At 36.2% G+C, this 144,179-nt stretch overlaps 1 long non-coding RNA gene across 1 annotated transcript; it reads right to left on the minus strand.

Annotated features, from left to right (window-relative positions):
* Window positions 1–3,769: 3,769 nt before the first annotated feature.
* On the minus strand, window positions 3,770–110,936 carry LOC128781260 (uncharacterized). Its single transcript, XR_008427214.1, has 3 exons — window positions 110,870–110,936; window positions 12,173–12,220; window positions 3,770–3,885 (listed from the first exon to the last, which is right to left on the minus strand). It is a non-coding gene; the product is annotated as an uncharacterized lncRNA (long non-coding RNA).
* Window positions 110,937–144,179: the final 33,243 nt, after the last annotated feature.

The following is a 144,179-nucleotide window of genomic DNA, read 5'->3' on the forward strand; positions in this document are numbered from 1 at the left end:
TCATTTAAAATACTAGTCATATGTTTAATAAAAATGATACAAAAGAAACTATAGTTTTCAATAAATATTCATTCCAATGGACTATCACATTTAAAACCTTAAATGCTATATTTATGAACACATGTTTAAGTCAATGCTAAGTTTCCTTATTACTCCCACTGCCCAGTGAGAAAGGAATCTATGCAAAGTATTTCTAACCCAAGGTTAGAATTCCTCAACACAAGCAAGCCAGTTGGGTTCAATCAGACATTATTAAGGTATATTATCAATTTCATAGATCATATAAATAGATAAAAACTCATGCTAACTTTTGTATCATAGATGCTTAGATTTTGCCAATTTAAAATAATGAGGCTCTGCTTAAACGGCCAAATAGCTAACAGTTGTTTACCTGATCTGCATAAAATCCGAAGAGATTCTCAGAGAAACATTGCAAGGTAGTAAAGTATTACTGTATTATTTAAGACCTGAAGACACAGAGCTTAAATAATATGTCCAAGATTAGTGAGTTTGTAAATGGGAAGAGGGGATTGGGAAAAAATCCGCCTCAAAGTGCATGGATCCTTTATTTTAAAACTGAAAATTATCATAGCACATCAGTTTGTATTTTGCATGGAGTCAGGAAATGATACTCATTTAAAATGGTATCAGGAAGCCAGGAGCAGAGAGCCCTCACACAGTACCCACTCCTGGCAATTTGCGTAACCAGCAGGAGGAAGGAAGCTGTCTTCCCTGCTTACCCCAGCAACAGCGACTGCCCTCTGCTTGCTGCCAATAAGAAACTTCTACAACCTCACAGTCTTGCTCCCCACGAATAGGACTCCTGTTCAAAATACTCTCTTCCTAGTTTCCTCCCAGAATACAGTAAACATTGACCTCTCTTTTGTCTCTTCGGACTGGCCATAGTTTGCATGTCCCAAATTGCAATTCCTCCCCTGCCACTCCCAAATAAAACTCATTCACTGGTCACTAACCTTTGTAGTTTAATTTTAATGTTGACAGTTTCTAATTAATCTCAAAACACCTGGAAGTAGTCATGCAAATGGTGCCTCATCTCACTTTATTGAAAGAGATATATTTCCCATTTTGGAAGCCAGGAGGAAAGACTTATCTCTGGCTCTTTTTTCTCTTTTCCCACTGGGAACTATTGCATCAATGGCAGCAACATGAGAAAGGCCATTTTGACAGAGCTGCTAAGACTACTTTCATAGTTCACATCCATATGGGTTTTTTTGCCCTTACCATTAATTCCATCTGGATGGCTTGGTTGCATTTGAAGGGAAACCATCTTCAAGCTCTGGAGGAAACAAAAGTATAAATGTCATGTACTCCTCCAGCGGGCCATTATTTTTCCACTCACAGCTATCTCCTGAATATCTCTTTTTAAAGCAATTTAATTTAGAAGTTCTCATAGAGATTCTATGTCCTCCATCACAGACTCTGAGACACAGAAGCGATTGTGGAGGGCCACCTGATTCCTTGTTTATATGTTCATTGCATGTAAGTACATGCGGAATTTTTTTCACACCTTAGTCTCGTATTGCAATTGTGTGGTTGCTTTATCCTAAGTGCAATCAGATGCTAGCCTCTAATGATACACACCTGAATTTATTAAACATGAAAACTGATCCTAAAAAATGATTTCCCATTGGCACAAGTAAGCAAGAATTATGATCAAAAGAACCTGGATGTACTGAAAGAAGAAAGTCAGGATGTTCAGATGAGCCTGAACATAAAATATTTTATGTCAGTGTCTGTTTCTTTGTATTATTGCTGGCATTTTTTTCCTCAAGTCACAAAGAAAGTGGCTAAAAACACAAAATTATTTGTTTTCTTTACCACAAATAATGACACACATTCAGTGATGTATCATTTCTGTTGTCATATATACAAGATATTAGTCTTCAGGAAATTATAAGAAAACTTGAAAAGCCTCTAAAATTTGGCTATTTATGATAACAAGGTATTAAAAATTATAGTCACCAGATTGCAATTTGCTGCTAAATTGTTTTAGCCCAATATCACAAGTCTTCTTTTGGTAATACAAAAATTATTCATTTAATACTAAATTAGACTATCATTTCATATGGGGAAAACTGTACATTCCTGAAAAGCAATATCTAAATTGTCAAAAACAAGTCCTTCTGATTACTAGTAGACATTTTGTTTCATCTGATATCAAAAGTAATTCTAAATTTATTTTACTTGCATCTCCAATTTACCAATATGTATTCATTGCCACTGATGTGGTTGTACTGCATTCATCTTCAGAGTTCAAGGGATGCTACTGAATCTGCCTTGCAAACTCTTAGCAAGGTGATGTGCTCTAGCAATTAATTGGTTGTGTGTGTGTCTGCATGTGTATGTCTGTGTGTATGTGTCTGTGTGCATGTCTGAGAAAGATGGAGAATGTGGGCAAAATTAGTATTGTTAATTTACATGAATGTTTAAAGATGTTTTCGAGATCAGTCTTAAAGAACTCAGAAACATTAACATTAGAAAATTAATTTGATGTATTATTGACAATATTTCCACTGGCTTGTTTTATTTCCTTTGCTATTATGGATGTGTTTTTTAGAAAAGATTTTATATTTCAGCTAATGCTTCCTGCAAGCATAATACTATTTTTCATTCTGCAAAGAGACCCAGGCCTACTGTGTTACAATAGCACCACATGGTGACCAAGTCCTTCTTATGGACAACCCCAGGCCTTGCAGCCTTCGGAATATGAGCCTAGTTCTAGGTCATCATCTCCTGTTGCTTTATTCTGATGTTGCTGGTACTGATTTCACTTCTGACTGGGCAAGTGTCATTCAAAACAACAGTAAAGTCCTTGCCTAGAGGATTTAACACAGATGAATCTAGTAGTACGTGTCTTTTTAAAAGAGTGACCAAACCCTTGACCTTTCGTTATTGAGCTTCTGATTTTCACATCAGTTAGAGTGATTTAAGTTATACATGCACTAGTGGAGTCTCACATATACTGAAAATGCATAATTTAAAATCTTGATGATATGTGTGGACTTTAAATAGATAGTATGCTCTAAGTTTTTAATATATTCTTACATAGGAAAGAAAAATAGAAATGGAAATGCAAAAGACTACTAGACAAAGCATCAAAAATGAGATACTATCTTGAAGCCTTGGCCAGACTGAGAATAGCATACGCACCAAAGAAAAGCACACGTGCTGGAGTGAAATCAGCATTGCGCCTCCTGGCCATGGTGTCAGGACTGATCATGACGTTTGTGAACACTTATTTCAGCTGCAGCTGTATAAGTTGAATATTTTAAAAATTTGCTCCTATGTGAGATTTTTCTTACTTCCCATATGGAAACAAAGAAAATGACAAGTACCTTTTAAATGTAGATTGGTGAGAAGGTTTTCGTTTTGTCTATACATGAGAAAGTAAATTTGAGGGGGGAAACAACCATGGGTGATGAAGTTAACTTATTTGAACACCCAGTTTTCAGAATTGTTTTTTCCTATCAAGATATTGTATGCCTTCCTCATTGGTGTTTTCTATACAATAAATATGCACTGTTGATTCAATGAAAAATAAATGCTAGAAAGTTTTAAATAAGCTGCTTATTTTTATAAATTGCAAAAATATAGATATGAAAATGGAAAGACTTTATATAAAGAGACATGATAACATTAATCAAATTATTCATTGTAAAAACCACTTATTGCAGATATTGTTTCAAAAGCATCTACATATTAGAAGTGGCTAAACACTTACCCATTTCCTCTAAGGTTCATGTACATGAGTCCTTTCATAACAAAGATCACAACTGGGGGAAGAAGGAGTCTTTGAGGATAATAATCATGGTGGTGGGTTGTTATAAAGATCCAGGGCATTTCTGTTTTTCTGCTTTATTTTTCCTGCAAAAATATAAATAGTAGTAACGATTGGACATTACAGAGTGCTTTACTGTTTACCAAGTTCATTGCATTTTACATGACATCTGACTGTGCTAAATATTTTCACACATTTCTTCTTATCTATCCCATTTTAAAAATGAGGAAACTGAGATCCCCATGGCCAGTAGGTTGTGGACAGTAGGGTGTTCTCATACCATGTCCCATGGTCTCAGTAGACACTACTTTCCATCTTGGATTACCTTCCCTCTTTAGTGATCGACAGTGCATGGTTTGAGATAAACACTGTCATAATTATGATTCCCAGTTTAAAAGACTTTCAGATTATAATACTGAGCAAAGTGAAAAGAAGATAATAATAACAATTTATAGAACATATATTGTCAAGCATGTTTTTTTTTAAATTTAAAAAGCAAGATAACTATTTTCATACAATATATATTGTGATAACTAAATGAGGTGTTATAAAATAGAGTATGTTCTTAGTAAAATATGGAAGAAAAGTGGTTGATTATTTAAAGTATTCCATCTTTTCAGAATAGATGCATAATATATGTTTGGGGGTTACAGCAACAATTGTAAAATTGGGATAAACAAATCATTCAGAACATTAAATTTCTCTTTTTAGTACCTACATTTCTTAGGTACTGATGGTTACTAGTAATTTTTTCATTAAAATGTGAAAGTGGCATACTGTTATATATTTTAGTCAGAAATAGTTTGGGAGTTCTCAAGAGTAAGAGATGGTCCAGGAATCCACTTGGACAATCATTTCCCATGACCAGGTAACTAGTGAAGAAGGGTAGAGCAGCTGAACTGCACCTCAGGATTGCATTTGCAATTGATAAGGCCCTTGCAGTATTGTCCTACTTTAGAAGACTTTCCTAGTGAAGAGCACATTTGGAAATCTGCTCAAGGTTAGGAGATTTAAATCTCAAAGCTATTCAAAGACTACAGCATATTTTACTCAACTTTTGATGAAAACTCCATTTGAAGTTTAATTTGTTTAAGAGCCTAGATTTTAAAATGAAACTGGTAAAATACTGTCAGATTTAAGAAAGAAAAATTAAAAAATGAATCATGAATTTATTCAATGCTGTTTTCCTACTAACCTTAAAATGAGCTTTTTTCAATATAAGCAATACACTAGGCAAAATATTCCAGAACCTCTCTCTAGAGGCTATGAGCAATGAGTGTTAAGAGTAACCACATTCAGACTTCCAGTAGTGGCGTAGGCAGACATGGCTCTCCTCTTCACACAACCACATCAAAATTACAACCACCATCACTCAGAACCATCAGAAATTGAGCTGCACAGAAGTCTGACAATGGAATTAATGAAACCATATCCATCCAGACTGAGCCAGCAAGGTGGTGTCATATCTGAGACCCCATCAATCTGTTTAACACTGTCTGACCTGCCTTGAAGATCCCCAGAGACTCCACCCCACCCAACTTACTTGCCTACCCAGGCTGATTTTCCTCATGAATAGCTAGTCTTGGCTCATGCTTCACAATTTCCTGAAATCTCCCAAACAAGCAACACCAAGCCTCAGTGAGCCCCAGGCCCAGCACTATCAGCAGCCTAGATTCACAGCTTGGCTTCACCTGGGAATCTCCAAGCACAGCACAAGCAGCAGCCAGGCAAGGTGGCCCCAGTAAGGGCTGGCTGACCTTGGCCTGCAACTCCTGAGAATCCCTAGGGCCAGTGCACCCAGTGGACAGCTTAAGACCACATCCATCGGAGTACCACCACCCTGTCCTGGCACAGCTGATCCTCCACAGAGGGTGGAGGTTGGTGGTAAGTGGTCACAGCCAGTCCCTGCAGCTGATCAGTGTGGGTAAATCCCTCCCATTGATGTGTCAACAGCAACCAGCTCTCAACTACAAGAGGAGGATTTACTCAGACCACACTAAGGGCACAGCTCGAGTACTCAACTTGGGTGATAGGGGAGGCTGTACCACTGGACCCCACAGGATGCCCACTACATTAGTCCACACTACCAAGACACAGAGTCAAAGCATCCCTACCTAATGCACAGAAACAACACACAGGGAGGCTGCCAAAATGAGGAGACAAAGAAACATGACTAAAATGAAAAAAACAGGTCAAAACAACAGAAAAAGAGCTAATCGAAATGGAGATAAGCAATCTATCAGTTCCAGAGTTCAAAACACTGGTTGTAAGGATGCTCAAGGAACTTAGTGAGGACCTCAACAGCATAAAAAAGATACAGTTAGAAACAAAGTATACACTAATTGAAATAAAGAACAATTTACAGGGAAACAACAGTGGAATGGATGAAGCTGAGAATCAAATCAATGATTTGAAACTTAAGGAAGCAAAAAACAACCAATAAAACAAAAAGAAGAAAAAAAAAGAATCCAAAAAATTGAGGATAGTATAAGCAACCTCTGGGACAACTTCAAGAGGCCCAACATTTACATCATAGGGGTGCCAGAAGAAGAAGAGAAAGAGCAAGAAATTGGAAATCCATCTGAAAAAATATTGAAAGAAAACTTCTTATCTTTTTAAATATTCTCACTGGTTAGGTCTGCTAGCTATGATTTCTCTCGGTTTTTGTTTATCTAGAAATGTATTTTTCTCCATTGAAAGATAGATTTTCCATTGGTCCTTGTTGATAATTTTTATTTTAGCACTTAACATGTTTTCATTTTTTTCTGGCTGCCAATTCATGCCCATGCAATTCAAGCCCATGTCCAGGCACATGAGTAGGTTCCTAGAGAAGAGGTGAGGTGCGGAGACTACTGCTGCCACAGGCCACAGAGTGGCCCAGCTGCAGGGGTCTTAGACAGGGCCGTGCCAGAATGCAGGCATGGGTCAGGGTGGAAGACTGGGAGGTGCCGGTGGAGATGACAGCAGTGAGGGGCACTCAGGTCCAGAGCACGGTCTAAGTACTCTATTTATGTCATCCCACTGTCTTCTGGCCTACATGGCTTTTAATGAGAAGTTAACTGTTAATCTTATCGAAGATCTCTTAAATGTGAATAATTTTATCTTGCTGCTTTCACAATTGTCTCTTTGTCTTTGACTTTTCATAGGTTAGTTGTGATGTATCTGAGTGTGAATCTCTTAGAGTTTATCAGACTTGGGGTTTGGTGAACTTCTTGGATGTGTAATGTTTTTCAGCAAATTTGGGGAGTTTTCAGAAATTATTTCTTTAAATATTCTTTCTTCCCTTTTCTCTCTTTTCTATCCTTCTGGTAGTCCCATTATGTATATGTTTGATTACTTAGTGGTATCCCATACGTCAGCATTTTTGTTCGTTTTCCTTTATTCTTTTTTCTTTTTGTTCCTCAGATTGTACATCAATTGACACCTAAAAGTTTGCTGATTCTTTTTTCTGCTGCTTTAAATCTGTTGTTCAGCTCCTACAGTAAACTTTTTACTTATGGTAATTGTCAATAATAATTTCAATAAATAGCATGGGTATTCTCTGTTTTATAAGATATCATCTTCATTCTTTCTTTTTACTATTTATTGATGCTTTTCTTTAGTCTTAGAATACAATTATAATAGTTTACTTAAAGTCTTTCTTTAGTATGTACTATGACTGGACTTCCTTGGTGTTGGTTACTGCTTTTTGTTCCTGTATAAATTATAGCAATTTTCCTTGGTAAAAAATACCAATTTTTCTGTTTCTATATTTATTATTGTCAAAAAATTAATATTTTAAAAAATATAATGTGGCAACTGTAGAAATCAGGTCTCCCTCTCCTAGATTTATTGATTTTACTGTTTGTTTAGTGATTTTTCTGGCCTTACTCTTTAAAGACTGCATTCTTTCTTATATGTGGTAACTGAAGTCTTGCTTACTTAAACAAGGGTTATCTAGTAACTCGTCACAAATTTTCTTAAACTCCTTAAACCAGTAAGTCTAGTAACTGGTCACAAATTTTAGCTAGTAGTTAAAGTGGTTAGCTAGTAACTGGTCACAAATTTTCTTAAATTCCTTAAACCAGTAAGTCTAGCAACTGGTCACAAATTTTAGCTAGTAGTTAAAGTGGTTAGCTAGTAACTGGTCACAAATTTTCTTAAATTCCTTAAACTAGTAAGTCTAGCAACTGGTCACAAATTTTAGCTAGTAGTTAAAGTGGTTAGCTAGTAACTGGTCACAAATTTTCTTAAATTCCTTAAACCAGTAAGTCTCTCAGTCTCTAGTCAGGGGATCTGTGCATTTAGGCTATGGCATGACATACATGCTTCAGCATTTCTTATGCTGATTAGCTTCACTTCCTCCTTACATAGTGCGTCAAGGTCAGCTATTGTTGAGCCTCCTTGGGCTTTCCTGGCCACGTGCATAGCCCTGTATATGAATATGGCCTTCTATATCCCAGGAATATATCAGAGCTTTTTTAAAAAGTCCCCTATGAACTTTCCTTTCACATATTTTCCTTTTAATATTATTGGTCTACCTCTTCTTTGCCTCAACTGCTATTGCTGCCTTAGGCAGCTACAAACTTAAACAATCTCCCTCCCCCTTTTTATGACAATCTTCTTGTATGTACTTTGTTCTTACAAACTGAGCTCTACGACATGTCAGGTAAAGCTCCAAGGAGCTGTGACAAAGGTCAAATCTCTATGTCTTTTATCTTTTGGGGAGGTCCAATAACAACTTTCACCCTCTTTTGCTGCCAGGCTACTGTTTTTCACAACTGCTGCTGTGAAGCTGCCAGTTTTCAAGGGCACTTGTTGCTGGAAAAGGGTTATGGGAGCAAGACAGGTTAAAACAGCATAAATCTTACTGTTCTTTTTAAGACAGATCTGAGTTCCTTGACTGACACTCCTGGATGTTTGTAAACCTTTGGTTAATTTCCTGAATTCCAAAGAAATTGATTTTGACATATTTTGCCAGTGATCTTGTTGCCTTGAACAGCAGATTTTTAGAAGTCCTTACTCAACTATTCTGAACGTGCTTTTTTCACACTAATGCATTTAATTACTATTTTACTTTATTAAACAAATGATGTCTTATATAAAAACAGAACAATGTGTTCCTTTGTAAAAATTAGACTATAGGAGCCTAATATACAGATTAAGAAACACAAATGGCCTACTAATAATAAATATTGATTTTAGAACCCTAGTACTGCTATGAGTTTACACATAAATATATAATCAATTTGAATATAATTTTATAATGTTTCTGAGTTAAGAAAATTATTTTAGCCCTGGCTGGTGTGGCCCAGTGGACTGAGTGCCAACCTGCCAACCAAAGGGCCGCTGGTTCGATTCCCAGTCAAGGTAAATGCCTGGGTTGCAGGCGAGGTCCCCAGCTGGGAGTGCATGAGAGGCAACCACACATTGATGTTTCTCTCCCTCTCTTTCTTCCTCTTTTCCCCTCTGTCTAAAAATAAATAAAATAAAATCTCTAAAAAATAAACATTCTTATACATAATAAAAACAAATAATACAATAATACAAGGCATTTACTGAACATTTAATATATGGTAGGCATTGTTCTAAGTGCCCTAATTTCAGCAAATTCAACAGGTATTTAACCCCAGGCATGCAGATATTACACATACATGTAGCTTTCTCTCTTATGGAGAGAGTAAAATAAATAAGTACATATATGACCAAGATGAGTTGGAATATAGTAAATAGTATTTTTTAAAAGATCAGAAGTGGTGGAGCAGATACTAACTTAGACTGTGTGGCCAGGGAAGATCTCTTTGAATGAGCATCATTTGAAGTGAGACGTGACGGACAAGGTAGAGACAAACCTGCATGTATCAGAGACAGAACATTTCACAGCAACAACCCAGCAAATAAATAAAGCCCTAAGCCAATAAAGCCCTAAGCCAAAATCAAGTTATCTATGCTCACACAATAGAAAGATAGCCTTTGTGGCTGATGCATGGTGAAAGAAAATAAGAATAGAAATTTATGAGGGCAGAAACTCAGGCACTGACAAATCATGCAGAGTAGTAAAATGTAGCCAAAGAACTTACAGACATGACCCACAAACATGAACAAGATGTGGGAATTGCCTGAGGGAGAGAAGGGTGCTGGGTGGAGGGGGGCAAAGGGGGGAAATCAAAAAAATTTTAATAGCATAATCAATAAAATATAATTAAAAATGTAATTTTATTTTAATTTTAAATACAATGGGAGAACAGGAGAATTCCAATTAGGAGAGTGATGTTGTATTATCTGATTTACATTTCATATGGATGTTTCTGGCTGTTTTGTGGTGAAGAGGGTATAGAATTTAAGAGTGGAAAGGGAGTCAAGTGGAACCATTGCAATATCCAATACAACTATTTTCTCTTTGTTGATTGTGGTAATGGAGAAATTGGGTATATTGTACAGAACACTAGGGTAAAATGTGGATGCAGAATATATAGAACTTTTAATATATCGAATGGTGAGAAGAGAAAAGCATCTAATGTGAGTTCTAGATTTTCCCCTGAGCAGCTAAATTGATATAAATAGGATAAGTAGAAGAAAAATTGGTTTGGAAGGTGGAAATCAAGTCTTCTGTCTTGGCTGTATTAAAATGTGCTCCATAGTAGTGGGACTGGCTTCTTATCTTGCAGGGGCCCACTGTAAAATGAAAATGTGAGGCTCTGTTTCATAAATTATTAAGAATTGCAAAACAGTGACCGCAGAATGTTAAACTAAATATGGAACCTTTTTAAAAAGATTTATTTATTTATATTTAGAGAGGGGAGAAGAGAGGGATAGAGAGAGGTAGGAAAACATCGGTGTGAGAGTGCCCCATCCCGGGACCAAACCCACAACTCAGGCAAGTGCCCTGCCGGTAATTGAAATGCAGACCTTTCACTTTGTGGGATGACACCCAACCAAATGAGCCACTGGTCAAGGCACTTGTGCTTTTTTTTTTTTAAGCACAAGTCTCTTGGCCTATTAGTGGGCATAGCAGAGACTTCTATCGGGGAGTTTCTGCATAAGCATTAGGCTATGACAACCCTAACAGGGTCAAAGCCATCCAATACAGGTACGACACACACACAGCATTAGCCAGGTCTGGAGATAAAACATTGAGGTTATCAACCTGAAAGTTTACGTGTAAGAATGAAGGGAGACCTTTAAAAGTGAGAGGTTTGTATAGGAGTAAGAACATTTTATCCAACATAATTGAAGGGAGGAAAAAGAAAGTAAATAAGGATATTGGGAGATTGATAGATTTGAAAATGGAAAGGTGAAGGAATTTATATAATAATACCTCTATTTCCTGAAGAAAAATGAAAACCAGTTTGTTGGCTCAAAGCATATGTGTGCTCAAGTGTATTAGTATAGGTGAGTGATGTGCATGGGAATGAGGGAGATAGAAATTTAATGACCTAGAAGGTCTGAAATGATCATTTTGGGGGTAAAAGTGCAAACAGAAAGCTTTAATGGGAAGGTAGGAGAATGTTGGGTGCCTATTTGAGATTTATGGCAATTATTTTAAGAGATCCATCAACACACCTTTTCTCTGAATGGGCCTACTGCAGCTGCACAGGTGAACACATCAAGTAGATGAAGCCAAGGGATATGAGACAGGGAGAGCAGGGCAGGAGGCGGGGGGTAAGAAAGTGTTCGTTGTACATGTCATGGCAATGTAGCTGGATATGGAGGGATACGCAGAGAGAGTAGGGGTAATGATTAATGAAAATACAGTTAATTCAGTGAGATTGGGGTAAAGATAAGGAATTTGGGAGGTAGGGGCTTACCAAGGAGGAGGGAGAAAAAGTTTGGAAATGCCGTTGTGAAAAAGGAGGGCTGCTATCACCACAGCTCAGCCTAATGATGGATGGAGCATTTGAGAAGACACATTGAAAAGGTTTACAAGGGCACAGAAGCCTAATCAGTGGGTGTACAGAGACCAAGGGTGATGACAATGACAATAATGATGATGATGATGAATATGACAAATACGGCAGGTGCGGAATTCTGATGGTCTCTCTCATAAAGAGAGATATGACACAGGAACTAACTCTGGATCCATTATAGGGATACCGGGTATGAGTTCAAGCCAAAAGGTGAAGTATTAAGTAAAAGCCAAGGCGATGATTGAGTCACATTGTTCCTTTAACTGCATTGACCTGCAACCTTTAATCCAGTGAGAGAGCCATAGGACTCAGGAGTTGCTGCAGGTCTGTAGGTATAAATCTATGTTATCATTTCAACATTCATAGATTTATCAAGTAAATGCTTAATTACTCATTTTATAGAAAAAGAAACTGTGGCTTAAAAGACAAGAGGAAATCTTGCCCAAAGTACTTGACAATTGGTGGCATATCCAGAATTAAAACTCACCTTTTTAACGATCATACAAGCTGGTTCTCTTCGGATCTCACCTTTGACCTGCAGGAATATGCCAGTAATTAGGTAAAGCGTGTTTGACTGTTATGCTCCACTTTGCAGACATGAAAGGTGAGTCAGTTTTGGATAAGTGAATTTCCTAGTCACACAGCTAATGTAAGTGACCCAGCCAGGTCGGAACCCATTTCCCAAGACCTGTAAACTGAGGCTTTCGCTATTCTAAATAAACAATATCTCATCAGAGGACCCCGGGTTAAGAGGTGCTTGTTTCTCTGGATTGAAAACACTGCATGGATTTAAACATCTAAGTCAAAGGAGAAAGTAGGAAAACTGTCTACTTGTGAATACTGTTGGCTTACAATAGACTAAGGAGAAAGAGTAAATGAAAACCCCCATTGATTCTAAAGGGTTCATCTGAGTGTAGAAGTGCTGCAGTGACTGAACATGTTTTATATATTGGAGCATTTTAAGATCTTGAGAGCATTACAAGTAAATGATTTAACTGCTTTCAGCTGTCCTGTAAGTTGTTCATTATCACTGATTTTGCTTTTCAGATGAGCATAATAAAGTTCTCAATATAGCTCTTCCCACGGCAACAGCAGTGCTGACTCTTCAGGATGAGATGGTTCAGTCACACAGGATATCTTCACATCCAAGCGAAGCAAAAATTAAAAAAGGGAATGAAGTCCATGCGGCAGCAGTCTGCATGGTTTCATTTTTGTTAGAAAAGGGCGCTGCTGAGTCTTTGAAAAGTTAGATACTTTGAATCAAATTTTTATGACATCCATGGCTTCTGACCTCAGTAATTCTGGTAAAAAGACAATTTCTCCACTTGGCAGTTTATTGTTATAGGTACAATTTATAAACCAATTGTGATATTATCAGATTGAAATGTGCGTTGAATGAAAAAAAAAAATCAACACTATCAATAGATCTTCACCAAGGAACTAAGATACCATTGTTCGTGAGAACATCTGTGTCTTTGTCTCATTTTGATCACTAACAAAAGGACTTGGGCCAAGACTTATCACCTGACTTGGTCTGTGAATGTCTGTTTGACTTTAGTAAAGTTGCTGCACCTTTTTGGATTTAGCTTTCAGTACCAGTCCAATAACTCCAACTGATAGCTACAAGTGTGAGGTGTGTTAGAGATAGATACCATGAGAATATTTAAAAACAAAAATTGTGTATAAAAATGTTTTGAACTTAGGTTTTTATAAAATTAAAGATTTCTAAAAACATCCTGCATTGTTATTTTAGGGGTTTTTTTTGTTGTTGTTTTGTTTTTTTGTGTACTGCCTTTTCATTTTATGGATGGTCTCCTTTGCTGTGAAGAAGTGTTTTAGTTTGATGCAGTCCCATTTGTTTATTTTTTGTTTTTCTTGCCTTTACTACTGGGGTTGAATCCAAAAGAATCATTGCCAAGACCAATGTCAAGGAACTTATCCCCCATATTTTCTTCTAGGATTTTTTTGATTTCTGGTCTTATGTTCAAGTCTTTAGCTCATTTGAGTTTATTTTTTTGTATGGTGTAAGAAAAGGTTCTAGTTTCAGTCTCGTGCATGTGGCTGTCCTGTTTTCACTTAATCCCTTTCTCCATGTTCTATTCTAAGGCAAAATACTTCACAAGTAGACAGTTTTCCAACCATTTATTGAAGTGACTATTCTTTCATTTTATATGTTTGATTCTTTTTTCATAAATTAATTGGCCACACAGGCATAGGTTTATTTACAGACTCTCTATTTTCTTCCATTGATCCATGTGTTTGTTTTTATGCCAATGCCATACTGTTTAATAACTATACCTTTGTAATACAGTTTGAAACTAGGAAGTGTGATGCTTCCAAGTTTGTTCTTTCTCAAGATTTCTTTGGCTACTTGGGGTTTTTGTGGTTCCATATAAATTTTAGAATTGTTTGTTCTACTTCTATAAAAAATGTCATTGTAATTTTCATAGATATTGCACTGAATCTGTAGATTACTTTGGGAAGCATGGACATTTTAACAATATTAATTCTTCCAATGTATAAGCAAAGAATATCTTTTTGATTTATTTGTGTCTTTTTAAGTTTCTTTATCAATGACTTGTAGTTTTTAGTGCTCAGGTCTTTCATCTCCTTGGTTTATTTATCCCCAGGGACATTTAAATGCAATTAATTGTAAATGAGATAGTTTTCTTAATCTCTTTCTGATAGTTCACTCTGACTATAGAGGAACAGGATGGTATTTGCATGAAAAATTATGTAATGAAACTTATATAAATAACACAAAACATGCTTTTATAGTGTTTTAAATGTAATCTCCTGATCCCAAGTTGCCAGACCATTGCAGTGCATGTGGCAGTTTTATCTATCAAATTTAGATAGACCAAGTACAGTAAAATATACATATATATATATATATAATCACATTTAATAATACACATAATGCCTCATTAAAGAAGCTATTAAGAGAACTAGTCAAGAAAAATTACTCACATTATATCCACAAAAATATAAAAGGAAAGATAAATCCCAAAATATCTAGACCATTTTCCAATTACTTGATTATTATAGGACAGCATATGAAAACAAAACAGTATGCAGGGACTACCTATTCCTGCTAATTAAGTCAAGAGAGATGATCAAGTTTCATGATTTTAAGAATAAGATGTATCATATTGGGTGGAATAAAATTTTAGCAGTTAATATGCCAAAGTTTTGACAACATTCTAAATGGAAGGTTTGCAAGAAAATGGACACTTTAGCAAACACTTTCACGCCAGTAGGGTTTACAAAATATTTGCCTTAGAGTTTATTTTGTTCCTGGATTTAATGCATAATGGCTGACACAAGAGTAAATATGGTAGGGCCATAATGGTGTCAAACTTGAAAGAAATAATTCTTCGGAGCAAAGATGAAGTGAATATCAGTTAAACACAACATTTCAGAAAGTTTTCTGTGCAATGTATTTTTTAAACTAGCAATAAAGATTTGCAGAAGTATTAACACATCGTCAAAAATGGTTCTAACATATCATTTGAGATTTCTAAGTTCATTCACACCCTTCTCTTTCTCTCTTTTTATATAGAGATTCCACTAAAATCAAATCCAATGGATTATATGCATCCTCAGACTTTTTAGTAAACCACCCCATTTGAAGTCCTTAGTGGGTGCATTTATGTTTGTGTAGTTGTGTTTTCTATTTATCCCCCTTCCCCACTTTCCTTCATCTTTCTTTCTTTCTTTAATTTCACGTGTTTCTAACTACAGAAAACTTTCCATTTTATCCTCTCTAGGTTGCAGCCTCAATAGCTGGTGGTTAATCTAACAAAAACAACACTTTAAGATCACTTCTACTGACACCAGTGAACAAATGTGGCAGTTCTCATCATTTGGTTAACTGGTAACATCGTACTTATGCACCAGATATCGACATTTAAAAATAACACAATTACAAGCCTGAATTCCAAGGTATTTTTCTAAGTTGATATTAAAAAATTAGAGACACAGTTTTTTATCTGGAAAATAAGAATTTTAGGTACACCATTTATCAAATGGAAAAAGTAAGGGAGTAGCACTCTGAGCTTTCTTGGGTGTCTTTTTATATTTCTTCCATTGACTCACTTGTGACCTTCAGCAAATGGAGCTGAGTTGAGCTGACTGTAAAACGAGGACAGCCACATTGACCTGTCTTCCGGTGGTGTTATAAGACTCAATAAATCAAAGCCTACAACGTTCTTTAAGGTTTCAGATGACTCGTGTGATATAAGGGTGAAATGTCAGATTAGAAAAACTGCTTGTACCTTTTACACGCCAGTTATGACCAAATGCACACTACAAAACAGTATTACCTCATGCCTTCATAAATGATTCTCAATTTCTAAAAACACACTTATTTCAGCCACTTTAAAATAGAAGGTTTAACAAATTGTTTTAACTCAGAAAACTATTTCTTATTTCAAGCCTTCAACAAAACTATTTTTGCCCTGTTATCTCTGATAACTAACATAAATAAGGTCTTTTAAAATAAATTATGGATTAATAAATGCAATTCATACATGCACATGTTATATTGTCCTTGCTTGCTTTTCGGATATGCTATTTGGAGTTGATTAACAATTATGAAGTCTTTGCCAATCCTATATATAAGAAGCTGGTGTTATATTTTTATTCATCTATATTCAGAGTTAAGAATTAATTTTACTTAGATTTTTTTAAACATCCACTGATTAAACTTAAGCAGCTAAATATCATAGGCATTTAACTTCAATGTTGTGTCCTCCCCTATCAGAGAAAAATTGGGCATTTTCCTATACACAATAGAGGAAAAAAAGCAATTACTATCAATCAGTGACTAAGCAACAGATTGGAGTATTTAGAAAGACTCATTCATACACAGATTTGCAGCAGTGTTCAGCTTCTCTGATTAGATTCCATAGATTTTAAATTGTAGCTAATTAGGCTGTCATAGGTTCATTAATGGCTCTACTGATTCAGCACTCCCTCACCTGCATGCATATTAAAGCTCATTAGCTCCCTTGTCTACGATACCACCTGCATTAATTGCTGCTGATGCACCAGGACTCTTCAGAAGACTCTTCTGACAATGATTCTACCTGCTTGTAGTGCCGCGCGCCCCCGAAAGCTCTTCGGGAGCGCTCGCGCCAAGTTCGCTGCGCTGCGCACGTGGCGAGACTGCAGCTGTTGTAAGGGCAGTCAAGCCGGTTTTCCAGCGGGATGTAAATAATTAGTGGTGCCTCCGCTACAGGGCTGAACACAAGGCCACTGTATTCCAGTCAAAGCTTCGACTAAACCACCCTGCTCTACAAAATAAGCTCTCAAGTCATTTCTCTTTTGATTCTTGATTCTTCATGCAACTTCCACAAAATGCTAAGACTAAGCCAGAGGAGAAAGAACACTGTAGCTTTCTCTTCGTTCATGGCCACTCTCCCTTATGCATGCAAGATGAGTCTCTGAGCAGGACCTTCAAAACACTCTCGGTTCAGCTGCCTGGATAAGTTACCGGCATCAATTAGCCAATTATGATCTCAAGTGTTTTAAAACAGTTTTCATCTCTCAAGTCAAAATAGCCATTTATTTATTTACATATATATATATATACATATTTTACCTTTTTTTTTTGTTTTTGCTTTCGCTCTCTCAGATCAGTGTCTTTGTGGCAAAGAGATGCTGAATTCAGTTACCAACAGAAACTCTCATGAGAAATCCAGTTCCGCATGTTGAGAAAGGTGTCCTACTAAGGATGCTTGGCAAAAATGATGACTTTGAAGTTGGCTGATTAAACTAATTATTTTCCAGCTCTTTTGTGTACTTTGATTTTCTTCTTAGTGTTGAATCTTGTAATAGTAGGCTTTTACCAACTTCCATTTATGGTTCAGAAAGTATCTCTGTGTATTACAAATTTACCACTATAGTGGCCTTTTTAATTTGGGAGTTTCGACTGGGGATTGGAAGTGTCAGAAGAAATGCATAGTATCAAGTGTATTGAAAATCATTTTTTAATATATTGTTTCCAGTTTCTGACAGTTTCAAGTGGAGGGTATATCCAGTCTGTTATTTATTACAGGTAGGAAAAAAAACACCAATACATGATATTGGGAAAAAATGAATGAATAGGAAACTAAATACCTAGTAATTTGATTTTTAAGGACAGCTCATATAAATTGAAAAGCATCTGGTTATTATTCGGTAGCTTCTATGTCCACCACACTCACTCTCCTTGTAATAAAAGCAACGGTAGATGCAAACACAAGTCCTTTGTTGTTGTTTGTTTGTTTTTCTTCTCTTTGAAGGCCTGGTTTTTCAGTGACTACTGAAGGCTTAGATCATGGAATATTTACCACCTTCTTGTGTCAAAACACAAGAATAAGCCATTTTGAGAAAGACGTACCAATCCTTGTTCTGCAAATGCCCATGTATACTCAAAAAACTTCTGGTATCTTTATAAGTTAAAACTTATCTTAAGATTTTCAGGATTTTGCAGACTTTTCACTTGTTTTTATTTTAATCTTTAGTGCATGTTATCTTCCATGGGGCATATCTGATGTCAAAAAATATTTATTATAAAAAGTAAAATTCTACTGTGTCATGACCTGTCTAGCGTAAGGGAATTGGTGAGGGGGAAAGGTCACTAGAAGATATTTTTATTTAACCTGTTGCTAAATATACCTCACCGAGTGTTTTCTAATCTTTTCTACCAACCAGTATCTACCACAATCCAACGATATCACTTGTGCTGCTCAGGGCATCTGCAGGCTATAAAACCTCAACAAGCCAAGATATAAATTAATATAGTGAACTCAAGATATACCTGAACAATCTTTAAGGACTAGATTTGAGACTAGTAGTTTGGATGAGAGTTATAAATTCTCATAACAATCCTTCAACAGGCAACAAACTATAATATTCATAGGTCTGGGAAAGCAATTCTTGGCGCTTCATTTCATGTTCTGCTGTCCTATCTGGAATAATATAAGGAGGCATCCAATGCCAGCATCACCAACATCTATCCCAGAGTTGGAGATCAAAACTTTTTTTAGTTTACAAATTCGAGAAAAAGCCGTAAGTGCTTCAGCACTTAAGACTAATCTCACTACCTTTGATTCAATCAGAAACATTTATTGAGTACTTACTATGTGCCAGAGACTATGTTAGACTGATGATGACGACAGTACTCTTGATATATATAAGGTCAGTCCGGAAAAAGTCCAACCATTGTTAATATAATGAAAATTATTTGCATGACATTGGTTCACTCACCTCAAGGAGAGTGAACTGGAATGCACATGCATGAACAATGATGACTTCGCTCACTAGTCCATGGAGGCAGTATAAGCCCTTGAGTGAGCATACGTACTGTGTGTGCCCATCACATTCAAAATGACTGAGCAAATGAGAAGAGAAATGACTGAGAAGAGAAATGAATCTAGAGCAAATGTTAAGCTTGTGTTAAGCTTGAACATTCCTCTGCAGAAACTATTTGGATGATTCAGAAGGCTGCAGCTATGGGCAACTGGTGACTGGCAGCTTCACCATGACAACATGCTTGCTCACGCATCATGTCTCATTCAAGTCTTTGGTGAAACATCAAATCACCCAGGTAACTCAGCCCCCCTACAGCCCAGATTTGGTGTACTGTGATGTCCAGCTTTTCCCCAAACTAAAATCACCTTTGAAATGGAAGGGATTTCAGACTGTTGATGAGATTGAAGAAGATACTACTGGAAAGCTGGTGGTGATTGGGAGAACTGTGTGAAATCCCAAGGTGTCTACTTTGAAGGGGACTGAGGCATCATTGTCTTATGTACAATGATTTTTGTATGTTGTGTCTTCTTCAATAAATGTCTCTATCTTGCATGGCTGAATACTTTCTAGCCTAGCCTCCTATATATCCACACTGTAGTATATAAAATGTTATGCATGTATTATGTTATAATTATGTAACTAATTATGTTGCTACATTAATATTATTTTGAACCATAGGAATTGATTTATTAAAAAGTGGCAGTTTCATATACTTCAACCACGAAAGGACCAAAAAGTACATGGCCTGAGGAGAAAAATAACAGTTTGATGAATAGACTAAGGACTCATATTAAACATATAAATGCCACAAAGATAACAAAACTGGTAACTCTTTTAAGAATAGGACCAAGACAGGCTTTCTAGAAGTACACATAGGTACCGCGCTTTTACGGTTACACAGGAGATCAGGACGACGAGGGAAAGAAGACGTGTGCAGGGCACAGACAGGGTCATACATAGTAAGGCCCAGTAGCGGAAATACACAGGTTTGGTACAACAGAGAGCTAAGTAGAAAAGAGGTATGTAGGCGGGAGACAACGGATCTTTAAGCTCTTCGAATACCATTTTGTGTTAGAACCCCCCAGCCCCAAATATGCCCATGATGTATGAAATATCCATCACAGTGGCTTACATTCTTCAAAGACTACTTAATGCACTGGTCAGACAAACCAAGCCACAGGGCGTATATCTACTGATGGCAGCTTCCTTTCTCTCCTTCTTATTAATGCTGACATGTCTGCAAGGTCAGTGAGATTTTCATATGTTGTGCCATCATTGTATTTGTCATTTATTGGAAGATTAACATTAGATTATGATTTTATTGAACTGAAAGTTCATATATCAGTAGTAAGGAATTAATTTATCCATAACAATGCTACCATTGCCAGTTTCTGAGTTATGCCATCAAACATAATTATTAAGACAGAATTATTCACTGATTCAAGAAATATTTGTTGAGCACTTACTATGTGCAGGCAGAGTACTAGATTTGTCCCTAGACCAGACTATCAAACTATCTCCTTCCCAGTACAATGAACTCTGGGAGAGCTCTAGTGGAATAGTTTTTCCAGCAATGCCAAAGGAAGGGTTTTACTTACAGGGAGCTGTGGTGAAACATAAAAAAAACAAATAAGGGCAAAGTGTTATACAGTCAACTCATAAGTGTATGGGAAGACTTTCCTGGTTGCAAAAGTATTATGGTCATCATTTCAAATTTGTAACTGATACCACTTTATACCAACTCATAAAAGAAATCTTTTATGTAAGTTTGCATAAATATATGAAAGAGATTTAATTTCTGCTATGCATCATACTTAATACATTGCACAAGGAATTTTATTCCTCTTATTATAACTATGTATACATAATCCATGTATATTGTTATAAACCAGAGAATCATTATTTTAAAATCTATTCAATATAGAGTAATTGAAATCACCCAGATAAAAATAGTAACTGCTATAATGGCTTACACATAGTAGTTTTTTTCTAAATACCCATAGGATGCATTGATGAATGAACATGTGATAGTACATCACAGGCAATGACATTGAATTTATAGTTCTTGGTAGCTGTAAATTCAAGACAGAAAAAAATCATGGTGAGTTTGAGCTGCTGACACTGGCCCCATTATCCCCTTCGCCTATTCTACTCTGTTTTTCTTCACAGTATTTGCTACCAGTTGACATAGAAGTATTTGTTCATATATATAGTTTCCATTTCAACCCAATTTAGTACATGTTCTGTGAATGCAGAGACTTCACTGCTATAAAATAAGCAGCCAGACAGTGTCTGATATGGAGTAGCCACTAAACAATTTGCTGAAGAAATAAATATATGAATGAATTTTTAAACTCACAAATGACAATCTGTACAATTAAATAAACGATAAATCAAAAAACCTTGACTCAGTCATGACAACAAAAATTGTGAATAACAAAACTGAAACCATGTCTAATACTTTCAATCTGCATTATTTATTGTATTATAAATTATTGCTTTATAGGGATTAGATCAAATATCTAATAACTACTTTAAAACCCGAAACCTCATTTTCAGTGTCTACAGTATTATGTTTCTACTTCACCACAATATTAAACCCGTAACACCTATTAAGTACATATTTGTATGGTTTTGTTTCTACCATTAGAGACTATAGAGGAAAATTCAGCAGTAGTGGTAGTTTCTAAAGATGTGGTCCTTTGTGCCAATGTGCGTGTTTGGCGGCGAACAGGGATTTGGTTTTACAATTCTGTTTAGCAATAAGCTTCATTGAAGTTTTATAATTTCAATTTAAAATAAATACTTATGTTAAACCATCCGGATTTCCATATTTAACACTAACAGCTATTAGAATGGACCTCTGTCTTTTATTTATTAACTAGAATGCCATTTTTCTCTCCTATTTTGGTATAGTGATTATATAATATTGAAATTATAATTTTTTTCAAAAATATGTTAGTTGACAGTACTTTTTGCAAGTATACCCTTCTAAAGATTACTTCTTCCACCTTTACCCAAAAAGCAGAGCTAAGCTTTTGAAAAACTTTAAGAAGTCAGACCTGAAGGACAAGTCTCTGTATTCTACAAAAATGTATTCTATGATTATTTAATCTGACAAGAGAACCATATAAAGGGTGAACTCCCCCAAAAGAAAATTACCTTCTGGAGAGCAGACCCCTTGTAGTACAGGCTTCCCCCGCTAGGGGAGTGTTCTAGGAGCCCTTCTGTATCAGTGTGCCTGCTGGTGGTGTTGTGAATGGTTGGTTGCATTGGCTTCAGTGAATTTTTTGAAGACTCTCTCAGCACACTTGCCTGTTTCACGATGGGTAACTTAGGAGTGCACTTGCCCCCACGTGCTGAGTGTTCAGCAATTTTTGACCAAAAAATGGGCTCCGCCCTGACTATTCATCTGACCTCACTCCAAGCAACTTTTTTTTGTTTCCCCAGATGAAAACATTCCCCAAAGGGAAATGTTTTGCCAGGTGTGGAAGAGGTGCAACAAAAAATGGCAGAAACACTAAAAGACATCAGAATAGATGAGTTCAAAAGCAGTTTTGAGTAGTGGAAAAATATTTCAATAGTTGTATTGTACCAAATGGAGAGTACTTTGAAGATGACTAAAGTTTCATATGTAAGAATAAATACATAATTTTTATAAATAAACTTCAGTTTTGGTGGGGCCTCCCTTATACTTTCTATATTAAAAATCTTTAATTGTAGATTATTTATTTTGTTCTCAGTATAAGGTGTATAGTAATATACAGTTACTAATTTTGAATACATTTAGGAAAAAATGTTAATCTCCTTTAAAAATTTAAACCTCATTCATGTAAGAACTAAAAAGCATACGAGTCACTGACAATCAAATTTTCATTTGATATTTAAACTGTAAGACGACAACAACAAACTACATAACCATAAAGCCAAAATGACCCACTACATTTTCCATGTCTTTGTAAAATTTAACTTTATAATTTTAAAGCTGACACCCTGTAGAAAAAAATGAAATTAAGCCATGGAATGTGAGCCATCAGCTTCATGTGTTAACACAAATCTCTTTTTTTATTTTAACGATATGCAAGTAACTACACATTCTATAAGATCGGACCTGAGACCTAATGAATGTTAATACATCCAATTTTTAGGAAGAATAAAAATGAAACCTAAAGTTAATTGTTATGAAGAATGACCTAAATATACAATGTAATCATTTGAGTGTTTATCTGTATTTTTCTTGGCAGCTCTCAATCAGTTATTTCCCAGCCATTGCAGATTTTAGAAAAATGAGCCTAATGTCAATCAGACAAGTGGCTCCTAAGCAGCAGCGTGATGGCAACTGCTATCACGCTGCCATAGATTCAGCTGGCAAGGAGACAAAGAGCACAAATGGAGTTAGACAGTTTTATTACTTACTTAGAGCAATGGTGCCCATTAGTGTCATTTCCCTGATCCCTAATTAACACTGAATGATGTGATAAGACTTAGGTATTGCCAGTATATACTGTGGGCGTGCATTAAAAAGAGGAACCCTGAGACTAGAAAACCCTGATATGATGTAGGAGATGCTGGCAAAACTGTACTGTGTCCCCTTGGAGAGAGACTTTATTGTCTTGGAATACAATCGAATATCTCTGGAAAGGAGACATCTTCATATTACCCTGAGCGCCCTCAAGAAACGGGAAGTCTCCTGTTTGTTAGCATGCAATGTAAAACTTTATCCAGAGAGAGTCTTTATCTCTACCTTTCCAAAGATGCCTTATTAAACAATTCTTGAAAAGATGATTTTATAGCCAGTGAATTCATAAAGCCAAGATGTGCACAAATCTGAGAGATTCATGAAGATTTGTCTCCAAATTCCCAATAAGGTATTAAAATAATAAATTATTTTCTCTATGTATTATCCAAGACTGGGGATATACTAATGCTTTCTTTTAATACCACTAAATATGCATCCAAATAACCAGTTGTCTTAAAAGTTACTTCTTTTCATATCACAAATGCTATGCATTCACCACAACATGAGACTTCCTGTCTTCTTACTTTTGCTCATTCTTTCAATTTCAGATAGGCTCTTTTACAGACATTTTTTCCGCAAAGCCCAATGCTTTTTCATCTATGCTCTTCTAATTCTCACCTCATCCTCGTGTCCATGCTAAATTCACGGTAACTGTTCTCTGCTCTGACACACCAAAGTGTAGTTCACACAGCACTTATTCGTGTCTACATTACTTAGAATTACAGGCAGGTACCTGCCACTTTGCATGGACCACAGACTGTCCAGACTTCTGTGTGCTGTTTTCCAGACACAGGTGATATATGGATACATACATAGATGGAAGGAAAGACCTGGAAGATAGTACATTCAAATGACATAACACAGTTATAATGCTATGTAGAAGAGTGCACACTCAAGAGTCTAACAAAAGCTTAAAACCTACCCTTATCATTTATTTATTTTGTTTAAGTATAAAAGGATAATAGCATTCCCACATTATTTTTAGTGTAACTGAATTTGGATTTATATCTCCTTTCAAATTTCTAATAGTCATGCCTTCTGTTTTATTTTCCTCTTCAATCTCAACAAACCTTTTTTGTGTACTTCTATATATTATTTTTTCTCTTTTAATAAGTTATGATTTTGTGTTTTTTATGCCTTTATGTCTATCATTTTGGGGGGTTATTCTGTGATGTATTTATTAATAGCATCATAACTGGGACACAGCTCATAAATTAACACCAAATGTTATTTTATATGTGTAAACATTAAACTATATTCACTTTAACTGCATTTCACAAATTTTACATGTATTATTTGGATTGCCATTCAAGTATAAAGACTTGTTTTTTCCATTTTAATTTCTCCTTTGATCCGTAAGTTATTTAGAAATATGTTTTATAATTTTCTAAATGAATGGAAACTTATGGGAGTTTTGTAAATTTACTTTTTCATTCTTGTTATTGTCTCTCACCATTTATGTCAGTAACATTTTTATGGAATTAGAGATCTACATATCAAATTTTGTTTACATTTTTCTGGTTTGGGGTAAAAAGATGATTTAGGTATTTTTCTTATTTCCTGAAAGTGAGATATGCAATAAAAATTGTTTTCCTAGGGATCTATTAGTTTTGCAGTAAGTTGGGCCTTTGTAGTGTCTACTCCACTGTGCTTTAGAACACACAAACCCGTTAATGATTTGTGAAATTGTTAAATTTATATGCAAAATGTTGTCTTGTTGAGTTTACATTTTTAATGAAATTGGGCCTGAACATTTGTGTGTGGACTGCATTTATTTATTTTGTGCTGTAACCTTATTATAATTTTCCCTTTTATTTCCTCTATTAAAATGCTTGATAAATTCCCTGAGTAAAGGCATATAAGCCTAGGCTTTTCTTAATGGAAAGATTTTTAATTACTAATTCAATGGCTTTACCTTGTGTTTGTATATCCAGATTTCTATTTCTTCTAGAGTCAGTTTGTATCTTCATGATCTTTGTATAATTTCATTTATCTAATTTGTTGGCATAAAATTATTTCTATTATTTCCTCATTATTATAAATTGTTTAGGCACTTTAGTGATATTCCCTTTGTGTTTTTTTAAGTTAATTGATTTTTATTCTGATCTTTATTATTTCTTTGGTTCTACATACATTATGTTTGCTCTGCTCTTTTTTTCCTGTACATATTTTAGGTAGAGGCTTGGTTATTGATTTAAATCCTACTTCCTCTCTAATAAAGTATTTAAAGTTATAAATATCCCTCTGAGCACTGATTTATTTGCATCCTCCCAATTTTGATAAACTATTTTTCTGTTGGGGTATCATCTCTATGTGTTCCTACAAGCCTGTGACTTACCATCCTTTTTATTAGCTTTGAAAATGTTCTTGAATTGATTTGAGAATCATCAATACCCTGACACCAAGATCATAATTTATATAATATCCTCCCCCAAATCCAAGAAAAACTAAGATGACAAATATTATAAGCCTCATTTTCCCCTTCATTATAAACAGAGTTTTTTAAAAGGTCTTAACTGAAAAGAAATATGTTTCTTTTCAAACATGTTTCTATGTTTAATAAAACTATGATCTTTAAGGAAGAAAAGAAGAAAGGATAGAATATAGGAAAATACTGGAGAATGCAGACTTTTGTCACATAACCTTGCTTCCCAATAGATCATAATACTAATCCATCACTATGATTTCCTTGTAAGCCACCACAATTATTAACATAACAAATTTCTCTATACTGCTCCTGAATTTTAGAGAATAAACCCAAGTTTCAATATTTCCTTTAAACTTCAGAACAAGGATACATTTTGCTTGACCCACTTACACATGATTTGAAGCCTCCAAAAGGAAGCTAACTCTTACATTCTGCAAGAAAGATTCCATAGTGTCTCAAGCAAAGGAGAGGAGAGGAGAAGTAATCACTTTGAAATATGCCCAGAGTGTTCTCCATAACAAAGACATACTTTCCAGTGGCCTTGTCTCAGAAGTGTGGCTAAGGGCATTACTCTCACTGCAGCCTCCTATAGACATGTTTCACCAAAGGCTGGGGACAACGATATGAGAAGAAATACTTGTGATGGGCCTGGGCCAGACACCCAGCCCACTAAAACACCGGGATTCAATAGAATGGACGGGATTCAATAGAATGAAGATTATAGAATGGACCCACCATCATGTATACTTTGTCACCACACAGCCAGAAGTCCAGTATAATAATGATGGAATGCAGCTTAAAGAGTTGTAAAATATAGCCTTGGGCCCTGCTCAGGGCATGTACCTAGGTTGAGGTTTGATCCCAACTGGAAGCATGTATGGAGGGCAACTGATCGATGTCTGTCTCTGTCTCTGTCTCTCTCCCCCACCCTTCTTCTATCTCTAAAACCAATGAAAGCATGTGCTTGGGTGAGGATTTAAAAAATGGTGTAAAATACTGACTCTGATAGCAATGCTTAAGTAGTCCAAGTAAATCAAGGAGACAAAACCGAAGATACTATAGAAACATGAACCGTCTCGTGCCTATGGCAACAGTAAGCATTTTTAAAACCACAGCTACTAGCCAGATTATCAGGAATTCTTATAATAGAGGCCTATGAACTTCAATTTCTACTGTGCAATACAAAACATCTAGCTTTCAACAAAAAATTAAAAGGTGCGTTAAAAAAGAAAGAAAGACACAAAAAAACAATGACAATAAAATCCAGTTTGAACACAAAAATCGAGCACCAGAAGTAGACTCAAATATGACACAGAAGAGGAAATCACCATGCAGGTAAATAAAAATAACTATGATTAACATGTTAAGGGTTATAATGGGAAAAAAGTGGACAAAATACAAGAACAGATGTGTAATTTAAGCAGAAAGGCAAAAATTATAAGAAAGAATAAAGCCAAACTCATAATAACAAAATAGAATGGTGTTTTCAGAGGCTGGAGCATGAGGAAAGGGGGAGGGAGGGATGAAGGAAAGAAGGAAGGAGAAGAAGGAAGAGAGGAGGAATGGAAGAGAGAGAAAGAAAGAAAGGAATCAAAAGGACATGTTATAAAAAACGCTTTTCTGATAAGCATGTCAGTAGACTGGATGTGGTCTGGAAAACAATCATTCACTACGCTAGCAAATAGATGAGTAGAAGCTTTACAAACCTGTTTTTAAAAAAGTTTTAAAAAGAAAAAAAATCAAGAACTGTGTAGAAAAAAGAACAACAGAGAAAAGGCAATGAAAAACACAAATTTCAGGATTGTAATTACTTCCTGTCTTAGGGTAAAGTAGGGCAGTAAATCTGCATAACTTGGTTTGAAGAAGAAACACATAGCTGCACAATTTTTTCATTCTTGAATTGGGGTAGGTTCATACATGGTAATTACTTCATATCCTATAACATTTATGATAAAAAGATATAAAAAATACAAAGTTTCCAAAAAGGGTAGTAATGAACATTGATACGTAAATGAAGTATCTCCTTTGTTTCAAAGATGGAATTATTCTTTTAATTCTGTTATAGAAATTCCATAAAATTTCTAAAAACCCTATATACCCAATATCATTATTTTTTAATGGATGCAGCAATAAGCTCAGAGATATCAAACACTTTGTTCAAGATCATAAGGCCAGAAAGAGGTGGAGGTCTGCTTGGAACCAGGGTCCAACTGCCAAGCTTTTGTTCCTGAGTCCACTCACTGCACTTACTGTCATTATTAAAATACCAGTTAGTATGAATTGGTCTTAGGAAGAAGAATGTAAAGCATCAAATATTCACTTTACTATTATAATACTTTGTAGACAGTTCCTTAGTTGCTTTCCTTCTCCCCTGTGGAAAAGACCTGGTTATCGCAATCACTCAGTAAAGGATGAGTTGAGAATGGTGTTAAAATGCTGTGATTTTAAGAGACCAACTCAGTTACTTGTAGAAAAATGGTTTCAGGCCTAAACTTAAGTCTGTATATACTTATTAAAATGTACATCAGTAATTTGCATATCTTTAAAAAAGAAGTACTTAATCTATTCGCAGAGACCACGGCTCAGAGGTAACGTAGTGCTACTTAGGAATGATGAGAAGAATGGTGTTCTTTCCACAGACAATGCCAGCATCTCCCTTTGCAAATATCTGCGGAGGAAAACCTCAAGATATTTAACTAAATTTTGTCTATCAGAACCTTTTCATTAGTTATGCCTGATCAATAGATGTTTCTACTACAACAAACAGACTCATGGATGAGATACTTTGAAATTGATCAAATGTCTTTTATTCATTCTATGTTTACCTTTCCTTTTAAGTTTAAGGGAGTCATAGTTATATAGATACCAAAAAGCAGGATAATTATTTCAAATAACATACTTAAAATTAATGAACAAAAATCCCGTAATAAATATTGGTACTAATATCCATTATAGTTACAGCTTTACTTAGCAACAGTGTCATAACAGAGACTTAGGACCATTAAGTTTATCCAATCAATATCTGGTAAAATTATCCTATATTTCTTTTTCAAGTTTCATTTGCATTTTTTCTAGTTAAGAATTTGCCATACCCTCAACTATGGAAGTAAGTTTATTTTACTGCCCTTTGACAGTCTCAGTTATAAAAGAGAATACTGTATTTTATCTGCCCACTTCATAGATCAAATGAAGTGAATTTTGGTAGAAAAATATTACTGGTAAAGCAGGTGAAGCTTCCGTAAGATAATATATAGCTTCTTGTACTAACCATACAAAATATTGCAATGGTGTGTTTATCAGTTATAAAAAGTAACAACAGCATGGTGATAGGTGATGTTAATAATTAATAATTCTATTAAATCATGAGGGAATTTCTCAGTACTTCCTTTTAAAAGTCATTTCTATGTTATTTATTTTATTATCTATAAATTTAATACAGCTAAAACCTTCTAATTTATTCCATAATCATTCTGAATTTCCCAAGTTCATATCTTTGCAGCTATGATTCCATTCTAAGTAATAATTGTATCTTATCTTCATTCATTCTTAAATATTTCTTGAGTCCCCTCAATGTTCCAGGCAATAGATTACACATTGACAATATAACAATGAACAAGACAGCTATTCTCCAAGGTTAATTTAATCCATATACTATAGATGATCAAGTCATTCACAATGAGAGATGTCATTAACAATTCTGAAAAAAACACACATGTGTACTGGTTTTGATTGATGAAGTGAACAGTGATGCATGGAGGGAAACAGGGTTTTCATTGTTGGAACGAGATATTACAGACAAAAAGAGAAAGTCAGAGGCATCAGTATAAACTCATGTTTAGCTTAAAAATATGTAGTATAACATGGTATAACATATATGTATGTATAACATATATACACACAATATAAACATCTGTAGATATCAATTTACACACCAATTAGGATATACACATATATTTCCTCTCTCTGTCAGCTTTGAGGGCCTAGAACCAATGATACTCCAATAGAAGTGATTATGGCTAGTGCCAGGTCTTGGTTTATAACAGTAATATCTACAAACAGAAACCAGAACTCCTAGCAAAACTGCAATTCTAAGACCAGGGCAGGAAATATATGAATTTAGAGTATCTTATAGTATCAGGAATAAGAAACTGCTCAAAAAAACACAAAGATGGGGGTGTGTCAAAGGGACACAAGTCACCTCCCGATGGTCAAATCTGGAATAATTTGAGCAAAAAATAAACAACAATTTATAATTCAAACTATAAATAAATATACATGAGTCTATATTGATAACAGAAAAGATTAAAATAAATAAACTGGGGGAAGAATAGACACATCAACATACAGAAAAAAATCCAAATCCATTTTGTAGATACCCTACCCCGTGGGGGGTAGATATAACTCCCTCCCCATTAAGTGCCTGCTTTCTTTCCAAATAGCACAGCATGGAAGGAGAATATAACTTTACAGTGGAGAAACCTGATAAATACTATCTTAGCCAGGAGATTAAGATTAACATCAATAGAAATAAGTAATGTTGAGAGTCTATACCCTTGATATGATATGAGAATGACATTTCGCTTCTATAGGTCTGCTCGCAAAACAGTAATTCCTGTTTATTCATGAGTAAAGAAAAAAAATCATACAAATCCTAGTTCAAGCACATTCTATAAAACACCAAATCAGTCCTCCTCAAAACTGTAAATGACAGCAAAACAAGGAAAAAATAGGCAGCTGTCAGGGCCTATTGCAGTCTAAGGACACACAATGACTAAATGGGACATGGTATCTTGAATGGGAGTTTTGAACATAAAGAGACCACAGGTAAAAATTAAAGACACATGAATAAAGTATGGACATTAGTTAATAACAATGGATCAAATTGGTTCTTTATTTGTGAAAAAATATACCAGACTAATATAAAATGTTAACAGTAGAGGAAACAGGGTGAGAGGTATATTGGAATGCTCTGTATTATCTTCGCACTTTTTTTTTGTAAATCTAAATCCACTCTAAAATAAAATGCTTATTTACAAAAAAGCATAGGCATCACAGACACTTCCAATGTAAAAGCCTGTGGAGAGTGGAGTAATTTTATTTTCAATGTAATTATTCCTCAATTTTTGGTATTGTTATTAATTTGACATACCAAGTGGAAAGGTAACTTTGCTCACTTAAAAATTCTTAAAATATAGTGGATTTTGCATGTCCAAAAATATAAAAAGGGAAAAAATGGGAGCCATTATGAAGTGTATTTATGAGGAAGTATCTTCTACATGGATTGACAAAATAATCACTGTCCCTTCCATCATTTAAGAGATTTGCTTGGGGTTTCATAGAAAAGTTCTGTGTCCAAGTAGCATCCATTAGGGAGGGGAAGTAGAATCTTATCAGCCAAAGAATGCCCTCATTTTAGCACCAGCCAAGTGTGATGTAATGGAAATGGAAAAACTGAAGAGGGGATTATTGCAACATAAAAGCCTTAAGCAAATATAAACTGAAGACATAATTAGCAATACTCTGCTGAGAATATTATTAGCATTTTCGAACACTTACATCTTATTTTTGCAAAAACTGTCTGAAACTCAGTTGTAAAGTGACGTTGACAGAATGAATGGGAATGATTCAGCAGCCTGTTATGGGAAAGATTAATGGCTTCTGTTCTCAAACAAGTTCATGTCTCTGTAAAAATATAGTGCCTTTAGGTTACCTTAGAAGAAAAGAATTAAATACTTACATGATAGATCTCCGTGTGTGTGTGATTCACCAGCTGCACTAATTCCCTGTCAGGGCTGTCTTTCAGAGAGTAAAAATCTTTATGCATAGCATCACTCTGTAGTCAACTATCTAAATTATGTTAAGGTAGTAAATTAGTTAACATTATGAGAATTAGAAAGAAAATTATTCCAGACTGAGAGACCCTCAAAGTAAAGGACCTAGCCAACTGCCAAGCATATGGAAGGTCGCCAATACATTTGTGTTTAATTTTCATTAACAAGCATTCAATAATAATGTTTCCCATTAAGACATGTATATAGAAGACCATGTCAGACAACAGATTTAAAACACCGTTTTTTGTTGTTTTGGCTTTCCCTGGATAGAACGGCACCAGAAATAGAAGACAAATTCTCCACCATTGTGTCCACATGGAGACAAAATGTCCTACTGAAAAAGATGTAATGACGTTTACCTAAGCCATTCAACCATAATACTGTAATAAGCAATGATATGATGTCTACTCTGAGGGTGTCCCATCTAAATAACTACAGTGAGACAGGTCAGAAGTCATCAGGATGGCTCCTAGTGGGAGCAACCTTTCACATACTGGTGAAAAGTCACATATGTATATTAAATATATATATTGGAAATTGGAAGCACCTGTAAATTTGATAACCAAAGATCACATTATCTCCAATTATATTCAGAGCTCAATTTCTGTTTGGGACTGTGCTTGTAAGATTTAAAGACCCTTTGTGTCTTTACTGCCACTTAGGGAAAGAAAAAAGCAGAAAAAAATTAACTTTTACAGAGCACCCACTACATGCCCGGTCTTATGCTAGAGGCATTATGTACACAATCATGTTTATTCCCTGCAGAAGGAATTACATAGGTCACACTCACTTGACAGTGAGGAAACTCAGGGCATATGTGGTAAAATTATACTTTAAGGCCACAGAGCTGGCAAATAGCAAAGCTGAAATGTAAATAATGCAAATGCAAGCCATTTTGACATCTAAGCATGCGTATTACATAATAGACATACATGAATTGAAACCAACCAGTTTAACTAGAGTTGAAAGTACATTCATTGGTTAGAATCAGTGAACAATGGTGACTGAAATGTCCTAAATGTGACCATTAGTTTGGATGACATCTATTAACAACTGCAATAGCTCTTATAGCTGTAAAATTGCACACGCCTCCATAAGCTTTGTTGAGCTAATCAAACCTCCTAAGTTTGCTTCGATCTGGGTTTGTCCTCCATTAGCTTGCAAGGCTGGCGATGCCAGGAAATATTCTATAGGTGAAACATTCACTGTGGCACTTTCATGGATGTTCTACATACATTTGTTTAAGGATCCCATTCTGACCTTTCATGTACTAAATTTTTCTCGGAGAAAAATGGAGCAGGTTGAATTGAATCAGCCATTTCCATGAAGAAAATATATGCTCCTATGCGTATTCTTCTGAAACCTATGAGGAATACACACACAGACATATAATATGCATATATATATGCATGCATGCCTCTATATACATATATGTGTATATGCATGTATATGTATGATTGCACATATATATAAGATTATCTTTTGCTTTGTATTGTATAGGCCTTTCTTTCGTTAACTGATTTGACAGACAACGAAGGGAACATGAAAGTCCAGCTCACCTTAGAATCAGCTTCAAATAATTTTATTTCTTTTGTCTTTATCACGTTCCTAAAAGAGAAAGTTGGGGAAAAAAGAGTTATTTTAATTTATCAATGATCTACCTTTCAGCTGAAGTGTTAACGGAGAGATAAATAAAAGATTTCAAAACATCCTATTCAAGTAATGAATTACCAAATTACAGTTCTTTTATTCTTCAGGTAGAAATCACCGAAAGACATAATGTTAGCACATTTTCTTAGGATATGTATTAAGGATTTGATTTCACTTCAACAAGCATTCCTGAGTCCTTGCTTTTTAACAGGAATACAGTGCACAACACCAAGGTATAACATTTGAATATGAATCATAACTAAATAAAAATGATTATTATAAAGACTTGGATAAAAGAAAGATAAGGCCTTGCAACCCTGATCCATGGTACATAAAGACAAGGAATATACTAAGGGCCAGGGCTAGATCCACAGGCCACTGATTTCAGCACCAATAGCTCACTCTTTTTGTCAATAATCGCCAGGGAATTCGTGCTGACTCAAAAGAAGGGGATCGCTGTGAGAGATGTGATGTATGCAGAGGGAGAAGACGTGGGGTGCTCCTTCACCATGTGGGCCTTCACCCAACTGCCGCATTTTGTAATCCTTTTACTCTTTCTCAGCAAGAGCAAATGAACACTTAAGGGAAAAGGATTGAATAGGTAGCAAAGCCCAAGTAATTAAAATAGTGCTTTCAATCTTCATATACATCATTCTAATAAAAATGTATCTGTTGTATTTATAACTTTAACTTTTATCAAAACTGCAGGGATGCATTACTTTCATAATAAAGATGTTTATAGTGGTTGAAGATTATATTTTGGCAAATTTAAAAATTGATGAACCATGTCTTCAATAAAAAGAGATTTTCCTTCAAAATCTCTTGGGTTTATCATAAACCTAAAGTTAAATAATCAAATCTTTTAATCCAGGAATAAATTGAGTGGTATATTATAGGAGTGGCCCATACCTTAGTTTTGATAGATAACCCATTTTTTTCTATTGCTTCTGTTTTCTCATTAAAATTATTGGAAAAATAAATGTCAGGGTCTTCCTTCCTTTAATAAATCCACTTCATTATATTGTACCCCACCCGACCCCCTCCTGTCTTCCCTGGAGGAAGACCTCAGTTCCTGTCCTGGCCTCTCCTCTAAGAGCCTGATTTCATTCTTTCCCTTTTTTAATCTCTATTCTCAATAACCCTCAGATTCTTAGACTCAACTGTGTCTTAATCCTCTATGCCAGCAATTTTCAACATTTTCATCTCATGGCACACATTAACTAATTACTACAATTAGTTTGCCAGTCTGACAAAAAAAGGTATGATTTTGATTATATCTTTTCCATCTCATAGCACACATAAAGTAATCACTAAATTAGTTTGCCCATATGGGGAAAAAAAGGTATAATTTTCACTCATTCACACTGGATGAAGCTATAGTGTTGGCGGTTGTTATTTTTTTATTTGACAATCTAAGGGAAAAGTGGTCAGTGCCCCTGACTAAATAGTCAGGTATTACATGTTTTAGAAATTCTTGTTAAAGGAGGTTGAAAATCGCTGCTCTATGTAGAAACCCTGAGATGTTCTTCTCTAATTATAATGTTATAATGGACTTATCCTGGCTACTTTTCTATTTCCTTCCACAGTCCAAGGAGACCAGTTATTTCTCTTCTTAACGACGCCAATCTTTAATCATCCTCACCATCAAAGCACGCACGTGTGCAGGCACACGCTCACAATTATTTTCCTCTTTATTAACAAATTCTCCAGATTTCAGATTTGTTCCTTACTTCTCTATGTTTTGTCATTTCCTTCTCTGAGTGATTGTATCTATTCTCAAGGCCTAAAAGGTACTACATGTATGCTAATACGCTGCAACATCATTCAAAAATGTTTAATAACTTGGTCGAAATGTCCTCTATTTTACATTATTAAAACTGGGCTCTTTCTCTATACCCCTCCACATCAGATGTTTTAATTGGTATTTCTTATTTAAGTTAATGTTGACACCATCTATCTGGTCTCTTAAGTCAGGCAGTAGCCGCTGCCCCCAGAAGGGCCCCTCCCACATTGCATAATAAAAGTTTCATTGAGGCTGTTTCTTTTTTGGAGTGGGGAAATGAATCATTGATAATGTATGGAAGGCAAAGAGAAATTCAGAAGCTTTTCCTACTTGGTAACTTTACCTTTGCTTTGGCTTTGAATTTAAAGGTAATAGTAAACAATCATTAAGCCTCTTTTATGTGTCAGATATCCTATTGACTGTGTTACTTTGATATATTGTTATTTAATCTTCACAGTTAATTTGCAAGTTGGATATTCTCATGTCCTGGGTAAGAAAACTGAACCAAGCATAGCTAATAATCTAGTCAATATTTATACAGGTAGTTTTCAAGTACAATTCTGTTTGCCTCTAAAGACTATCTTTCTACCTCTGTATTATCTATGTCAACTACAGCCTCCAAAATAATAATTTGGGGTACCTGGATATTTCAAGTGCCTGAAACTGGCACTGTGTTCTCATTTAGTTTGGGGAAATTGAACTGTAGGAGGCACCAGTTTAAAAATAGTCTTTTTCATACCTTGACTTAAAGTTCAAGACTTACATGCTAAATCGTGAACTCTGTTCTATAGAAAATCCTATCATAATGAAATTGCATTCATCAGATTTATGGTTAAGCACCCTGCTAATGGCTGGTATTCAAGATGAAAGATGGTGTCTGCATGACTGGAATCTGAAATCCAACCACTGGTCCTTGAAATGGTGCTCTGATGGGTAGCAATCACTTCCAAGCAGGTTTGGTTTGGGTTTTGGTTTGGTTTTGTCTAGGAGGTAGTTTGTTGTGTCCTGTCAGGGAATGAGAGCATCTTTCAAAAAGGCTGCAGTTTGGTCATTAAGAAAATATCTTTGCACAAAGAAATTCTTGTCTTCCCCTAAAACTAATATGAAATAATATGACATATCAACCATAACTGAAGCATAAAATTAAAAAAAAATTCTTGTCTTATCAATGCGTGTGTTTTCCATGACAAAACCATTTCATAACTACATTGTGCCAGTCCGTGTATGCTGATCAGTGAAAAATGGCTGTGAGATTGCTCGGTCATAAACGACTAAAATATTAAATATGGAAATGTGTTTTCTCTCTCGTGTTTGAGCATCTAAACAATTCAAGGTTGTCCTTGAGATAAGAAAACTCCAGTTGAGATATTTAAAATAATATTCACAAGATTAAAAGATAAGAGAGCTCTTAAAGAGAAAAATCAGGATGTGAATACAACTAAAAATGTATATTTTAATACTGGGGACTCAGCAATGTCAGGTTTGTATGCGAAGGACAGCAAGATATTTTTGTCACTCCATATTGTCATATCACAGTTTATAGCAATAAAATTAGTTTATAGCAGTATTTTACTATTGCTCATGGATCAGAGTATAGAGCTTAAACTATATGGAGCTATGAGAGGATAGCTTCTGAACATAATGCAAAATGTCTCTAAGTGGTCAACAATTAAAGTTGGTCTTTGAATTGTTTCTGCTCAACAACCACTGAAAATGGACTCATAATATCTCAGACAATTGTCCCCTTAAAACAAAAAGTTCAAACCCACTAAAATTTAGCCTTATTAATATTCTAAAAAGAACCCAAGCCCATTATTTTGGTCAAGATATGGAGGCCATTGCAGACTCAACTTAAAGTTAACACAGCCCTTGTTCAATGGAATTGAATTAAATATTATAGTTCTTTTCTTTTTTTATTTAATCATTTATATTTTCAGTTAAAAATACATAATACATACAAGATTGATTATAATAAATAAGTCATTCAAAGTATGTGGGCATTTTTTAAGTTTGAGAATTCAGGGAGAGAAACTGAGTATCCTTGCATACTGAGGTGTATTTATATTTTTCTGCCCTTCAAACATGCTTTCAATTTTAATACTTAAATGTGACCAGCAGTTAGTCCACAATTTTCTCTAATTGTGGATGATCAAGATAATGAAGTTTAAAAATCCAATACTGTACATGCGGTAGCTTCCTCCGGCTGCAGCTTGCTCAGCATCCGTAATAAATACACAACACTTGGATATGGCTGTTGCAGGCCTCCAGCTAAGAGGTACTAACTACAAAGTAGCTAGCAAATTCTCTTAGAAAGAGGATTGGTGTTTGGAAATCTCCTGCTGTGGTAAAAATTTTAACTGTAGTAATTAGCAGCAGGCTTTTCCGTTTTCCTGAGAGGCAGAAGAAAAGAGCCTCTGGAAAGGAGAGTAGACGGAAAACAAAGACGAGAGGAGGAGTGTAACAAAGGAGCGGCTGACACGCTGCTTAATCAATGGTGACAACTGGCACAAATCTGTTTTACAGGAAGACACCAGAACTTCGTGCAGTGAAATGTTAGAACGTAAATTTGTAGGTATTCATGAACCGGAAAATAACATCTAAGCTATGGGTTCTTTGTGTTTAAAAAATGTAAGTACAGTTAGACACACGTTGATTTAATGCTAAACATTAGAGATAGTGTATTTGTTTGTTTGGTGATTTATTTAAATATAGTTTCTGACTTTTATCCAAGCCATGAGTTTGATTTATTGGAAATTTTAACTATAACATCTAGCACATTTTCTTTTTTAAGGATATACATCACAAATCAGTACTTTAAGATCATAAAAATAATTTAAACCACCATTTTAAGAGACAATTTTTTATATTAAATGTTAAGTGTCTTAAATTTACATTAAATGTTATGGGTCTTAAATGTGAATTATTATAAATGAGCAATAGAGTTAATAATGATAATTTATTAAGTAGCTCTTTGGAAATACGCCTTAAGTGGATTCTTAAAATAAATGATATATTTAAGAAATTCCTCCAAATCGTTAAGAATGTGTACCTTGTTTTATGGTAAAACTAACTTTTTAAAACTAAATTATCTTTGGTCTGACAGGAAATTGATATCAAGAAGAAAAAATTATCTATCATCTATCTATCCATTCATCCACCTATCTCTATGAAATGTATCTAAAATGAGAATTTAATTCGGAAATTATTATCACTGTAATCCATAGTCCTCTGTTAACCTGGTACAAATACGCATGATAAAAGATAATGAGATATTTTTTAATTTAAAAAAGTATTTACAAGATTAAGCTTCATTGCAGCATCTATTTTTAGTAGAGAAATAAAGGAATATGAATCATCCACTTTAACCCTAAATGGTAAGTTTGTTTCTCAACAAAAGGGAAAATTTTTAATAATTTTTTAAAGAAGTGAAATAATATCTAAAACCTTCATGTCAGCACTAAAATATTAATGCATACATCCTTTTCAATTTTTGAGCAGGATATTTTATTCTTCTCTAATTCTGCTTAGCATCCACGTTAGTAATACTTTCTGCCTTAGATTAATTACCCTGATCTAATTCATTTAGTGGAGGACAGCTGTGGTACGTGGGTTGCCCACTGATGTATTGTGTTAAATGACGCCCATCTGTCACTGCAGCATATCAGCATGGATTCAGTGTCATCCACTTCATTGGTTCTGCTGAGACGTGAAGTACAGCTACAATGTTTACTACTGTTGTTAATTTAATATCTACACCTTTAATAACCTGACTGCTGTCACTCGCTGAACGATGATACATGATGGCCAGTGAAGAAGCAGATAGAAAGCATTAACTAGACAGCACAGGAGACCCTCTGGTACAGTTAATTAGAACACTTCTGGGCCACGTTGCTAGTGGGGGCCCTGGAGCGCATTCCCTGGGGAAATTCTTTCATGAGAAATAAAGTTTTAAAAAACCAATGTTAATAGCCATTTGGACAAATTTAGTCATTAATATGTTTTCTTAAAACAGAAGAATTATTTTTTATAGTTATTTTATCCTTTAAAGGTTCATCCTAGACCTTCTTCATTTCTTCACATTGTTTTGTTCTTACGCTACCTCCACTCCCTGAATTAGCAATATGTGTGATGCCCTGGGTTCGGCTGATGCAGTGCAAAATATACCCAATCTAATATGTTATGTTTATAAGGTTTTCCTTCCTGGCTAAAGTAATAGAAAAAGTGGGAGGAAGACCCAAAAATTCTAACATATATATACTATCTACAATATTTAATTCTATTTTCAAAAAGAAAATTAAATATTAATATATTTATATGACATGTATATTATTGCTTATAAAACATAAGGTAAACTAAAAATTAAAAGTATGTAACATGCATATTTAAATCTTAAATATATGAAAAGATGACCCTATAAAATTATATACAATTATAATAAACTATGATGAAACAAAATAAAACAAATTGTTTTAATACTTCTAAAATATTAGAAAAACAAAATATTAGCTGAAGAAAATATAATTTCATTATTCTATTTAGTTCTACTTTTAGTTCTATTTATTCTTTTAGTTCTCCTTTTTCATGTTTTTTCATTTATTTGTTTTACAGTTTTACATTAAATTCATTGTTGAATCTTTCAAAAATCTCTTCTCCAAATTTTTCCTGTACTTCTTGCTTTGAACGGCTTCTTGCTTTGGTCACCCCCAACAGGACTGCTTACATTCCACTGTGTTCAGGCAGCATCTACTTCACTGTCCCAGGATTCACACACGGAGTTTGAGAGATGAAACCAACTTCTTTTTTTAAAGTATATTTTATTGATTATGCTATTACAGTTTTCCCAATTTCCCCCCCTTTACTCCCCCTCCACCCTGTACTCCCCAACCCTCCAGCATTCCCCCCCCCTTAGTTCATGTCCATGGGCTGTACATATAAGTTCTTTGAGTCCTCTGTTTCCTATACCATTTTTGACCTCTCCCTGTCTGTTTTATGCCTACTAATTATGCTTCTTCTTCCCTGTACCTTCTCCCCCATATTCCCCCCTTTCCCCTCCGCACTGAAATCCCTCCATGGAAACTCCATTTCTCTGATTCTGTTCCTGTCCCTGTTCATTGTTTTTCTTTTCTTTTAGGTTCATTGTTGATAGTTGTGGGTCTGTTGTCATTTTACTGTTCATGTTTTTTATCTTCCTTTTCTTAGATAAGTCCCTTTAACATTTCAGATAACAATGGCTTGGTGATGATGAACTCCTTCAACTTGACCTTATCTAGAAAGCACTTTACCTGCCCTTCCATTCTAAATGATAACTTTGCTGGATGAATAATCTTGGATGTATGTCCTTGGCTTTCATGACTTCAAATACTTCTTTCCAGCCCCTTCTTCCCTGTGAGGTTTCTTTTGAGAAATCAGCTGACAGTCTTATGGGAACTCCTTTGTAGGTAACTGTCTCCTTTCCCCTTGCTGCTTTTAAGGTCTCTCCTTATCTTTAATCTTGGGTAACTTAATGATGATGTACCTTGGTGTGTTTCTCTTTGGGTCCAACTTCTTTAGGACTCTCTGGGTTTCCTAGACTTCCTGAAAGTCTTATTTCCTTCATCAGATTGGGGAAGTTTTCCTTCATTATTTGTTCAAATAAGTTTTCGATTTCTTGCTGTTCTTCTTGTGACACCCCTATAATTCGGATATTGGAACATTTCAGGTTGTCCCAGAGATTCCTCAGTCTCTCTTCATTTTGGGGGGATTGTTGTTTCTTCATTCTGTTCCAATTGGATGTTTATTTCTTCCTTTTGTTCCAAATTGTTGCTTTGAGTCCTGGTTTCCTTCCTGTCACTGTTGGTTCCCTGAATATTTTGCTTCATTTCATTTTGGGTATCTTTCCTTTGGTTTTTACTTTTTTGACCAAGCTCAATCAGTTCTGTGAGCATTTTGATTACCAGGGCTTTAAATTCTCTATCAAATAGGCTGGCTTTCTCCTCATTGCTTATCTTTCTGAAGTTTTTCTCTGTTCTTTCATTTGGGCCATATTTCTTTGTCTTGGGGCACCAGTCTGGTTGTTCTGGTTGACTGTTTCTTTAATTCCTTGGTTGTCAAAGTTCCATGCAGTTTGATTTTGGGGCACTTACGGTTGTTTATTCGTTTTAGATTGGCTGTTTTCCTCCTTTTGGTTGTGTGAGGAAGCGAAGGGCTTCTTCATACCTCCATCTTGGCCAGAACTCTCTGAAACCAACTTCTAAGTACCACCAATATGCACTTATTCTTTCACATTTGTGTATATGTAGATTTCTCTTTTGAGGCTGAAAGGAAAAACCCCTCTTCATTTCAATTCTTTAGTCTATACCACATATTTGGATCAAAGTCTTCAAGGTAACTTAACTGTGTCCCAGAAAACTTTTTGAGAATATTCACTGAAACAAAAAACAAGATCATGCATCACAAAAAAGTGAAATTTGTGATACTTGACATTTACAGACAGTTATTATTTTACTCTGAGGCTTTTACAAAAGTGTTTCTGAAAAAGTGCTTAATCTTCAAGAAGAATCATGGAAAGTACAAGTTTCTGATAACTTTTAGATCATACTACTGCACTACGTAAGAATTTACAGAACTCTAAGTAAAATAACAGATTCACAAAATGGCAACCAAAAGGTCAGTAAGAAGTAATTGCATGAGACTAAAGGAGCAGATGAGGGTGATTATAACTTCTACAACTTTCTGTTTGAAATGTTGTTTCTTTAATGTTTTGGTTTTCCAGATTTAAGGAAATATTTATTTTTCTTTTAAAATATCAGCAATTTGGTAAAGTATAAAGAAAAATGAAGTAATCTGTAATCTGAATTAATAGTGATGCTTCAATATCCAATCTTCTTTGACCTGTGAAAAGAAACCAAGCTTGACCTAAACATTTATGGAAGAGCCACTTGATTAAGAGATGACCACGGTAAAAAAAAAAAAAAAGAAAAGAAAAAGGAAAAGCTGAGTCAGAAATATGTAGAAGTTAGCCACGGCTGGTGTGGCTCAGTGGGTTGAGTGCCCGCCTGCAAACCAAAGGGTCTCCAGTTTGATTCCCAGTCAGGGCACATGCCTGGGGTTTGGGCCAGATCCCCAGGAGGGGGCATGGGAGAGACAACCACAGACTTGTGTTTCTTTCCCTCTCTTTCTCCCTCACTTTCCCTCTCTCTAAAAATAAATAAATAAAATAATTAAAAAAAAAGAAATATATAGAAGTTAAGGAGCAGTAAGCTATTTTATTCTTAACTATAAATCCCTTATAACTGTTTCCTGAGTTCACAAACACTATCACTACATTTGATTGTATTCTGTACTTCTTGATATCTCATGACCCCAATGAAAGCAAGTAAAAAGGAAGACTTTTTGTCCTTCACATTTCTGTATCTAATAGAATGTCTGCACTCAAACATCAAGGAACTCTACTGATGTGCTGATGTGCACTATAGACAAATGGATAGATTGCTTTACTGACCTCTAGGTCTTTAATGCTTGTTTTAGAACCAAAAAGGAAATGATAATAAGGAAAAAGGTAGAATGTCAGTGTTGCCTATTGAAACCAGTGGAAACTGTTTCTGGGGCTAGAAGCCCTATGCATATCCTGGTGGATCATCTGCCATATATTGAACATTAAAAATAATATTTACTAAATTTTTTCAAAGACCATTCAGTTGGATTTATGCTTTAGAAATTATGTGTTGAGCCCTGGCTGGTGTGGCTCAGTGGTCTGAGTGCTGTCCTGTGAGTTAAAGGGTCACCGGTTTGATCCCCATTCTCAGACACATGCCTGGGACATGGGCCAAGTCCCCAATAGGGAGTGTGCTGGAGACAACCACACATTAATGTTTCTCTCCCTCTCTGTCTCCCTCCCTTCCCCTCTCTAAAAATATAAATAAAATCTTAAAAAGAAATTAAGTGATTTTATTCCAAATACTTTGTCCTATTTAAACATGGTGTATGTGCATGTGGGTGTAATGTTTACAGGAGCAGTTCAGGTCAGTTGCCAATGCGGACTTGACTTAGACAATGTGATATATGATGTTGGCTCAGTATGTAAACTGTATTGGTTCTAATAAAGTCATTACCTCCAGGGTTTGGAGCCTGGTTCCACCAGTGGCAGACTGTGCATTCTCTGTTAAGAGCTTAACTTTCTTAGTGTCCCAATTTCATCATCTGAAAACTAAGTGTTATTTTACTTTCTTTAAAAAGAAATTTGTTGTGAAAGTTCCACAAAATCATTGTTACATAGTATCTAGCACCCAGGGAGGCAGTCAGTATATTCAGTACATGAAAGTATCATTACTATTATCATTCTCTAATACTTTAGCTTGATTTTCCAATCTACCAATACATAGCAAAGTCCATTGTTTCTGTGAGGAAACACACTGTAAAGTGTGTCCTGAGGCTCCAGTAAAGCAGAGTGACTTTACCGACCCCAGAGACATTAGGACTGGTATTTAGTAGGACTAGCTCTGACACTGGGAGACTGCTTGCTTTACTTAGCTGTTGGGTAAAGGAGATATGCCCTACCACCACTACCGCCAACAAGTTCCAACTGTGAACTCATCTCTCATGTGTTAATAAAATACCTAGATACTTCTGTTTTCTTTGAAAGCATTCAAGCTGTATACCTACCAATTTGGTAAGACATATGGAGATGCAGAAAAGGGATAAAACATAAATTTCAAGGCACCAATTGTGCCAAATATTTTATGTACAGCCTCTGCTCGGGATCCTCCCACAGGAAGGAAAGTCTGGGGGTAGGAAATGGCAAGCCTTCTTTATTATACTCATATGTAGGGCTGGCTCTAGAATCCCACAAGTCCCAGGCACAGTTAGTGAAAGGGATGTCATAACCAGCTGTGACAACACAGTAACTATTAAAGCATCTGAGACACACAGTTAGACTGCATGTGACTTTTTTCCCTCCATCCTCAGAATTCCTTAAAGCTGCAGTGACAACAGTTCAAGCACTATTAATATTCTGAATCTAATTTTCCTCACTTAATAGTAATAACGGCAACAGCTAACACTTATCAAGTGCTCATTATATGCCAACCAGTGTGCAAGGAATTTTTATAAGCACCATTTCATTTATTTCTCAGGACAATTTATACATGAGGTACCACTGACAATATTGAAAGACTCTGAAGCTTAGATAAGTTGAGCGACTTTCTCACTTAGAGGCTGAGAAGCAGTCGTCAGCCTCCAGAGCCTGAGAGCTAAACTGCTATATGGCATTTCCATTGTAATGCCTCACTTATAACTTCTCTAGTAACTGCCGACAACACAATTAAGTTAGCAGCCATTAAAGTGGAAAAGGAATAACTAAGAGAGAAAAAAAAAGTGGAAAAGGAAAAGAGAATTAAACAGGCTCATTTGGATTTAGATTTTGAAATGGGTTGTCTTCAACAATTGCCTCAGAATGCACTTAACACTACTGTATTTGCACCACAGGCTGGCCAAAGGGAAGGGGGAGGGATTGCACTGGGAATGAGGAGTGAGGCATGGAAATAACGCTTCTAATTAAATCAATCAATTGTGGTTTTCCTGCCCATTCATCACCCGTTGGGCTTATAAATAAATTCTTAAGAAGAGGTGAAAAGGTTAGGACTTTTTCATTATAAAATATATTGGTTTTTATTTTTGTTTCAGTATTGTGGGAATGAAGGTTACATATATTTTCTCTTCAGTCTGTGTATAAAAAGTATGTTTTCAACCTCATCCCTAAAATAAATTTGGTAAACTGTATTTGCTCTGTGTTAAACACACAATATGAAAAAATAACAATTAAAAATCTGCATCTAGAGACTATCTATGTCTAGTGGACTCCATCCAAACGGAGTAATAGAAGAGTTTTATAAAATAATCTGAATCAAATTACAGTGCTGAACAGTCTAACCAAACAAATTTTTTCTCGCTTTATTTCTTTTGATTATGGTTTAGTCAAACCCACTGTTAGTAGCTTGGGTTCCCTACCAGGTCCACCCTAAGAGTCTGGAAGTCTATGGGAGCGTGTATGCCTCATAGGAAGTCAAGGCCTGTTGTTAGAGTGCCTATCAGAAGAATGTGGGTGTGTTCACGTGTACGGACTGAGCAAGCCTCCTGACAGGTCTGAAAACACCATGATAACCATTTGCTATTTTAACTGCATATCACTTATGAATGTTGCCTTTTGAACACTTAATAAAAGTGCCCATACACACACATGCCAAGGCAGTCAGGAAAGTGCCTGTGTGAATTAGATGCTACAAAAAGCCACAGAAGTGGGCTTTTCAGAAGACACTGGTCACACTTGAAATTATTCATACATGGGGTATCGAAGTATTCACTAGTTGATTCTGTCGTATTGCATTTCTCAACTGTCTACTTTCTGAGTCAAATCAAATTTCTGTTTGGTGAACTCTCCAGAGAATCCAACATATTGTGATGCAACCAATGAGCCTCTACTAAGCTCTCGGCTTATAACAAGTGAAGGCACTCTTTTCCAGATCAAAAAGGATTTCGGAAACCCTAGAAAGTTACGGTCAAAACATGACTTACTTCGTCGTTCATTATCCATTTCTTCCATATTACTGAAGTGACTATAAACATACCAGTTTTTAAATACATTTTCCTTTTACAAATTGTATAAAAATATTAATATAGACAAAAGCAGAGAAAATAGTTCAATAAATCCTTATATGTCCACTTATACCCCAGCCAGATTTCAACAACACAATTATTAAGATATAGCCATAAAGAGATACTTACTTTGATTCACACATTTTACACCAGCACAAACTAACTCAATCAAGTACGGTTTCAAACTGAAATCTTCTCCTTCTATATCCAGTGGAGTTTCTACCATAATGCATCATTTCACAAGTGTTTGTGTAGATAGCATTGTCTTGAACTTGGTATGTTTTAAAAGTTTAATTGTGTAATGTATAGTTTAAAAACTAGTGGGCAGTAAATTATGTTTCATTTTGTGCCTCTGGCATATAGTATTTTGATTTCTTAGAATTAACTACATTGAAATGAGAAACATTATTAAAGATTAAGGACTGCATTTTCCATAATAAATTTGCATTACACTGTAATGAAAAATAAAAAAGCAGATTAAAAACTGATTCAAAAATTAATCCTTAAATCTCTTCTTCAAGTGATTTCAGTTTTCAACTAATAAGATGAGATTTGAAGATTTCTTATTACATACAATGAGATTTGTGTTATTATTGTAGTTGTTGTTGTAAATAACCTGGGTCTAGTTTACTTTAAAAATGGAAACAATCCTTGAATCCCATTGTAGTGAGAGAATTACCAGGAGAAAGGAAAAGTTATTAATTTGTGTATTACTTACATGCAATTACACTGTCTTGCCCTTGCAAACAATAGTATTTAGGTTTAAGCTAGAAAGAATTCAATAGTCAAATATAAAAGAATATTTGCAAAATCAGGACTGAAGTTGTCGTGAACACTGATATTTTGGCAAAATGATTACCCTCTACTCACAGTTCATAACCTCACCTAATCAATTCCAAAATAACCTGTGCCAGATGCCCAATTTGGCCTTTTTAAAAAACCATTTGAAGAAAATTTTAAGTTTCAAGTTCAAAATATGTAGCAAATAAGTCTATCTACATAGCCATTGCTTTTTGAAGAGACACATAGAGACCTTCTTATTTTCAGGGAATACAAATAACATTAATGTTTATAATACATAATAGTCACAAATAACAAATATTTTGTAGCTGTATTTGCCGGGGATTTAATGGTCATTTCCTATAGGATTAGCGCTGTACTAGGCAAAGAAGTGCATTATTGGAGAAGAGTCTGTGAAAATACAGACAAGACCCAAGCCTTGAGGGATCTACTAGTTACCAAAACCTTTCCAAATAAATATAAAGGTGAAAGTAAGGAAAGATCAAAACTTTGGTGCTAGGTAGATCTAGGTCTTTTTGAGTCTTTTGTTGATTAGTTATATAATTCTCTACAAGTAACTTAACCGCTGTTTGTTTGGGCTTTTTTATTTACAAATTGGGCGTAAGGCCTACATTTCAGTATTATTGTAAAAGTAAACATAACATGTTTAGTGTATATTGGTTATTGGATAGTCAATTAACACAGAATATAGAGATAGTATTCATATAAATTATTCACATAAATAAATGATAGTCATAAAAGATAAATTGCTTGAGAAAGTCATCTTGTGCCACGTGTGGAATCCAGCTGCAGAGTTTTGGTTTGTCTTAACCATTTCTATTTGAATCACTGGCTTCAACCTTGGACCACCCTTTCTTGTGTGGGGTCCGGAGGCAGGGGAGTAGCTTGGAGTAGTGAGGGAATGATGGTGGCAATTTCTAATAGCCTTTATTTTCCTGCTGACATCTGTGCCTTATTGTATTCTAAACAGTTATAATATCTCCAATTGTTGTTTTGGAGAACTTCCTCTGAGCAATTTCTTTTTCTCTGTCTCAATTGCTTACTACTTAATGGTACTGCTTGACTTTTATTTTAGTCAGGAATTTTCTGGATTAGAGCCATTGTTAGCCTGGGTCTTACATTCTTTCTTGCTGCTTACTGCAAGTACTTATAGTATTACACATACTGTTTGTATGATATATATCTGGTGTGATACATATTAATAGGTAAAACTATATAGCATCTTATCTATACTCTTATTTATATTAATATTACATGTTTGTGTTAGCTAAATTTGGGGGGCATAGTTTTTGTATTATTCCTAATTGTACTTGAGCGTATTTCCAATCTTAAAGCTTAATTTTTGGAAGTTTATTTTTAAGCATAATAATTACATTGAGTATGCTTATTATTTAAGTAAATCACTCAAACATGTGGGTATCCCCTCCTCCCACTGTCCCAAAGAGAGAGAATCCCATAATGCACGGATAAGAATCAGTGGTACAGAAAACATAAATACACAGCACCTATGGTTCATTGCACTTAGAAATGAAAGGATGAATAAGGATCCTTTCATCTAGAGAGTAAAAACATAAAAGCATAATTATATTCTTATAGCAAGTATTATTGAGCTAATCTAAATACATACTCATTGCTACTCTCTTTCTCTTAAGGCTTTTTGTATAGGTCAAGGGACAGTAAGCTAGCTATTAATTTTATCAAAATATTCAAACTATAACAAATGACTTATTCTTTCCCCTGCTCTGTTTATTTTATCTGCAGATGATATATTACTCTGTTGTTTTAGAAATGCCAAAGATAAATTTGAGAATTTTCCAAACAAGTGGTATTCTGAATAAATAAATAACTTGTGGTTATTTGCAATACAATCAGAAAAATGTAAATATTTCATTTGGTTTATATTTAATTAATAGCAAGTATTTAAAATTTCTTGATGTTCAAGTTTTAGGTGAAATGTTTTTTTTTCCTATTTGATAGTAGAATCAGTGTTTATAAGACTAGTGCTTTTAGTGTGTTCTAACGATTTGTATAGTTGTGGGATACCAGGAATTTAATGAGATGATCAGAAGAGGACTTAGTTCCTGTGTGACACCAGGACATTGCCATTGTGTGGAGGGTTCAGACCAGGGAAAAAAGAGGCACAAGGGAGTAGCCCCTTCTCCCTGCTCATCCCTATTGCTACAAGGCAGTGTGACCTGATTCTAAGACCAAAGTCTATTTTGAGGGCAAATACTATACTTTTTCTCTATTCATATTATTCCATTCTTCTTGTCTCAGCAAAGTCTCAAAACACAATATATCCTCAATAATACTAAACATATATACTACATTCTGATGTTCAGAACATGATGATACTCGAATGGGGGTATAGGTAAACAGAAATAGAATGGCTTGTCTAGGTCAATAAAATAATAATAATGACTGTGGTGGAAAAACTAGTTTTGCCAATTTTCTGTTTACTCTTAGAAAAACTATTATTATTTGTTCACTTTAATGAAAAAAAGGGAAACACAGAGCAATGAGGTATCGAAATCTGAGGACAAAGACAAAAGTGTAGGCATGGATCTGACTGTGTGTGTACACTGGTGTGTATCGAAAATAGTCATGTCACATTTATCATGTTTTACTAAACTCGAAAAATATGATGAATTAATACAACATTTCTAAGTTCCCGATTCTACTTAAATCTGTTCACTCTCTTTCCAATAATTAGTAAATGTTGGCTTGAAACACAGAATCTAAATTTTAATTAGTACATCTAGGAACTTTAAATGTAATTCCAAGTCTTTTTAAAAAGGCAAAAAGGAAACATGTCCTCACAGCTACTAATAAATACAGGAGCAGAACTCAAGGGATAAAGTAACTTTCCCCCTAAATAACGGGTTCTCCTCCCAGGAAAGACAAGTAGAGAATGGAATGTAATTTCTAAAATGGATCCTTTACAAAGTCACATTGTGCTGCTTAATGACACATGGTTCCTGATGAGCACTCCAAATTACAAGGTAGTTGTTCAAATAGAGTTTAAACCAAGGGCCTCATTGATATGCTTCCGAAAACAAGGGGCTCTTTTAATTAGAAAAATCTATGCTGCTTTCTTTCCTGGCAGCGTTTGTGAGGCTCCCACTAGAGAGACAGCCAAATGCAAGAAACACACGGGGATTCTTGGCTTTGCATAGTTGCCTCACGCCACCACACACTACCCATCCATAAACCTTCCAGAGACCAGAGATCAATGAATGCTTTCCCATCACATTTCAGTCAAGTTAATGTCTTCCTGCTATTTAAACTGCACAAAATACAATACACTTTACTTTATTTTCCCATTTCATTAGCCTATAGATATATGCCATAAGATACTGGCTCACTTGGTCTCTGATGGCTGTACTTGAGGAATAGAAAAGATAATTAGCAAATGTACTGTTCAGTATGAATTATACCATCCATCCTTAATCAGATTTGATTATTTTTATCTACTAACCACAAAAATGCTGACGAGTTGTGTTCATATATATGCATGTGTTGGAATCATCTACCTAATCTGCTCTTTCTTCCCAGAGATCCTCCCTCATTTAAGCCTTTTTAATGTCCATAGACTTATAGTGCAATCATTATCTGTCCCGTGCATTTTGATATAACATTGCTGTTATTGACATATGTGAGGGAGGAACAAACTTTACCCTCGAGGTTCTTTTGGTGAGTCTAATAATCAAATAGACACGAGACCGATTAACAAGAAAAAGTAATGAAATTTAATACATACATATATATGGAACCCCACATTCATGAGAGAGTCAAAACCCACACAGAAGACAGGTTCAGAAATATAAAGGGGGACTGAGGTACATAAGACATTCTCAGCTAAGGATGAAGTGATGTTACCTTGGGGGCTGCAAAGGGTCATTACAGGATGATAAGAACCGATGTTCAGTAAGTACAAGTTTGTCCTGCCCTACAGATAGGTCAAAAGAAGTTGTCTCCGATCACCTCTTATGGGCAAGGCCCCTGTCAAATTCTTACAGGTTGTAGGGAGGGGCAGAAGTTTCTCATCAGCCTGTGGCTAAAGTTGCCTTTAGCTCAAAGTAATCTGCATGCCACTGAAGCACATCTTTGGGTGGCTCATTCTGAACCACACACATACATGTATTGTTCCTGAAATATCTGCTATTTTAATTTCAATAATACAGAAATCCTTTACTCAGTTCCCCCAATGGTAACATTTTATAAAATTATAATCCAATCTCATGTCCAGGATACTGACTTTGATGCAATCCATCAGTCTCACTGGTGGATCTTCCCTGGTTTTACTTGTTCTCGTATGTCTATGCAGGTGCATTTACTTCTGTGCAATAGTAGCATATTTGCAGACCTGTGTATCTACCAGCACAGTCAAGACAAGAACAGTTCTTTCAAAACAAGAGTTCTTGCTTTTGCAGTATGACTACTACCCCCACCTCCCTTCTTCGGTCCCACCCCACATTCATAAGCCCAGGCTACTGTATTCATTTTCATAATCAAATTTCCTTATGGTCAGAACTACTGATTTTAATACTATCACTGACACAGCTTCATTTAAACTAAATTGAATAGAAATTTGCATAAAATAGGCACAGATTTTAAAAAACATTTAAAAATTATAAGAAGTTATTATGGGAATACAGAAAATATATATAGTTTTAAAAATCTGTAAAGTTTAAAAAGTTCTGCAATTGGTGAAATATGAAGATATGGGTGACCTATGGTGGGGAAATGACTGGAGTCAGAGCACATGATATGTACTTAGGCATTAGATCAACAGTGGTTCTCACGCTTTGTTGTACATAAGCACATGTCAGAATCTCCTGAAAAGACTTGCTAAACACTGATCGCTAGGCTCCATCCGTGGAGTTTCTGAGTCAGTAGGTCTGAAGTTGGGTCTCAGAATTTCCCTTCCTAAAAAGTTCCCAGGGGATGCTAAACTGCTAGTCCAGGTTTGAAGTCACAGGAATAGAGAACAGGGCATATGCTGAAGGCTGGGCCTGTGAGATAGGGATTCTCATGAAGGAAGATGCCTGGATGAGGGCTCTTTATTTTATAGGCAATGTGAAGCCATTGTAGCTTTCAGAGCGGAAGACCACATGACTAAAGCAGACTTTAGGAAAAATAATGTAGTGATAACTGAGCTAAATAACTTAAAAGTGAGAAAAAAAACCAATATAGAAACAGCCCCAGCTGGTGTGGCTCAGTGGATTGAGTGCCAGCCTGTGAACCAAAGGGTCACCAGTTGGATTCCCAGTCAGAGCATGTGCCTAGGTTGCAGGCTAGGTCTCCAGGAGCAGTGTGTGAGATGCAACCACACATTGATGTTTCTCTCCTTCTCTTTCTCCCTCCCTTCCCCTCTGTCTAAAAATAAATATGTAAATAAATCTTTAAAAAATATATAAAGGATAAAGATATTTTAAAAATATAGAAACAGTGTAGGACTAGCTAGGAATTTAAACATGGTGGCAAAGAAAGTATTTAGGTGAGAACAAACAGAACCCTAGAACCCAAATTGAAGAAGAGAGATCTAATTACAAGGTATGTGTATAGAATACAGGTTTACATTGACCAAATTCTTTTTTCCTCGTTGTGTGTCCTCATTTCCCAAAGAAGAACCTTTTCAGAAGGAAACATGTCCAAGTCCATCTAACCTTGCTCAGTTATAATCTTAGCCCATTCCTTATATCTTGTTGAGGATGACTGCTGAAGCTCCCAGCGAATATGAAAACTATGGTTTGCACTTGCAGTTTAAATTATAAATATTATCTGGCTTCATTGGTGTTTGGTAGTCTTGAGCTAAGACTTCAAAACATAGATTCTGCAGTACTCACTTTGCTTTTCTTGCTTCTCTCTCTCTCTCTGTCATCCTTATCTCTGTTTTCTATTTTCTTTTTATTTTTCTACCAAGGTTGTCAAGTAGACAGGTTATTTCATCAAAAACAATTGTAATTTTAAGGGCAAACTGAACTCCAAAGAACAAAAGTTAGAGATGACACTGTTTTAGATTACACTGAAGAAAGATTTTCAAGGAATTTAAAACACTATGCTTTAAAGAAATGGCAACCCCTTTTTTGCCCTCCCTTGTAAATTCAAAGTTCAACACAAGCATTCAATCCTCTTGACCAAGCACTTACATGTCCCATCTTGTCCAGGATTCCTGAGAGGTCTGGGACACAGCTTGGGATCCTTGGTTACATATCTAAGTCAGTTACTGGATTTACATCCTGCCAGAGAAAACCCTTAATTTCCCCTTGTGCTATTTTTCTGAGCAAAAGTGATCAAAGAAATTAAGATTTATAAAAGTTACTTATGTTATAGACAGTAGAAAATGAATATAAATTAGACATCACTCAGCAAGAGCTATACCACAAGCACAGAAAACACAGGATACCTCATTATGGAAATAAACTACGCGGTCTGCCTCAGGTAGCAGTGCTTTTTGTCTATGCTTTCTATAAAATTCAAACACAAATATCAAGCCGGAATGTCTTTCAGAAAAGCAGTGTTATTTAGAATTTATTTATATAAACTCGAGAACCATCCCTCAGGGGAAGAAAGACTCAAGCTTTCACTGCTGCATGAATAAAATGAAAGCCTATCTAAAAGGCTAGGACTGCTGGGCATAGAAAAACTAATGGAAACTCAAGGAAAATTATTGGATCTGGAAGTAGGCAAATCGCACAAAGATTTGATGGTGACTGCAGATATTCTTAATGTGATAATCTCAAATTTGATTGTAGCCTTGTAATAAATGTGGGCTTTGAAATAATTTTAAGAACTTCTTTAGATACCTTTGGTTAAGCCATGGGAAGATGGGGCAGCTTCAGAAGACAGAGGAAGTGGCAGGATATGGAAACTAGGATATGTTAACTGTGTTCACATTCCGCTAGGTTCAGATGTGTAGGTAACGGTTCACACACTATGATCAAAAGCTGCGTTTCATGCTCTTTTCATGAACCAACTACAATTTTTCAAAGAGGACAAAAACAAATATATGTGTTTAAATGTTTCCCTTTTTGGTAAACAGAAACAATTTTGTTTAGTGGTCTGGTTTCAGGGAAGTTTAGCAAACTGTGAAAATAGAGCATAGAATCTTGGCGTATTATAAAGATTAGTGCAAAGGAGGGGAGGAGCCAGTTCCACGTTCCCATAGCTTTCACCTTTATCAAAGACATGCATGGCACACTTGTCAAAACTTATACTTAGTTTACATTACAAGTAAAACATCATTAGTGATCAGCTCTCTTTGTGTTAATTCCTTCATTTTCAGTGAGGTATTTCGCTTGTCTTTAACCCTATCTTGTGAATAGCTAACTCCACCACTTGACTGAAATTGCTTTACAACTTCAGGGCCTTTATACTCTAGTATGTGTCGGGTTTCTGATTCCGGGGTTTGCTACTATACTGTTGTCTTTAAAGTCTTTCATTCTTAATCGCGGTCTTCATTTTTCCCCCAATCAACAATTAGAATTTGAACACAGGTAGAGTTGACCACATCGAGGGGCCTGATTTTTATGCAATTAAAAAAAATATTCTTTTTTAAACTGATATATAAAAACAGAATTTCAACCTATCCATCTCCAGGGAGAAATATAGTAGCTATAAGTTCAGCTATTTGGAACAATTTGTTAAGTGTGCTTGATAAGCTTGGAATTCAAACAAGGGAGTTAGTTATTTTGTTCACATTTTAAAATAAGCTGCCACCCACAAAACGCGTGGATGCTGATGCAGGTTGACTCCAAGGCTAGGAGTGTTTGCCTTTAGGACTGTACACAGATGGCTCCTCCTTCTCAATAATTTGAAGGTGCCCGTTTGGATTCATTCCAGGAGCCACCACCTTCGTTTAGACTTCATTGGTTTTTATTTGGCTTATGGCTCTGGTCACATTGCTATATACAAAATCACCCACAATAGTGGCTTAAAACATTAACAACATCTATTTTGCTCTTCAATCCAAGGTTATAGGGCTCAGCTAGGCAATCCTTTCTTGGGACTGCACTGTTTTAATCATATGGTTGCAGAGGTAGGGTCTTCTTTGAAGGCTTCTTGTTGAGAAAGACTGCTTTATCATTCACTAGCACTTCTGGTGATTGGGCTAAGGGGATTCAAATAGATGTGGCTCCTTAGCCATCTCTTTTTTTCTCCATGTGGTCGCACCATGGTTCTCCTTTTATGGTGGCCTCAGGCTAGCCGGACATCTTCCATGTATACTGTTTTACAGAGAATGGTATACAGATGAGACAACAGATCTACACTCCCACCCAGAGGAGAAGCATAACTTTTTTTTTTTTTCTAGAAAGCAGTGACTTTTTTCAGCTCCTGGTATGACCAGCCTGGAGTAAGGGCAACATGAGCCAGACCAGAATGCTTGTCATCACAAGCATTGCCTTGTGTGGCCCTCAGGGACAAAATGAAAAGTTTCTTAAAGTATAAGGAGGCATTCACACTGATTTTTACATCCAGCTTCTTAAGGGGTTTTACCCGTAGGTCTTCTTTCAATTCATAGCTCAAATGGGATTATAAGACACAAGTAAAAACAGAGCAAGGAGAACAGCAAGTCTACCAGCATCAAAGTCAGACACATTTGTGAATGCTTTTTTTTCTGGCAGGCATCCTAGCTTAGATTATAATGCTAATAAAACAAAAACAAAAACAAAAACAAAAAACAGGCTAAGTGTAGTGTTGGGAACCACCCTGCCTGGTTTCAGAGGCTGTAAACCTCCATGGCTAAGGCTGAGTGAGAGGCCTTGGGACCATAAGCCATTAAGGAGACAAAGCTTGTCTCCCTAGCAGGGGCACCACCTCTGCCCACTTTACTCTACCCTGCTTGGCCCTGAGCCTGACCAGTTAGCCAATGATGGGTAAGATTCCTCAAGGGAGGGGTGGCCTAAGACAGACATGGTCGTGAAGAGGTCCTCAGGGAAGGACTTGGGGGCTATAGAAAAAGGGGGTGATGGACCCTCACCCCTCAGCTTTGACATAGCCTGAGTCCTCATTCTGTCTGCAAGAAGTCCCCTAATCTCTTGGCTGCCTTACTTCCCCTGCCTGACTTAAACCTGAAACAATGACAGAGGGCGGTGCAGTCCTGTGCTGGAAAGGGCAGGTTCCCTGGGGCAATCAGGCCTAAGAAAGAATGCATAAAATCCTGTGAAACCTGCTTCCTTAATACCCTCAATTTAAATGATAAGGGTCGAAGCCTAAAAAGAGTTTGTTTCTCAAAGTTTTATAGCCCTTCAGCTAACTGATCCTGACTCAGAATAAGCCCTCAGAGTTCTTTGTATGTTATCTATTGTTTGATCCTTACTGCCTGACAATGATTGATGAGCTTTACCTGTATTCCTGTGCAAATTGAACCCAATAAAAGCCCATTGAGGAAAAGGCTCCTGGTCCTTCTCCTTTGAGAGATCGGCTACCTTTCCTCCCCAAGCAGATCATGTCTTGGTAGACTTATTCTCATCCAAGGTAGATGGGGGCCCAGCGGGCAGAGCCCCCCCACAGTGTAGCCTACTGCAAAATTTCTCTGGAGAGACTGTCTCTGTCCATTCACTGCATGGAAAAACTGCCAGCCTTCTTTAGTGGCAGACCACCTCAAACAAGACAGATTTTAACATACAGGTAGAGCACCAAGGCATTTGCCCGAAGAAATGTGAGCTACTTACTCTAAAAGAAACTGTTCCCTGGCTGGTGTAGCTCAGTGGATTGACTGCGGGCCTGGGAAGCAAAGGGTCACCAGTTCAATTCCCAGTGAGGGCACATGTCTGGGTTGTGGACCAGGTCCCCAGTAGGCAACTACACATTGATTTTTTTCCTCTCCCTCTCTTTCTCCTTCCCTTCCCCCTCTCTAAAAATAAATAAATAAAATCTTTAAAAAAATAAAAGAAATTGTACATTTTCCAGTGAAAACAGGAATAGATGGCACAAAGGGCCCAGGTTTTCTTCTTCGTTAGCTGACTTTAACTAATTTCTGGACCACTCTTCCAAACCATCAACAGATGTTTTTCACTCCATGATTAAATTTATGTCTATGTATTCTATTATTTTTGGTGCTATTGCAAAAGAGATTATTTTTCTTTATTTTATTTTCTGGTAGTTTGCTGTTAGTGCACAGAAAAAACTTTCATAAACCAGATTGATTTGTGTAATAGCGAGCTTAATGTGTCAACTTAGTTCCTAGGTATTCCATTCAAGCACTATTATGAGTGTTTCTGTGAAGGCAGTTGGTAGGTAGGGTAAAAATCAACACTTAGTTTCCTCAGGTGGAGAAGACTCTCCTTGATAATGTTGGTGGGCCTCATTCAATCAGTTGAAGAGCCTGAAGAGCAAAACTGAGGTTGTCCTGAGAAAGAAGAAACTCTTCTTTCAAGGTGCAGCTTCAGCTCCTGCCCCAGTTTCTCGACTGTTTGTCTACAGATTTCAAACTTGCCAGCCCCCGCAATAGCTTAAAGCATTTCTTTGAAATAAGTCTCTATATCTATCTATATATCTTCCTGTTCTGTTTCTCTGGAGAACCTTGACTAATAGAATTTATAATAGAGTGATCATATAATTTATCTTTCAAACTGATAGACTTTTGAGCATGAAAGGGGCACTATTAATAATTATGCCAGGAAACGGGCATAAAGCAGAGCTTTGCCATGATAGAGGGTTCCCCTAGGTAAAATAAATCTCATCCACCCAGAGCTATCAAAGTAATCCAACTGAGAAAAGAGGTGTCTCTGTTTTTGTTTTATTCTTAAGGGAATCTAATTAGTTAACCACAAATATTATGAACTGAGGTAAAGAAACAAATCACTCCATAATTTGGAAAGAAACCACCTATTGGCATTATAGAAAGCATTTTCCCATTCTTCTGACATTTTGTAAAGGTCAAAAGTTTGGAATCCTACCGTTATTTTGCATTTGAAAAGTAATGAATCAAAGGGTAAATCAGAATCTACCTAAATAATGGCAGGCATTTAGATATGATGGATGGTCTTCACTTGTGCCATTACCCAAGTTAGACGCTCCTCACTGTAGCCATATGCAAGTCTGTTATCTTTGACAAAAGTAGTTTTTATGTGACTCCTAACTGGCTGAGAAGAAAGGAAAAAATAATTTTGTGAATCTGAATGCTGTTGAAAGTTTTATTTACTCTGTATTTGTGTGAGACTGTCAACGGTGAATACCTTTGGCAATTGGGAAATATAGTTAGTCCTTGCCAATCAGAATGTGTATCTATACACATTTTTTTTAAAAACCGGGCAAATAAAATTCTGGAGCCCTATTTTGCACTCAGAAGAATTTGACTAAGAATGAACATATCCATGGCCTGGACCTCTCAGTATCTAACTACATTTGCTATACTGATGAGAGCTATGGCTTGGTATATTATTGCTAAAATCTCTGATAGTAATACTAGAAATTACATGACAACTAAACAATTTTAACTTCATGTACAGCTTAAAGTGAATGTAATCTAGCATTCTGGAAAATACCAATTAATATGGTTGACCTTTATATGAAGTCAAACAGCAATACTGTGGACCTTTAGTTCACACTTACTCTTGCTTTTCAGCATTCTATACTGTGAAGCTTCAATGATTTATTGGAAAAGAATCATCCTTGCCTTCTCATGGGAATTTTTGGAAGTAAGCTTAAACACTAAACAGGCAAAGAGAATGAGAGAGAGACAGGGAGTTTATCCAGGAAATTAAGATTATATTTTATAAGTAAATTTCAATTCAAAAGACTTTAATTAAACATCAAGTAATAGAAAATGTCATCCAATATATATTTATGATGGCTAGTCTGCATGAAGGAGTGGTGGCATATTTAACTTATGGATCAGTCAATCTCAAAAGGACACAGACACAGCTAGTGACATTTTAAAATTCTCTTACGTATTATATGTATTCTAGCATACTCTTTCATAAGGTCTCACCTGGAACTCTGTGTTTAGGGAAACCAACTTCACACGTACTAATTTAGTTTAACTTGATAGTAGCGGAAGACATGCTATAGAACTGTGATGTTTTCAGATTATTGATAAAATATTACAGTTTTAAGAGAGGGATCTCGTTGGTCAATAAATTATCAACTGAATAAAAACTGCATGTCCAGGGACCAGACAACAAAATCAATGAAATTATAAGACAACAGCAGGTAAAAGCGAATGTGAGGATAATTTTATTTAAATAAGATTTGATTAGAACTATAATAATCATATACCATGAACAGATAAATGTCATTGTTTAACTTGAAGTTGTATTTCTAATTTGGTGTTATCACTAATACGATACCTTCAGGAACTTTGGGGAATCTCTTCCTTTTAAATGTTTCCAACTGTATACATGTACCCCTTACTTATACATGACTCTGCAGGGTAAGTTATACAACCGTAAGCTACACACAGTTTGTTCTTTTCCTATGACCACCCACCTGTGTCATATTTAGTAAGTTATCAAAATCTTTAAGACCCAGCATTCTCAACTCTAAAACAAATATTTAACTATACATTTTTCATGTTCCCAATATTAAAAATTATACCAAGTGAGTACCTACCTGACTTTAAGTGTGAATGTTTGTGTACATTTATGAATGCACAAATATTTTATATAACAAGGCACTTGTAAGTAATGAGTTTAGGTGGAGTGATTTGAAGTGACCGATATGTCATTAAATAAATAATGGTTAATTACAGTTTGATGAAGGGAGAAAACATGATACGATAACAAGAATAACAAATTTACAAGTACAAATATGCACAGTATTCAATGGTGCCTTATTAAGTATATACAGTACAATGCATATGGATCTAAAAGGGAAGAATTAATTACTGAACTTTTTTAATTTCCTGGTTTTTATTGTTTGGAGTCACACTATATAATTGCAATTTCATATTAGGACTGGTTAACTTATTAAAGAAGTACTGTCTGAATGTATCTACATGAAAATGAATACAGTTGTATATGCATGTATATATACACACAGAAAAATATTTTTTTTAATTTAAAAACATTTGAGTGATAATAAAAAAATGTTAAGGGTAAAACACAAAAAGAAAGATAACATAAAACCAACCAATAGAAAAACACTACAACAACCTAAGGAAGTATATATAAGCATAAATTTGGTGGTAATGTCAATTGTGATAAAATAAAAATATTATAAAATAAAAGCTTTATGCAATAATTTTTAATACTACTTACAGCATATTTATTTTTATTCTCATATCTTAAAATGAAAACTTCAGTGACCCAATTTTTTTAAGGATTAATTAGTATATAGGGGAAAATGCCATTAAAAAAGTTAATAAAAAAGCTATTTCTCTGAAAAAAAATAAATAAAGTGGGAAGATTGCTGGCAAGGAAAATTATAAAGACAAAAAATAATCCCCGGCCAGTGTGGCTCAGTTGGTTGGGCATGGTCAGGCACACCAATAGGCCACCAGTTCAATTCCTGGTCAGGGTACATGCCTGGGTTGCAGGCTTCCTGCTCAGTTCCTGGTCGGGGTTCTGCACAAGGAAGCCAGTCAAAGTTTCTCTGTCACATCAGTGTTTCTCTTCCTCTCTTTCTCCCTCCCTTCCCCTCTCTCTAGAATAAAATATAAAATATTTTTAAGCAGAAAAGAAAAAATAAGAGTATATTACATTTAAAATCCACAAAAATATGGCTTTAGATTTGGAATAAAAAATGTTATAAGAAAATACTATACGTAAAACAGTATTTTGAAAATATGTATCAAATGGATAATTCATGACATAGTTAATCAAAAATAATTAAGAAGGTCCTGGCTGGGTGGCTCAGTTGGTTAGAGCCTTGTACCAACACGCCAAGGTTGAGGGTTTGACTTGCGGCCAGGGCACATACAAGACTCAAACAATAAGTGCATAAAAAAGTGCAACAACAAATTGACCTCTCTCTTTCTCTCCCCTCGCACCAAATAAATAAATAAATACATAAATAAAATAATTAATGAAAAGCCCATGAGAGTCAAATGTTTAAAAATGGTCAGAAACGTAACACAAAAACCAGTCCACCTGGCTTACTAGAAAATTCTTTCAAACTTTCAAGAAAAAGAAAAAGAAAATACTTATGCTCTTTTTAAATCATTCCAGGAAACAGAAATTTGCAAAACACATCGGTTCATTCTGTAAAACTAGCGTTACTTGGATATCAAAATCTCGTGATTATTAGCGTTCATTTCTTCACCCCGTTTCCTTCTTGCAACACACAGAACTGCACAGCAATGCCACATACAAGCACCACAGAAAACACAGGGGGGTGGCTATCTAACTTTGGAGGAGGAGAAGACTGATTTCTAAAATGACCAATGAAGACAGAATATGAAATTTAGGGAATAAAGCATCTGTATAGTTTCTTTAAAAAACACAAATGAAAATTCATCAAAATATTAGTTAGTATGCGTAAAAGAGTGCATATATTTACTAAAAATGGGCCAACCTCTCCCACCGCCATGTACTTCCAGCACGGTCCCTCCATGTCACCACGTCATCTTTGATGGCAACTCTCTGACATGAAAGCTATTAAATTATAGCTGCTTGGGCCACACACAGACTAATACCTCGGAATCTCTGGAGGTGAGACCAAGGTATCTTTCATATCTATTTAAAATAAAGTATTTTCATGACCGTTGGCTGAATTTTTCTTAAACACTTTGAGAGAAGTGAAAAGGTCATCACTTGATTACTAAATAGTCACAAAAGCTGCAGAACTTGCTTTATATGAGTAAAATGGTTTTCTATTTTTGGCATCCAAGTAACTCGAATCCTTTGCAGTTCTACCTTGTAATTGATTGTGCTTATTTTTAGCTGAAATGACTTCAATGTGTATTTGTTTATTGATGTCTCTCAAAGGGGCGCTGAAGTGAGGGTGGAAGAGAGAAGGGGCAGGGTCAGTATACCACATGCACTGAACACATACTCTAAAATTCCACTCTACTCCCCTCACTCCTCAAAGTCTGTACAGCAGCTGACTTTAACTACCTCCTTTCTCTGCTCATAATATTCACTCACTAATTTATCAAAATCTCACCAGCCCCAAATTTTGCCCTGCCTTCTTTCTACTGGTTCAGTTCTTTGTCCTACGGATCACTGTCAGAGGTTCTTTCAGATCCCCCCAATTACCTCCTAAGTATCAGAAGAGAACAGGGAACCTCAAAACCTCCTTAGGGTCTGAGGGCAGGAGGAGTAAAAACAAAAAGTAATTATTTCATTTCCATCACTATAACAAATGGCACACTTAGTAAAATGGATGATACTTTCCAAAAGAAGATAAAAAATTTATTGTAATGCGATACATTATTTCAGATGGATTAATGGTAATGGAATTGGTGTGGTAAAAATGTTACCTCATCATAAAGAATATCTGTTATATTTTAAAGAAGTTGGAAATAATTTGCCAAAAAATAGGGAAATCATGGAAGATAAGTTTACAGTATACTTTCAAATAGAGATTTTATATGTATTCTATTTAGATAACAATAGATATATTAATTTCATTCCTCATATGTACATTAAAGTCCTATCAACAGTCATGGTGTTGGGGATAGAGACTAATGCCTTCTTTAAGGCATAAACTGTCTTTTTTCTGTATTTATATTTACTGCCCATATCATCTTGCGCAGTGTGGACCACAAGGTAAGCGCTCAAAAAACATTTGAGGGAACGAACAGTACTAATATGGCATGGACTGAGAAAAGAGATAAAAGAGCATCAAACAAAGACAGCAAAGATTGTCAGGAGGAAGATAGAAATTGATTAGTAGGTGCCAGAAACCACTCGATATTGTTCCCATATCAACAGAAGAAGACATACACAGACAAAGATCAATTTTCCTTTTTACCATGTATTTCTAAAGCGAACCGCACATCACTTCCCCCTCCACATGGTAAATGCCGAAGGGCACTTTTGCGCTGTTCCTGCAGTGAAGCAAATTAGCGTCATTACCTATACAGGCCCCATCTGCCTCCGCTACCTAAGAGTGGCATTATCATACACAAAAGGGATGTGTAGAAAGACACATCAGGTGATACAATTGACTTCAATCTACATTAAAACACATTTTACTATTTGGGCCACATCTAGCAATATATTGAATTTCCTCTTCCAATTTTCTCTTATTTACAAAGTGCTATTGCTATAACTACTTTAAAAAAAAGAGAGAGACTCTATATATTCAAGAAGCTTGCTGATATTATAAACATTACCTGACATGAGAAATAACATTTGAACAATGCATGAGTTGCTGGGAGCAACAATATTACGGAAGAAGAAAAGGAGAATAGGAAAGAGTAAAAAAGAATTGTGGAGCTCACCTACACATATATAATTTTTTCTTTAAAAATTATATATATATATAATTTTTCTGGGCTAAACAATAAATTTTTAAACTTCTACATCAGGTCCGGATGCCACACCACACACACTTAAGGGGCTCCAATTCATTTACCGACATTTAATCACCACGTATATGTATGAAGCAGGGGGTAAGACAACCTCCCAGAACAAGTTACCGTAGATGTGGCTGGTTGAGAGAAAAGGAGAATCTAGCAGTAGCCATGTGACTTTGGTGTCAGACATGCTCTCTTTATTTTACCTCAGACCACAAAGAGTTGCCACAGTAACAAAGCAGCTATTTACCCACACACTATTAAGTGAAAAAGTTGAGGTTTACATGATGAAATAGATACTAATATATGTATTGCCATACTTTACAAACTCTACTTTTAAGTGAGCAGTAGACCATTCATTCACTTATTCAATACACATTTACATTCCCGTGCACAAATTCATTCATAGCAAAGGGCTAAACAAAGCCTATGTGACATAACAAAGGAAAGCCCCCCGATGGGAAAAGGAAGGAGTGAAACTACAAAGAATCAGTGGAGGCTATGAGAAGGAGAGCCTGCCCATGCTGCCCGTCCTGGAGGAAGAGGAGTTGGACAGGTAGTAACATGAAGCTAAAGGAGGAAGAATTAGGGTTGTGACGAGAGATTCCCAGGCTGAAAAACAGCAGAGTAAGTAGTCACTTGCTCCTGGAGTGCGGAGTGGACTGAGTAATTTAGCACTTGTCTCTGGAGATAAATTGATAGAAGCGTGAAGACCAGAGAGGCTGACATTTTGTAAGCAAGGAGTCTGGTAAGGTGATTCTTTCAATAGTCATTAGATCGTTCTCTATGAGCAAAGCAATTCTGACCTGAAGATGCTCAATTAGACAGGTGTAACTTAAATACACTAAGTAAACTATTTAGACAAGAGTATAAATATATATGGGGTGGATTTTATTAATTCACCTAAAACATACTTATGAAATGGCCACATGAGCCAGGGCTGTGCGGATATTAATCAGGGTAGAGAGATGAGCTGCAGACCTGCCAGTCCAGTGGTAAAGAGGGGCGAGCACTGGAGTGAACACAGGGAAGAGGCAGAAGAAGGAGGTCACGGTCCTTTGCAGGGGTTGGTTTCCCATACAAATGCAGCCTCACTATAGGTCCCAAGAGTCTAGTCACTATAACAGCTTGTTGGAGGGGTGAGGGGGAAGGCAAGGAAGGAAAGGAGGGGAGGGTTGACAACATATAACTTCTTTGTGTCCCTTCCCAGTCTAATGACAGATAGAGAAGCATTAAAACAAAGGTTCTGGGGTGTGTTTACTAAATTAATTAATGTATATGCTCATATTTTTGGCATACGTGGATTTTTTGAAATTTTCTAACATTCCCGCGTGAATCCAAATGAGCACTTTGTCATTCTAGGCTTTCAGCAGGACACAGACAGCTCAAGCACTGTGCCTTTTTGTCCTAGTCAGGGCAGGAACCCAACCCAACCTAACATGCTTGAAGTAATACGCAGCTCAAAAAACATAAAAATAAAATTAAAGGATATGTCAAAGAAAAAAGCCCTCAGTCCAAATTCTTTGTATTTAAATTTAGCAGTGTGGTTAAAAATGTAAATTTTAAAGCATTTCCATATTCAAGAAAAGGGCAATACTGATAGGTTCAGGAAGGTACAAAATGACAGGAGCTGCAGTCATTTCTGTGTCCTTCCCTTTTATTACCATGACCCACCCTTTTCCCTATAACCTTGTAACCTGTAGTTTTGCCTCTTCTGCTAATTCTCATTTGCAACTGGACATAACCCTAGCCAAGTAACACCTGGGATTGTGAATGTGTGTATGTATTTTCATGTACACACACACACACACACCCCTGGGTTCCACTCCACCATATTGTGAGGGTTTTGCAATTGGTGTTCTCATTCAGTCCTACAAGACATGTATTTATGTTAGGAGTCCTTCGCGTTCTCACTGTAACACTTCTTGATCTGCTCACTTGTAGGACACCACCAACTCTCCATCAATTCTATTCCTCATGGCTGTGGCAAGCTCCTGTCAGGAAGAACTCACGGACTGATTTCAAGCAAGCCACCTTCACTATCCAGCTATGCCATGAACCTGCCAGGGAAGTACCTGAAGCTCTAAGCTTCCACTTTCCATACCTAGAAATTAAGGTAATAGTACCTACTTAGATTTCTTATTGAAAATTAATTGGGAGTATATATACCCTTGTAAAATGTAGTGATCCACATACAGATTCCACTAAATACCAGTTATTTTTACCATCACCATGATCATCATCATCTTCATCATCATTGAAAAACTGAGAAAATGAGAACTTAATGAAGAATCCTATCTCCCATCGAGGTCTTTTTCCTTTCATCTCTCCGTTTGAGGATAGCTTTCATTGCTTTGGCCATAACACGAAATTTGCACTCTAAGTCTGGTTCTCAAATTGTGTGCCAAGGTGCCCCAGATTGCTGCAGAGAGCTTACACGGGCACTCTGAGATATTTGTGTTTTCAAGAGAAACAGAAGCTATCAGCCCATGATTGTATTTTAGTTTTTTCTATGGCATCATTTGTGTTCAAAGGCCCAATTTCATCAGATGCTGTGAGAAAATCAGTGTGGAGCAGGAAATAAGGATGGAGGTCTCCAACCTGAATCCACGTTCTGAGGAGCAATGCCCTGCTCAGAAGGGGTACACATCCTGTTCTGGGTAACTCTGGTCCTATAAATTAGCTTTTCAAACCACAGCTAAGTTACTGACATGCATTCAAATGCTTGGAACTAATGCTCAGACAGAACTTTTACATGTTCCGTTCTGTTTTGGTTTGTTTATTGACCTGGGGGTTTAAGGAAATAAATGACTGTGGGTGTCATGAATCGAGGGAATTCGGGATCCCTGCAGAGGACGGTTCTCAATTCTACCTGCTTATTAGCACCATGTGGAGGAGTTACATAAAGTTTAACCTCACCAGGGGATTCTCCTATGTATGATGATAGAGAACTAATGCAATAAATAATCTGTTTACTAGTGACAAAACTAGAGAAAAGAAAAGCTCCTTTAAGAAATAAATCCTGGCCCTGGTCGAGTAGTTCAGTTGCTTAGAGCAACCCAATACGCCAAGGTTGCGGGTTTGATCCCCAGTCAGCGCACGTGCCAGAAGCAGCCGATGAGTGGATAAGTGGAACAACAAATTAATGTTTCTCTCTCTCTCTCTCTCAATTCTCTTTCTCTCCAAGATCAATTAAAAAAATAAGTCCTCATTCCAAAGTGAAGTCCTGCAGGATTACAGTTTCATGAGCTCTTAAAACTAACTGCCATTCATTGCTTACTCCCAATTCCCTACTTCTGTCTTGACTGCATTTGGTTTTTACTGAAGATCCATTTTATGTTAAAATAGACGTTCATGCAGGTGGCACCGGGAAATCATATGAAAGTCTGGAGAAGAAATTACTTGAAAGCCATGACCATGGGCTCCCCAAGAACTTGAACATTGAAGTACTTCTGAAAATTAAACCATAAATTCAGGTATAATAGGTCAGAAAATATATATATATATCATATCTAGGTTCAAAAGATTGTTATGATCATAATCTGATATATTCAATATATTTTTTAAAATATGCCTCAAAAATAATGTGTTCCATAGTGAAGGCTTAGAAGTAGTGTGAGAAAGGCAACTTTTACACTTAGAATAGTGTAGAGTCCCAATGCCGTGGCAGGGTCAGCCGGTGCTGGGTGTGAGAGCGGGACAGGGTGCATTTCTTCCCAGACGGACATTTACTGATATTGGGAGACTGAGCTTGGGCACAAGGAAAATGTGTACATCACAGAAATTGGCAAACAATACAAATCAGGATGCTTTTTCCTGGAAGAGCCATTTGTTAAACAAGTATTAGCAGACTACTGGATATTGAGGAAAGCTACCAAAACATGATTGAGAAATTTTCCAGGGGGCAAAATGAAATATGTGTCAACCTAAAACAGTTATCCTTGTTGTGGAGACAAATGTAAATCTATACATAAAACTATGAAGACCTTTGATATTCTTATAAATAATTTTTCTTGCTCTGTTTTCAAATTCTGATTATTCAGCTTCACATGCAAATTTCTCTTTAAATGGGAGGAACACTGGATCATCTGATATCTGTTCTACCTCAAGGCAATGCTCCTCAGTGTAAATGAACAAGCTGCTATTTTAATTTATAGTACAGAGAGAATTTAGGGATTGTTATCGCCAATTTAAGTCCCAGAAGTCCTAGGTACAGACGGTATTAGGTTTCTGCAGAGTGACGCAATGGTCAAAGCTGACATATTCCTCTCCAGCCAGTTGATCTTCTCTGAAGAGACATCACCCTCGAAACACAACGTCTTTCAGAAGTAACCCATCTAGGATGTTAAGAGAGCAGTACTTCCACAGACCAACTGTACTAGGCCAACTTCCCAAAAAGCGGTCAGAAATTAGTAATGCCACAAATGTTTCTTTCACCATATAATATCCATATCAGGTAAATTCACATTTAAAAATCATCTCTTCTTTTTCTGGCCATTCTTAGGTACTCACGGGCAAAGGGAACACAGATATAAGTCTACACCCATTCCACATACAGGCAGTGACAACACAGTCAGCAGAAATAAAAATCCACATGAGCCCACATCTTCGCATGCTAGGACCTTACTGACTGATTATTTATAAATTTAGAAACTTGAATTTATAAGATCAGCACTAGAAATATCTTAGGTGCAAAACATGTACCCTAAAGGAGCCAAACAACACCATTTGTCTACCTACTATTTTATCCTATGGGTTTACTGATTTGGTAAAGAAATTTGGAGCTAAAACTCCCTGGATAATTATCAGACTTATCATGTTCATTAGCAGAGATTACTCCTAAAGATTCTTTTAGAAGTAAACCCATTATAAATCGGGGCTTTATAATAATACATGATCACGTTACCAGAGATGACCTCTGGCGTGTATCTATAGATTCATATGGATGGATGGCTTCTCAGGCCTAATGATTTACTGTCACTGAGACAAATGAAAAAAAAATCCTGTAAAATTATAATTAGTTACTACTTCTTAATCTAGATAGGTTTTTAATGACAATGTTTTATGAAGCTATATTCTTCTGATTCAACTCTTTAACTCAAGATGACCTATTTCAATAGCAAATGAACAAAAATGATTAGTGAGAATCAGAAAGATACATAGAGCGCCTAAATAAATGGAGCATTTTCATGAAAACTATTAAACTGATGAATTAGATTAAAATGTCACTACCATTAAACTCTCTTTAATAAATGTCAAATAAACACTTTAGCAGCGCTCCACAGCCTTCATGACTGTTACTGTATCTGTCAGGGAAGATGTTACCAATTGTTTCTGCGCTCTATGTGTTCTAATAAAAAGATTGACTTTCCCTGCCTGATTGTAGTTTTCACCCCTGCTTCCGAAACTGAGTTCAGAACGCCACAGGGCTTGAGCAGCAACACTTGGAGACCAGGTCAAAATCGCTCCCTAATTTCTGGCCACAATCTGTATATTATTTTCCTTCAAAGACCCTTCCAAGACACACCCATACACAAGCACATCCTTAGGATAATTCCTCAGTACTCTAGAAATGGGAAATGAGTCATGGTCAATATCTCAGATCTCAAGATATTCAATCTATGTAGTAACCTTTGAATTTAGACCTTTAAGCTATGGAGATGGTTTTTCTCACTGGGCCAGAGCTAAAATCTCAGTGAGGCTACATAGAAATATAACAGTAGACAGAGGAAGAAGGCGATCTGCTTTAAAGGTTAATAAAATGTCTGTGTCATTAGGAGTAGCTGGTGGGTTGTTGTGTGGGGGAAGGAGAAACTTTTCTCCACCCTCAAGGTTCTTTCAGCTGATCTAATAAACAAATAAACATCAGAGAGATTACCAAGAGAAAATAACCAACTTTAATACATACATGAGTATGGGAACCCTGCATACATAAGAGAGTCAGAGACCCCACATGCCTGAGAGGTTCAGACACAGAGAGGGCAAATGGGTAGGTATATAAGGCATTCGGAGCTAGAGGTAAGATAGAGCAGTGGGACTTCAGAAGGTAATTTCAGGGACAGTACATGTTCAGTAATTAATACTTTGCCCTGCCCATGTAAATAGGTAAAAAGCCATTTTTGGTTTTAAAGCTCATCATGTTGGCTGTAGGTCTCTCATATATGGCCTTTATTATGTTGAGGAATGCTCCCTCTATTCCCACTTTGTTGAGTGTTTTTATCAGAAATGGGTGCTGTATCTCATCAAATGCTTTTTCCGCATCTATTGATATGATCATGTGATTTTTGTCTTTGCTGTTGTTGATGTAATGTATTATGTTTATTGATTTGCGAATATTGTACCATCCTTGCATCCCTGGGATAAATCCCACTTGATCATGGTGTATGATCTTTTTAATGTATTGCTGGATGCGGTTTGCCAATATTTTGTTGAGAATTTTAGCGTCTATGTTCATCAGCGATATTGGCCTGAAGTTTTCTTTCTTCGCAGACTGGTGAGGCCACTGTGGAAAACAGTATGGAATTTCCTCAGAAAACTAAAAATGGAACTGCCCTTTGACCCAGCAATTCCGCTGCTGGGATTATACCCTAAGAACACTGAAACACCAATCCAAAAGAACCTGTGCATCCCAATGTTCATAGCAGCACAATTTACAATAGCCAAGTACTGGAAGCAACCTAAGTGCCCATCAGCAAATGAGTGGATCCAAAAACTATGGTATATTTACACAATGGAATTCTATGCAGCAGAGAGAAAGAAGGAGCTTATACCCTTTGCAATAGCATGGATGGAACTGGAGAGCATTATGCTAAATGAAATAAGCCAGACGGTGAAGAACAAATACCATATGATCTCACCTTTAACTGGAACATAATCAATAGAAAAAAAAGGAAACAAAATATAACCAGAGACATTGAAGTTAAGAACAATCTAACAATGGGCAGGGGGAAGTGGGGAGGGGACAGTGAGGAGAGGGGATTACAGGGACTACTATAAAGGACACATGGACAAAATCAAGTGGATGGGTGGAGGTGGGGGAGGGAGGGGGGTTCAGCTGGGGTGGGGTGGAGGGATGGGGAGAAAAGGCATACAACTGTAATTGAATAACAATTAAAATTAAAAAAAAAAAAAACCTCATCATGTGCTGGGCTCCTATGTAAATTCTAGATAATTAAGGCGAGAGGAGAAGTTTCTCTTGAACTCACAGGGTCTCGGTTGCCTTTAGCTTGAAATAATCTGCATACACAGAGGCTTGTTTTAAACCCCTACAGTTATTCGAAGTGCAGAAAGTAGAGATGGAGTAGATCTATGTTACTGAGAGCATAGGGTACCAACCTGAGTCTAGGCTTATATCTGAGAGATGAGTGTTAAAATCCTCCAATGTAATTGTGAGTTTTGTCTAATCACTTCTTAGGTCTGTTAATTTTGCTTCCCATGCTAGAAAGTTCTAAAGTTATTTACACATGTATGATTTTTATTTCTTCCTTATTGACTTGTTTATCATAAGACGTTCCATCTTACCTCTGTAATTTTTTTAGCCTGAAATCTGCTGTTTCTCATATTTCATAGCCACATTATATTTCTTACATACATACATGTTTTCATTAGAACACCTTATCTCAACTTTTACATTTCACCTGCCTGTGCATTTGTATCCAAAGTGCTTCTCTTATAGGTAGCATACCCATGACTTCACTTCCACCTACGTGACCATTCTCCCTCATAATCGGAGTGGAAGTCTATCATTGAGCTTTTTTATTTCCATTATCTAATTTTATTTCTTTTGGTATTATCCTTTTGCCCCACTTCTTGTATCTCTCTTCAAATTATTCAAATATTTTTAATATTGTATTTTATTTCTCTATTGGTTCTTTAAGTATATTTCTCTATGCTCTTTGAGTACTTGTTTTAGAAATTACAAATACATACTTTCAATGTCAGTTTGTATTTTGTATTATAATATTTCAGGTAAATTGTAAAGAACGTATAACAGTATGATATCATTAAACTTCTCTTTGTTTGTGTTATTGTTATTTATTTTACTTCTATAAGTGTTATAAGCACCATAAGTATAGTCCCATTTGTTTATTTTTTCCTTCGTTTCCCTTGCCCTGGGAGATATATTGGCAAAGTTACCTCAATGAGGAGTCTCGCAGAGTATAAAATAATAAAATAGATATAAAGTCACCAAGTATGATGCATGGTATATACTACATACAATGTATGTTATTATTATTATTATTATTTAAATTAACTCAAAGTCTTTGAGCAAGTTATACCCATTTACCTATAATTCTAACTTTAGTAAAATGTGAAGAAACCGTTTTAGTTTGCTAGGGCTGCCATAATAAAATTCCACACACTCCAAATTTACTTTCTCACAGTTCTGGAAGCTGGAGCCTAAGATTAAGGTGCTGGCAGAGCTGCTTTTCCTAAGACCTCAGTCCTCAGCCTGCAGATGGCTGCCTTTTCGCTGTGTCCTCAAAGAGCCTTCGATCTGTATGCATGCCTCCTTGGTGTCTTTTTCTCTTCTTGTAAGGATACCAGTGATACTGGATTAGACCTCCACACTTCTGACCTCATTTAACATTAATTACCGCTTTACAGGTCTTATCTCCACATAGAGTCGCTTTGGAGGATAGGACTTAAACATGAATTTGGGGTAGGCACAATTCAGTCCATAATATAGATTAGATTAATTTGAAACTTTCTTCCAGTTTCAATTTCCAAGGAATCTTAAAATAGAAAACCACAGTCAATCAACCTTTTAGAGATATGATGGAGAGAAATAACTCTTTCTCCTGTATAAAATATTCCCCAAGTCAAAATTCAGTTTACAGACTCACATGTAATTCCCTTGGTATTTCTAATCTTTGGCTTTAATTGTCAGTATTATCAGGTATTTCTTTTTATCCTCACCCAAAGTCATATTTTTTTTCATTGCTTTCAGAGAGAAAAGAAAGGAGAGAGAGAAACACTGATGCAAGAGACAAGCATCGATTGGAACAGGGATCGCACAGGCCCAGACCCAGACCAGGGATCAGGGATCAACCCGGTAACCTGCGTGTGTGTCCTGACCGAGAATCCAACCTACAAGCTTTCAGTTACGGGACGACACTGAGCCATACTGTCCAAGGCATATTATCAGACAATTTTTAATGAATACCTACCTGCATATACTTAATTCTATCATAAGGTAAAAATGGTCTTTTTATGTGGATGATGTATGTGATCCTCAGGTAATAGGAAAAGAGGAAGAGAACAAAAATAAAGAATAAGTGAAAGATCGAAGAATGAGAGATAAATGAGCTGGTTTGCAGACACTTCCTACTGAAGAACAGTCTTCAGAGCATACAGACACATGGCAAATCATCCTCTTTCTCTTCCTTTCCCAATAAACTAGACAGGCTAATAAGGTTCTGCCTCTTATGAGCTCTGTAATTTCAGGCAATTTTAACTAAGCCCTTCTAAAACCCCAGTTTCTTTTGAAAATGGAAATAATTACATTTAAACTGCAGAAAATATGTGCATATTTAATGTAACAATCTAGTGTATAAAATGCCTGGAATATTATGGGCATAGAGTTAATGGCTTTACCCTGTTGAAATATTAGTAAAACTCTGTATAATTTTCACGAACTAATTTGGTTCTCATTGGAAACAATTGTCTTATTGTTCTAAGGTGTTTGGAATGTTAGTTATCCTAAAAACAGTCATTAATTGTCAAGATGACCTCATACCCAAAAAAACTGTCTTAGGCACTGATGCCATCCCTCACCCATCAGCTGCTGGAGAACATCTTTTCATTCCATGAGAAAGCATCACATGGAATGAGATACACAAAATCATGTTCACTGTTGTTATGTTTGATGCTCCTTTAATTTGAAGTGAATGTGTTACCATTATTTCAAGAATTTTTAAATAAGTCCTTTATTTTCATACTCAAAGGGAGAAGATCGAGATATCTAAGTTTTTTATCTATGTCACACCATGACAGAGGTTGACCTCTTGCCCTACCAACTGAAAGAAACCAAGCAATCCATAAATTGATTGTAGCATGCCAGCTATGCCATGCAATCTCTCAATAAAAGGGAGAAATAAATAAATGTTTGGAACTCAAAATAGAAAGTGAGGCTTTGCCTGACTGGTGTGGCTCAGTTAGTTGGGCATCATCCCTCAAAGTGAAAGGGAGCGGGTTCAATTCCCAGTCAGAGCATCTGCTTGGGTTGCAGGTTCAGTCACCTATTGGGGTACATAGAGAGGCAACCAATTGATGTTTCTCTCTCATATTGATGTTTCTCTCCCTCTCTCCCTCCCTTCCCCCTCCCTCTAAAAATACATAAATAAAATATTAAAAAATTATAAAAAGAAAATGAGGCTTGAAGAAGAAGCCGAAAGTTATTTGTGAGAAGAGTATCTACGACTCCTAGAAGTAATTTTCCTATTTGGGGTTGATGGCTCGATTGAACCTGATGTGGGAGGCATTGTGAAAGGTGTTCTTTAATGGGACACAGGTAACTGCTCAACAGTCACGTTTAGCCCTGTGACACACCAAGAACTCCTTCCCAGTGAGTGGAGTGGGCATGCCTCATGTAGTTCCCATGGAATGATATGCCGGCTGGCATCCTGCTGTGATTACTCGTTTTTTAAAAGATGTTTAAATGAAAGTCTAACTAACCAGAAGTCTGGCTCATTATTGAGGAAGGAATGACTTTGCCATGCTATTGCTTTTTGTACAATTTTTTAAAATTCCACAGGAACTTAAGTTAAACCCTAAGCATTCTCATCTTCATTAAAAATGAAAATAAAGCTGGCCCTGATCTTTGCATGTATGTATAAAATTCAGCTAGTGAGGTAATGTATTAATGACTGGACTCAGTAGTTAGCTGAGCCATGGGTTTCAAACCTGATTTCTGCCACTTTTTGGCTGTAAGACTTTGTGGAAGATGCTTAACCAATCTCTGCCTCAGGGTCTTTATCAAAAACATGGGAGTAATAAACATGCTGACCTCAAAGAGTTTTTATGAGTGTTAAGTCTTGTTTCGTTAAGTACAGAGAATAGTTCTTGGCTCCTTATAAACTTTAATAAGTTATCTTTTCTATTATAAACACTGATTAACCAAGATAGGCATGTTCCTAAATAAATAATTCATGTTTTACTAATAAAATATATTTTACTTCTTAAAAATACAAACTCATTATTTTAAATACTTTACACCATATTTCCATTAACAATCTCTTTTCATATTTTTGCCTTGTTTGTTATTTTATCCTCCTCTAGAGCTGTGAGGTGGAATTTGCCAAAGTAAGATAATCTGCAACTGGGTATAAAATGTCTAAACAAAAGACAATTTTATTTGCTTGGTCTTTTTAATCACTAAAACCAGTCTATGCCCAGTGAATTCAACCACAATAAATAGTGAAATCAGCTAAAATAATGGCAATAATTGGTTTAATCACCACAGCTTTCATTATAAATTATATGTACAGGGTGAGGCAAAAGTAGGTGTACAGTTGTTTGTATGGCAAATAATACATTAATAAATAATAATACAAGAATAAACTGTTTTGCCCACTCACGAGCCTACTTTTGCCCCACGCTGTGCTACTAGTGAAACCTCTGTCTTCTTGAGTGAGTCAGCTGAGTTTATACACAGTTAATAAACAATAAATTGTTATAATCAGAATTTAAATAGAGTTCTAAGCTTTGTGTCTTGAGCTTGTAGTATTTTTTTGTTTTGTTTGTTTTTACCTCTTGTTTCTGAAAATAACAGAGGTTTCCACAGGGTCAAGGCTCAAGGTCTTAAATTAAACCACACACTGTTTCCTTTCTTCTTTCCATCCACAGTGTTGTAAGCGGCACCGAATTTGGGAACGAACTGAATGCAGTTGCATCACTGGGATGCTACTTTGTCGAATGCACTCGTAATGCTTAAATCTCATGAGTGTTCTGTGGAGACCAAAACTTTCAATTTCACAAACTAATTTCTTTTTTCAGTTTTTAAAGCTCTTTTGTTTGAAATAGAAACTTCATAATGAAAAATAAAATTCTCCAAGTGCCCGAGAGTATGTTGGTAGTTTCTCATCTTCTACATTGTGATTTCTCAAATGAAGGGAAACAATAATAACTTGTACCAAGCATTTTCTACATAATGTGGAGTTGGCAATCCTATCAACTTTACTGCAAGTCAGTGAGCTTCTCCATGGAGGACAATATCTCCCCCCAAAACTTCCATTTTTCTACCCCAACCCCCTTCTTGTCTTCATCTGTGTATATTTACATGGTGTGTTTTGTGTATATGTGTCCATGTAAGGGTATCAGTCAACATCCTCAGAGAAACAGGATTAACAGTGGAGAGAGAGAGAGAGAGACAGAGAGAGAGAGACAGAGAGAGAGAGACAGAGAGAGAGTAAATTGTCTCCCCTGATTCTAAGAGCTGACAAACCTGAAATCTGTAAGGCAGGCTGGCAGAGTGACTACCATTCTTTTGGCTGCTGATCCTGAATTTCAAAGGACACAGTTTCTGAACTTTGGAGGAAGCTCTGAGACAGAAAAGTAGAGAGAAGCGATAGACCATAGATGCTGTGGGTCTCAGTCATGTGCACAGAACCTTCTCTTACAGTTGCCCGTAAATAAGGGGCATGCAAAGCTAATGTAGTTTTAAACTGGTGAGTTGGAATTCCTTGGGATTTCCTTTATTTACTGGATAACTTGGATCAAAAATATTAGGAGACAGCAACATTTATCTAATATGGGTCAGTATATGATCTAGTCAGTTCCCTCCCAGGCATTTGACCATGAGAAATGGAGTGTATATTCATACAAAACTTGTCTATAAATGTTAATAAAAGCATTATTTATAATAACTAACACACAAAAAACACAAATGCTCATAAATAGTGAAATGGATTAAAAAATCTTGTAGAATAACTGTAATATGAACTAAAGCAGCAATAAAAATAAACGAACTATTGCTACACCTAACGGCATGGATTAATCATAAGATAGTTATGCTTTATTTAAAATCCAGTCAGAAACAGCATATATACTGGGAGTCCATGTATTAAAAACATCCTAGAAAGTGAAAATTAATATACAGCAAAATACACTAGATTAGGGTCCCCTGAAGATGAGATGAGAGGGAAGCTGGAAGGGCTAGGAGGGGGGATTTCAGAGTGACTCAGCTGTTGGAGAGTTTGGAGATGACGTATATGGTCCTTGTCTTAATTGTGGTGACAGTTTCACAAATGTACACACAAGTTAAAACCACTTACGTATCTTAAATATGTGTAATATGTAAATCTTTAATGTATTTTAAAGATGTAAAATATGATATTTAAATATTGTATCTCAATTGTGTCTCCATAGAGATATAAAAAAACATTAGGAAAAGCCAAAATTTGCCCTTCCATCACCTTTCTCTGGACCAGTCATCTCAGATGGATATCAGAGTGGCCCGGGTTTCTCTCCGAAGACCCTACTTGTCATCCTGGGGTCACAATCATATATTTGACCTTTGGAAGATTATGATTTTGTACATCAAAACAAGAAATTTTGAAAAGGTAACTTATATCTAACCAGCTCTCAACAAATTTTAGATCATGTTGGGAGAGAAAGAATAAAACAAAAGTGAGCATGATCAGTTTCTTAAGAAACCATCTGTGTGGGTTTACATTAAAAATATATATTTTGGAGGCTTTTCATTAAAAAATGAGAAAAACATGGGAAAATATTTGGTTTCTTTAAAGATCGTATCTGTTTTCCACCAACAATTCATCTATGCTAAATATTATAGGTACTTTATTTTGAACTGAGTAATCTAGACAATATATTAACACAAAGCTCTCTAGTGACTGTGTTTTCCTATTAACTTTTTCTTGCTAAAACTGGTAAGCAATAATTACAGGATTCTTGAGGCACAGACTTCAGATTTCCAGGTGGTATTCTCCCCAAATCTCTACTGTAATCATTGGATTCTCTTGACTTCTCATTATCATGTCCCAATCACACGACAAATTATGTTATTAATGCAACTATCTGCTGGCCCTAGTGCATTAACATTGTAAGAGTAGGTACCCAATTGATCAACTCTCTGTTACAATATGGATAAATGAAATGTAAAGAAATCTGCTTAGAATCGTTCATTGTTGTTTATTGTAGGAACAATACACATAGCATAAAATGTATGCTTTCAACCATTTTTAAGTATACAGATTAGGATTTTTTCAAAAATATACTTTCACTGGAGCACAGTCATGCTTATTTTACCTATTGTCTGTGGCTGCATAGTCCAGTTATTGCAACACCTGCCATATGGCCCAGAAAAAAAATGACAAGACCAAACAACTTTCCCTCCCTTGGTCTTAGATAAGTCACTGTGGTGGCTTAAGAAAACAGGAGATTGCTGCGTTCATAGTCAAAGGTTCAGGCTCCTGAGCCAGGCCTACCAGGAAGTGATCGTGACCACTGACAAGTTCTGTCACGTTTAGGTTCTCAGTCTCCTCAAACTGATTAAGTAATTCCTATGACCCCTTGTAACCTGCACATGTATTTACTAAAACATTTAATACTTTGATGGATGTTGTGAATACTTCTGAGTCCACTGAGAGCATCTACATTCTTTGTTCCTCACGTCTTTTAGAGATTGAATAGGTATTCATAAATGAAGACTTCATAACGCAAACTACTGACATTTAAATATTCACTGAAGTTTATAATACCAATGCACTACATATATAATGTTAACATTTTCATATTCTATAATTAGCTAAATTTAAAATAACAAGCTGATCGTGGCTGTATCCCTAACCCTTCCTCAATCAGCTCTCTACTCAAAGGCCGTTGTAGGTGAAAACGAAGATTCGGCACCTCTGAGGCTCAGACGTACTTCATATTATCACCCGTGCTCTGGATCAGTTGGAACCACGTGGGTTTGAATTCAGTAAGCTAGTAAATGTGAAACATGGTGAAAACAATGGAAGAATCTCTCAGTCATGGGTAAAGTAAGAGGCAGAGTAAGAAGGGAACACTATTACTATTTGGAGCCAGATACCTGGCTAAAAATGTTAAAGAAATAGAAAAATGGAAATTTCTGGCTATGATTTTATTTTCATGTTTCCTACAAAGAAGAATGGTATTTAAACTGAAAGTGGAATGTTTCCATGAGAGATGCCCCACAATAATTGGGACGACAGAAATAAAGTACCCAGCATTTTAACTGAACACAAGACTTCATTGCTGACATTCCACGACACTGATGCAACTTCCTGGTGGGACCACAGAAACACTGGCAGTGAGGGCGATTTCTCACAAACCATGGGGAACAGGAAGGGGAAAGAAGATGGGGGAAGTTTAAATGTTCTGGTATGCAAAGGAGAAAATAATAAAATTCTGGAAATCACAGATTATAGAAGTAGTTGTTTCTGCCTGACAAAAAGTGTTAAATAACTAAACAAACCAACAAACAAAATTCTGTATTTGTATTCTGTGTTCCTGTATGCCCTTCAGAAAGGACGAAGGAAACCGTAATCTCTGTTTGTGAAGAATATGTCACGACCAAAAAACAATCCTCATATTCTACTCCAGTGGAGTTATCAAAACAGGAGAGCAAAGGCATTAGGCTGCTTGTATTCAGAAAGATACAGAGAAAGACATCAGAGGCAACAAAAAGGCCTCTGTAGACATACGCGAACCCCTACAACACCCACAGCTGCAGTTTTATATCCAACAAAAAGCAGGAAAACCAGAAATATTGTAAAGGTTTTGAATAGCTGAGTAGCCTGCTGTGAACCAGAAACTTTTCTAAACATTACTCTTCAGCTATAGTAGTGAACATTTTTGCATTTTTTTGAGTAACACAAAAAATGTTATGCTATTAGTAATATTCTATTAAAAAGTCGTTAAAAATAAACTGCTATTGACGTACATTGATTCTACTGACTTGAAACATAAAAGTCATCCATAACAAATGTAAGACTTTTAAAGGTATGAAAGGATTATAAACATTTACTGAGGCCAAATGAAAGCTTTATTGGGTAAAGAAATTCTCCAAATTTCCACAGAGAACAAGGCCAATTTGAACGCCATCTCTATGTTTAATTAATTCCATTTAATCCTTTATATTGAATTTGTTAGTTGGTTATCACATCTAAACTAAAGAACACGTTTAGGCAAAATAATCTAAATGAATTCTATATTCATTTACTTTCTTTCCCATACCTTTGCATGTTGAAGAGATTACATCATTAATATAAATAATATAGTGTGTGCTGGGGTGGGGAGGGGGAGGTGAAATGTTATAATTACTCATCAGACCTAAGTTTCACCATTAATGGTAACAAAAGCTGTGAATATAGAAAAGCAGAAAAAAATACTTAGAAAATAATGGGAAAGAGGCGTGACAAAAATGATGTATTTTTAAATTTAAACTGTGCTCAGTCACTAGATGGAAGTTTGTTCACTGCTGAAACATAAAACTAAGCAAAAAAGTCTGGGACTTTTACTCATAGTTTTGGTTTTTTAAAGACTACTAAACACTGGAGTAAAATTAACAAAACTAAAGTTAGAAAGTAATTAACACTGTGTTTTCTTTTTTAATTGAAAAAGAAAATGCAGTTCTGGTTCAGCAATTGTAGCTTAGAATTTCTTTTAATTCCTCTCCCTACCCCTTTCTTTTCAACAAGATTCTTCATTTAGCTGGTGGAGACAGCTAGTAATGCAAGCCTGAGTCAACCAGCAAAAAAGAGGCATTGATAAAAAAAATCATTGCATCCTTATTTCCAGTAGCAGAATTCTATTTTTTTCTTTATTCAAAATCAGAACAAAGGTTTTCACTCTTTCCAGAGATAGAGTCATTATAATCTGTTGGTGTATTTCTTAGGATTACCTAGATATTTTCTTCCCAGTTCATTAGCTTCATAGTACGTTTTCTTTTTCTTTTATAATTATTCATTTCACCACAGGAAAAAATATTTTCTCTTGATAGCTTTAAAAAGTAGACATTTTAAACATCCTTTAATTTTACTTAGTGTTCTTAAGAAAGAGTTTTTCTTTGTATCAATCAACCTCCTATCCTTCTTTCTCCACCAAAGGGGGGGAAATGTGGAGAAGAGCTGCATGAAGGTCATCACTGAAGAGTCATAAACCATTGTGAATAATGTCAGAACTGTAATTTAATTAGTGCCCCATCTGTCACTTTCTGTTTGACGAGCACTAAATGTCCAATTATCACTTAATATCTGCTCTAATCAGTTCTGGCAAATTTTGCGAGCACACAAGATATGACATTAATAGATGAAAGTAAGGCTACTCTTGCCACATTATCAGAAAGAAATCTTGAATAGCACTGACTCAAAACCGGGAAGGTAAGAATTTATTCCAATTAGTAGTAAGACATATATTGATGCTGTGGGGTGTTTAAACAAATTCTCTTTGTTCTCGCAAGAGATTAATGAAGAAGTCTTACCTATGTGATTCAGGAATTATTTTATGGATTCTAAATACAAATTTTAAGTATTCTCTATGTACTCAATCATCCTTGATGCAATTTCTTTAAAAACCATCTATTTCTGAGTTAGTTATCTACCTCTTGAAAACTAGTTTTTCCACAAACCAATGCATTCTTAGGGTGCACTGAATCTGCAGGGAGTTTTGCAAGCAAAGTATATGCTGAGTCCATTTGGGACACGACCTCCTGTAAAACAGGTACATGATTCAGTAAGGTAATCTTCCCTTAAAAATAATACTGGAAATTTTGGCTAATTTTTATGATGGGGAAGGGAATAGAGATCTTAGAAATTTGTTTCTCATTAATAAAAATTATACCAGTGTTGGGAACTGCCCTGCCTGGTTTCAGAAGGTGTAACCCCCATGGCTAAGCCTGAGTCAGAGACCTTGGGACTGTAAACCACTAAGGAGACAACGTTTATCTCCCTGGCAGGGGCGCCACCTCTACCCACTTTACCCTGCTTGGCCCTGAGCCTGACCAGTTAGCCAATGACAGGTAAGATTCCTCGAGGGATGGATGACCTAAGACAGGCATGGTCATGAAGAGGTCCTCAGGGAAGGACTTTGGGGGCTATGGAGAAAGGGGGTGATGGACCCTCGCCCCTCAGCTTTGACATAGCCTGAGTCCTCATTCTGTCTGCAAGAAGTCCCCTGATCTCTTGGCTGCCTTACTTCCCCTGCCTGACTTAAGCCTGAAACAATACCAGAGATGGGTGTGGCCCTGTGCTGGAAAGGGCAGGTTCCCTAGGGCAATCAGGCCTAAGAAAGAATGCATAAAATCCTATGAAACCTGCTTTGCTAATACCCTCAATTTAAATGATAAGGGCCCAAGCCTAAAAAGAGTTTGTTTCCCAAAGTTTTATAGCCCTTTAGATAACTGATCCTGCCTCAGAATAAGCCCTCAGAGTTCTTTGTATGTTATCTATTGTTTGATCCTTACTGCCTGACAATGATTGATGAGCTTTACCTATATTCCTGTGCAAATTGAACCCAATAAAAGCCCATTGAGGAAAAGGCTCTTGGTCCTTCTCCTTTGAGAGATCGGCTACCTTTCCTCCCCAAGCACATCATGTCTTGGTAGACTTATTCTCATCCGAGGTGGCTGGGGGCAGGGGGGAGCCCTGTGGGCGGAGCCCCTCCACATACCGGACTTCCATTTGTGGCTACTACAGTTCATTTTAGTTTATTTTTTTAAAACCCTGGAATTATAACCCCAAAGCTTTTAATTGTCAAATTATTAAAGGCATGTAATAATCCATGCACCATCCTTCTACCAGCATTATTAATATTTTCTTTGTAATTCTTCCTATTTTTTTACTTTTAAAAAAGATGAGAAAAAAAGCTTTTATTATTGATCAAAAAAGTGAAAACCAACAACAACAACAGCAACAAAAATAGACCAAGAGTTTATCTAGCTTCCTTGACATTGGAACAAAGCTATTTTAATTACTTCTTCCTAAAATATTTTATATTAACTATACCTCTTTAGTAGGAGGTACATATCCTCAAAATAAATAAAAATTGCACCCTATTCATTCAACAACAAGAAAAAGTGTTAAACATTTATTTTGTGTCTGATGTGCTACATGTAACCAGAGAAAAATTAGGTTAATTTCATTTGGATTCAAAACAGTAAAATTTTGATATGAATTTTTTGGATCATGGTCTAATTGAATGGCTTCTGTTAAAAACCCCACAACTTTAGATTATATAGGTAATCTGTGTATGCTTATGAATTAAATATCTGATAAGCATTTGACACATTCTAACATATGTTCTACTTACTCACTGAAGTCTTTTCAGCCTAAACTTCCTTCAGCCATGCCTTCTTCTCTTCCTTCTATCTCCCCTCTCCTCCTTCCCCTCCCTTTCCCTTCTCTACTCTTCCCATCCTTCCCCTTCCCTTCCCGTCCCTTTCCCTAATTATAAATAAGCTTTAATGGAAAAAGGACCAGCAATTTATGTCTGTCTGCTTAAAACATAAACAATAATAAAAAAATTCTCAAACAAACCCCGTGACCCCAATGAAATGTTTACAGTTAGTTACATGAGAGATTAAAGTTCCTTTCTACTGATTCAAAATTTAATTACTAAATTTTCCAAGTTTTCATTAATGATCAGTAAAACCTCTCCTTAATTGGCTTTTTCCTTTAAGGAGAAAGTACATTCCATGGAAAATTTTGGGCCTAATTTCAATTTTCTTCCCAAATGAAGTGACTTGTATCTCCACAACAAGTGACTCTTCTAACAAAAATGCTCTCATGAAACTGAACTCTATATGCCTTTTAGTAGTTGCTAATGTTAGGTGGGACAAGGGTCTCAAGGTCTGGTCCATTCTTACTAAGTGCTTTTTGTGCCAAACGTTAAAATGTAACACAGTGTTTTGCATATGGAGCTACAAACAAGATGAGCCTCACAGGAACCTAACCAGGTAACTGCTAGAAGAAATCAATGTATAATTAACCATATATTGTAGATAAGCAATGGCAAAGCCTCCTTTTTGGGAAACAGAGCTTTGGAAAGATATACCCTGTCTCCTTTACTTGCTGCAAGTAAATAAAACTACCTTGCCACAACCACATCTTGTTCTTGAATAGAACACCCCAAGCAGCTAACCCCCTGAGTTGGGTAACACAAAAGGAAGAGTTTTGGGTAGGTCTTCTCCAGTAATTATGAATAGAGATTTAAAATAAAGCTCCTTGCTTTACACTACATTTCTAGTGGGGGGGGAGTTTCATCACTAAAAGATTTATATTCCTGTAACATCGAAACCGAGATTGAACTGACTGTGGCTTGATTTCAGCAAAAATTTGTCAACTTGTGTTTCTATATGACTCCTAATTATTTGGCCCACCCCAAAACACAATTTGGCTCAAAGTGTTTATGGGATAGACTCTTGCTTTCCGGGACTTTGGCAGAGGAAGGAGAAAGGGATTGTACTACTTCTATACTTGAGGGTGGGTTCTCATTACGGAGATCTCTGTGCCTATTCATTGACCTATAACTTGTAAAATCCTGCTGAGCTCAAGAGCCAGAACAGTAATTGTCAGCTTTTAAAAGTACTAGCAGGGACATCCTGAGTCAGAACTAAAGGAAGTTCTGTTGGGAGAAGAAAAAAAAAAGTAAAACCAAGCAGTAAATCGAAACTCCAAAGTAATCTTTCCCCATAGGAACAGATCAACATAGGAGCCCTTTTCTGTGAGATGGAATATTATTGATCCAAAATGCCACCTTTACAGTGCATGCCTGAAAGAACAGCCTCAATTTCAATGAATAGTGCAAGACTCTATTAAAAAAAAGTTTTAAGACTCTAAACCCAATATTAATGAAATATGTTTTATTTTAAGTGTTTGGAGCCAAGAGGCTGATTAAGCTAACTCATCAGTGTTTATATGTTTATATCCCTTAACTAAGTAGTTTTACTAAATAGTTTTCTGGAATACCCTGGGGAACTAGTAGAGGACACTTTCCTTAACAGTACAAAAAGACATGGGTTCCATCTGGTTTGGAAGGCAATTTGGGCATCTCTGGTGTGATGCCAGAAAAAGCATCACCTTTATAAGCAAAGAACAGCCGTCAGAGACTTCAAGACCTACAGATGGAAACTTCTGATCCCACCACTAATTTACTCACTAGCTTTTACGCTTGGTTCCTCAGCATTAACTTCCTGTCCACCCTTGATTTAGGAAATTCACTCAGGACTAGATGTTTTACTTACAGGAAACTACACAACGTATCTGTGGTATATTGAAGAGCTATTAATTCCTGGGAAGGTAACATGTGGTTCCTGCTGTCTGATCTGGGTGATTCCAGAGCCTGGTGAAAATCCTGGGTGGAGTCATGGAGAACAGAATCTTTAGAAGAGGCCAGAACCCTTTAGTCAGTGACCTTTCATTTCCCTTTGTCTGGAAAGTACCCATTCCCCTCACAGACAGAGGGCATTTTCTCCAATTCTCTCTACGCTGCTGCATACTAATACTAACCAATTAAACAGTTTAAATCAGACCATCAAAAAATGCAGTAATGAAGTGTCACAAGAGGGCATTTCTCAATTTTCTAAAGTTCTGTGAACTTTAATTAAGACCTCTGAAAATCTATATCATTCTGGAAATGTACTCGCTTTACTTAATGACTTGAACTTGGTGGGATTGTTTACTTGCAGAAGGAAGTCCCTAGGGACAACACTCCTGATAATCTGCAGTCAAGTGCTAACCTTTCTGCCTCTCAAATACAATGGCCATTTAACTGAATGACAACAATACCGTTATCTTTACAGGTTAGAAAATATTCTCTCAGCTCCCACATCAAAGGTAAATATTAATTTTAAGTATCTGGATTATGATTTTTTCCTAGTAGGACCCAATATAACCAAACAAATCAGCAGGACAGGCCTGAAGGAGGTTCAGGGAATGTTTATCAAGTAAACATATTTCACAGTAACACTGTTGTCTTTGAATGTACTTGTGATGCTCTCGCTATGGGCTTGAACTAACTCTGTGAAGCCCACAGGCCTGCTATTTAATGTATTGCTGCTTCTTTAAAGGTAAAGTCTCAGAAGCCTGAAGGAAGTAATAGAACTTCAAAAGAAGCTCATTTTACTATCTTCAAAAGGTATCCTGGAGGACTAAATAATTGGGCTCCTTGTTTAAAATCTAGAGCCACCACTTTGGATTTGTAAACATTAATCTTGCCAACCCCGAGCCTCACTGATTGCCAACACTTATTTCAAGTTCTTCAGAAAGGCAATGGTAATTTGACCCATTCACAGGCAGAATTGGAAAGATAGGGCAAACACTGGAAAATCTTCAGGAATAAATATAGTAAATAATATTGCCTTGTTAAAATCAAGCTGGAGCTTCTAAACCAGATGGGTTAGCAGAAATTTCTACGAAGCACATGAAAGAAAATAGCATATTTGCATTAAAAAACACACTGGCATTTAGACAACATTCTGAAAAACAGAACTATGGGTGATAATTAATAGGACAAAAGCCACTTTGTCAGGCCCTCTTTTCCAGAGCTGGCTGGACCCCAAAGCATAACTGACCCCAATTGTTTTATGAGCCTTTATCCTCAGGACTAAAAAATTACTGGAAGCATCTTGAAGGTGCAGAGGCTCCAGCAACATATGAAACAGGGCATATCCGTCTGCAAGGACCAGACCCTGAGCAGATCCTGCACCCACAGATAACATCAAAACATCCTGCTTGCTCTACGACATCCCCATCACCCCATAAAAGCCCAAGGCTCTAACCCCTCAGGGCTGGAGCATAGCTGCTTACCTGGCCCTTTCTATCTCTTGGGAAAGTAAAATAAAACTGTACTCTGCACTTTCTTCTCTTTGGGAGTCCTTTCACATCCCTTGTCACCAACCACCCTAACAATAATTATGAAAATTTACCTTAAAGAAACCCATACCCCATTTCTTTTCATATAAATTTAGACTTTTGAACTTAATGTAATTTTATCAGACTGAACAATTGTTTACCCTGCAAGAAATAGGACACAATTAAAAATGCAAAAGGCTTTTTAAGTATTAATTTCAATTGTTAAACAAGCAAACAAAAACTTTCATAATCAAAAGCTTTTATAAAAGAAAGAGGTTATTGAGCCAGAAAAGGACCAGGCCCTGGGGGTGCGGTCTGAACCACCAGCAGCAGCGCCAGATGGAGGAGGCAACACATCCGCCCTCTGGGATTTATTTTATACAGGGTGGGCCAAAGTAGGTTTATAGTCCCAAGTAGGTGTTTATTCTCATATTGTTACTTATTATTGTACTATTTTCTGTATGAACAACTATAAACCTACTTTTGTCACACCCTGTACATTATATTTTAGGGAAAAAAAGATAAGTTATGTTTAAACAATTTACATTGACTACAGATAACAAGGGGACATGGGAGAATATAAAGCAGAAGTAGTTCAGGAAAGTTGCGTAGTCCCTTAAGAGAGAAATATTTACTACTTTTGATTGGTTGCAGAAAATGGAGTCAAAGTTCACGCATAAGTGGGATGCAGTGGCACCTGGTGGTCCTGCCAACTTCTTTTTAGACAGCCACCAGGAGGCTGATGCTAAGCCCCAGGGCACATTCAGGAATGCCTGCCATCCTTTGTTAGGGGGACCACAGTTATTACCCGGTTAACTACTCTTGTCTCTTTGTCTCACTCTCTGAACAGCTGTAATTTGACTTAGGACATCTCAGAATTTTTCTATCACAATGATTCATTAATTCCAATATTCAATGAATTTAATATTTGAGGGTAAAAATAAACCAAATGGGTAATGGAGAGTGTGCTTTATTAAAGTGTATAAATCTTAATGTAATTAAAGAAGCATAAAAGAGAGAAGTCTTTAATTCAGTGTGTTCATCAACAATTACCTTATACTGAATAATGACATGACCATTTTATAGGAAAATGTAGAAAGAATAAATTGATAATTTTTGGAAACAAAAATTAAAAAAAACTTAAAAACAGGCTTTTACCCTTATATTTTTAGTAAGAAAACTACATTGGTTAATTTTGTATTGTTAATATGAAAAAGAAAGTAGTAAGGGAATTATAGCAAACTTCTATTCGTATATTTAAGTTTCAAAAAGTTTTAGAAACAAGATCCACTAACTCTGACTATTTTTCTAAGGTGACTTTAAATGAATAATGCATAAACATAATTTTAAGATATATTGTAATAAAGTGATTTTAAACATATCACTTCAATGAAAGACAGAGGACAGATAAAAACCAACATTTAAAGCTGCACCTACAATAGTCCTAATTGATTTATTTGAGTATTAAATCACAATTGAATCAATGGTATGATATTGTGGATATGATTTTAACAGCTAAATGGAATGACTGGTGTCTCTTCCATTTATATGTATGTGTATGGGAAAATTTCTTATTTTCCCCCACAGAATATCATAATATGATACAATTTGATACCAAGTAATTTTAAGTGATAATAGCATATTGACATTAATGATTATCAGCTACTCCAAGCTAGACACAACTCTGGCTACTGGGTATTCAGCAAGAAATGAAAACAACCCTCCTCCTTCATGAAGCTTATACTCAAGTCCAAACCATTAATTGCTACTTGTTCTTTATAATAAGAAAGTATTTTAAATCATTTTTATTTTTAAACAGAGCCCACCAGAAAAAAAATATGACAGGGGCAGAAATATTTATTTTAATGCTAATATGGTGGCTGTTTGAAAACTGATTTACTCTATGTAAATTCATAGAGTCGTTTCTCCCCTTCACAACTGAAAAAATGATTTACTTGGGGGGGTGGACTAGAATAACTTGCCTAAAATTCTGTTTCTTCAGTTCATTTTGCCACAGGGACGATGAGTTTACATTGAAAAAGCAGGAGCCACACAGATGACTCAAACATCCTGTAAATCAGTGAAAGAAAACGTACCCAAAGCTCAAGGGTGAATTATAAAGAATATGATGAATTTCACACTTAGGGTTCCCCATATGGAGGAAAATCTCACTCCTTCATAAGCAGCGAGAGGTCTTTCAGTTGAATGAAGAAGACGACCACAATCAACCTCCCTATTAATAGCAGCTGTCAGGCTCAACACTTTAGGAAGAACTGAAAATAAAGACACGATACATACATATTAAGGGAACTGTTTTTGGTTTGGGAAACTGTGATTTCTGTGTAACAGTTAAAGTGTGTGTCTGCTCTTTTAGTGATATCTCCAGGGAGGGAAAAATATGATTGCAATCTGAAACCATTTTAGTGTATTTTAAAGCAAATGTGCATTTTACCTAATAATAATTCACTAGAATAAGTATAAAATAAAACTTAAAAGATATATGTACATATATGAATTTATACATTAAACAGAAATTGCCACTTCTCCACTTTCCTACATTAACAAAAGAGTTACCCATTTGTGTGAATCTTGGCCAACTATTGACTATTGGACTGCGGATTCATTAAGAAAAAAGCCCTGAAAGCTGGCCTCCTGCAGGGAGGAGATATATATATATATATATATATATAATACACATATAAGAATATATATATTCTTATGTCCCTGTTTTATCTTTTTTCAGTCTTTTTTCTCCTCCATTTATCCTGCTGTGGAATCATCAAGCAGTACTCAGGCCTCCATTCCCTTCTGTGCATCCCCACTTTCCAACTCTTTAATCCTGTACACCAGAAAATACCCGACCGGTCTTTCACGCTCTCTGACCCTTTCAAATGACCAGTGCTCTACTACCATGTACATTTTGGAGGGAGTGCCCTACAAAGCTTTAGAACAGGCTATGAGTTATGGTCATTGGCAGGAGTCTGCACAAAGTGTCTCATCTTCCCCCAAATTATTGCATTATTAGTAGAAGTGCGAGTAATGTTTTAATTTTCAAATGGTGGACAAAGCCTCAGAAATAAAACTGAACTACCTGAGGCTAACTTGTAAATTCCACATCAATATTTGTCCTGCATTCTTGGTTGTGGATAGGCAGAAACTAAGAAAGAGGGGAATACTGAAAGGAAAAAAAAAAGAATAAATTCTAATTCATGCCTTGAATAATTGCAATAGGAAGTTTTAGCTTCCCAGTTTCCAGTTTATCTTGAGTTTTGTTTTTATATTTAACTAATATAATAAAAGTGATTTTGCTCATGTGGAAGGCCCTGTCTGCTGAAAATGATTTCAGAAAAAGATAGTGTAATTGCTCTGAAGTCTCTTCCTTCTTCCACCTACTCCTTTTAATTAAACATATATATTCAGGTACATGACATTTTAAAAGTATAAAATTTGCATCTCAATAAAATACCTTAAATTGTTCCTACTAAAGAGGCAATGAAAAAATTTAAATCATCCAATATATTATAATAGGAAGCTTCCCATGGGAGGAGGTAATAATAAAGACAAAAACAATTAGAATTAATTGAATTACTGAGTAATGAAAGCAGACACAGGGCTGTCTGAACAAAATACAAAAGAGTAGCAATATAAATATACCCTCCTGGGAGGAGGCTTTGCCATCTAGAAACACAAGATACACCCAAAAGCGTGCAAACTCATCGTGTTTTTAAGAGGGAAAGGAGACATTGTTTTGATAGACTCAAATGAGTTGTGAAGGTCACCAAGATCATCTAAATGTCTTTGAATAGTATCTTAACCTCATTGATAACGTGGCTCAGAGCAGTCGCACAGCACCAAGTGATAATGTTCAGACACCCTCAAGACGGCGCTTCCTTAGCCATGGCACTCACTGCATTCAGACCCTAGTACTGTGCGTTTCCACTGAGCACAGTCTTGCTGTGGGGTGGAAATTTTGAAAAAAAAAAAACATTTAATGTCACTAATTTGTACAAACAAGATATAAAACATACATGTATATGTAACTAACTAAACTTTCTGGTACATGTAGAAGGGAAAACATGTCCTTACATTTTGTGAAGTATTAAATGTTTCATTATTTTTAACATAAACACTCTGCTCAGAGAGATGTGGCCCAACATCCAAGTGTCGAGGGAGGTGGAAACGAGTACTACCCAACAGCACAGGTTTTCAATGGTTTTCTGGCCACTTTCTCGTGTATCTTCTTATGCACAATAACTCAATCAGAACTAGTAATCAAGAAAACTTATAAAGATCTCATGATAGGAGTAAAAATTTTGAGGAAAAAAATTAAGAAAATGATAACTGCTAAATCATTAGTGGTCACAGAAATATGCATTATTTATTTGCCAATATCTTAATTTGTTGATTTCATAAAATAAAGACAAATACTGTATTTTCCAGACCATAAGACACACCTAGGTTTTAGAGGAGGAAAATAGGAAAAAAATTTTGCTCCACCTCCGCCTCCCCCTCAGCGAGCCAAGTAAGCTACATTTGGACTACAAGACGCACCCCCATTTTTCTCCCAAATTTGGGGGGGGAAAGTGCATCTTATAGTCTGAAAAATATGGTAAATACAGTATGAAAAGTATGTAGCTAACAATATTTAGCATTTGCTATTTTAGACATGTTAGGCTTTATAGAATGGTTTTAATTTTAGTCTGAAGGGGGAAATTTACACTTTAGGAAGTAAAAATTTATAACTAGATAGAATTAAAAATGATTACTCAAATAGAAACCTGGATAGAACATGGAGTCAAACAGCTATGAGTAAAACTGCAGACGGTTCTGTACATTAGCAATAACGCAGAGTCAAAGGAAAAAGAATGAGTGGGTGATCAAAGAGGAAGAATTACTAGTAGCAAATACGTATGTGGTGCTCACCACATGTCAGGCAGTGTCACAAGCTTATTTATGGATGTGTGTACGTGTGCATGTGTGTGTATATATTTCATATAGAAAACCTGTTATTCCCATTATGCAATAAGGATGCTGAAGCATAGAGATTTCACTAACTACGCATCACTGGTACAGAGCTGGGTTCAAACATAGAAAGCTGTCTCGTGAGTATGTCTTATGTACAGCAATAGTCTGCCCTTTGAGGAATGCCATGAAAGAGGATGTACACAAGAGAACTTAGCAAAACAAGGAAACAGAAAACTATAAAAAGATGAAACACAAATTTGGTATTAGTTATTGAGAAAAGAAAAAATAGTTAATATATCCCTCCATAAAGCAATTCTAAAGTTACATCAGTGTCAAAGAAAGGGCAGGCATTTTTGTCCTTTCCCTTTGAAACCCAATTTGTGATGTCCAATGTTGTAAATATTCAGCAATAGCTGTGACCTATAAATATTTAATACAAAAGAAGTCATAAGTATAACTCAGACTAAATGCTAATTAAAAAATATATAGAAGATTCATAGTTAATTTCCCCCAAAAACTTCCAGATGTTGCTTAATCAGTATACGTGACTATATTTAAGAATAGCTTAATTTAAATAATAATTGAAAAGCAATTTGCCATTTATAGCAAGCAAATCAGTAAAGATTCTGTGACTCTACTACAGTCTTTTTACTAGATAGTATCTCTATAATTATCCACTTTACTACCAACTTTCTTGCTCCTGGTTTAATAATTCTAAGGTATTTTGTTTTTAAGCCTTGAGAAAACATAAGTAATATATAAAACACTCAGAACTTTAAAGAAGCTAAACTTGTTTAACTACAAGCAATATAAGAAGCTCCAATCATCTTCTTAATATTCTACTTGTGTTAAATAATAGTCCTGAGGCAGGAGAGAACATAGAGAAAACTCCCAACAAGTGGAGGAAGTAGTAGACATCCTCTCACCAGAGGCGCCCCATGAATGATCATGGGGAAATATTTGATGGCAGGAAACCACTACCGTAGTCTTTGAAATCACAGAAAGACCACTCCCAACCAGAAGGTGGATGGAGTCAGAATTTGGGGCTACAGAGCTTGGAGACAACACCACTTTGGAAACACATAACACCCCAAGAACTAACTGCCTACATGACAGCTTACTCGTCAGTTGGCTTGCATCCACTTGGATGTGTACTTTTTTGCTTTTTTCACAGTGAGCCTGCACCCTGGTCTCTTTCTATTTCTCTCCCTAAATGAAACCAACTTTGTTCTCACTCCAGAGATTTTTCCTGACAAGTCGGAAGCTAGAAGTTGTCCGATGCTCAAAGGTCTTGAAACCAAAACCAGACAAAAGAGTGACAAGACAATGAAACAAATACCAACTGATACTTTTCATCAGTGTGAATGTCAAAATTCTAAAATAATTTAGCAAATTGAATTTAACAATATATAAAAAAGAAAATACATTTCAAGGGGAGTTTATCACAAAAATGAAAATTTGGGTTAAAGTTCAAAATCAATCAGTATAATTAACCATGTTAAAAACAACCAAAATATGATTACCTCTGTATACATAGGGAAAAAATACTTTATAAAATCCAACATCCATTCCTGATAAAAACTCTCTCAAAAAAGGAAAATGTTCAACCTAATGACTAGCACCTTTGAAATTCTACATCATATTTAATGGTGAAAAATTACATGCTTTATCCCTAAAATTAGGAACAAGGCAAAAATATTTGCTCTTACCACATCTATTTAACATTGTACTGGAAGTCTTAGACAAGAAAAATAAACTGCTAAGTGAAAGAAGCCAGACAGTGAAAGAGAAATACCATATGATCTCACCTATAAGTGGAACTTAATCAACAAAACAAACAAGCAAGCAAAATATAACCAGAGACATTGAAATTAAGAACAAACTGACAGTAACCAGAGGGGAGGTGGGAAGGGATAATGGGGGGGGAAGGGGGAAGGGTTTTCAGGAACATGTATAAAGGACACATGGACAAAACCAAAGGGGGGTAGGATTGAAGGTGGGAAGTAGGAATGGCTGGGGTGGGTGGGTGAGGGGGGAAATGGAAACAACTGTACTTGAAAAATAATTTTAAAATGTTTAAAAATAAAATAAAATAAAGAGGAAGTCATATTAAGCTGTAAAAAAAAAGAAACTGCATTCATATTGTAAAAAAAAACAAATAAAACTGTCTTTGTTTTCAAATGATATGATCATCTATGTAGAAAAAGCTTCTAGAAGTATTTTACAAGTTTAGAAATATTGCAGGATACATGATTAATATAATAAAATAAGCTGTGTTTCTATACATCATTAATGAGTAATGTATAATGTGTGAAATTAAAACTTTATATAAAGAGCAAAACAAATTGTAGAACTAAAAATTATAATATCTGAATTAAAAAATTTATTAGATAAGCTTAACAGGTGATTGGACACAATAAAAAAGTATAAACAAACTTAAAGTAGTCAATAGAAATTAGACAAAGCACAGAAAAGAAAAAAAATGGCTATTTAAACCATGAGTAATAGCAATGAATTTTGGGAATCACAACATATTATAGAAAAATGGGTGAAACACTGGCCAAAGAATGCAGAGGAGCTAAATACAGGTAGAATGTTGTAAGGTCCTTACATTTTCTGTTTAAACGGTATAATGTTTCAAAATAGATTGAGATGAATAAATCAAACTTATAGTAACCTTGAAACAACCAGTACACCAAGTTGAAATGTCAAGATTCAGAATTAAACATCAGAGGGGACCAATCAGGCATTTTAGGTTTTCACTAAGCTGCCTTTCTATCTCCAGTTGCACATGGTGAATGCCCTCAAAACGCTGTCAGTTCTAGACACGTCTAGAAGTAGAGAAGTCCCAATGCACAGATTTAGTAGAGCACACATTGCCACAGAAATTATCAGTTAGAATAGTATTTAGCAAGTTTCAATATTTAACAACTCAATATTTGACAAATTTCACAAAATCACCTATTGTGCAATTAGATCATCGGAAAACATTGAAAAGAATTAAATGAGTGGTAGGTGCCTATAAAAATGTACAACGTATCAACATATAGGGAACATTCCCTAGTGCCATTATACTTGGACACATGGAATATTTTTCACAGAAGTGCATAACTACTACTAAAATTATTAGAATCGCATTTATGTTGCACAATTAAGAATAGAAGAAATTCCTAAAATTTGAGTATGTGTCTGGGAGGGTAGTTGGACATGTCTTTGAAGGACGTAAAATTTAGTGAAACAAGAAATGGGAACCAGTCATTACAGATCCAGGACTAACAATAATAACAATGACAACAGTAACTACAATGATGATGGTTACATCTATTGCATAGATGATGATAATGACAGCTATTTATTTAGCAAAAGTTACTCATTTAGCAGCTCCAGTGGGTGGTACTTCAACATACTTGTGATTAAGTGCAGCAGGAGCTACCGAATGTTGCCTTATGTGTTTCACCGGAACTCGGAGAAGTTCTGTAAGTACACTGTCTGCATACCGACAGCTGGTAAGTGAAATCCCCTTTAAAATGTAAGTCATTTTACTGGGTTTTGGATAGTCTTTCTCTTTTTAACCTTGGTTTCTGCTTTTCATATCCATACGGTATGGTGGAAGAATTGGTGCTAGCATCAAAGACAAAGGTTAAGCCTATCATAGGGTGACGACTTAGAGAAGTGGCTCAGAAAATAAAAATATTCCTAAGAAACTGGCAGGATATAGCAGGGTTATTCCCCCAGCTAAGAGAAAACACTGGATTTACACAATGGAATACTACAAGGTCATAAAAAAGAAGGAACTTATATTTTTTGACAGCATGGATGGACCTGGAGAGTATTATGCTAAGTGAAATAAGCCAGTCAGAGAAAGACAAATACCATATGGTCTCACTTATATGTGAATCCGAAGAACAAAATAAACAAACAAAATAGAAACAGACTCATAGATAAAGAGAACATACTGACAGCTGTCTGTGGGGGAGGGGGAACTGGATGAAAAGAAAAGGAAGGGATTAACCAAAGAGCAAATGTGTGTAACCCATGGACACAGACAACAGCATGATGACGGCCATAGAGCAGTGGGGCGGGGGCTGGGTGGAGCTGGACAAAGGAGGAGGAATGGGGACATCTGTAATGGTGTCAACAATAAAAATATAGAAAAATTTCAATCTGATCTGAATATTCTTTAGAATTTTTCTGTCCTCCATGGTATCAGCTCATGGGTTTATTCATTCAACAAAAATTGCACAAGTGCCAACTATGCACAATCATGTCACTGGGTGCTGGAATACAGATATGAGCAAGGCTGGCCAAGTCCCGTCTTCATGAAAATAACAATCTTGTTCTAGCATGTGTTATATCACACAAGATTCCTTTTAGTTTTAGAATTTATGAAATAGTTGTGCACTATGGCTGGGCTAATGATAATCCAATGGATTCAAAACCCCAAAAAAGTCTCTATTATAACAAGCAACATCAATTATTTTCTTATTTTTCTCAATAATAGCATATATTCTGCAGATTGAAGTCACTTCTGAATCAAGTATGCACTTATTTACATCATCATCACTTTTGTGTAAATATGTTACACTGAAAATACAGTTTTTGCATATATTTTCACTATATGTCTAATTTTTCAAAACAGTTTATTGAAGGTAAATGAAATTTGTTTATTACCAATGTCTATGAATAAACTGTAATCTTTTAAAACAAAATTGTTTTAAAGTGTAGACTGTATATTGTAGGCATTGAATAAATATCACTTGTTTATGAAGCAATTCTACACATGTACTAGATTTTTTTAAATGAAAGTAGTTTTGACAGTGGTTCTGATTTTTATCCATGATAGCTACTGAACAACTCATAGAGAGCACTGAGATATATTACTTTTTGAAATTGAAATGCTAATATGAGGGAGGATGCCCCAAAATTTATTAAAAATTGTGTATTCTTACATGTTCAAACATCAGTCACCTTAAAAATATTCTCCATTTGATGCAATACACCTATCGGTATGTTTTTTCTACTGCTCAAACCAGTTTTTGGACTCTTTGATTTTGATGCCCGTTAGGGCTGCTGCTGTTTTTTGTCTCACCTCTTCCACATCGGCAAAGCATTTCCCTTTGAGGATATTTTTCATCAGGGAAACCAACAAACAAAAAAGTCATTGGGGGGGCAAGATCCAGTGAATAGGGAGGGTAGGGCACTGGGGTCATGCCATTTGGGGTCAAAATCTGCTCAATATTCAGTGTGGTATGGGCAGGTGCACTTGTAAATTACCCAGAATGAAATGTGTAAACATGTTGAAAGAATTTTCAAAAAGAAAATCACTGAGGCCAAACATAGCCTCTCACAACAATGCCAGCTGGTAAACTGAGACAGATGGTTTCCTAGATCACTCACCTAGTGGGGGAACCTGTACTACAAGGCACCCTCCCTCCAGAAGATAATTCCGGTTTTGGGGGGAGTCTTTCCTCCACATAAGTACAAATTTGTGAGTTTGTAATCCTTTAATCTAAGGATGTGGAACAAAAAATATTATGGTATTATTTTGTTTATAACAAGTATGTTTATCTCTTATTGCAAGCCATATTTTGAAAGTGTTCTCTTTTTACATGTTAGAGTCAGAGACTCATTCTCCTATGATTACCTTAAATAGTATAAAATTGAGATTTGGGATTTGGTAACTCAATTAGGTTATCAATGAATCATATAGCTAACCCAGATGCTTTGTTACCCAAAGTTTATGTGAAGGGCTGCATTATTCAAATTAATTCCAGTTTAGCCATCAACAGTGATCAAATTAATTGGGTAATTGCTAAATCGCAACTTTGTTTTGAGCTTCAAAAACACACATTAGCGGCCCTCTGCTGCCTATTTCAAACCACTGAGCACATTTCTAATCGGAGAGGCATGCTAGAGTCAGAAAGACCCACTGCTGTCTTCGAGAGGAACCATTATTCTGCATGCTGAGAATAATGCAATTAATAAAAAAATCCCTTGAGTTGAAAATGTAAAATATTTTTCTATTTCTTTGGAGTCCTTGAGACTTTTTTTTTCTGAAATCTTACCTGTACAAAATATTCAGAGCCAAACAAATACACAGTTTAGAAAGAAAAAAAAATCCATTTTAATTTAAAAAAGTGCATGTCTTTTGTTTATTTTTCCTTTTCAAAAAATTCCAAAACTGACAATAACCCTTAATATCCCGATTGTCTTGTATGTGACATTTGCTTTCATAAACCATGCAGTTATCAAGAGCTAATCCTATAGAGAAACTAATCAAGGAAGGTGTTACGCAAATGCAAAATATATGATTAAAGAGGGGGAAGGCAAATCTCACGCAAAGAACTGAATAGTATAATGAAATTGGCACTGAATGGAAGATAGGAAGACTTCAAGCTCAGTTTAATTAGGCCACTGAGTGGAATCCCCTAAGACCAGCAAGAATTGAACAGCTAATAATCAGTTTGTTCTTTACTGACTACCAGTTAATCATGTTCCAAACAAACCCGGGTCCCCTCTCTAATTATGAATACATTTTCAGGCCTCTCCTTTAATCTCTATACTTTTTATGGGTGCACAAATCTTAATCAGCAAGCTGTACGAGTGGCTGTAACTGTTAGTTGAGTGCCTTGAAAGGCCTTCCTACTGTTTAGGAAGTAAATATTTGCATCATTTTGTGCCACAGTGGCAAACATTAGCTGATCTTATGAGAGGAAATCGGAGCCTAGGAGGCAACTGTTCAGGAATAGAGGGCAGATCCTGCTTGGTTTTTAGAGAGTCTGAAACACCACATGCATACCACACATACAAACACATGTATGTTCACAAGCAGAAGGAAAAAATCACCAATGTTCCTACCATAAAAAGAGAATCACTGATAATATTTTCACTGATTTTTTCTGTATATATTTGGGGAAGAAATTGTATGTGTCTCATGTATGTGCTTATAGATATATAAATAATATCATATTCTAGTGTTGTATTTTAATAATATATGCAGTCTTTAGATATACTTCCTAAATATTTCATGTTTAATACTTTAACAGGTATATCTAGGGGAAATATAATTTTCTTTAAAATAGTATAATGTATTTTAGTAGTCAATTATTAGTAGTAATTTAATTAATTTATTTTTTGGCATTATGAATAACTGGTGCTTTAGTATTTCAAAATCATTTTACATTTATGATTATTTCCTATAGGTATATCCAAAAAGAATGAACTTAATGTTTGTTTAAATTTCCTTTCAAACACAAAAGTTAAAAGAAATACAACATTCTGGAATCACATTCTTTATTTGGTTCTAATCATGTCCACCTATAGAATTCTATCTATTTTCTCCATTTTAAAAAAAAATTTATTCCTCTGGATTTTTTTAAAGAGCTCAGCTATATGGATTCTGAATTCTGTAGCTGCTATCACTTTTAAGTATTCTAACCCAAAATTTTGTTTATCTTCATTCTGGAAATCATTTCCATGTGAGTACACATCCTTACTACTTCAGGATTTCGTGGTGTCAATGCATCTACTTAGTATTTGCAAAATAATTGTCAATATCTTCATGGATAGCAACAGCTATTGTTTATTTATTGAGTGTCCATTAATGTGCCAAAAGATTTACAGCCATTTCCTATGATGTAGTTTTCAGTATCATCATTTTTTTTTTCAGATGAGGAAACCAGGGTTCAGAGAAGATAAATAACTTTCCCACTTAAACCAGCTACCAAACAGCAGAGTCGTTTCAAATATAGATGTGTGAGTTTAAAGCTTATGCTAATGTCATTGCATGACATTCCCTCGGAGGCAGACGGTTAACAGTACAGTGCTGCAGGAAGGTGGTAAGGCTTGGGGAAACACGAGTGGGGAGTGGTGGGGGCTGGCTGAGACTGTAACACACACATTGAGACACCAGACTGCAAATTCGAGTCAACCCCTTCATTCAAGTTCTGCTATTTACCAACTCTATAATATTAACTTATCTAACTTCCTGGGTTTCCGTTTCTTTGCCTATAAAATGGGATTGTTTGTCTATAAAATGGGATTCTTTGCCTATAAAATGGGATTCTGAGAAGTACCTTAGAGGATTGTCATGAGATAATGGTTCTAACCCACTTCCTTCGTCTAATAACACATAGCGGAACCTGCATATCTACCGTCATCATCTTCATCACTGTCATTAATGTTGTCATTTTCTAGCCTTTCCTGTGTTTTTGATTAAAATGTTTCCAATGTAAATTAAGGGAACCTGTGCAAGAAAGTAGATAGGGATGGGCAGAGCTTGCTATAAGAATAAATCCAAATTTTATGCCCACTAATGCAAATGCCAGAGGACACAAACCCAGAATGGGCTAGAATAGGGAGACCATGCAGTACAAAATTCCTGAACTAATATTTGATGATGGAGTTAAAGAAATGTGTGAACTTAAAAAAATTCTAATTTCTTGAACAATGAAATTTAAGTTAATTACATTATATACTTTTATTCTTATTTCCTCTATTTGGAAAATCACTTTCTTAATCTTTTAGAATTATTATTTCTATTGATTCTTCCCAAAGGATATTTCTGGTGCTTATCAGATAGATGAATAAGTTTTTCCACTGCCAATTCAGTTAAAAGATGTACAAGGAGTGGAGTGGACACCACGGTGGTGTGTGACCAGGTCCCTCATGCAGGACTCAGAGACTCTCATGCCCTCTGCTTCCCAAAGTGCTGGAGTTCAGTAACTCATACCTGAATCACGCCAGCAAGCGCCCTCAGCCTAAGGAAGCTGCCTTGCCAAGACTTCGTCCTCCAGGGAGATGGGAAAGGGTGATATGGAAAAGTCCTAGCCCTTTTGCCTGATCTGGGACAACCCCAAAGCTACCCTGGTGTCAGAGTTCCCGATGGGATTGGTTGAAGCCTGTGCTGCCACATTATTTATGGTATTTATGGAGGTAATTATTTCTTCCCTCCGTTCAATTCTGCTTCCATCACTGCTCATAGATGTTTTCCTGTCCCGGAGGAGAAAATCTCACTCTATTCTTCTATGTTCTTCTGGCAGGCCTAAGAGTTACATTGTCACGACACAGATTAAGAGGAGAAAATCAAAGTTAATTACACACATATGGGGCTCTATTAGAGTATGGGGTCCCACAGGCAGTCAGGCAGTTGGGACTCACACACCATTTTGAACTAAGGAGGAGTAGGAGTCGGGACTTGAAAGGGGAGGAAGGTCGTTTACATGGAGATGTAAAAACAAACGTTTGGCAAACAAATGTTAGCCATGCCTTGCAGAGACAAAGGGACAAAGAAAAGACTTTGGTCTCTAAGACCTGCTGAGTTTTCCCTAGAATATCTAGCCCATATTCTTTGTAGATTCTCTGGTCATAATGCTCTTCCTGGACCAGGCCCTATATTAAAATTCTTTTAGGCAGTTCAGGGGGAGGTAAACCTTCCTTTCTGAGTCTTTTATTTCTTAGACATAATCAGCCTAGAATAACCCTCATGCAAATGGACACACTGTGGAGTGCCACAGTCTTGCTCCCCTACACTCCCCAAATCATTTTCCAGTAAAATCCTTGCATGCAAATCTCAGAGCATGTTACCTGAAAATCAAACCCATGGGCGGTCATTTCCAAAATACATGTTTGTAACCTCATATCTTTACTTAAGGTAACATTACTTGTGTGTGTTTAAGCATATTTAAGATGCGTTACCTCTGTAAGATTGTAGGGGCAAAACAAATTTAAAATACTGGAGCCTTAATTCTCACCATTCAAAGAGAAGGAAAACTTTACCCCCGCCCTTTTCTTATAGCCTTTACTTTAGAAGATGTTTAATTGTAAGTTTTTTCTCTGTCTCTTTGAAATGTATGCAAACTTTTCCAAAGGTGAATTAGCCTTCTGTCTGATTTAATACCCAGGATTGTCCTTCTTAAAAACTTGGAGTCATCACTTTGAAATGTAGTCATTGAGGAAGATAGCATCCCTATTTCCCAGTTTCTGTGGAAGGGCAGGAACCTAACTTCGGTGTGCTCCTGTTCCAAAATACAGAACTACCTTCAGTCATAATGATTTGAAGAGTTTATTTTTCCTTTGGATAAAGCCAATTATCTAATACTGATGTTAACCCTATTACCAAGCAAATTTAGGATGAGCTCTGTGCTGTGAAGACTTCTTCCTTGAGGACTAGTCATTGTTTATCTTGGGAACGTGAGCCATATTGTCTTTGCTATACAAAAGGGTGAGGTTTTGACGGATTGCTTGTGATGTGCAACCCATTCTGGCTTTTGATTACTCAGTAATAAAATTGTTTTCTGTCTCTTCTGCCTCTGTGGAGAGGCTATCTAGGTTGAGGAAACTTTGTTTTTAATTACATTTCCCCAGTAATAGGTCTGAAGGAGAGAACTGGCTACACAAAGTCCTTTAGATATTACAGACACGGGCTAACCTGAGGCTGCTGGCCTATCCACCACAGTGCCATTTTCCTCCCTGGCCAGCCTAAAATTTCCCAAACTGGCCAATGTGCAATTTATTCCTTAGGCTGAATCACACTCTGGAAAGTGGCCTCAGCCTAAGGAAGCTGCCTTGCCAGGGTGGAGCCCTCTCCCTGAGCACAGCCTGCACCAAATGACTTGTCCGCAGGGCTGGAAGAAGGTTGTACACAAAGGAGCATTGTCTCCAGAAGGCCCCACCAGTTACAGAAGACCTGAGGAAAGTGGAAAGGCCTTCGAGTCATCTCGTGCTGACAGGTTTGTTTAAGCAAACTCCAAATACTGATGAAGAGGCTGTCCTCTCACGGCCATGGTAAATAGCACGAAGTAATTACAGTTCTTTCTTATTGGACTGAGATGTGGCCTCAGAAACATTCTCAGTACAGACTCACAGGTGCCCACTACCAATAAATCAGCATTGGCTCGACATGATTTATGGGATTTGTCAGCTGGCACCAGAGAGAGTATAAAAAGTCTACAATTCTCTGCTAATTCTTGGCAGCAATAGAAATAATGACAGTATAGAGAGTCTACTGGAATGAATTACAGAATATTAGAGTTGAAAGCAGTGAGGTGGAGTTTATACAAAGTGAAATCTGTGAGCATCTCTTCCCAGCTTCATTTTCAATGATATCAACAATTTGCAACATGGGAATAGACACGTTACCAATCAAACCAGATTTTTTTTTGTTTTTTTTAACTGCTCTTGTTTTTTTGCTTGTTTGTTTCCCAGGGAATCAGTTTCCAAACACCCACCTGCGTATCAGCAGTTGGAAGCTACTTGAGAATGAAGAACACTGCGACTAGATTTTATGAATTTAGCAGAGTACAGCCAGGATGAAAGCAGGTTTTCTTTTTGTCCTATATCATTTTTCCATCGCTGTTTTTTTAAAGTATGTATAACAATGTCCTAAAATAATATTTTAATCATTGATCATGAAAATTGGAAAAAATTGTGTAGATACAATACTTAGAATTATTTGATTTTAATAATAAATTCTAACAAGTATTGGTTTGGTTTTGTTCAGTGAACTGGGTACTTTCACGAGAATTATCTCTGCAATCCTTCAATAAAGGCTATTTAAGAGGGTCTTTGAAATCCCATTAACAATGGAGGAAAAACCAACTCCTCAGGTAAGGGAACGGGCCTGCCTAAAGTCACGTGACTACATGAGTTGTCAGAGGCTGGGATTCTAACCCACGCGTGGTTACATGTAAATGATGTTTTCTTTCACATCAGTCTGACCTCACTTTCTACTGCCTAAGTTACAACAATGTAAAAGGACACGGCATTACCAGAGGAATCACTTGAAAGAGTGAATAAAAGTACTTGAAAAACAGAGGCAGAAAGAGAAAACTGTACAAAGAGTACACCTACCCACACTTGATTTGTGCCCTTGATATTAATGTTGATATTAATGTTGAATGAACATTTTTCATATATTTAACAAAATAAGACATTGTATATAAAGAAAAAAGGATTATATAGGAAGTAATACATAAAGTAAATAATCAATACCTAATCATATTGCACTCTTACTATGTGCTTGGATGTTGTGGTAAGTTTTTAACTTATATTCAAAACTCAATCTTCAACCCATGTTTCTGAGCTCCTGTTTTGAGTCGGCCATCATTCCAGTGATTGGCCAAAGTGTGATAAAAAAATAAACTAAAGCCCCTGCTCTCACAAAGCCCCTGTTCTAAATGTACTGCACACACTCACACACACACACAGTTATACTAACGTAGAAGCACTGAGGCACATGCGTAGAGAGGGTGACTAAGTTGCCCAGGTCCCCGCTGTGAGGTGTTTGCAGACCCAGACCTGCCGGCAGTGCTGCTCCACTGACCACTACGCTCCGCTCTGGACGGGAGGAAGGGAAGAGGAACCGCCCCCACTGTTACACTACATAGCATTGTGAACCCGCACAGCCTCCAAAACATGCACACTTCAGCTAAGGCCACACTTAGGAAACTAATCATAAGTGTGTATTTTTTAAAACTAGGAGTAGAGAGGGAGAGGAAATATTCTCAAGAATGTATGAAAAGGTGGTTACGATTACCAAATTTTTAGAAGACATCTCTCTTAGAGAAGTTTTACGTTCCCAGTGAAATGGAGAGGAAGGTGCAGAGATAGGCCACACGCGCCTGCCGCTGTACGTGCATAGCTGTCCTGCTATCAACGTCCTCCGCCAGAGGCGCATTTTTATAATTGATGAATTTACACTGACTGATACGTGGTTTACCTTAGGGTTTACTCCTGATAGTTCGTTTTGGGTTTTAGGCACATGTGTAACAAACTGTTTCCAAAATTTTACCATATTTTGCAGTGTATAATGCACTCTTGTATATAGTGCACATCCACATTTTTGTCCCAAGCTTTCAGGAAAAAAATCTTTGATTTTAATTTTTTAATTCAATTATTTATTTATATTTAGAAACAAAACCAGTTATATTCCACAGTATTATTTTGTATGTGGATATCATTATTGCTTTCTAGAGTTACACTTTTAATGCAGAAGCATAAATAAAAGAATTGAAAATATTATATAGATATGGACTTAGTACTACTCGTGTATAATTCATATCCTTATTTTTCCCTCAAAAACTTGGGCAAAAAAGCGTGCATTATACACTGCAAAATATGGCAGTATCACACGGAGTAGTTTTACTAATGTAAAATTCCTCTGTCTTCTGTCTATTCGGCCTTCCTTCCCCAGCCCCTGGGACCCACTGATCTTTCAGTCTCAGTCTTCATGGCTTTGCCTTTTCCAATATGTAATATAGTTAAACCATACATTCTGTAGCCTTTTCAGATGATCTTCTTTCACTTAGTCATATGCATTTAAGTTTCCTCTATGTCTTCTCTAGGTTTGACATCTCTTTAGTGCTGAGTAACATTCCACAGTTATACATACCACAGTTGATATACCCATTCACCTACTCAAGGACATTTTGGTTGCTTCAAAGTTTTGGCAATTACTTAAAAAAATGCAATAAACATTCACGTGCAGAGTTTTGTGTATGCATGTGTGGGTGTGGGTGTGTTTTCAAATTCTTTGGCTGACTAGCAAAGAGCGCAATTGCTGGGTCATATGGTAGGAGTATGTTCAGTTTTTTAAGAAATCATCGAAGTGACTGTCAGAGTGGCTGCACCGTTCTTCATCCCCATCAGGAAAGAACGCAAGTTCCCGTTGCCCCGCAACCTCATCAGCATTCGCTATTGTCAGTGTCTGGATCTGGCCGTTCTAACAGATGTGTAGTGGTATCTCACTGTCGTTTTAACTTTCATTTTCCTGATGATACGTGATGTGAAGCATCTTTCCATGTGCATATTGTCCATTGGCATATCTCCTTTGTCAAGGCATCTGTTAAGGTCTTTGGCCCATTTTTTTAATCAACTATAAACTTTTATTCGTCAAACAAGTGTCAGACCCTATTTGGCCTGGAGGTTATAGTCTGTTGACCACATCCCAGAGGGCACACAATTGAAATTTGAGAATGATATGATCCCATACTATAGCGTTGTGCCAATATTTTTGAAACTTCAGTTAATTCAATAGAAAATCTTAATAGACAATGAAAATATCTAAGGAATTAAAATTGTTCCTCCACAGACTTTGAATTAAGGAATTGGTTGAATGTACATTCATCTTTTAGGAATAAAATTCCTTTGTAGAACACACAATTTGTTAAAATAATAAATAGCATGGAAGTGGCGATGCAAGCGTTTCCAGAGCTCACATCTCCCACAGGACGTTGTGGGTGCTCAGGCGTTTATTGAAAGCTCACAATTATCCCCATGTGTCTCCATCATCTGTAGCGCCCCTTTCACTTCACAGGCTGCCTCGCCATTGGACTAATTATAGAGGAAGCACTAGTGCAATTCTGCTCCTGACTTTCACCCTGTCTCGCTCATTCCACTAACAGCAGTAGGGCAGAAACAGAACAACCTCTCCCACTCACCTTTCTCAGCACAGAGGAGAGTAGCCAGTCTGAGTGTTATCAATAGGACCAGCCAGGTGGCAAACAGACTGTTTTTAACTTTATAAAAATAATGTTCAAGGTACATTTCATCCCAACTTTGCCCTTTTTTTACTATACTAGAAAAGACAACTAAAACCTTTTTTTCTCCCATCCCTTCCTAGTACTTTCACAGTTTACTTATGGTGAAAGGGAGAGAAAAATCACCACTCCTTGCATGGGAGTTCTTGTCAGAATGACAATACATCTTTTTCCAGGGAACACATTGTATCTGTAAAAAGTCCTGTAAATGAGTTCAAGGTAATGGGAAACCGTCCACACGTGACATGTTTAGAAGATGCCTTCTGGTTCAACTTCCTCCCCATATGGTTCTGGAGGTCAGGAGAGGTCTGAGACAAAGTCTTATAATAAACGAAGGTAAGAAACATAGTATTTCATTCTCTGCTTTCTCACTATTTAACCTGATTCATAGAAAGAGGCTTTGGAAAGATTCTTCTATTCCTCCTAAAGATCCTTCCATTGCATAGCTACGTAACCTCAGACAAGTTATATACCCTGAGCCACGGGACCCTCATCCATAAACTAGAGCTGGTAATGTATTCTGCATAGTTCCTTTAGCTACTTTGTCTCCGTGATACACTCAATCTGAAGTTTCCTCTGTCTTTTGTTGCCAAAACTGGGAGTCTGCACACATTCCTGAGAAGCCTGTAGCTTTCCCTTCCAAGCAGCCAAGCAGGTTCCATTAAGTTTTACCAACATTAGCAAAATGTAAGAAGACAAGAATAGGAGGAAAATTCCTGCTTCTGAGTTTAACACAGGTTTATCTATGATGGCAGCAAGGCTGGGGCAATTCCAGAACCCAGCTACCCAGACAAAGGCAGTAGCTTTACAAAGATTCCAGCCAGTTTCAAGACGCATATTTTTAGAAAATCCAGGGACAATTGAAACAGTAGCTCCAAAGGCAAATTAACAGTCACCTGTGGAATTCTTTGCATTATTTATTTATTGGTATGTAACAAAATCCCCAAAACTGTTTTAGCAGTTAAAAATAAATAAATATTATATAACATACCATATATGATATATAATAGATAATATAATAGATAATATGTAATGTTAATATGTAACATTAACATGTAATACTAATATATAAGTATCATCTCACACAGTGTCTGAGGTTGGGAATCTGGAAGTTGTTTAGCTGTTCGGCCATCCTGCTTCATGTCACCCATGAAACCGTAGTCCAGCTGATGACCAGGCTCATCATCTGAAGGCTTCACTTGGGTTGGGGAATCCAATTCCAGATTGACCCCCTCCCTCACATGCATATTGGTCACAGGTCTCAGTTTCTCTCTGGCTGTTGCCAGAGTACCTCAGTTCCTCAGCACATGAACCAGGCAGTGATGAGAGGGAAAGAGTACGAGAGGGAGAGGGAGAGGCACAGAGAGAGGAGATGGCGAGAGGCGGGGCTGGGGGCAGGCAGAAGCCATCATATCTTCTATATTCTAGCACAGAAAGTAGCGTATCACTGGAATATATTGTCACTTTTGCAATAAATTTTGGTCCCACAGACCAGCCATCATGATGTGATATGAGAAAAGCCCACTCTAGTGTGTATAAATACCAGGAAATAGGAATCACTGGAGACTGATTAGAAGCTGGTTACCAATCTTCTCCCTCCTGTTCTTACTGTCCTTCCAACATTTTTAAAATATCTCTCAATCCCCCAATTCTCTCTTGCCCTGTCATTGTCTTATAGCTAGAGTGTTTTCTGCTTTCCTAACACTCCCTCTCTATTACTTACTGAGAAAATATAATGTAAAAATGGACAGTAATAAGGCAGCAAAAACTTGGGCTACTAGATGATACTCAGTAGACACTATTACTCCTATTTTAATGAAGTAAAGAGCATGCATATTGGCCTTCAGTGATTCCCCTGGGAACAGTTGGACCCTTTACCCTTTATGGCATTCAAATGACTAGTAGTACCTGCATTAGAACATCTAAGGTATAGTGTTAAAATTAATCCACATACATATCTGCATACCTACAAAAATTTGAGCTCCCTCCTGGCAGGAAGCTTATTTTATGTTTCTTTATGTCCACAGCACCTAGCACAGTGTGTGACTTATAATAAGCACTCAGCAGATGAGGAGGTGAGGAATGTGTGGGCTGGGAGGGGGGAGAGGAGAGGAGAAGTAGCATTTCTAATCGCCTCCTAAATGGAAGAGGAATAGGTGAATGGAACGGAAAGTGTGGAGATCACTTAATGAACCATTCTGAAAGAGTAATATTTAGACACATTTTAATCTTTGTACCATGTTGGAAGGTGGAAATATTTTTTTCCTGTGTTCTATTCTAAAACTTAAATGTGCCTTTTCTAAATTACTTTGTTATGCAATTATGCTTACAGAAAGATCATTTTTATTTTGGATAATAAAGTGAAATAATAAAATGTTGGAGTGGGAAGAAGGCAAGAACAGGACTTAATTTTTAAAATTGTTCTCATGAAGCATCAGAGACTGGAGCTCCCTTCAAAACCATTCACCAGTTTGAAGCATGTGGAGCACGTTGGTGAATAGCAGTGCTGTGATTAAGGGTGGTCTGGTGATCTCTTGTGTTCTGATCCCCTTTTCACAGACAACTCAACTCATTCTTTTGTCAAGGAGTGTACAGGGCACCTCAGGAGCCTACTAAGATGTGTGTGTGTGTGTGTGTGTGTGTGAACCCATATATGTTGGAGGTAGTGAGAAGGAGAGAAATTTGTAGAAGTAAAGGAGACATATTTACTGTCTAACAAAATTCAAGATGCAGCTTCCTCACTTTTACCCTCCAACCAGTTGCAACCACATCTAATTTTGAAGAATTAAACCTGGACCCAGACCTTTAGCTACAAGGCAATTTGATTAATCTAGTCCTATTTGCTAAGCAGCAATCTCTGCAGCACAGGAGGGCACAAAGAAGAAAGTGCCAAGTGCCAAGAAGCCATATATAGAATGCTTTAAATTAAAATTTAAACTTTATCCATAACTGTAAAATACTAATATTTTGTATTCCAAATTCTGATGTTTTGTTTTTATCTGGTTACACAATTATATTACTTATATCATATGATATAAAGATATAATAAATAGTATGTCAAGATGTCAATGAAGCTTCTTATTACTGGTTACACAATTCTATTACATATGATATAAGTAATAGAGTTGTGTAACCAGTAATAAGAAGCTTCATTCACATCTTGACATACTATTTATTATATCTTTTTTAAAGGTAAATTAATTATTCAGAAAAAATATTTATTTCATGGGCCGACTTTTTAAATTTTATATGTCACTAGAAGGTTAAATTGTCCACATTTGAGTAAGAATTAAAGCAGAGACTACTCTCTCTATTTTTTTTTTATTCAACTGGTTCCTAATAGAACCTTAACACATTGCTGCTCACCCACAGACCATAATAATATCCAGCCTGTCTTGCAGTTAGGTATGGTCACATTTGGCTAGGGATATGAAAGTGGAAATGTTATATGATTCTTCCAAGGTATGTCCTTAAAAAGAAGGAAGTGTTCCCATGTAAGCCCTGACTGCAGAGATTCCTGGAACTTGAATGTGACGAGAGCTGCCTCTAGCGACCCTAGTGAACTGTGAACCTCAAGATCATCCAAGGAAGAATGGTGAACAACGAGCCGGAGAGATTCTGAGGCCCTGATGGTGGGCCAAGGGGAGGCTGTCTGCCTTTCATTCTGATATTCTCAATGAAGAGGTCTGTGATCTTTAAATTGTACCTCTTGCTTTTGTTTTCAATTTTGGGTCCAATGTGAAATTTCTCATATCAAGTAATTTGTGGAAGCGAGTCCAAATTGAAATTCAATACTTATTGAGAGGTCACCTGCTGCACATATGACACTATGTAAAAATATATAAGAACTGAGCACAAGTCTACACATTAATATTAGCTGTTCACTCATTCACTTGTTCTAGTCAGCAACTATTTGGCAAGTGCATCAACATGTCAGGCATTGCGCTGGCTTGCAGTCACCCATACACACTTCAGGCATCCGCATGGCAGCCTTTGAACAGGAGTGCAACACCTCTCTGAGCACTCAAACCACACGTGTAAACCACGGCAGCGATACTTTCAAGGTGCAGAGGCAGCCACTTCTGCATTATAATATGAAGTGCACCAAATGAAAGATGATTCTGAAGGTTTCTTTTTAAATTAGTTCATTGGCATTGTGTTATCATTCTATTAATACTCATTATTAATAAATATTAGTACTTCATAATTAGTATTCTAACTTAAGATTCAAAGTAATGTCAGAAATAGCTTTCCTACCTGGTTACCTACTACCTCAAAATTCCTTTCCATAAATTCTTTTTCCTGGAACAAATATTTTGTACTATGACACAACCTCAAAGATGAGGAAAGTGAGATGCTAAATGCATGTGTTAAACCTGTGAGTCAGGAAAAGTGGGGGAGCTGGAAGCAGAAGGCCAGCCTGGTGGTGTGGGTGGTAGCCCAAAGTATAGATTGACTCCAAATAATGAAACTGAGAAGAAGTGACAGCTCCCAATCTTTTGTACTTGGAAATCATGTTGATGTCTAATTGTTGCAATTTTACATATAGTTATTTAATCTCTGTAATATAAAACTTGAGGGAAGGGGCTTTTTCAATGGAGAAAATCCAAGTACTTAAGATTGAGGAGCATTGGTTCTTAAATTTTGTTAAGGGCTGTGAGTATGTGTGCATGGGCTTATGTGCATTTGTGGGGGCGCGGGGCTCTGTGGGTTCCCAAATTATAAAACCTCTCTTTACACAGATGTTTTGTGTACTCAAAGTAGAAATAATACAAACTTCTCTCTTTTATCTGCAGTAAACTTACATCCAGAAATTCAGATCTACACTTAAATTATTTTTGAGATAACATATGTTTAAATCTTAGGAAGAATCTAGAAGATAAATTACCCCCAGGGCAAGTCACAGGAAGCACTACTCTATCGTAGACGTAGCAAACAGGATGCCTCTGTTAGCTGGGAATGGCATGCAGAAGGGGAGGTTTGCAAACACAGTGAGTCCCAGCCTGCAAGGTCAGAGATGCAGGGACAACTTAAGCCTCATAAGACTGACCCTTGATGTAAGTTCAAAGCTATATCCTCCCAGGACTGCTTTTCACACTGACTGACACCTGAACCAGGCATGGGGTCAACACTGGAACTTTGCAGAAATGAAAAAGGAAGGCAGATGGGAAGCAAAAATGACAAACTGAATTAGTGGGATGTGCCATTACTCAGCTTCTTGGAGACACAAAATTCTTATAATACAGGATTATGAACTTTTAGCCCTAAAGAGAGGATGTTTATACAATGGTAATGGGGAAAAAATAAATAAGTCAATGTGAATAAACATCAGAAACCTTGCTACACAAGTACTTTCATCAGCACTTTAAGGGTAATCTTGCTGTAAATACTGGAAGTCTCGACAAACACATGCATTCCATTGTGTTTATTTTGCCCATTACGTCTGCATCGTACGTAGCAATTGGCACTCTTTGGTGTCACATACATCCCTATTCCACTTACAATTGATGGACCGAATGAGTTGCACAGTCATGTCTGAAGTCAATGAGAAGTTAACAGCAACTCTACCGCATCCCTGGAAGGAGACATAGGACAAGGTATTTGTGATTAGAGAGACATATTAGTTACTAAAAATTATATAGAAATTTCAATTTGGAATGAAAGGCAGGCAACAAAAATAAAAACAAAACAATGAAACATGAATTACAATTAAAAATTGTTTTTCTATGTTATGATTTTTAAAAGAGAATTGTATAGAATATATATGTATATACACACAGAGAGAGAAAAGGAAATTATCTATATTCTATTCTGGCTAGATACAAACACTGAAAATCTTTATAGTCTTCTTGTTGTTCACCAGTGTACCCCTGGTGCCTAAAAGTGTGTCTGGCACATATTATTAAATAAATGAATAATGAATAAATTAATGCTTTGCTTTACATCACTGAGCTCAAATTCTTTTTTGAATTTTGTGATAATTTTCTATTGTAAATTGCTAATGAAACAACAGCATAATATATGCTTAAGTGTCTTTTTAAAAGTATTGCCATTTCAATGATGTAATCAGCATGAAAGTGCCCGTTTCATGACATTTACTCTATTAATCTGGATTATATTTAAGGTGTTTTCCAAAATATTTTCAGAGCTATATAATCTTAAAATGTTATTTTAATTAACTTTAAAAACCAACTGAAATCGAGCATGGTTTCACATCACTTGTTATTGTTTGTATTTCCCGTAATACAAATGTTTGCTGGCTGGTGGTCAGTATATTTGCATTAGTTTTTGCTTTATATTGTTTAGTTTGATTTTTTTTAGTAACTTCTGAAACTAAGAAGAAAAAAGAAAATTATTACATAGTACTCAAAACATTTTCAGTTGTATATGTTTTCCTTCTATTACAATTTTTACTTTGTGTGTGCTTGACAGTATCTCTTAATTATACGCTAACATAAAAAAAGAAAAAGTCTACTCTTTGTACAAAAAAGTGACCATTTAGAAATGTATTTCACTTTTCCACCCATTAATATACTTGAATAGAATGTCAGTAGTAGACCTTGAATAAAGTTTCAGGAAAACATGAACATCAGAGAATGCATATTACATTCCCTATTCTCAGGGTTTCAGCCTATTTTTCAGTAATTTTTTTTCAGCACAGTTCTGTCTACAACCATAATTATTTTTGTAAACGTTAATGTTATGCACTTAAAAGTATACACTATCTGTTATTGTCATGGGGATATAGATTGATGACAGAATATCATAATTCATTAACTTGCAATGAATGACAGGCTTTCTTATCTAAAAAAAATCCAACTTCTAATCATTCCGGAAGTGAAAAAATTCTGAACATAAAGAAAACTTTGAACACTCCCTAAAACTTGACTTAGCTACAGCTCAGTTGTTCCTTCCCTCTATTTAATTTACCTCAATTATGTACTTGTACTGAGGTAAATAGTGTAATTTATTAAAAATGTCAAACTTCACATTTCACTTCCTTGATTGATTTCAGCTGTTTAGAAAGCATGGCATTGTGCTGGTGCCGCATTTTAGCAAACACCACAGCTTGCCCAACTTCCCCTCTTTTTGGTCTTTACTGTGTATTTTACCTAAAGCAGGGACACTTTAGAATATGTTACTTGCTTTTATATAAATATTTATAATTTCTAAAAGGCCAACAAATTGACTGACTTGCCTTTAGTGATATTTGTTTCCTCCGTCTCTGCTCACTGCCTGGCATTCCTTTATTAATGAGGGGAAATTCAGATTAGCCAAGGTAAGCTTTTTTTTTTCCCTACTTAGAATTTGGGGAATCGACTTGTGTAGGATGCCTGGAGAAAAATAAACCACAGTCTATGTCCAAATACTTTATGAATGCCAGACGCAGAAATTATTATTTCATTACACAGAACCCATAACTGCATACATGTATGTAGATGTGTCTAGATACATGTGAAGACAGATGAGAGAGGCAGACAGACAGACCAACAGACAATCTCCTGTCACATTTAACAAGCTAAGGTTATTAAAAGGCTCTGTATACTCTCTCCCTCTACTTTGTTTACAGTTGGTTATTGCCTGGGAGCCAAAAAGGAAAACTCTTTTTGAGTGAGCACATGGCAAGTAGGACAATAACTTCTGGGCTTGGGATCCATGCTGCCGGTCCTGGAAGATCAGAGAGACAGGACACAATCTAGCCACAGTCCTGAAAGGACTGGGACGCTTGGTGAGTCATTGATGCAGGGCACCAGGCGTAGGAAGATGAGATAGGGACCCCAAATTAGAACAGCGCCGTTTTTGTTCCCATAATCAGCACATCTACTAGAAGCTGGTATAAGACTGGTGTAAAGAAGGTGAAGGGCTCACCCAAAGAACATATATGCATAACTCACACAGACAACAGTGTGGTGATGCCAGAGGGAAGGGGGGTTTGGGGCTGGGTGGAGGGGGGCAAAGGGAGGGGGAGAATGGGGACATCTGTAACAGGGTCGACAATAAAAATGAAGAAAAAAATCTTTAAAAAAAAGGCATAAATCGTAACTGACTGTGCTACAAAATGTGCGTGTTTCCAAGTGCGTGCTGGGGTTTTGTTGTGTGTTGTTGTTTTGGATAGTCTAGCACTTTCTGTACTTGTGTGTTTGGATCAATTAGCAAATTGTGTCACTGAAGTATTCTACGCTGTAGCCCATGCTGTGGTGCCCAACCCACATCTTGTCAAGCCACCTGGGAACACCTACGGCTGCAGGGAGCTGTGCTGTTTGTACATGGTGGTGGCTTCCTACTTCAAGCACCTGTGTCTCTCTGCTTGAAGGCTTTCTCCTGTCACAGGACAGTTAGAAAATCCCTTACAGGAGGGGACCAAGTTGTTTCAGTTGTGAGAGTAGGTTTCTGGATACAGTGTTTCAAGCAGGACACAAGAGAGATGAAAGAGTTTACAGAGTGGTCCTTACTTGTTCTAAGGGAGGAGGAGAGAGAGTGGAAAACAAATGCACTTTCCTTTTTTAGTGTCTGAGTTCAGATAGTCAGGTTAATTAACCCAAAGTATCCATCTGCTGAAGCAGCACAAGGCAGGGGTGAAGAGAGGTGTGGGAGGGGATTAAGATTTGCTACAAAGAGCAAAAAGCAATTAATAATTAGCCTCTGACCCTCAAAATACGACCAAGCTCTAGACAAAATAGTCTTGCAAACCAGGCCATTAACTAGAGCTAAAGGTTTCTAAATATATTTCTCTCCCTTTAAATATATCAAAAATTAGGCCTGGAGAACTCACACCATAACGTTCTCTTTGAAAGGAAAGAAAGAAAACCCTTTGTACACCATGCAAACCCTGCTATAAGCTTCAAATAGGAGGACTGGGTAGTGATTGGAAGGAAGTACAAAAAAAATGATTTTTTTCTGGTTTAGCAGTTTGTTGAAAGGAAAAGAAAGAATAAGTGAGAGAATACAGAAGTAAAATAATGGCTTTTCCACTCTGGAAGTGGGAGATGAATTTAAATGTGTTACACAAAAGCTAAGGAGCGGAGTTGGCTTTTCATGTGGCCATTTTGTGATCTTGGAAAACTTTCAAGCTTTTTCTGAATTATTTCAAATGGTAGGTTTTCTTTCTGCACTGATCTTCTAATAGGATTACTTTCTGCAACTATCTTCTTCCCCCAAATATGCAACAGGCCTCAACACTGAGGGCCATGGTTGTCTCTCTTGGAGGTGGACTTTCGTCTCAAAGATGTTCAGACTGGGCAACTCCGCGGGAAGCAGGTCTATGGAAAGCAGACAGGTGGCGTTCTAGAGCTGGGGAAGTTGGGGAAGTGAGTGTCAAAGGGGGCTCCAGTTTTACTCGGGGGCAATGAAAATGTTCTAAAGCTAGATTGTGGTGTGGGTGCACAGCTCTCTAAATACTAATAAAACACATCGAATTGTATACTTTTAAATGAGTCCATTTTATGTTGTATAAATTGTATCTCAATAAGGTTATTTAAAAATGCAAGGTCTACAGAGTTGTTTCCATCAGGGGGCAGTTTTGCTCTCCAGGGGACATTTATCAACATCTAGACACTTATATGATAAAGTAATTATCCAGCTGCAAATGTCAATAGTGGAGGTGGAGAAACCCAGGTGTAAAGAAGAGGTTCTCAGGAAATCTTATTTGCCTCCCCTGCTACCTTATATCTGCTTCTGTACCTTCCACAGGGTCATGGCTCTGGTCTTAGCAATGATAAGGAGCTCTACTTTTTTTTTTACAGTCCAAATTTTAAATTATCTATATCTGTCAACATTATTTTTTTAGCTTGTTTCTTTTTAAAAGTTTTAATGGTTTCAAATTGTTAGAGAACTTTTATATTAACTGCAAAACTGAGCAAAAACTACAGATTGTTTCCACATATGCAGTCTCCCCACTATCAACGTTCCCCATTAGAAAGGTACATTTGATACAAATGGTGAACCTACCTTAACACATTGTTATCACCCAAAGCCTATCGCAGTGGGATTCACTCTTGGTGTTGTGCATTATATGGGTTTGGAGAGAAGTATCATTGTGTGTATCCACCATCACAGTATCACAGAGAACAGTCTCACTGCCCTAAAAATCCTTCCTGCTCTGCCTGTCTATTCATCTGACCTTCCCCCATCCCTGGAAACTACTGATTTTTTATTGTGTGCAAAGTTTTGCCTTTTCCAAATGTCATATAGTTGGAATTTTACCATATATAGCCTCTTCAGATTGTCTTCATTTACTTAGTTATATATGTATATAGTATATATATACATATGTGTGTATATATACACATACATACATATATATGTATATACATATAGGTATATATACACATATAGGTGTGTATATATATAAATATTTAGGTATATATAGGTATGTATATATATACTTAGGTGTATATATGTGTGTGTGTGTGTATATAAATATTTCAACCAACATTCTACTCTCAACCTTTATGAGTTGGACTACTTTAGCCACCTCATGTAAGTGCAATCATGTAATATATAGCTTATGTCATTTTGGGACTGTCTTATTTCACTTAGCATAATGTCCTCATTGTCCTTATATTGTCAAAATGCTGAAACATATGGACGAATTTTCTTTTTTAGGCTGAATAGTGTTCCCTTTTGTGTGGGTATGACATTTTCTTTATCTATTAATCTACTAATAAATATGTAGATTGTGTCCACACCATGGCTATTGTAAATAATGTTCACTATGGGAATGAAACTATCACTTTGAGACTGTACACTAATAACTAAAAAATGTTGGTGAAAGAAATTAAAGATGACACAAATAAATGGAAAGGCATCCCAAATTCATGGATCGGAAGACTCAATATTGTTAAAATGTCCATACTACCCAAAGCAATCTACAGTCAATGCTTTCCCTAGCAAAATCCCAAGGGCATTTTTTTACAGAAACAGAAAGAAATCCTAAAATTTGTATGGAAACAGAAAAGATCCCAAATAGCCATGGTAATCTTGAGAAAGAAGAAAAAAAGTTGCAGGTGTCTTATTTTCTTATTTCAAGATCTATTACTAAACCACAGTAATCAAAACAGCAGAGTACTGGCATAAAAACAGACACATAAATTAATGGAATATATTAGAGAGGCTAGAAAGAAACCCATGTATATACAATCACATGAGCTTCAGCAAAGATGGAGGCTGGGTGAAAAAAGTGAAGACATTAAGCAAAAAACAAAACAAAGCAGAGCCTCATAGTCTCAGACAATAGCATGGTGATTACCAGAGGCAAAGGGGGACGGGGGAGGTAGCAGAGGGTAAAGGGGAATAAATGGTGATGGAAGGAGACTTGACTTGGGGTGGTGAACACACAGTACAATATGCAGATGATGTGTTACAGAACTGTACATCTGATAACCTATATAATTTTATTAGCCAATGTCACTTCAATAAATACAATAAAAAAAAATTTTGAGCAAAAAAGGCTCCAAAAATAAATATGTCAAGAAAACGCAATGGGGAAATAATAGTCTCTTCAATAAAAGGTGTTGGGAAGACTGGATATCTACATACAAAAGAATAAGTAGAACATTTACCTATTAATTAGGTAAATTTGCTATTAATTATTTTTTGCTATTAATTATTTTATTATATTTTTCCATTACCATGTTTATCTTATACCATGTACAAAAATCAATTCACAATATATTAAAGACTTAAGGATAAGGCATGAAATTTTAAAAGTTATTGAAGAAAAGTTATTTAGCATTGGTCTTGGCAATAATATCTTGGATATGAAACCAAAAGCTCAGGCAACAAAAGCAAAATTAAAAGCTCCTGTACAGTCAAGGAAACATTTAAGAGTAAAAAAGGCAGTCTAGAGCTTCTGTAAGTCAATAGCAAAAAAGAATAATAACAATACCAACCTGTAAAAAAATGAGCAAAGGATTTGAATAGCAATTCTCCAAAGAGATCATATAAGTAGCCAATAGTTATAAGGAAAGATACTCAACATCACTATTCATCAAGGAAATGCAAATTAAAAACACAGTGAGATATGTTCTTGTACATGTCAGGATGGGTATTATTAAGAAACAAAAGGTAAGTGTTGGTGAGGGTGGGAGAAATGGAACTGTGTTCCCTGTTGGTGGATCTGTAAACGATGCAGGCTTAGTGGAAAACAGTAGGGGCTGCTTCTGACTAGCCTGGATTCAGTTGTCTAACACAGCTGCCCAGGCCGGCATCTGCAATCTTTCTCTGTGACAGACCAATGCTAAATACTGTAGGCTCTGTGGGCCATAAGTACTCTGCTGCTACTACTCATCTCTGTCCTTGAAGCACTAAAGCCTTTCAGCAGGCTGCAGGAGAAAGTGGGCAATACTCTGCACATAGCCATAGATAATACAGAAGGAAAGAGTAAAGTTGTGTCCCAATAAAACTCTATTTACACAAATAACTTGCCAGATTTGGCCTGTGGGCCATAGTTTCCTGACCCTTGTTCTGAAGCATCCTGCTTCTGGAGGTGCCTTCTCACCTGCCTGAGAGCATTGCCTGCTGTATTCCGACACTTGTTGAAGCTATTACACTTGCGGACATGGTCGCGGGTACCCTGGACTGCTGCTTCTGAGGCAGGTGGCCTCACATGAGTTATAGGGAATTAATCACAGCGGTGCCTGTCCATTTCTCATCTCATCCCAACTTAGCTGTTCTCACTCTGTTCTGATCACTTTCATTTGGGTGAAATCCCACCCAAATGTTTAAAGTCCTCTACAGTTTAGATTCCATGAAAGACTACTTCTTTGCCTGTAGTGCTTTTGTTTTTGTAGTATCTTTTATTTACTCTAAGAATTTAAAAATTAAGCCTTCTTACCGCTTTCCTTTCCCCTACCAGTAATAGAGCAGAGAACACCAATCTATTCTATTCACTTTCTTATTGCTCTTGCTTCTAGTTCAGCATCTCCCCTCAGAGTTCATTGGATAGATTTCATGTCAAAGTTTTTGCTGAATAGTATCTTTATTTATTTTTTTAGCTTTGTTTGAGCTGTGGAAGGATCTACATTAGGGGAAACTAGCCTAAGAGATCAAGTTTGAAATTGCTGCCCCATCCACACAGAAACTAGAATTAACCATCAAGGTGTCTAATGAACACAAAACAATGTCTGAGAGCATTAGGTATGTTTCTTTTTTTTTCGTTAAATCACAAGACAATGCTATTTTCAATCCCCGAAAAGGCAAAGCACATCTTCCCTTGAGAGCAGCCATTACTGGTTCATACTAATCTGCCCATGAGGAAGAATGTAAGGGCCACGGCAGCTGATGGAGAATGAAGGCTCACACCTTCTTACAAAAATGTCTGGAACAAGGTAGACATTTTCAGGTTTCAGTATTACCTCCACTCTCTAATTTAAGCATTCTAACTAACAACAGGATACCGTGACATCTAGAGAGAAAAAGATAAAATTATCAGGAACACCTGATAATGTACGCTGCCTTCTCACATGCTCCCCGGAAAACTCATTAAATATCTCCCAGTCTTCTCTAATTATCCCAGTGGCCTACCGGGAGTTTTTTTTGCAACATCATAATAGAAAAAGATATTTTTAACTGGCAAATGTTCAAGCTTTCATCAAATTATTTAGGGGCAAGAATTCCATTTCTTCCTGAATAAAAAGATTTCATGTACAGGAGATTCAACATAAGGTAGCAACAAGCTTTGATTATTATATTTCAGAGCCTGGGAGTCAAATGTAAAAGCTAAAAGAAAATTCTATTTCTCTGCGGGAGAACACTCCGCAGAACAAAGACCTTTTACTACCCAGGACTTTTCTGAGTTTCAGATGTTGATTTTCCTCACTTTTCCTTTTAAGATCAGAATGTCTCTATTAGTGCCTTTCAGACAGAAATATCATGCAGAGCATTGAAAGGGCACCACAGACAGGAAAACATGACTTATTGTATAGATTACATGCATTGCAATTTATTTAATTATAAAGTTATTCCAATTCATCTATATTTTGCATTGGCTAACAGTATCTGTTAAAAGCCCAAAAACGAATAATGAAAATGAAAACTGAGTTGATCATTTGCTTAAAGATCTTGAAACATTGAGCTTTCATTCCCAATATATGCTGGCAAACACATATAATATGTGTTGACATGTTTGCGCATATACACAAGAAAAGACATATATGCATGGCTCTGTGTTTATATGTGTGCATATATACATACATATATGCAGAAAGATATATAGATAATGCCTTCTCCAGATTTTGTAAAGTCTATGGCATTTAAAATTTTCATTTAAAATTTTCTACTGTAATTAGGACTGAGGTGTGGAAGCTTCAGATTCTGAATATAAGTGACAATTTTAGTTATAAGCACAGGTGTATTTTAATTTGTATGATCGACTTACTGTATTTAACTTTAAATAGAATATGATAAATATGAAATTTACTCTTTCCCTAGGTACCAGGAACGATTATCAAGCCTATGAATTACATTGAGCTGTGAGGGACAATAACAAGGATGGTGGCAACATAATCCAGTGAAGTTTGAGCAGATTTGCTGCACCAAACTCATCTGTCAAAAGAAACATCAAATGATTCTGTAAATCATAAACCACTGGACACTTCCACTGTTCAAATCAGCCTCCCTAGGAGTTTCACGTTGAGTGAAGATATGACAGAGCATCCCTAATGATCACCGACTAAACTTAAGGAACTGATACAACTGTCAGCACGTGTGAGATGGGCATTGCTGTGGCTGCTAAAAAAAAAAATGCAGTCATGGGAAGAATGGCTGTTTGTGGTAATGGTTAGCATGCCATAGCTGGGGAAGAGACACGGTGCAAGGACACACTGAAATGTTCCAGAACATTTGCTGCCAGACAAAAGCAAAATCAGTGGGAGTTGCTGCACCCAAAGACCCGAATGACTCTGAGAGCCCGTGAAAAAGCCAAGGCACAAGGCCACAGTAAAAATAATAGGCTAATTAGTCCTGTGGGGGAAGCCTTTTCACAGACAAGAAAAAGAATTTCTTCCCATGTGCAGTGCTTGGTGAGAATGAGGAGAGATCTCCCCATTTCTTGTCTTTGATTGTAAAAACAGAAGTCTTAGAGGGAAGACTGTCTATTAGAGCCCTCAGCAGCTGCTGTTGGAAAAAGCAAGAAGAAAGTGCCAGCTCAAATGTGAATTTTCCTATGGAATCAAGAGGTTGACTCAGTTCCCAGCCATGATCCAGTAGTAATGAAGGAAAAGATCTGCTTAATACAAGGGGAGGTGGGGAGAGAAACCTTTTACTATCCATTATACTCAGGAGAATGTACTCTAGACATATGTTTTAGAATCCCATGCCTGAGTTTCTATGAAGCCCCAGACAAATAACTCAGCATTTCTAAGCATCACATTCTACATCTTTAAAATGGATACAACAATAGTGTCTAAATCATTGAGAGAATAAAAGGAGTAAATGTATGTAAAGTTTTTAAAAACATGCTTGGCAATAAAGTAAACATTTTTTAAAAGTTAACAATTGTCATAACTAGAGCCCTTTGCGGAAAACAGTAAATGAGTAGGCATTTAAAATAAAAAATACTTCAATGAAATTAGGAATTTAGGTAACACTGAAGAAGGGCTCAATGTTTGATGTCTTAATCCATAACTCAAAAATACTATTTAAAATGCCTTCTCATCTTAAATAATTTCCCTATCAATAACAGACTCGGCCCAGTAGGATATAGAGTCAGATTTTTGAAAGGGCAGAGACAGGGGGAATAATAACAAAAAATGATACAGTGCCTATTTTGAATTCTCTGTACACCCACACTAACACACACTCACAAGTCACCTCCCTTTCTCTTTTTTTCAAAATTTAATTTCCTTTAGCAAAAATTGAAATTTTACATTCTCTTGATTAAATGTCCTGTTGTTATAATTTATGTTCATTTTAGAAAAATACCTTTAAACATCTCCAAACCAATCTAGCTCAGTAATAAGGATCCTGGGTTTTCCTCACCACTCTCAAAAACTTCATGAGAAACTGTGATATTTTATATTTTTCCATAACCAATTCATAAAGTGTCACCTCCCTTCATGACAATTTATGCAATATTTTTACATGAGATTCTACTTATATAAGGCCACTTGAAATAAATGTCTCATAAAACAAGTATCATTACGCATTGATCTAAGTCTTGTAATAAAGGCACAGCCAGTGTAGCTGTCTGAGGAGAAATTTTTGTTTATTTGTCTGTTTTGTTTTTGTTTTCCCTGGTGTCTGCCTCCTTAACACATGCAACCTATCTGTGTGGTTTGTGCAGACGTGATCACAAACGATGTGTAAGAAGGTCCAGTGGGGCAGCCCTGGCCAGCTCCTTCTGGGCTACGCCCTGCCCCCTCCATCCTTTCTGTTCACTAGTTCACTTTCCATCTGTGAGTAGAAGAGGATGTGGAGACAGAGAAGGAGAGGCTGCTCCACTTTTGGGTACCACCCTCCCCATTCAGGTTCCAGTTCTCAGCCACCAAGAAAGTTTTGGACAGTTATCTGGGGACAGCAGGAGTTTTATCATACTTTTCCACCTACTAGAACACTGACTACTCTGGCTTCATGACATCCAGCCTGTCGGGTATAGCAAAAGGCAGGACACATTTGACATGTGGAGGAACAGCTGCTGTATCACAGGCGTACAACCAAGTGGATGAAAGAGTAATAAAATAACACACATCATACAAGATTAAATGGGACACACATACCTCTTTTAATGTGACCTCAGCTCCCTGCTACCCATGGGCTCATAGAAGCTGCATTGGAAACATGGAGAAACACTCCATGGTTCAAAACAATTGTGTGATGTCCAGAGGAAAAAACTAATTAAATTTCAAGCAGTGGGTTCACATTAGCAGAAGATAATTGCTCCATCCAGCATTATTTACCGTTATCAAGGGAAAGCTAGTCACTGTGTCCTCCGATGCTAGCCCACACCAATCATGTATTTGGCACAGACATTTTAGCAGAGTCACATGAAGTATGTTCCTTTTCTCCTCAAAGGCGTTCAGCTCTCATCCATGTCAAACAGCACGTCGCCTTCATCAGCAACACGGAAGCCCGTTCAGGTGTAGTGAGTCACTGCGGTCATACTCCATCATACTCTATTCTGCCAGAACTTTCCTTAATCACTGTCAGTCAGGCCCACCCACTTTTGCTCTTGTCCGAATACCTTCACACTCATGAATGTAGCAGATGCAAGAATGCCATTAATGACGGTCAATTTTTTTCTTAGCACAGATGGCTGAGTTACTTTTATTTATAAGCAAGACTGAAATTTAAGATTTTTTAATGTGGTAAAAATCTTCCATCATAATAGTGTCATCAAATTACTTCTTATTACTCATTGATTTAATATATGGTTCTTTCCAATATTTTTAAAATAAATTTGTGTAGAAAGTGTTATGTTCCCTTTATCTTGACTTAGCTATGGTTTTAGGACCACCTTCCTAATTATCAGAAATAAGGAATCTTGGGTACACAATGCAGTATGCTTAACTCTACTCAGATTGCTGTAATTAGATCTCCAGAATTCATCCTGTGTAATGGGAACTTTGTACTCCTTGACCAATATCTCCCCATTTCCTCTGTCTCCCAGCCCCTGGCAATCACCATTCAGCTCAGTGTTGTTCTAAGTTCAAGTCTTTTAGATTCCACATATAAGTGAGATGATGCAGTATTTGTCTTTCTGTGACAGGCTTATTTTATTTAGCACAATGTCCTCCAGGGTCACCCATGCTGTTACAAATAACAGAGAGCAGATTTTCTATGTTCTTAAAAGCACACACACACACAAATGACAGTTTGGGGAGGTGATGGATATGCTGACTAGCTGATTGTACTAATCATTTAACAGTGTACATGTATATTAAAATATGTCATATACCTTACATATATGTAATTTTTATTTTAAAAAAGAACTTTCCCTAGAGAGTATGTTGTATTTTATATTTCTGCAGTGAGATTATTAGCCTGTGTCTACACAACCAAGTACAAATCATAAATACATAGGGGCAGTTAATATTTGTGCTAATGTGTATTCACCATTTAATGTGCTTCTTAGAGTTCCCAATAATTTACACATTTAGCTCACCCTCTGAAATAGGTGCTAATATTATCCTAATTTTACAGACGAGGAAACTGAGGCTCAGTATAGTTAAGTTGACTTGCGATTAAATTCTGTTCAATACAACTAAGTCTGAACCTCAAATGTAACGTTCACTTGCTGGGTGACTTCAGGGCAAGTACCTAAACTCTCTGAGCTTTAGCTTCCTTCTCTGTAAATGTGAAGTACAAATAAGCACCTGCAAATGCTGCTGTGAGAGGACAACATCATACCTGCAATGTGTCTGGCTCACAATAAGTAGCCATCTGCCTTAGTGTCTTTACCATCCTCTTCCACTATTGAGGGGAACTTGAGTTTTCTGAAGCTTTTCACTGTCAACAATTCAGCCTATTTACCTTTAATGACATTCTTATCCACTCCACTTCACTCAAAAGTTGTCACATCCTGACCCCACTCCTGAAATCAACAACTCTTCTATTTCCCTCACTGAAGAAGCTTCCAATCCTTTATATGAAAAATTATTGGAATTCATTAATGTCCTGAATTCATATTAGCTCTCAGTTACACTGAGTCATGTAGCCTGTTTCTGGCTGTATTTTCTTCCTTATTTATCACGAGCCCCATGGTCCATCACCGCTGTCACTGCCTTGCAAACACCCATAACTCTCTGATGCCTGTGTCCTGCCCCTGCAGCCTTATCTCACAATCCCAGATTGAGAGTTGGTGGGGAAATCACAATGGGGCAGATTGTTTTCACTCTAAACGTATGATCACCAACCACAAATGAATCCTCAAAGCTGCCAGCCACCTTGCTGGCTTTTTCTAGACATCTGAATCTTTCTCAGTCCTTGTCAACTAATTTCTTTGGTACTCTTCAACACTTCACACTTTCTTCTACCCTCCTCTATCCACTATGTCGGTTTCCATGTATTGTCCCTGCTTCATAACTCACGGAGAAAACAAAGACATCAAATTGGCCTTTTCCTCCACTCCCCACGGCCCACCTCCAAGTGTGCACGTACCAACACCAATCTTCTCCTCTGTCTTTTTTAATGAGGAAAAGCCTCCCCCTGCCCCCATTTCTCAGTAACTATACTTTTACAGTGATGTCAACATTTCTTTAATTGCCACCTTGTTAGGAATCTTGCTTCACTGATTATAGACTTTCTTTACCCAACCTCCAACCTTTGTCTTTATATTGAACACTTTCCATTCGTATTTAAATGTGATCTTATTCTATCCATTGTTGCCTCTAAAACAAAACAAAAAACCCTCTTTAAATCTCCATCTTCTTTCTAATCTTCTTTCTACCAGATTTTCCAGCCAAAATATTCACATTAATTATTTACTTAACAGAATCCCTCAGCGTCCTTAACTATCTTCCAGGCTCCACTCCTAATTCCAAATCAGCTTCCAATCCCCAACATCACGAAAATCATTCCGCATTCCCTTCATTTTAAAATTGTGTGTGTGCTATTATACATTATTTTACATATATTTATATATAGTATATGTATATTTCAATCCTGCCTGACCGAATATGACTTATTATGAGCATTTGACAGACCTGCTCACCTTCTCAATTTCTCTTTACTAAAAACTCTTCCTGTTGCCTTTGCCTCCTTTGGGCATTTTATATCTATCTCCTCCTTTACCAAATATCTGAATGCCGGTGATTCTTCATCCAAGCCCTCCTCCTTTTTCAGTCTGTATTATTTCCTTATGGAATCACATCCATCCCTTACTAGTAGCCAGAAACTAGATGCCATGAATAGCTAATGGTTGTAGGCTGTAGGTTCTAGGGTTGAAGGGTAAGAATCAAAGCCCCTGAACTAGAAGCTGCTCCTGCAGAGGGATTCAAACACAGCTAAGCAGTGCATTTTTAGAACGGTTCACTACTGTGAAGTATTTGCATTTATTAAGTCTTTCCCTGAACATTAAATGTGATCTCATATTTGAGTTTACTAGGTAAAAGCTCTAAATCTGCTTTTCAAATAAGATTCAAAAAATTCCCAAACAGTAGAATATGCTTCAAAGCCATCCTGGGGATAAAGATATCTTGTTGCACTCAATAACATAAGGACCTAGAGATCATCAAATACCGAAGGATTATCATAACCGTCCAGCTTTCCGACTGGCAAAATCTGGAAAACTGCATGAAATCTTAAAAATAAATTTAACATTAATGTGTCTATATATACAGTAGGAGAAAAATGGGTATAAACAGGCAATTTTCAATCCTGCTTCTTTAAAAATGTTTTTTGTCCCACATTCATAATTTTTTTAATTTTATTTTATTCAAACTAATTAATGGCTCAAATAATTAGAGAATCCAATAAGCCTTGGAAAAAATTATATAACATTCAATGACTACTACTTCCAAGAAAGGAAATATGCATTTTAAAAATAATAAATAATTGGTAAAATTCACCTATGAAGCTGCTCAGTCTGGGGCTTTTGCTTGTTGGCAGTTTTTTGATTGCTGCTTCAATTTCACTAGATATAATCAGTCTATTCAGATTCTCTGACTCTTCCTGATTTAGTTTTGGAAGATTGTATGTTTCTCGGAATTTATCCTTTTTGTCTAGGTTGTCCAGTTAATGACTTTTCCTTATAATCCATTGTATCTTGATTGTAACTGGCTGTCTTTGAGAAGAGCTAAGACCTCCCCTTCTCAAACTATTGCAAAAACTTCAGGAGGAGGGAGGGCTCCCAAGCTCATTTTATGAAGCCAGTATTATCCTAATTCCAAAAAGCAGATAAAGACAGTACAAAAAAAGAAAACTATAGGCCAATATCCATGATGAAAATAGACACTAAAATCCTCAACAAAATATTAGCAAACCAAAAACAACAATGCATCAAAAAGATAATATACCATGATCAAGGAGGATTTATTCTGGGAATGTAAGGTTGGTACAACATTCGCAAGTCAATAAATGTGAGTCACCACATAAACAAAATGAGGATAAAAACCATATGTTCAAATCAATACATGCAGAAAAAGCATTTGATAAAATCCAGCACTCATTTATGATAAAAAAAAAACCTCTCAGCAAAATGGGAATAGAGGGAACATATCTAAACACAATAAAGGCCATGCATGACAAACCCACTGCCACCATCATATTCAATGGGCCAAAACTACAGGCATTCCCCTTAAGACTGGGAACAAAACAGGGATGTCTGCTTTCATTTCTCTTATTCAACATAGTATTAGAAGTCCTAGCCATAGCAATCATACAAGAAGAAGAAATAAAGGGCATCCGAATTGGAAAGGAAGAAATAAAACTGTTTTTATTTGCAGATGACATGATACTGTATATAGAGAAACCCAAAGATTCCAAAAAGAAACTAATAGAACTGATAAATGAATTAAATAAAGTAGCAGGATACTTTAGAATATCCAGAAATGAGTAGCATTTTATATGCCAATAATGAACTAACAGAAGGGGAAATTAAAAAAAAAAAAAAAACCATTCAAAATTGCTTCAAAAACAATAAAATACTTAGGAATAAGCCTAACCAAGGATATAAAAGACCTATACTCAGAAAATTATAAGACACTCAAGAAAGAAATTAGAAGATACAAATAAGTAGAAGCACATACTGTGTTCATGCATAGAAAGAACTGATATCATTACAATGTCCATACTTCCCAAAGCAATTTACAGATTCAGTGCAATTCCTATCAAAATTCCAATGGTGCATTTCACAGAACTAGAACAAATATTTCAAAAATTTATATGGAAGCACAGAATGCTCCGCATAGCAACAGTGATCATCAGAAAGAAGAACAAAGCTGGAGAAATCTCACTACTTAATATGAAACTACACTGTAAGCCCATAGTAATAAAAACAGCATGGCACTGGCATAAAAACAGACACATAGATCAATGGAAAAAAATAGAGAGCCTCACCTTTAGTCAACTAATATTTGACAGAGGAAGCAAGCACATACAATGGGCTAAAGACAGTTTATTCAATAAATTATGTTGGGAGAACTGGACAGATATGTGCAGAAAAATGAAACTAGGCCACCTTCTTACACCACACACAAGAATAAATTTGAAATGAATTAAAGGCTTAAATGTTAGGCCCCAAACCATAAAAATCCGAGAAGAAATGATAGGCATCAAAATCTCAGACACTGCTTGTAGCACTACTTTATAGCATATATATCTTCCAAGGCAAAGGAAACAAAAGGAAAAATAAACAAATGGGAATACAACAAACTAAAAAGTTTTTGCACAGCAAATGAAAACATCAACAAAACAAAAAGACAACCCACAGATTGAGAGAACATATCCACCCTTACATCTGATAAGGGGTTAATTTCCAAAATTCAATACCAAAATCTAAACAACTCAATTAAAAAATGGGAAAAACACCTGAATAGACACTTTTCCAAAGAGGACATACAGATGGCCAATAGACATATGAAAAGATGCTCAACATCACTAATCACAGAAATGCAAATTAAAGCCACGATGAGATACCATCTCACACCTGTCAGAATGGTCATCATCAATAAATCACCAAACAACAAGTGCTGGTGAAGATGAGGAGAAAAGGGAACCCTCACGCACTGTTGATGGGAACATAGACTCCTGCAGTCACTGTGGAAAGCAGTATGGAGTTACCTCAAAAAATTAAAAATATACCTGCCTTTCACACAGCAGTCCCACTACTAGGAATATATCTGAAGGAATCCAAAACACTAATTTGAAATAACATAAGCACCCCTATGTTCATTGCAGCACTATTTGCAATTCCCAAGATATGGAAGCAGCCCAAGTGTCCATCACTAGGTGAGTGGATAAAACAACTATGGGACATTTACAAAATGCAGTACTACTCGGCCGTAAAAAAGAAAATGTTACCCTTTGTGACAGTATGTATAGACCTGGAGAACATTATGCAAAGTGAAATAAGCCAGTCAGAGAAAGACAAGTACCATATGATTTTACTCACATGTGCAATCTAATGAACAAACTGAACTAACAAGCAAAATAGAAACAGACTCTTAGAGAGCAGGATAACAGCTAAGGGGAGAGGAAGGAGTAGGTTAGGCGGTAGAGGGATTGAGCAAAAAGGAAAAAGGACTCATGGACATGGACAACAATATGGTTATTGTGGTGGGGAGGAGTGTGTAAGAGGACTAAAGGGTAATGGAAAAATGCATTAAATTTTTTAAGTAAAAATATATAATTGGTGATGTTTTGCCTCATTGAATTTCTGAAAATTGTGCTCAAATAAGAAGAAGGAAGCTATTTGGGTTCAACAAAAATATCCTTTCTAGTAAGCTGACATTACTTGTTCTAATAATTAATCTATTATGATATTTTTAATGAACCCACATCTGCTGTGAATATCTTTTTGTACAGCATAGATATGACTTGAAAGGAGCATGCATTCAGAATCAATATTTCTCAGCTCTAATCTCATCTCTTACTATCTTTTGCCAGTGAGAGAACCTTAGGTAACCTAGGCACTTGATTAAAGGATCCTAAGATGTTAAAATTTCAAGCACACATTTAAGTCATCCATCTTAACCTCTTCTCCAACATCCATGGCAACTTATCTCAACTTGGTCTCTTTCACTGAAGGTCTCTGCATCTTGCAAGAGCCAAAGTATAAGCTGCCTATATATATATATATATCAATTGCCCACTATGTGCCAGTAAGTTTGCTGACATTTTACATTATTATTAAAACTGTTTTTTTAAGCAACCCTAATTTAACAAATGATAAATCTGAGGTCCAAGAAGTTTGCATTACCTACCCAAAATTACAGGGGATGATCCTGGACCCATGTCACCCCTTCTAAAGCCAGAACTCCTTCTACAATGCCATATTTCTTTTTGAATAGTTTGAATTGCTCAAGTTCACACTGGAATATATTCAAGTATGGTTTTATATGCACACCAATCTATTAGCCTGATTATTCACTATGAAGCAACCTAAAGCACTTCGTATAGTAGCCAAAAATAACAAACATATCAACCATTTCTCGAAGACTTATTTTGCGTGTAGCCCATTGCTATCTTCTCTACAGTTTGGACTTCCTGGGTTGTCTTTCATTGACTCTTTTACCTACTGCAATTATCATATTATTTTTCTTTCCATTAGGCAAACTTTCTGAAATAATCATGTTTACATATTTCCTAGACTGCTTTGAAAATACAGATCTAACATCTACTCTCACAATTTCATTGAAATTACTTCATCAAATTTATCATAGATATTCTAATAAGTACATTTAAGTTTATTTTTTATTATATATTTTTTGATGATTTTTAAAGTACTCAGTACCCATAGTTATTTGGGGTTTTTGTTTTGCCTTTTTAAAAAAGTTAAAGTAGTTTTGGTCATTCCTCGACAATGAACAAATGGGTATGTACAAATCTCAGGTGGAACATTCGGAGAGGAAGGAGAAAGTAATGACCGAAGGATCGGTGGCCATTATACCAATGAAGTGTTCTCAACTCCAGGACGGTCTTGGAGTGGCAATGATTCATGTTGATTACTGTCCAAATTCTCCAAAGAAAGGAATTATGCCACATTTCTTCATCTTGTAAAAGCTAGGTTGTGCTAAATATTTGTTGGGCAATGTTTATTTTTCCTACCTTTTTAGCATTATTTGTTTCAATTTTTAGTGCATTAAAGTCAGTTGCATTAAATTAAAATATACCCTATACCCAAACTGCTCTTATCCTTCTAAACATCAGTATAAGATGTTTAATACTGAAGATAAGAAGATAATGCTCATCTACACATAGAGAGAAAGCCCCCTTATTAGCCTCTTTCTCCGTCCTCTGCTTTAACCATTACAGTATACTTATTCCAAAGCAACTAAATTTTAGAAGAAGTGAGTCATTGCTTCAGTTTCTTCATTCCTAGAAGTCCCTTGAAGTTCATGCGTGGAATATTTGATAATTATGCAGATAAATCTGGATATAAAGCCTGCAATTTGTGCCCTAATCTGTTTTCAGCTTCTTAATGAAGTCACTGGTCAGTACCTTAGATTATACAGAATTACTACAGCATCTAGCGCTTACAGATTCACAGCCTGTACCATTCATTAAAGGCAAATGTAATTAGGATACAGAATTGATAGAACAGATATTGTCTCTCTATTTAAATGTTAACAGTTTTTCTAAGAAGGCTGCAAAACAATCCAGTTTGAAACAATGCAGGTATATGTGTGGTACACAGCTGCCACAAATGATGAAATTGGTTTTTCTGGCATGAAGCCTGAATCCTGATGGGGTACGGGATAACTCTTCCCTTTCTTCCTTCTACAAACACATGCACACATTTGCCTTCGTTGCTATTCACTTTGGCATAGAAATATGGTTCTCATTTTATTTTCACAATGCCATCTTTAAAAGGCAATGCTTTCCATTTGGGGGCACTTTAAAAATAATTTTTCACTCTAAGAGAAGATGTAGACAATTGTTTAATGTCAGCAACCTTCCTTATTGTGAGATAACTAAAATATTCAAACCAATGAAGCATTGCTGGTATCTCTGAGTTTCAGTGTGGAATCCAGGAAATATCCATGATTTATGTCTTGTCCTGTCTGACTTTACTGCAAGAGATTTCATTATGGCATATGGCATAAAATAAATTGCTTTAAAAGTGAAGTAACATATACTTCAGGACTCACACAGAAAATATGGCATTCGTATTTAAACCTGAGCTGAAGGATGTATTGGCTGGAAAATTTATGAGGAAATAACCCTACATTCCTGGGATAAATCCAACCTGGTCATGGAGTAAAATCATTTTTATATGTTGCTGAATTCAATTTCTTAGTGTTTTGTTGAAGCTTATTGCATCTATATTTATAATGGACATTGGTCTTCTAGTGATGGCTTTGGTTTTCGTATTGGGGTAATACTGACCTCATGGAATGAGTAGGAAACTGCTCTTTTCTCTATTTTTTAGAAGCGTTAGTGAAGGATTGGTGTTATTTTTTTTCCTTAAACACCATTGAAGCAAGGTTGTCCTAAGCTTATTTTTATGAGAAAATTTTCATTAATTTTACAATCTCTTTGTTATACATATGTCTATTCCATTTTTAAATTTTTTTTCTCGAGTCAGTTTTGGTAGCTTGTATTTTCCTAGGTATTTCTCCATTTCATCGAAGTTGTGTAAGTTGTCGGCATCCAATGGCTTATTGTGTTCTATTCCATTCTTCAAAATTGCTGTAAGGGCATTATTATGTTCTCTTTTATTAGTGATTTTAGTTTTTAGTGTTCTCTGTCTTGGTGAGTCAAGCTAAAGGCTTTAAACTTTGTTGGTCTCTTCCAACAACCAACTTGTAGTTTTGCTCCATTTTTATATTTTTCTGTCTATATGGCATTTATGTTTGCTTAAATTATTATTTCCTTACCTCTTGTTTTAAACAAATTTGCTTTTATTCTAGTTTTTCAAGGTGAAAAATTTAGCAACTGATTTGAGATCAGTTATCTTTAATACAGGCTTTTATAACAACTATAGTGCTCCCTCTTAGCACTTTTTATCTGTATCCCATGAATTTGGTATATTATGCTTTGATTCCCATTCATCTCAGTCTATTTTCTTAATTCCATTGCAATTTCATATTTGACTCATTTTATATTTAGTAGTGCATTATTTAACTTTCAAATATTTAAAAAAAATTCCCCCAATTTCCTTGTATGGTTAATTTCTAATTTAATATAGTATGGTTTAAGAACACATTGTTTTGTGACTTCAATCATTTTAAGTGGTTTGAGACTTTGTATGTTCTATTCTGGAAATGTTCCATGTGCACTTGAAGAGAATGTGTATTCTGCAGTTAGCAGGTAGATTACTTTGTAAATGCCCATTGGGTCAGAGTGTTGTTCAAGCGTTACATTTCCTTGCTGTTTTGTTAGTTTTTATGTCCATTGCTGAAAGTGAAGTATTGTAGTCTGCAACTATTATTTTTGAAGTGTGTTTATTTTTCTTCAGTTCTGCACTTCACTTCATATATTTTGAAGTTCTGCTGTAAGTTTCAGATGTGTTTACAGTTATCTAAGAGAATAAATGACTTAAAAGCAATATACATTTATGCTGTCTGGTATACTTATATTTGAGATTGGCTCCTTATATCACTGTGGGTATCTCACACTAGGTTTCTTTATATTATTGTGTATAATAAGAATTCCCTTAAGGATTTCTTATAGGGTAGATCTGCCAGCAAGGAATTCTCTGTTTTGTTTTGTTTTGTTTTTACTAATATTAATATATCTTTATTAATCTTTTATTTTTTCAAAAACTTAATTGAGGTATAACCAAGGTGTATATTTTGATAAGTTTAGATGTACATATACCCATGCAACCTTCCCTACAATCAGGGTAATGAACATATATTTTATATTGTATTATTATAATGACTATAATATAAAATCAGAAAGTAACAAGTGTTGGTGATGATGTGCAGAAATTAGTACCCTCATATCTGGCTGGAGTGATTGTAAAATGGCGCAGTCCCTTTGAAAACAGATTGGAGAGTAGTCAGAATTTTCAACACAGAATGACCGTATGACTCAGAAATTCCATTCCTCAGTATGTGCCCAAACAGAAATAAAAACATGTGGCCATGCAAAAATGCGTACATAAATGTGTTCATAGAAGCATTATTATTCATAATAGCCAACGATTTAAAACAACCCAACTGCCTATCAACTGATGAATGGGCATTTTAGAATGAACTACATTTTTTAGGTGATAGCTGCCATAGAGTTATTCCTGTAATGGATCTGAGCAAAGTAATTTTAAAACCTTCTAGAAAAGATTCACCATTCTAGACACCACTAAGAACATTCATGATTCACAGGAAGAGGTCAAATATCACCATTAATAGGAGTTTAAAAGAAGTTGATTCCAGCTTTCATGGATGACTTTGAGGGGCTCAGGTCTCTACGGGAAGAAGTAATTGCAAATGTAGTGGGAAAAGCAAGAGAACTAGAATTGTAAGTGGAGCATGAAGATGTAACAACTGCTGCAATTTTATGATAAAACTTCAATGGATCGAAAGTTGCATCTTAGGAATCAACAAACAAAGTGATTTCTTCAGAAGATATCTCCTCCTGGTAAGATGCTGTAAAGATTGTTGAAATTACAGGGAAGATTTTTAACATTACATAAACTACGTTGATAAAGCCAAGGCAGGGTTTGCGAGGATTGACTCCAACTTTGAAAGAAGCTCTGTGGGTAAAATGCTATCAAACAGCATTGCGTGCTACAGAATAATTGATTGTGAAAGAGTCAACCCATAAGGCAAACTTCTCTGGGGTCTCATTTTAAGAAACCGCACTGCACCCCAACCCTTAGTTACCAGCACACGGACCAGCCAGTAGCTGTCACCACGGAGCCAAGACCCTGCCCCAGCAAAAAGATGACAACTTGCGGATGGTGCAGATGACAGTTAGCATTTTTTAGCAATAAAGTATTTTCAATTAATGTGTGGACATTTTTAAACATATTGCTCTTACACACTTAATAGACTACAGTATAGTATAAACATAACCTTTATATGCACTGGGAAAGAAATAACTTCATGTGACTGGCTTCACTGAGATACTCACTTTATTGCGGTCATCTGAAACCAGACCTGCAATATCACCAAGGCATGTCTGTAATTAAAAGAAGCCAGTCACAAAAATTCACACAGTGTATTTCACATGTCTCTTTACTTACAATGTGTTTTATAGGGAATTCTTTAGGAACAGAAAGTACACGGGATGAGCGGCTGCCAGGGCCTGAGGGGAGGGAAGATTGGAAGTGATGGGCGTGGAGGTAATGTTAATGTTCTAGAATTAGACAACATTAATGGTTGCACATAATAATAATCAGCCAATGTACTAAGCTGTGATAAGGTGAGGCTGGTTAGAAATAGATCTCTGTATTTGGATAAAGTATATCATAAGAATATATAAGTTTTTTTTAGAATAGTTTAGATCAAGGCATTTGGGGAAGCTGGCCTCCTTTTGTGGATGAGTCAAAAATTTTTATCAATTTCATAATCATCAAAACCACTAGGGGAACAGAATTTCAAGGACTTAAATAAAAAGTTCCTGAACAATGCAAGCCTTCTTTTCAAAGACCTAGAGTCTTAAAAAAGAAGAACAGGATCAAGCACAGAATATTCTTCTACTTATATTAAATAATTTCTTCCTGCAACTAAAATAGATTTAAGAAATAAATACTTTTAAAGATAAATGAATATGTTATAAAATAACATTTATGCATGATGTTAAAATGTTAAAAAATTTTAAGTAACAACTAAAACATCTGAGCCACGAGGCAGATGGAACCCCAGTTACTGGAATGAATACTTTTTCTCACCTACTTTTCATTTGTATGTATCATAAACAAAATAATCCTAGATGTCATTTAAACTTGCTTGTACCGCTCACCATGGAACTTCTCATTTATTTCTCTGTTATATTTAATGGGAAATCAGAATATATGTAGTCATTGTGCTTGTATCTAAAATTGTTGCTCCAAAAATAGTATAGATATGCTGAATAGTTTTTCCTTTTCTTTAGAAACTGATCATCTTGCTTTATTCTGTTTTCTATATAGTAATACAACTGTATCATTGACCAAATAAGGTTTCTACACATGGCAAATTGTCTTTCTCCCCAAGTCTGTGTCAAAATTAAAAGATTAATTATTTGCTTACAGACACTTGACTTGGAATTTAATTGTGTTCTCTTTAAAAACTAACTGCGTAAGTTATAGGACAAACTGCTACCGCCTGGAGTTTGAGTTTTCAGTTAAAACACCTTCCAAAGGTTTCTCAAGAAAATACCTTTTTAATGAATCAAGTTCAACTCAAACTTACACACATAGACAGAGAAAATCAGAAGGCTCAATTTTTAATTAAGTGGGTTCAGAATCTCTATACCTTTATTCACATTGGCCTATTTTGTGGTCTTTTACTTAATATGTGGGCCAACAAATATATCGATGGAAAATCTTAAAATCCAGAAGGCAATGTTTCTACAATTAGATATGCCATTTAAGTTTCTATTTGAAGGAACAAAGAGATGCTCATAAGGTTAAAAGTATATGATGCATTTTGCATAGAATGCTCTTTTGCATGGTGTCATTTAATGTACATGAACTAAACTCCTACCATGTTCCAGGCATTGGAGACAGAATAGTAAACAATTCAACAAAAGAATCTTGGTCCTCCTAGAACTTATCTTCTGGATAGGAGAAACAAACAATAAAATAAATTTGATGCATTTGTGTGGTATTAATTTTATGAGGAAAATAAAACTAGCAATAGTGGTAAATGTTGGGGAGAATAGATAAACTTTTAAATAGAGGGGTCACGGGAGGCTGCATGAGAGAATAATATCTGACTATAAACTAAAGAAGGTTTTGGGGGGGAAGCATTATAAGCAGAGTATTAGCACATACAAAGGCCCTGGGTAAGAATGCAACTAGGATGTTAAGAAAGCTACAAAAACCCAAATAAAATAAGTTATATCACAAATGTAGTTTCAGGAAAAAATGGTGAGGTATACATGTGTGTGTTTAATAATTTGGGAGATATTAATACATATTTCCTTTGCCCTAATATTATAATTAATGCATCTTAATCTATAGATTGGCAAATTATTTAATCAATAAATATTTATTATGTATCTATGGTGAATATGAAGTATGTAGTTGGTAGATGTAAATTTTAAAATGATTGGAGTTAGTACCAATTATGCTACCAAATATCTCTATGATTTTTGAATCGGTCCAAAAGACTGAGTTTCCTCAGTCATAAAATAATGCTGGAGGTACTCTAAAATTTTGTCCACCCCATACATTACATAAATGGGAAATTCAGAAGAGTGACTTTCTCTCCTGAAGAGTTAGTGGGGCAGATGCAGTGGGTAAGATACTGATGTTTGTGTGCAGGGGTCTGCCTTGAAGAAGAGAGCAGGGATGGGAAAAAAAAAGAGACAGAAATTGTGCACATGGTTTAAAATGAGGTCCTGAAGTGGGGCTGGCAGTGAGGGCTTCAGTTCAGAGCAAGAGAAGATCATGTAAGGTCAAGTGTACCCTAATAAGTCTTCATGAAAAAGATAATATATTAACTTGAGGAACAGTAGACTTGGGATAAGGGCAAACTATGGGGAAATAGCCTGAAGCAGAGGGAAGTGCGTGAACAAGGCTACAGCGAGGCAGTAGGGTCTCAGAGCCGGTGGAGAGGCTTGAGGCTGTAATGGGGAAAAAGCAGATGTTCCATGTGCAGGAGGATGGCTTCATATGAACAAATAATTTGGTCTCAGAGTCCAATTAAAAGCTAAGGATGGCTTTCAGAGGTTTTTGAGATGGAAAATGATATGAAAATATAACGTGTAAAGAGAAATTTTTGAAGTCAAGAAGGATTTGAAACAACAAGCCATCTCAACAAAGCACGAGGTCCAAAGGTCATAAATCTGATAATTAAGACCCATTCTAGAACAAGAAGCAAAAACTGTTTCCCCTGACTGGGAGAGGGTCAATGACTCTGGATGTCACTAACTTTTTTAGTCTAATGACAAAAGAGTAAGATCAAGAAATTGGAATGAAATTTAGCTTGGTTTTAAGCAAACAACAGGTGGCGATACCTAGCAGGTATTTGGGAATAAGGCTGTCCTTAACCAAAATAACAACAAATGTCTTATACTGACAACCTACTACCTTACAGACCTTTGCAACCCACTCACCTATTCCGACACCAACTCTTCTTAACGCTTTTCACAGGGCTTTGAGGTTTGCATAATGATCCACTCTGCCTACGGTCAGTCTTCAGATAAGTAGCAAAACCAGGATTCGGTCTGACTTCAAGGCTAGCCTCTTCAGTGAGTCTAAGTCTGATAAATATAAAATTGAAATAAATATATTTACAGAAATGCAAGAGTTTGCTGAATGTGATGATTCAAGAATTAAATAGTAGGTTTAGAAAATTAGTGGTATTAAATCAAGGAAGTAGGCCCAATCTACAATTTAAAAGGGAAGAACACTGGGCAGCAATTAAGGAGAAGGAAGTTGTTTAGTATATTTAGGATCAGCCGGATGAAAGCTTGCAGATGGTGAAGGGAAATGACTGTGAAGAGGAGAAACCGCAGAACCAAACTCTGCTAAAACGATAAAGTTATCTGGACACAAATCAGGAAAGCCCTGCTCAGCCCTCAAATCTGTCCTGAAATGGAACACATTTCATTGGCTGAGTGACTCCAGGGCTCGGACCATGGTCATGAGGGCAAAAAGAGGATTTTTGTAACTGACTTTCTGTTTTTTCAAGCTTAATTGTGATAAATTATCTTTTCAATAACCCCTTTTTAGACATTTTGAAAATTTTATAAGTGAAGATCAGTCTGTTTCTGAATTCCCTGTCCCCTAATCTTTTATTTTCATTTCTGCATCATTCTCAAAAGGTTTTAATTATACTTCTAAAAGAGAATTAATGGCTGTTTTATCTTATTGGTAAGTAATACATGTTTATTGTGAAAATAAATCATGGATTAAAGAAAGATTGCCAGGCGTAAAAGTAAAAATCATTCCAAACCATACCAGAGATTACTGCTCTTAATATTTCAAAGCATCAGCTTTGAATGTTTTTTCTATAGACAACTTAATTTACAATGGATAAGGAAAAGATAAGCTCCACAAAGGAATGAACAATTTTCAAAGGATATGTATCAACACTTTTTTTCCATACGCTTCATTTAAATCCTTTCTGCCCCTCTTTGGTGCTTATCATCAACTTGCTGCTGGCCCTAAGTGCTTCAGCTCTGTGCAGAAAAAAAAAAAGTGTTGTACTTTAGAACTTATTATATATTGTAGACCCCCCCTTTTTGCCATGGATCTCTTGACTTAAAATGATAATCAAAACATAAGTAGAAAAAATGTATATATTGTTATGAGATATAAGTGATGACATTGACCAATGAAAATAAGAACTTCAACCAGAGAAACAATTTACCACTTAATCACAATAAATACATTAGTTGTGGAATATAGGGACATATCATAACTTATTTATAGAAGACATAGCTATTATGTCTCTTCTGCTCTGTCCATATTGAAGATGCTCTAGTAAGACAATTGAGACATGCATGGTTTGAGTCTTGATGAATATTAGGTCATCAATTTAGTTAATTAACATTACAAAATGAAATCTAGATTATCCTAGGCATGAAGTAAACATTTATTAAGCGTGGAGCGAATAGAAGGAGGATTCATTAAGTCATTCACCGGTCAACATTAATGGAGCACATGCCATACATCATATGCTATCCTATTACCAGAACGCAGCAATGAACGAAGTGACCTTTCTCTTCTACAATTTCACTGGATAGTGGGGGAGAAGAAAGCAAATAACTATGAACCAAGGTGGCAGTGCTGTTATGAAAGCATGCAGGGACGGTTCAGTTTGCTGGACAGAGGGTGAGTGACGGTGGAGTTATGCAGAGTGGCGACAACCAAACTGATTTGTGAAGAATGAGTAGAAATTTACTGTAATGTTATTATTACCATTTTAGTTTTATCAGTGGAAAAAGAAATTTCAGAGGAGTAATTGCCACAGATCTTGTAATTAATAAATAGAAGAGTTAGACATAAAACATCCAGTTTTTCTGTGTTTTAAATTTAGTTATCCATCGTACCATATCAATGAATGCAGAAGCAGAACTCCCTAAATTTGATTGAGGTCACATAGTTCATAGCTGAGTCAGAACACCTAAGAATCTTAACGTAGATCTAAAGTTCTCCATTCTTATTATTTTTGTGTAGATATATAGAGCAGGAGAAATACTCTCACACACACATTTTTATAAGGGAATTAATGGTAACAACATTTTCCATAATATCTGCCTGATATCAAAAATGGGAGAATCATAAGCTTTTCCCTATGTGTGTGTTCTTGCCTCATTGTGTCCCAAACCCTAACTTTGTAAGTGTCTGCCAAATATAACCAATGTGTTGTCATGGACTTGTGTGGCCTGGAGGCCACAGGCCAAGACTGGTTCAGAATATTGTGCTGCTGTGGTTTCCAACAGGGTCTCAGGCAGGGCAGCCACCTATTGCTGAAAATCCAGTCAAAGCATGTGAAGGACCTGCTGTGGGGTGGAGAGCATGGAAATTCAGGATACAACAATACACAGAGCACAGCTTTTAATCTGTAAGGGCCTTCCTCCCATCACTCTAGCACTTTGTCTAAAATTTGTTTAAAAATTAGGCAATTTATTACATTGTTTTCAGCCCTAATATATTTTAATTTATGTATATAAACCTTGCTTTTTAAAGATTGCCTATAGAAATGCAATTATGACCAGTTATAAGTAACGGCTGACTAAAAATAATCCTAGGTATAGTGTCTTTCATTTTAGTGTTTTTATCTGTAAAAGTTGTTTTGATAATTCGGTGTGTCTATTTTCAAATGCTCTGTGTGGTTACTCAATGGACTCTATATACCAGAAACGGCATGATATACAACCTTTCATAACACTTGAATGTCACATTTTTCTTAGAAATGAATTTCATCTTGTCTGACAGTCTTTTTTTTCCTGAAAACTATAAGCATAAAATTAAAACACCTCTGAAAATGGTTCTATGCATTAGAGAAATTTATGTTATGCATGCATTCGATATGACACTAGAGAGAACATTTCTTACTGTGTTTGAAATATACATCATTTCTGTGACTTGACTTTTTAGTTAAAATGCTCTCAAGCAAATAATCCTGAATAGGAGCCCAGAAGAAGCTTTGATATCTGTGCCAATCTGGAAAGAAAGAAAGAAAGAGAAAGAGAGAGAGAGAGATTTCAGAGTATAATTATACAAAACTTAGAAATTCACTACAACCTTAGAAATTAACTAACTTTTACATCTTCATGACCATCTTAATTTCCTTTCTGATTCCTAAAAATCAATTGACTAATTGTAGAACCTTTTAAACTGTTCTTTTTAAAGAATCATTTAATAGATTGTTTAGATGTAATTTACTTACCTGTTTCTGAAAACACTATTTATATACGGCAGTTCATGTTTGGTCAGTTACAAGTTATTGAACAGTCACTCACACCTCAGTTCCCTTACCTCTCTGAAACCTATAAAAAGTCACTTAATTTTTTCAGGTTTTGTTTTGCTTTGTATCTATAATCTTTGAGTATATAGTATGAACTAAGGATAGGTTAATGAAAACAAAATAAATTATGTTTACATAAGACTAAGAAAATATAGATATTGTTAAATAGGTAGGAATGACATGTTATTCCCTTAAAATATTATGTATGTCACAGACTTTTATGTTTTCATGGGTGCTTACTTATATTTTCTAAAATGAACATGGAGCACTTTTATAAGTAACAGGTAATATAACAAGAAATTGATGGATGTAGGTACGGTGGTTGTAGGTCAGTCAGCCCATATTCATGGCCCGATTCATCCTCATTTTCCCTTATGAGAGCAGTAGCTCTTTGTCTCCCAGTTCAGCATCCTAGACTGTGACGGAGGTAGAGCAGGGCTTTATTCCACACAGGTATAGAAATATAAAAATAGTCACCACAGGCTGGGCAATTACTTTTTAGAGCTTATTTATTATTCTCCACAAAAAAAGAAACAGGTTGAAACAAGTTACATAAATCATGAGAGGTTGGTTTGAATTTCCATCTGTCTGGTAAGGAAGCTCCCACTTTTTTTCTTAGAAGGCTTCTTCCCAGTTAAGAAAGTTCCTTTTCATAAGGAGATTCAGCAAAGAAAGAAAAGGACCCCTTACAGGGACAAAAGCTAGTTTTTGGAATTGACAGGCCCACTTCTGCCTGGAAAGGCTTTAATATCTCACATGCCCAGAAGTTTGCCAGCTATAGTGCCCTGTTTGACTGGCGCTACCTCTGAGGAGGTCCTTTCTGTCTGGGGAACTCAGGGATGCATGTGCCAATTCCTCAGATGTGACCAGCAACACCCGTTGGGTTTATGTTGGGTTGGCCAAAAAGTTATTTTGGTTTTTTCCATAAGATGCCTCTAGTGGCGTTTAGTTGTCTTTGACTTCATTTGAAAGAATTGTGTTAGACTGTATCATGACAGCTGTCATATCAGTGTGCATTTCAAAACATTATCAAAATTGGTGAATTTTTGTGCAGCCATTCTAATATTGAAGATGGAAGAAAACATATAACATTTTCAGCATATTATGCTTTATTATCTCAAGAAAAGTAAAAATGCAACTGAAACACAAAAAAAGATTTCTGCAGTGTATGAAGAAGGTGCTGTGACTGATGGAATATATCGAAAATTATTTGTCAGGTTGCACGCTGGAGATTTCTCACTGGACGATGCTCCAATGTCAGACAGACCAGTTGCAGCTGATAGCCATGAAATTGAGACATTAACTGAGAACAATCAACATTATACCCTGCAAGAGATAACCAACATACTCAAAATATCCTAATCAATAAAGTTATTGATGAAAATGAAAAATGTGTCTTTTATTTTACAGAAAAATCTAAACACACTTTTTGGCCAACCCAAATAAATGTAAGTGAGGTAAAGAGGAAATGAACAAGCCCAATGAACCATGAAACACTCCCGATTTAACAATTTGGTTTTTCATTTGACAGGAAAAACAAACACAAGAACACATTGTTTTCCTAAATCAGCATTTATTAAACAATAGGACAGGTGTCCTACAGATGTAGGCAGCAGCCTGTCCATATCAGCATGACGTCCATGAAAGTCAAGGCTGGTACCCATCTGTCAGAGGCACTTTGGAACTAGGGACTCTTCAGCTGGTTGGACGTCTGGGACCTTTCATTTCTGAGATTAAGTAATTCTAATTTAAGTATTAAATCTTTATGAACTTTTTAATTTAGGACAAAAGGCGATATAAATAAGAAAAACAACATTCCAATATATGATACCCACCCATTCAATGTCAAAAGGTTCATTATATGTAGTTAGCATTCTTGTTGTCTAAAATAGTAGGTTTGAATTTGGAAAAAATAATATATTTTATTTTTAACATGCAACTTGAATGTTAAATTTCCTTTAGTTGATATGAAACACTTCTTATAGCAATAAAATGACACTGAAAGCTCTATCTAAAAATAAAGTGTGTGTGACTATAAAATGCATTCATCAGTTATTTTTTCCCTCTTTCATCATTTAATTGCCTGCTTTTCCACAAGTATGCTAAAAAGGAACAGAATGGATTAGTTGAGCTCAATTTATTTCTCTGGACAAGATCTGAGCAATTAAAGAGATCAAACCTATTTATAGTATTTTCTGATTCCAACATTTCCCAGGTTAGAATGTCTGGTTTTTTTTCATAAAATAAAACTCCCACATATTGCTTTATTAATTAAAAAGGTGGTTTTTTTTTTAATCACAGAAAAAGAGATCAGATTTGTGGTTACCAGAGGTGGAGAGGGAAAGGGGGAATTGGAAGAAGGTGGTCAAAAGTTACAAACTTCCAGTTACAAGATAAGTAAGTACTAGGGATGTAATATCTAATGTACGATATGGTGATCATAGCTAACACTGCGCTATGATATGTAAGAAATGTGTTAAGAGAGTAAATGCTAAGAGTTCTCATCACAAGGGGAATTTTTTTCCTTCTTTCTTTTTACTGTATCTATAAGAGAAGATGGATGTTAGCTGAATCTATTGTAATTTTTTCAGAGTATATGTAACTCAAACAATAACATTGTACACCTAAAACTATGCCAATTATTTCTCAATAAAACTGGAAAAAAAGAGAAATTTTTAAAAATTCCACCAGCTGTGAATATATCTCTTACTACCATAACAATGAATAAAGTAACATACTTAAACCTCAGCTATAAAGTTGAAGAAATGAACAATATGCCCCCTTATTAGCTGTGATCTGCTGAAACATGTCGGTTGGCATTATGCTCTGATAAATATAAACTAAATCAGAGCAGATCTGTTCTGAACTATTTTCAACTGTGGCACATCAAGTAAAATGGCGACGTATTCCATATGTTGTTTATTCTGAAATGTGAAGGATATTTTACACTAAACATCTGACTGTATATTGCTTTCATGATTACATTCATCTGAGAAGGAATCACAAACTTCGTTGACAGCATTTTATGACCTTTAAATACACAATATCATAACGCTTCCTTTAGACTGACAATAAACCAGGCATTCGGGTTTGATTCAGTTTTCAAAGGGCATATATTGCCAGGATCCGCGGTGCAGTCCACATCAGTGAATGCGGCGAGCGACTGCAGCCAATGGGATCAATAAGAGACTTGAGAGTTTTATTTTAACGTGTTTAAATTTTTAAAAACTTTCAAATTGCCCCTTTAACTACAGATAATTTTCAACTTCTTTTTTTGATGTCTAAAATCTACTATAAAGTGGCTCTAATATATACTTTAAACTAATCCCAAGTAACATTTTAAAATCCTACTCTTATTGAAAATGAACTGTTTATTTTTCCTTGAGTGTACCTGGCACTAATTTTTGCTTTTGCTTTTCCACTGCTTCTCTTTCGGCTGCTACACTGTGCCCTATGCCTTCCTTACCCAAGGAAGCCATGGCAGACCTGACCCTGAGTCATGGCCTTCACTGTTCATGAATTCTCACCATTACACGCTCCCAGGCTATTGTCATCTACAAAGAGGCTCCTATTCTGTGTACACATACACACGTCCCACGTCTTCTCTTCCTCTGGAAGCCAGTACTATGGACTTCTTCAAACAA

Source organism: Desmodus rotundus, chromosome 6 (genome assembly GCF_022682495.2).
Source record: "Desmodus rotundus isolate HL8 chromosome 6, HLdesRot8A.1, whole genome shotgun sequence".
Lineage (NCBI taxonomy): Eukaryota > Metazoa > Chordata > Mammalia > Chiroptera > Phyllostomidae > Desmodus > Desmodus rotundus.